The 144,179-nt window shown below is 35.2% G+C and overlaps 1 protein-coding gene across 1 annotated transcript; it reads right to left on the minus strand.

The window, feature by feature from the left end:
• Positions 1-11,501: 11,501 nt before the first annotated feature.
• LOC148956039 (uncharacterized) lies at positions 11,502-88,889 on the minus strand. The gene is made up of 13 exons (XM_089093708.1): positions 88,797-88,889; positions 63,956-64,071; positions 56,477-56,620; positions 54,050-54,145; positions 47,173-47,294; positions 45,666-45,711; positions 43,614-43,721; positions 32,962-33,086; positions 30,053-30,122; positions 24,772-25,679; positions 21,219-21,381; positions 16,407-16,466; positions 11,502-11,684 (listed from the first exon to the last, which is right to left on the minus strand). Exons 1-13 carry the CDS (start codon positions 88,834-88,836, stop codon positions 11,628-11,630), a joined length of 2,055 nt encoding a protein of 684 aa, XP_088949834.1. The 5' UTR covers positions 88,837-88,889; the 3' UTR covers positions 11,502-11,627.
• Positions 88,890-144,179: the final 55,290 nt, after the last annotated feature.

The following is a 144,179-nucleotide window of genomic DNA, read 5'->3' on the forward strand; positions in this document are numbered from 1 at the left end:
CCACGACGAAACACTACTGAAATATTCCAACTCTTGCATTTCAACGAAAAAAATCCAAAATGAACTTTGAAAAATACAGAGATTGTAAGTGTGTTAAGATAAACCCTAACAACAGACTAATTCAATTCTCCAACTTTTGCTTTTCAGCGAAATTAATTAAAGATGAACATTTAAAAATCAATAGAATGTAACTGTTCCAAGGTAAAGCACAAAAGTGCACTAGTGTAGTATTACAACTCATACACTTAATCGAAAGGAATCAAAAATGAAATTTGAAACAACCAGACAAGGTAAAAGTGACCATGTAAACCGCGACGAAACACTACTGAAATATCCTAACTCTTGCATTCAACGAAAGAAATCCAAAATGAACTCTGAAAAATCAAGAGAACGTAACTGTGACAAGGTAAAGCACGACAAAACACTACTGAAATATTCCAACTCTTGCATTTCAACGAAAGAAATCCGACATGAACTTTGAAAAATCAAGAGAATGTAACTGTGATGAGGTAAACCACGACAAAACACTACTGAAATATTCCAATTATTGCGTTTCAACGAAAGAAATCCAAAATGAACTTTGAAAAATCAAGAAATTAAGGTAAACCACGACAAAACAACTACTGAAATATTCCAACTCTTGCATTTCACGAAAGAAATTCAAAATAAACTTTGAAAAATCTTTGATGCTTTGATGCATTTGATGCATGATGCAAACATCTTTGATAAACTTTGATGAATTTCAACGAAAGAAATCCAAAATGAACTTTGAAAAATCAAGAGAATGAAAGTGTGACAAGGTAAAGCACAACAAAACACTACTGAAATATTCCAACTCTTGCATTTCAACGAAAGAAATCAAAAATGAACTTTGAAAAACCAAGAGAATGTAAAAGTGAAAAGGTAAACCACGACAAAACACTACTGAAATATTTCAAATCTTGTAGCTTAATGAAATAAATCCAAAATGAACTTTGAAATATCAAGAGAATGTAACAGTGACAAGGTAAAGCACAACAAAAACTACTGAAATATTCCAACTCTTGCATTTCAACAAAAGAAATTAAAAATTAAATTTGAAAAATCAAAAGAATATATTTGTGGTAAGGTAAACAACGACAATACACTATTGATATAATCCATTTCTTTCATTTCAACGAAAGAAATCCCAAATAAACTTAGAAGAATCAAGAAAATATAACTGTTACTAGGTAAACCACTACAAAAAAATACCGAAATAATCCAACTCTTGCATTTTAACGAAAGAAATCCATAATGAACTTTGAAAAATAGGGAATTTAACTGTGACACGATAAACCATGACAAAACATTACTGAAATTTTCCAACTCTTGTATTTCAACGAAAGAAATCCAAAATGAACTTTAAAAATCACGGGAATGTAACTGTGACAAAGCAAACCACGAAAAATCACTTCTGAAATATTCCACCTCTTGCATTTCACAAAAGAAATTCAAAATAAACTTTGAAACATCAAGAGAATTTAACTGTGGCATGGTAACGCACGACAAAACGCTACTGAAATATTCTGACTCTTGCATTTCAACGAAAGAAATCCAAAATGAACTTAGAAAAATCAAGAAAATGTTACTGTGACAAGGTAAACCACAACAAAACACTACTGAAATGTACCAACTCTTGCATTTTAACGAAATAAATCCAGAATGAACTTTGAAAAATCAAGAGAATGTATCTGTGGCAAGGTAAACCACGACAAAACACTACTGAAATATACCAAGGCTTGCATTTCAACGAAAGAAATTCAAACTGAACTTTGAATAATCAAGAGAATGTAACAGTGAATAGGTAAACCACAACAAAACACTACTGAAATATTACAGCTCTTGAATTTCAAAGAAAGAAATTCCAAAATGAACTTTGAAAAATCAAGAGAATGTAACTGTGACAAGGTAAATCGCAACAAAACGTTACTGAAATATTCCAACTCTTCCATTTCAACGAAAGAAATCCAAAATAGTAGTTTGAAAAATCAAGAGGATCTAACTGTGGCAAGGTAAACCACAACAAAACACTACTGAAATATACCAACTCTTGCATTTCAGCGAAAGAAATCAAAAATGAACTTTGAAAAATCAAGAGAATGTAACAGTGCCAAGGTAAAGCACAACAAAACACTACTGTAATATTCCAACTCTTGCATTTCAACGAAAGAAATCAAAAATAAACTTTGAAAAACCAAGAGAATGTAAAAGTGAAAATGTAAACCATGACGAAACACTGGTGCAATATTCTAACTATTGCATTTCTACGAAAGAAATCTGACATGAACTTTGAAAAATCAAGAGAATGTAAGTGTGACAAGGTAAACCACGACAAAACACTACTGAAATATTCCAACTATTGCATTTCAACGATCAAAATCCAAAATGAACTTTAAAAATCAAGAGAATGTAACTCTGACATGGTAAAGCACAACAAAACACTACTGAAATATTCTAACTCATGCATTTTAATGAAGAAGTGCAAAAAGAACTTTGAAAAATCAAGAGAATGTAACTCTGACAAGGTACAGTACAATAAAACACTATTGAGATATTCAAACTCTTGCTTTTCAACGAAAGAAATCCAAAATGAACTTTGAAAAATCAAGAGAACAAGGTAAACCACGACAAAACAACTACTGAAATATTCCAACTCTTGCATTTCACGAAAGAAATTCAAAATAAACTTTGAAACATCTTTGATGCTTTGATGCATTTTGATGCTTTGATGCATTTGATGCATGATGCAAACATCTTTGATAAAATTTGATGCATTTCAAAACGAAATAAATCCAAAATGAACTTTGAAAATCAAGAGAATGCAAGTGTGACAAGGTAAAGCACAACAAAACACTATTAAAATATTCCAACTCTTGCATTTAAATGAAAGAAATCGAAAATGAACTTTGAAAAATCAAGAGAATGTAAATGTGACACGGTAAACCACGACAAAACGCTACTGAAATATTCCAACTCTTGCATTTCAAAGTAAAAAATTCAAAATGAACTTTTAAACATAAAGACAGTATAATTGTTATACGATAAACCACGACAAAACACTACTGAAATATTCCAACTCTTGCATTTCAACGAAAGAAATTTAAATGAACTTTGAAAAATCAAGAGAATGTAACGGTGACAAGGTAAACCAGGACAAAACACAACTGAAATATTCCAACTCTTGCATTTTAACGAAAGAAATCCAAAATAGAACTTTGAAAAATCAAGAGAATCTAACTGTGACAAGGTAAACCACAACAAAACACTAATTGTGGGAGGGGGAGCCAAAAAGTTGGCGGTATTGGGCCCTTCTGTGTCTCAAATGCGCAAATAAAAGAGTATTGAAAAATGGGGACCCCTGGGGCCCTTTGGGGGCTCGTGGGGTATTTGAGGGTCCGGGGGCATTTGGAGGCCTGGGGGGCCCTTTAGGGTTGGGGGGCCGTTTGGGGTTGGGGTATGGGGACCTTACAACATTGTTCAAATGGAACTTGTGTATTATAACGACCACAGAGTTTCACCCCAAATCAACTTCTAAAATGTCTCTAACTATTTTGCCTAAATCATCTTCTAAAATGTCTCAAACGTTTTCGCCTAAATCATCTTCTAAAATGTTTCAAATTGTTTCGCCCAAATAATCTCCTAAAATGTCTAAAGCGGCTTCGCACAAATAATCTCCTAAAAGTAATTTCTGCGCGTTCCTTTATTTCGGCATCCCTGCGCTTTCACATTTGAAACTCCTAGGAAACCCTTTCCCGTGTTAATCTCTTCATCTCGAAGGCGTTCGCGGATACACTATTATGGCTTTGATAGAATATCAATTTATGTCTCTGACCTAAAGATCAGAGAAGCCATATTTAAAAATAGAATATCAGTTTATCTCTGTCACTAAAGACCATTTATCCCTCAGACCTAAAGATAAAAGAAGCCATAATATTTCTTAATTCCCCTTTTGTGGATCAATACATTCCCCCACCGATTATGTAAATCAATTTCTCAGAAATCCACTTCCCCCTCTTGTCCTAGATTAATACATCTCTCCCCCCCCCCGTTAATGCGCATAATGCGCATGTGCAAACTTCACCCCAGTGTCATTACACCTAGACGAACAACAACAAATAAATCGACCTTGACCCCTTTAGACTCGATCGATAATCCGTGAAAATACATCAAAGTGAGAAAAATCCTGTTTTATCATTCTCAGTGACAAAAACCATAAAAACATGCATAAATTATGTACTGATCGGAGTCATTATGCCCTCCCTACTGAGGAAAAATAAAGAAAGAATTACACAAACATTTTGCCGGTATCAACACATGACGTCCTCAACATGGAGAGGAAAATATTTTGAATAAAACTGCATAAAATGTCTGTCTCAAAATTTTTATCTGATGCATTTTGGGCGTGGAGGCGGGGGCTAGTTGCCCTCCGATCTCTTTTGACTCTTAAAAAGTGAACAAGAACTGTCAATATCCAATCAAATTAGCCCTCTCCGAAGTTTATGCGAGCATCCCTTCCATAAGAACTATATATGCCCCTAGAGGTCCTAGCGGGTCCTGCCTCTGGGTCCTGGCGGGTTCCGTCGACAAAGGAATTTTTCTTATCTGACCTATGAACTATTTTTAATTAAATGGGTATTATAAAAATTTTATCGGATGGGCTTGGAGAAAAAGGGTGTGTGAGGGGGGGGGGCTAGTTGCCCTCGCATATCTTTTGACTCTTAAAAATTGAACTAGAACTTTCAATTTCCAATTAAATGAGCCCTCTCTGAAGTTTATTCGAGCATCCCTTTCATAAGAACTATATGCACCCCCAGGACGATACTTACAACGTTTATCCCCCGGGCTCTGGGGGGCGTTTTTTATCTAATTTTTGAAGAAATTCCAAAACACTAGTTTTATCAAAATTTGAAGCGGACAGGTTTGAGGAAAAAAGAGCGTGGGGGGGGGCTAGTTTAACTCTCTTGACTCTTTAAACTTGAACGAGAACTTACAATTTCCAATCAAATGAGCCCTCTATGAAGTTTATACGAGCATCCCTTTCATAAGAACCATACATGCCCTTAGGGCATAATTTAAAATGCCTTCTACTGTGCCCTGGGGGTTTTATTGACACCAGATTTTTTATTATCCGACTTTTGAACTATTTTTAACAAAACGTCTATCTCAAATTTTCATCAGATGTGTTTTGAAAAAGAAGGCGTGGTGGGGGGGGGGGGGCTATCTACCCTTTGATCTCTTTTGACAATTAAAAAGTGAGCTCGTACTTTCAATATCCAATCAAATGATCCCTCTCTGAAGTATATACGAGCATCCCTTTCATACGAACAATATATGCCCCAGGGCATAACTTACAACGCCTGCCTTCGGGCTCTTGGGGGTTGTGACAACACCTGAGTTTTTGTTATCTGACTTTTGAGCAATTTTTAACTTAATGGTTATCTCAAAATTTTTATGGGATGCATTTGGGAAAAGGGGTGTGGGGGGGGGGGCTAGTTGCCCTCCAATCTGTTTTTACTCTAAAAAACTGAACTAGAACTTTAAATTTTCCATTAAACGAGCCATCTCTGAATTTTTTTACGAGTATCCCTTCAATAAGAAACATTTGTTCCCCCAAAGCATAACTTATAACACCAACCCTCGGGCCCTGGGGGCTGTGTTGACGCCTGAGTTTTCTTTATATGGTCTTTAAACTATTTTAAAAAAGCTATCTCAAAGGTCTTATCGGATGGGTTTGAGGAAAAAAAGCGCGTGGAGGGGGGCTAGGTGCCCTCCAATCTCTTTTCACTCTTGAAAAGTGAACTAGAGCTTTTAATTTCCAATCAATTATCCCTCTTTGAAGTTAATAAGAGCATCCCTTCCATAAGACCCATATATGCCCCCAGGGCATAACTTACAATGCCTTCCCCTGGGCCCTGGTGGGTTGTGTCGACACCGTAATTTTTGCTATATGATCTTTGAAATATTTTTAACAAAATAGCTATTTTAAAATTTTTATTAGATGCATTTGGAAGCAAAGGATTTGGGGGTGGGGCTGCTTACCCTCCAATATCTTGACACTTAAAAAGTGAACTAGAACTTTCAATTTCCAATCAAATGAGCCCTCTCTGAAGTTTATACTAGCATTCCTTCCACAAGAACCATATATGCCCTCAGGGCATAACTTATAACCCTTGCCCCTGAAGACTGTGGGGGGAGTGTCCTGCTCAAACATATAATTTCCAGAACTTTCAACTACGTTGAACAAAATGGCTATATCAAAATTTTGATTGGACGTGTTTGGGGAAATAGTTGGCGTAGAAGGGGTGTCAGTTGCCTTAAAATCGATTTCGACTATTAAAAAGGGAACTAGCCATTTAAATTTCCAATCGAATGAGCCCTTTCTGAAGTTTCTACGACAACTTTGTCTGTACAAAACCTTATATGCCCCCGGGGCATAACTTACAACCCTCGCCCTGAGGGTTGTGGGGCAGTTTTCATCCTCCAAGACCTAATTTCCAGAACTTAAAACTACGTTTAATAAAATGGCTATCTCAAAATTTTGATTGGATGTGTTGGGGGAATGATGGGCGTGGGGGGCCAGTTACCCTTCAATCACTTTCGACTATTAAAATGGGCACTAGCCCTCTGAATTTCCAATCGAATGAGCCTTTTTTGAATTTTCTACGACAACGCCTTCTTTAAAAACCTTATAAGCCCCCAGGGCATAACTTAAAACCCTTGCCCTAAGGGTTGTGGGGGAGTTTCTTCCTCAAATATATATTTTGTATCTGGAAATTAACTTCGTTGAGCAAAATGACTATCTCAAAATTTTGATTGGATGTGTTTGGGGGAATGATGGGCAGGGGGGCCTAGTTGCCCTCCAATCACTTTCGACTATTAAAAAGGGCACTAGCCCTTTGAATTTTTAATCAAATGAGCCTTTTTTGAAGTTTCTACGACAACACCTTCTATAAAAAACCTTATATGCCCCCAGGCCATAACTTAAAACCCTTGCCTTGAGGGTTTTGGGGGAATGTTCTCCTCAAAAATACATTTTCTAACTGGAAATCATCTACGCTTAACAAAATGACTATCTCGAAATTTTGATTGGACGTGTTTGGGGGAATGAAGGGCGTGGGGGGGGGGGGGTTAGTTGCCCTCCAATAATTTTCGAATATTAAAAAGGGCACTAGAACTCTCGATTTCCAATCAATGAGCCCCCTTTGAAGTTTCTACGATGACCCCTTCCATATAAAGTGCCTCTGGGAAAAAATAATAATAATAAATAAATAGTAAAACATTGGAGCCGTATGGCCTTTAGCTGTACAGCCGTAGGACATTTTGTTTATTTGGAGTTTAGTGGATTTGGTTGTTCAGTCAGTTGACATTTTATGATTAGGTGGGGATTATGATTATTTTATTTTCGGATGCCCGTTCGCGAAATGTCATGGTAAGTGTTCCCCTGAGGTTTTTTCTTACTTTTTTTTTGTTATCAATAGGCCTAGTTATTATATTTTTTTTTTTTATTTCTTTGTGCTGCACTATTCCTGATATTTCTTATATAAGGTTTTCATGTTATAAAGTTCTGGTTTTTGTTTGTTTCTTTCAGATGAATTTCTGGTTACAATTGTGTCTCCTTGGACTCTCCTTATGGTTGAAAATCTCTTTTTGTCAATAAATATACCCAGGGTCAAAATAATGTATTATATACTTCATAAATACGAGGAGCTCCCCTTGGATCTAGGGAAAATATTTGATGCAAAGATGATGATGTTTTTGATATGATGGTCCATTCTATACCTAAAAGTAAATATATACTCCCCACTCAAATTTTGAATTAAGGCGCTGGTTTTAGAATGACATTTGTGAACTGTTGCGGGCTATTTGCGGGCTGTTGCGGGCTACTAAATATTTTTGATCGAATGCTCCTGTTTATTTCTTGTCATGATATAGATGTCTCTGCCTCTTATGAAACATTTTTGAATGATTTGACTAAAGACATTCATTAAAGAAAAGGATCATACTTTTTTTCATAAAAATCGGATAAATAAAAACAGGGAGGGGTTAGTTTTTTATTAAATCGACAATTCAGTCAGATATAGTGAATGAATTTGATCATCTATACAGTATACTGAAATGGTGTTATAGTTTTTGACGGTTACTATAGATGTGAAAGGTATGAAAATATTGTGTTGCGTATTTTACCGGCATCTAAGTTCATCTGCTTCGAAATTCTTGGAATTTCTTGATGATTATTATGATTATTGCTTCGAAAAGTACCCTGAAATTGTTATCATGGGGGATTTTAATATTGATGTATATGATTCTAATAATTCGAATGGTAATTTTCCCAGAATCTCTTCTGATGGGGCCTGATTTATTATCAGTTTGCCTGTCTGGTGGTCTCTTGTCAGCTTGTGGAGTCCCAACAAGATTAACGAAAGATTATTCTTCCTTTATTAATATTTGTTTACGAATATGGCACTAAAGTCTAGTGATGTGGTTATTGAAAATTTGTCGGACCTTTTGAGTCTTGTGAATTGACCTCCACTTGATTCCAGAATTTACTCGGCCTATTAAAAGAAAAATAAGTGTGACAAGTAATAATTCATTAAGTAGACTTAAAGTATTACCTTCTTCCAGTAATTTTACTTCTTGTTTAAAGTTTTCGGATCCGGATTTTGCTGCTTAATTTTTTGTGGACCAGTTGAAACATAGTTTCGATGACGCTTTCCGTCTACGCCAGATATCAAGAAGGTGTAATATGAAGCCAATTAAACCTTGGATATCTCCTTGATTGCTATCAATAAAAATAAGAATCTGTAATATAATACATACTTAATGTATCCATCTAAAGTTAATTTAGCTGAATTTCGCAGAAACAAAAATTATCTTAAAAAAAAATCAAGATCAGCAAAAAGACAATCCTTCGCTGAAGCATTTGTCGTCGCAGAAGGGTATCCCAAGAAGACATGGGATACAATAAATGTGCTTAGGAAAGCATAGGACTCATGATCTTCCATGCACACTTCGCAGAAATCAGCGAGGAAACCATGTCAGCTGCTGGAACCGACATGACCCATTATACAAATTGCTCCATTTTTCTTACTCTTGTAACCTCAAAGCAAGTTACCGGTCCATTGATTGTAACCTTCTCTTGTAACCTTCCGGGTCAAAGCAAGTTACCGGTCCAGTGACTTAAAAAGTTCACTAGCTGTTCTTGAATTTTTTAATACTGCTTTGAATAAAGGAATATTTTTAATTGGAGGAATATTCAACGCAGTATTACAAGATTCAAGAACAGTTAGTGAACTTTCTAAGTCAATGGACCGGTAACCTGCTTTGACCTGCAATTTCGAAGAAACTTGCACCACCTTTATTCAAAGCAGCATTAAAAAATTCAAGAACAGTTAGTGAACTTTTTAAGTCAATGGACCGGTAACTTGCTTTGACCCGGAAGTGATTATTTTGTTTAGTATAAAAACAATTTGTTTTAATTTTGATAAGTTAGTAACTCGACTGATGATGATGACCGACTGTGTCATCGAAATATTTGAAGTCTTCGTTTTACATTTTCGTTTCACTGTCTAATAAAAGGACCTATCCCAATTTGGAATTCTTGTTGATTTCGTCATAGAAAAGGCAGTGTGGTCATGGAGAATAATATTAATACAATTTCTCATAAAATATTGTAAACTAAACTTGATAAATGTGGTATAAGAGGCCCCTTTAACGACTTGGTGATGCCATACCTAAAAAGTCGAAACCAGTATGTCGACAGGGGCGATACTTCTTCCCCATCAATATTTCAATCTCAGTAAGTTGGAATGCCCGAAGGCTCTATTTTTTGGTCACTGCTATTTCTCGTTGGTGTGAATGATATCAGTAACAGCGTCAAAGACATTGTCCTTAATATATTATTCGCCGATGACACGGCACGCAATATCAGCAGCCCCGACTCTAAATATTTGACGCTCAGGTTGGAATCAGCATTGAATAGGAGAGAGAGAGAGAGAGAGAGAGGGAGAAAAAAACAGATACAAACACACCGAGTCAGACACACAAAGACAAACACTGAGAGAAGCAAACACCCGCACAGACACATAGGCACAGAGAGAGAGAGAAAGATGGTTTTCGAGAAATAAATTGTGCTAAGACAAAATTCATCGTCTTCTCTCGTACTAGGAGAAGAGCACCGGAAATTATGACGATTAATATTCAGGGCCTACCCCTAGAAATTGAAAGAGTCGATAATATTAAATATCTCGGAATAATGTTGGATTCAAACTTATCATTTAAAGGGCACGCAATTTATCTTCGAATGAAACTGTCGAGAAATATTGGAATGATGAATCCTTTGAAATTTGTTCTACCGTTTTTAGCCCTGAAATCCCTTTAGCATTCTCTAGTACTTTCATATATAAATTACTGTCCCATTTTTTTTTTTAATACTTTTAAAGCTTATGTTCTTCTCCTTCAGAGGCAACAAAATAAAGCTCTGTGTATATTGAAAAATTGCCTCCCTAGCCCAAATTCTTACCCTGGTAAATCGTCAACGAAAAGTATGTACCACATTTTAAATATCCTTCCACTGGATCTTTTCCCTTCTTTCCAATCTGTTCTTTATATCATTAAACATGTTCGATTATTTTTATTCGTACAATAAAATTTTTCAGGATGATAATCCGGTTTTGCATGCATATTTGGCCCATGGCAGTTGTATGGTTCGTCAGGCTTTTAAAAATCTGAAAGGTACTGTTTTTCACCACCGTGTAGAATCATATATAATTATAACAAATTCATAGATTTATACATTTTAATAAATCTTTTGTTTACAATAAAATAACATTAAAGAATCAGTTAATTAGTAACTACTAATTTAATTTCTGGTTTGGATGCTCCTCATTTTATTCAATTTATTTTTTATTTAGTTATTTTGAATTTATTGGGAGTTTTATTTTTTGTTACCATACGGAGAGTTGAAGAGGCCATGACTCAGTAATTGCAATTACTCATTACTTACTCATTAAGTAATTGCAATTAATTACAAAAAGTTGCATTGAGCACAATTTTCCAAATTCTTTAGCGCTGTAGTGGGGCCCTAAACAATGTCCCTGGGGATGTTGTTTGCCTTGATCTGTTTCTGGAATTTCTATTTTTGTAGCAGATAGCTGGTGCGGATAGCATAGAGTTGAAGAGCAATCTTTTTATTCCAATATCTGGAGATAGTATTATTTATTTATTGTTGAGCGTATACACCCAAACACGAGTTATTCTCACCATTGGCTATTAATTTTGACAGTTTTGTGAAAACACTTTTTTTATTGATTAATAAAGAACTTGAACTTGGTTAACATTTGAGGATTTTGTTTTTATGTTATGTGAAATAAAAACCAATAGCTGTAAATAAAATTGTTTAAAATAAAGAGCAACTGACTGTCTATTCTGTAGAGACTGTCGAGAATTTACTTCCAGCTTGCATAAAATGGTACTAAAATACATAAAATTATAAAACTCAATTTATTAAATTGAAAGAGATCTTAAAATATTCAACTCGAAAACTCCAAAATATATACAGATGAAAGTTAAATGGTGTCTTCAGTTTCAATTAGTAAAACTACTTAAGCTCAATCTTCGTCTTCGCTCTGACCTTCAACACTGTGTTCAATCGCAATTGCTTCCATCTAAAAGAAAGATAAATAATAATAACAAAAATCGGCATACCAATCTACCATTTGGAAGAAACGTCCTCTGGGGTTTTCTGAGTACATGATTAATTTGTAAGGCCACACCATGAATAGTGATTAGTTGCGTTCGGAATATGATGGAGACTTTCAAGAAAACCCGTGAAGCAGCGAGTTTCGACACATAGCTTATGCAAGAGATCTTAAGGGACATTTTTGATAAAAAGTCAGTAACAGTACAATACAAATCAATTATTAAAGAGAAAATTAATAAAAGAGAAAATGGATGATTTTCCAAGCCCCTCCCCCCAAAAAACAACTTTTGTACCCCCCCCCCCCCGAAAAAAAAATCCTGGATACAACCTTGGTTTTATATATCTAGTTTATATAAGTAGTAGTGTCAGTAACTGCCAGAGATAACCTGATACATGAGAATAGATAACCTATGAACTATGACGTGATCCTATAGGAATAGGACAGGCAAGTTTCCCCCAAGAGCAGATATTTTTATACTTTTATGATAGGATCAATTAATTAAACTTTGGATGCCAACAAGAGACCTGGCGTATTTTTTATACGCCATAATGTATTTGCTTAATTGTTTAAATTTGTGGTTGAATAAATTTATCTATCTAAGTATCAAGCCCGTATCCAGGGAGGGGGAGGTCCAAGTGTGACCCCCCCTGAAATATTTGTCCGACTCCTAAAGACGCAACAAAAATGCAAATAAACTAATTTCGATGAGTTTTTTAAGTGTTTCTGTACACTCAAAGGAGCTGTGTTGCCTGGTTGGGCTATTTCCCGCCAATTGGGCTATTAAATTTTCAGCTTCATGGACAAGTGACTAAAAACCCGCGAGGCGGGTTTTTGGGCTACAATATTTCAAATCTCGCTGCTTTTGGGCTAGAAATTGAATTCACTTGAAACTAAAAAAAAAACAACTGTTTGTTATATGTGTTTGGTCATTTACCTTCTTTGGAGTCTTGGACCAAAATATAATTAGAATTTGTCTTAGGCTGTGGGTGCCCCCTTCTCATTTGTCATTTGTAGGTATTCCACCCCGTATCTTCATCACCATTACTTGAAAACAAAAGTATGTAGACCGTTTACCGTCCAAATAAGGATATAGAATTTTGCTCAATAGTGCTTATTGAAACCTAAAAGAATTGAGACAGAATTCAAATTTTAGCGTAAAGAGCGAGGTGTTGGAGAAGAACAACCCCTTCATATACATAATAATTTCTATTTGTTTTAAGTTTCAATGCTGCCCATTACTTTCAGTTGATAAAACTTGTTTTTTTATATATTTAATTTCTAATCGTCTTATAAATAATGCCAGGAAATCTGGCTACACCTCCATAGAAAAATACGTTCTCTCCACGGATATATTCTCTAGACAATTCAATCCTGGGAAAATTTACCCCGGGGAATTACCTTTAACATATCAACGCTTAAAATTGAGTCGGCAAAGAAAAAGCAAGACATAAGACGAATTTCGTATAGGAATTCTGGCAATTTCCCCCAGGGTAAAATTTCCCCCGAAATATTCTCCCCCAGGAAACTTCCCTCCCCATAAAAAGTTATCCCCGTAGAAAATCCCACCAGCAGAAACCCCCCCCCCCGAAAAATGTATGCATACATAACAAATACTATACGTAAATAATGGACAAATACTGTAACTTAAAGACCTTTCCCCAGGGGCTTTGGGGGGGGGGGGGTCATGCTATCTCAAAAGGCATAGTTATTACGCCTTTAAACTCTGCTGAACAAAATGGCTATCTAAAAACTTTGATCAGAGGATTTTGAGAAAAAAGGGGCGCGGGAGGGGGCCTTGTTGCCCTCCAACTTTTTTTTATCACCTAAAAAGGACACTAGATATTTTTATTTCCGTTCGAATGAGCTCCTTTCCATTATTCTAGGACTACTGGGTCGATACGATCACCCCCGAAAAAAAAAAAATCAAATGAACAAGCACCCATGATCTTTCTTCTGGCAAAAAATACAAATTCCACATTTTTGCAGATAGGAGCTTGAAACATCTATGGTAGGGTTCTCTAATACACTAAATCTGATGGTGGGATTTTCATTAAGATTCTTCAAATTTTAGGGGGTGTTTGCCCCTTTTTCGAAAATAAGACAACCCTTCCAGGCTTTTAACCTCTGATGGATAAGATTAAACTTAATAAAAGTTATAGATTGTAAACCAACATAAAAATTTGATTCTTTTCATATATCTATTAGTATCAAAATTCCGTTTTTTAGAGTTTCGGTTACTATTGTCCCGGGTAGCTCCTTACTTACAGCTCGTCACCACGAATTGTTTGATAGAAAATTCTTGAAGTATTTACATGTTAAGATAAATTAAAAGTCTTGTGTTAGAACCTCTTAAATAGGTGCTATGGAGCTGCAAGATTTTTAATTTCTATTTTTTTTTTTTAATTATAATTGTTGGTACAATATGAAGGATATAGGCGCATAGAGGGGGAAAGCTAGGCCACTAGACTTAACCATTTCTAAAAAATTTGAAATTACTAGTGTCAATTTAGTTTTGCTGTCCAAACGGTATTCAGTAAATAATAATAACTGCACTTGCTCATTAAGTAATTGCAATTAATTACAAAAAGTTGCACTGAGCACAATTTTCCAAATTCTTTAAAAGCTAGTGAATCCAGATTTAGCACTGTAGTAGGGTTCTAAAAAATTCCTTGGGGATGTTGTTTGCCTTGATCTGTTTCTGGAATTTCTATTTTCGTAGCCGATAGCTGGTGCAAGCTAAAATAAGGTATGCTTGCAATAAACTGAGGGCGTAAAGGATAATTCACCTTTTTGCTTTTATATATTTTTTTAATTCAGTAAAAACACTAGTCACTTTTACGACAGCATACGTGGAGGGGCGGTAATTTTTAGTCGTTCACAGAGCTCTTATTTTGCTTCTGACCTACTCTTATGTGTAAGTTATTAGATATGCCGAATGTATTTTTTTTCTCGTTTTATCCATAATAGCAATACAATACAGCCATAATAAGGTTATAATAGCGTTCGCTATTTCTGGGCTAGTGATTGCGTCGGTTTGGGCTATACGTTCTGCCGAAAACCTGGCAACTATGCTGAGGAGTAACTTTCAAAAACTGTTTTTCTTTTTGAGGGGAGGGGGGAGGGTTACAATTAAAAAAAAGAAATAAACACAATGATTTTCTTTAGAGTAAATCATAACTGAGATCTATTCACCAAGATGATCTATTTACCATTCTCACTGAATCGCAGTAAGTTTTTTTTCTAGAGGATGCCACAATATAAACGACAGTATAATTCAAAACATAGTCTATTTCAGGCACGTACGCAGGAATTTGTTTAGGGGGGGGGGCCAAATCCTTCAAATCCATTATTCTGTGAGAAAAATAAGAAAATTATGGGAAAATGAAAAAAATCATGAGATTTCGGGGGGGGCCGGGCCCGGAGGCCTCCCCCCTGCGTACGTCCCTGATCTATTTATTTCTATATATATTCTTAATTACGTAGAACACAGATGACCCGTAGCGTCTATACTAAATATGCACAGGGTGTGGCCAAAATATTGCTCTATTGTGACTGGTAAAAGTTTAGTAATTAGGGGCAAGCAAGGCCGTATCCTGGGGGAGGGGGATCGCAGGGTTTGAACTACCCCAAAGTTTGATCCAACTCCTAATGCATATAAACAAATGTTTGATGCGTTTTGTACCTTCCTCCACACTGAACAAAAATACCCCCCCCCCCAACCTCCAAAAAAAAATCTGGATACGGCCTAGAGCCAAGACCAACTAATTCCACCTAATATTGTCTTTCCATACTTAAGTAAAACGAAAAAGCCAAAATCCACATGAAGCATTTTTAAATTCTTCCATTCAAATTTGCCTACATCACAGCGCTCTAGTTGAGACTTGTTCTGCTTCCGTTTAGATTTCAGGTTAATTTTGTGACAAATTTTTTGGATCATTATAATTATTCAACCATAATTTTTATTTCAATTTTAAATCTATTGCCCATTTCTTGGAGAGAGACCTAACATCGCGCTGACTCCTCTGAACAAGAGCTTTGGGCTCAATCCAAGAACATAGTCCAATCTCTGATTGCCCGCAAAGGTTAAGGAAATTCTTAAAGTTAAGGATTAGGCCAATTTTATTTAGTTTTTACAGAAAAATAGAAATACAAAACAACCAATAGAAAAGAAAAACAACTAATAGCCTAGAAATGCTGAGTTTCACACCAAATAAAACGAGGCTTATCGAACATTTGTAAGAGGTTCTGTTAGCAGGAATGGGATTTAATTTAAAAAATATATAAGATACATTCTAAGAAAAGACTTTCTGGAATTAAGCCTGGACATTGTATGTATGTATGTGTATATACATATATATATATATATATAAATATATATATATATATATATATATATATATATATATATATATATATATATATATATATATATATATATATATATATATATATATATATATATATTATTATATATTCAGAAAGTATTTCTAGGCTATAGGTTGTTTTGCTTGTCTATTGGTTGTTCTGTATTTTTATTTGTCTGTAAAACACTAAATAAAAAAGAATCCTTAACTTCATATTATCTTTACTTAACGTAATCTTTAACTATACAAATATATATATATATATATATATATATATAACACTAGATGGTGTTGGTAGAAAACAAATGCACAGATCACTAACCTTTTCGGCTATTACGGGAGCAGCAAGTTTCAAAAAGGCTCTTTCCTCTTTGTCCAGGTCCTAAACAAATAAGAAAATTAAAGGAAATTATTTTTATTCTCTTTTATTAATAAAGACATCTTCAGGGTAAATTACCTTACAAAATGTGAATTAGAAACGAATATTTATTAGGAAAGGGGTACATTCCTCTCTGGTATAGTTGTTTTATCAGCCAGACTGAATGACATTAGAAAAAAAAATACAAAAAATCACGAAAAAACCGTTTTTAGTTTCATCTTGTTCGCAAAAGAAAAGAAGAAAAAAACAAAAACAAAACAAGAATACTAAGCTTTGATGTCATTGTTTTGTTTTGACTTTGTTTAAAAAAACAGCAATAAAATAATAACTATATTTGATTTACATATTTTATGTTTTCGTAAACCACGTGGGCCATGTAAAAAAGAAGAGAAAGAAAGATATATAAAACGGATACATCGGAGAAAACATTCACACCAAGCACAAGAGAGATTCAGGGCCAGAGTATCGACTCTGTAAGCTCAGACAGAGTCGATTCAGATCCGAATGGGCACCCGGGGAAATCTGGAGAGAAGTCAAACAGGAAGGGTGTGCGCAAGCAGTGGATGATTGGACCCCATCTCCCATTACACTTCTGAGCTGAAGCGCCATGAAACGGAAATAGTGCCAAGATGTCAATATACAAGGCATAATTTAAGAAAGCCCAAGGACTCAGGTGCAAATACATGTTTTGGGCAAATCGACAATTTACTATCATCGATTTTTCGGTTATTGTCAAAAGTTAAATAGAATGAGATGTCACATTTTTCAACTGTCATCAAAAAGTGTCATCGTCGTTATCTCTTACATCTCTTAAAACGGGTCATCTTAAAACGGGTCAGTTCACAATGGGATTTTATCTTTAATTAGGGTCAGTTCACAATGGGATTTTACTTATACAGGAACTTAGTTCCGGTAGTTCCAGTTAGTAGCGCTAGTTTGAGTCAATCAGAATTTCTCATTGAATTTTTCAGCCAATTAGGAAATTCTATGAAAAATTTGATTGGCTCAAATTAGTGCTAGCTAAATCTCAGTAGTTTTCTAATTGGCTGAACCTCAATTGGAGAATCTTATCTAGCTCTTGGTAAAATCTCATTATGAATGGGCCTTTAAATGGTTTAACTGACGAAATCACGTAATAAAAAATGCTTTGAGGGTTTTGTTTTGTTTCTTTTGGCTTTGTGCCAGAAAAACTTTGAACCATCCTCGGTGGCTCTCTTTTAAATTGGAACCCAAAATTTCCAGAAATTAGTGTTTTATATTTGAAAAGAAATTTAGGAGGATTTTTAAATTTTCTGTTTTTAGCAAAAAGAGAGGGGCGTACACATGTTTGTCATTACATCCAAAGAAAATTCCTCTGTATCCTCGTTTACATAACTTTACATGCTCTTACATCTCTTACATCATCTTAAGTACTTAAAAAATGATAACATCTCAACTATTTACACAAACATAAATTAAACTTCAAAGTATTCGGAAAGTGGCTGACAGCACTTGCGCGGTGCTTACGGAAGCTGTCCAAAAGCCGATCCATTTTTAAAGAAATGCCAAAAAAAACATTTTTACTAGAAATGTACCGGCTATGAGTTCAAAGTAACAACCGGAGCAGACTTTTGTTGAAGCGGAAGAAAATGAATTTTCTTCTGCTCAGATAGTGCAAGACATTCCGCAGTGGGACGAAGAAAGTTCTCGATAGAGAATGAATAACATGCGAATATTATGTTAAGTCGAACGCTTTTAAAGTGTTTACTGCACAGACACAAATTCTTTTTCAGCATCCGACGGTGGTCAAAATTGCCAGAAAGTTATTTTTGCACTGTGCAACCCTAAGCCGTCATGAAATCCGACTGTTTTCCCATAGCCTTCCCTGGAGGGTATTATATGGTAGCATTATCTGAGACAACAACATAATTTTGAAAACCACAGTGACCTCCCATAACGAATACAAATTTTAGGATTGAGATTGGGGTTTTCTAAGGCCGATGTAAATACTGGACGAACAAGACGAATATCCCGGGAGGGCAACCGCCTCCCTTCTTCAGTGCTATCAGAGAAATTAGATGAAAATACAAATAAATTTCGACTAAAACCAAACAACGGGGAAATTCAACACAAAAACAGGAATAACTGATTTGTATAATGGTTTTCTCAAACAAGAATCTGATAGTTATTCCATCCCAAAGATAATCTTATATCATTTTCTCATTCAAAAATGACACACGCTCCAAGTAATGCACACACGCTCCACACGCACAAGAAGTAATGATTAAAATTAGATGGCATGTGACGTAGTTTTCCCCAGGTAACTATTTATTTACTTTGCGAATAACAAATTCAGTCATTCAAACGTATAGAATGAGAGTTTTCCACTTTTGGAATTAACTTAAAAAAATTTCCAATTCTGCTAATTTTGATTTTATTTGTCATTTCAGTTCTTTTTCAGTTTTTTTGGGGTTTTTTTAGATTTTAAATTTTTCCAACTCTGGTTTTTTTTTTTTTTTTTTTTTTTTTTTTCTTTCCGCGTTGTTTGGTTTTATCCCAGGTGGCCTTTTTTGGGGGTAGGGGGAAATTTTAATCAATATATTTCTTTTACATTTTCTCCTAATTTTTCTGAGAGCCCTGAAGAAGGGAGGTGGCCGCCCTCCAGCTCCCTTCTTTTTGTCCACAAATCGATAAATTCGATTTGTTCGTCTAGTGTTTTCGTTATCCTTAAAAAAACCCATTCTCGATTTTTATTTCTTCAAATATATTTTTGTTGTGGCAATAGTGGCAGATTGAGGATATGGATGATCAACCGGGATAAAATCGGGGTTTAAAGTCGATTAAGAGTTAAAAACACAAAAGAAAGACGCTGATTTAGATAGCACAGATATAGTAGACGAAAGTGATGAGGGAAAATAAATTGTGCAATTTGCAGTGACGAAACTTTCAGTTTCTTGTTGGTCACAACGCATGACAAAACAACTTCTGCCAACTTGACTCTGAAGTTTCGATCTTTGTCACTTCGATCTTTGTTTTCGAATGACTCAAAATTTTGGTTAGAAGCGTGGTTACAATAATTAGCAGGTATAGAAAAACACACCGTTATAAAACATCCCAACTCAACAGCAATATAAGATTTTCTCAAATCTACCAATCCTGGCACGGAAAGGATTTTCCCCAAACGCCACTCCTCGTCCAGATTCCACACACTTCGGGCCGGTTCTGAATTTCTATCTTGTCCCCATTCGCTGCTTTACCTCTAGATACGAGAAAACCTTTGTCCACTTTATTACAGAAAAGATAAACAAAATATTCCGCTAGTTTCTCTCTTTATTATTTTGGATACTGTTCACTTATTCTACCCCCTCTACTTTTTTAATGTCCTTTTTGTATTTATTAATTTTAGTTTAGCTTGAAAAGTTTTTATCCTTTTAATTGACATTTCACAGTTTAAATGTTGAAAAACTGTGAAATGTCCTAGTTAGTGACAGATTAGTCTTTCTGTTTTTTTTTGTTTTTTTTTTAAGTTTTGGTTTCTGAATCCTTTGCCAGTTTTTTTTTTTATATATGATATTTTGATTCCAAAATTTGAATTTTTAAGGCCCTTCAAAATGTATCACGGCCCTTCGGGGCTTGTGATATCGATTTTTTAAAATAAATATCTTATCCTATATTACCAAAGAAGCGGCGAACTTTTTATTTATCGCGATGGCAAGACCACTCGACGGTCTGCCAGTTGTGATTTTTTCTGTCTGAACAGAGAACTGAAGGCTAGGCGAATGTTTTTCAACGTTCTAACGTTCGAACGTGTGTAACATTCTAATGTATTGACGCTCTAATGTAGACATGGCCGTATCCAGGATTTTTATTGGGGGATGGGGTGGGGGTTAAAAAAGATTTTTTGTGAGGGGGGATACAAAAAAACTTCCAAAAAAGCATAAAAATTCTTTTACATTCCTTTTTGTCACGTTTTTACAAGCCAGAAAAAAATTTCGGGGAAGGGGGGTCAAACCCTCTACCCCCTCCCCTGGATACGGCCTTGAACGCCTTGAACATATGGCCTGGATACGAACATTATTTTAACTTATAAGATGCTCAGTAGGACTATAAAAACTGATATATAGAATTTTAATTGATTCGAATTTTTTTACAGACATCATTTATATTCTGGTAAATAATATATTGGGATATAACAATTTTTAAATATGTAAAAATACTTAAGAGATCCGTCATTGAAAAAGGTTATAGAAAATTAAATTATTTTATTAAACTATCTTTACAATATATCAAAGTTAGATATTAACCATGAATGATTTATTAAGCAATTAACCCCACAAAAAGTTTCATTAGTAAACCAACTATAAATTATAAATGAAGTGAAATAAAAATAAAAGAAAAAAAACAATGAAATATTGTTATAATATATATATATATATATATATATATATATATATATATATATATATATATATATATATATATATATATATATATATATATATATATATATATATATATATATATATTATGAAAACATGACAAAATACATAAAATAAACAGACCAAAAAAGAAACTCCAAAAACTAATAAAAATTATTATAAGTTACACTACTTATTCTCATTAGATTTGCATAAAAATACAAGACTACAATCAAATATAAAGATTTTTTTCTTTTTTTTTAACGAGTTTTAGTAAAAAAAATTCCTGGAGCAAACTGAAAACAGATGCTAGAAATGTGTCATTACAACTAAAAACACAAAATATGAAAAAACTCACGGCAAAAAACTGTTTTATCCTTTTTTCGTAATCATCCTGTTCTTGGCGATACATAGAAATAATTTCTTCCTGTTCCTTGGGCTCCAATCTCTTGAATTTTTTCCTAGCATTTTGTAGATCTCTGGTAATAGGATAAATTTCCATAAAAACATCTAATGCTCCCCTGCAAATAATAGCATATTAGGGCTATTACATATAACAGCATATTAGGGCTATTACATATAAGCTACCTGAGGAAAGAAGAAAGTATATGGGACAGCCTAGGCATCAAACCTGCTCTTGCTTTAAACAAATAGTAGGGGCACTTGGGAAAATCTTTTCAATTTTATAGGTGACTATAAAGAATTGGTAAAATTATGGAAATAATTTTTGGGGAAGGTTTATTGATAATTTTTTTTTTATAAAAATGAAGAAAAAGAAGGATTTTTGCGGAAATTTTAAAGCTGGAGAAATTTTTGAAACTAGGACAGAACCACATAGCTCCTTTCCTGCATGTTTATTTAAAGAAAAACGGACAAAAATGGGGTTTATAAGACTGAAACGAAAATACTGAAAAAACAGGAATTGAAAAAAGAAGAAAAACTGAAACAACAAAAACGAATATTTCAAAAGGGCAACCGCCTCTCTTCTTCAGCGCAAACAAAAACAATATTCAAGGAAACGACAAAAAAGGACAAAGAAAAAACCAAAAACAGACGCGGAGAATCAATGTAAAAAAAAATAAAAACGATGAAAAACCGAAGTCAAAAGATGAATAAAATTCAATAAAAGCCACAATTGGAAGAACGAAAACCTAATACCTAACAACCAAAACTAAGTCATTCCCCAATATCCACGATTTGCACAAAATCCAAAAGCCTTTGAACTGTCATCGAAGGATACTGGTAAATGACTGGCCAATGAAAGAAAATTCATTAACTCAAACAAATGAACCAGAAATTAAATAACTTGGAGAAATATGATTTCTGATTTTAATAATTGCATTTTTTTTTTTCACAAACCCTTTGAGAACTGAGTGGTTGATGACACTTTCATTATGTAAATGAAAACGAAAATAATCAGTATTTTCGTTTGGTTTTAAGAAAACCCATTTTTGTTCGTTTTTTATGTTATGGCAAGCCATTGTGTTATGGCAAGCCATTATGTTATGGCAAGCCTAAGGTTTAAGAAATTATCTTCTACATGTTGATGATGTATCGTGTTTGCAATTGACATGATATACTGTCAATTATTTTTTTTGTTCTTTTGGTCACGGCTTTTGTTGGCTGTTTGACATTAGATGCTGTCAATTGTTCTTTTTGTCATGGCTCATCTTGGCTTTTCAATAAATAAATTTTTATTACTCTAATCATTATCCATATATTACATAGTGCCGAAAAATCCACTCCCCCAGAGGAACTAAAAAGCAGCACTTTGAACCAATCGCTCTTATAAAAGTGCCATGGTCTTTTGATACCCCATCACTTTAAAGGTTAGAAATTAAATACGAAAAATATAGAAAAAGCACCATTTACAATACATTGTAGGATAAAAACTAGATTTTGGGGTGATTGGAACCATCTTGAAGGTTCATCCCTCCCTCTTCTTTCGGGTATGGGTGGAAGCTAGTACCCTTGACGATAAGCCCAACATAATGCTAGCAGAATAAACTCAATATGAACAGCCAAGAACAAATTATCTCATTGATAAATCATATAAAAATAAGAGGAATTTAAAGAAAGTGGGGAAAACATTAAAGTATTGGCTAAGAAGGTGTGAAGTGGAGACCACGGATAAAATTACCGAGGATCCGGAAGATAGAGCTAGACGACATAATATTAAAATACTGTACTGGCATGCTAGTAAATTGACAGGGAGTAGTCAATCTGGACTTGTCCCAGTTAAAGATAGGAACGAGGCCATAGTTAGTGATAAGAAAAGGGTTAAAGAGAGATGGGCAGAACATTTTACAAATATGCTAAATCGGGATAGAGTTACAGAAAAAGATATAGAGGAAAATGAAAAAGTTTGTGACACCTTGGATGTGAAGGAAGATTTATTTTGTGAGGAAGAATTAGTGACAGTTATAAAAGGAATAACAAATAACATTGCCCCAGGTGCAGATAGTGTGGGAAATGAGTTTATGAAATATGATGACTATGAGGTTAAGGACAAGTTACTGAAGATTATGATATTGAAAAGGGGGAAGGACCTAGTAGTTTTAGGAAAACCCTACTTAAACCCCTGTAAAAGATAGGTGATAAGAGTGAGTGTTGTTATTATAAAGACATTAGCCTAGTTTCCGTAGGTAGTGAATTACTTAGTATGATGATACTTTTTAGACTAAGAGATGCTGCAGACAAAGTTTTAAGAGAAGAACAGTGTGGTTTCAGAAAAGGTAGAGGATACGCCGACCAACTTTTCACCCTTAGGTTAATAATTGAGAAGTGCTTGAGTTATCAAACACCTTTGGTCCTCAGTTTTATAGATTCTGAGCAGGCGTTCGATTCAGCTGACAGAATACTTTACCGAAGGTCTTATCCTTGTATAACCCGACACATACATTAAAGTGATTAGTGCTATCTACGATAATAACAATGTTGCGGTTAAGCTGGTTTCGTATTAAATCACTATTTAAGCAGGGTTTGAAAATTAATGTTAAGAAGATTTTGTTCTTCGTATTTTGTCGCAAAACACAACGAACGATTGATTAAGCGGACAGTTTCACTTACCCTGGTAGTATTACAAGTAAAGACGGTGGGAGACGTGAAGATGTTAAAAGTAAAATAGTCATGACTCAGGATGTTTTTTTTTACAGGTGCAAAAGTTTGGAAGAACAGGAAGATAAGTCTGCGAATCAAGATTAGAATATTGGAAGATACAGTGATGACAGTAGTCGAATATGAGTCGGAAGCATGGGTGCTCCGAAAATTGAAAAATATTTGCTAGATGTTTTCCAGAGAAATTGCCTGTGGTTTGTTTTGGGTATCAAACTGACTGGCCGTATTTCGAACAGTAGGCTATATGAAAAGCATGGTTCAATCCCGCTTTCAAGGGCTATATAGAGAGAAAGGTTGAGATGGCTAGGGCAAGTTCTGTGAATGAAGGATGACAGATTACCAAAGATTGTCCTTTTCGGCGAACCATCTAGGGATATACGGAAAGCAGGTCGTCCGCGTTTGGGGTGGGAGGATGTCATAAAGAAAGATTTAAGAGAACTGAGAACTTCCTAGGATGGTGTAAAGAGGGAGGCTTTGAATAAGATAAGACAAGATATTTATTTCAAAAAATATTAGATTGGGATGGAGGAGCTTGCGTAGCTGCGTTGGCCTCAGGCGGCTTTGTGCTGTGGTGAATTATTATTATTAGTAGGAGTAAGATCAATTTGAATAAAAAATCTTTTCCATAGAACACAAAAATCGAAATTTACAGATATTGTAACGTCTTTTTCGGCACCCCTTCCTGTTCAGAGAAAGCAATTGAGAAGAGGAAGGAGAAAGACAGGATTGGGAGAAGAGAAAATGAGAAGTAAGGAGGAGAAACAGATGAAAGAGAGGTGGAAGACTAAACTTACAATGAGCTCCGTGCAGGAAAGCCAGGAACAGCCTTTTTCAGAGCATCAATCAATTCATGGTATTCGAGCCTTTTCATTTCACTGAGGCTTAAGTAAGTCTTCTGATCTTTTTGTACTTTTTTCTTCAGATTATCCGGCGCATTCTTTATAGGCTTTACTGGCAGTGGCGACGGCGTTGTATTGTCACTATCATCACTTTCGTCTTTCGTTTTTGACGTTTCTTTTCTCAGCAGTTCTCCATCCTCTTCACTTTCAGAAGAGGAGTCCTTATTACGTTGAAGTTTAACAGACTGAATATTTCGCTCCCTATTTCCAGGTTTAGCTGTTGAACATTTGACAACAGCTGTTTCTTCATCTGTTTCATCACTAGAGTCAAGCATCAGTTGTTCAGTAGGAATTTTCCGAGCAAGGGAAACTGTAGATTTTGGGGTCGAAGCTGTCACTTTGGGCATTGGTTCTGCATCACTTTCATCAGCCTTAGCAGAAACCATCAACTTTTTCGTTTGGCTTTTCTTCATCCTCACTTCGTGTGAGTCTTCTGAGTCTACACCCTTTAAATCTATCTGCTTCTTTTCTAGCACTTTTCGTTTTGTACGATTTGCCGGTTTCATCGTGGGTTGGTTAGCAGGTTTTTCATCTTCAGAGTCACTGTCCTCACTTTCCGTTTCCCTTCTTTTCTGTACTTTGCCGTTCATCCTTTCTTCCCCTATTTTCTTATTCTTTGCAGCACTTTTTTCTTCTTCACTATCATTAGATTTTGGCTTTTTCTTTTTTAAGTCGGTCTCATGTACATTCTGAACCTTTTTGGCTTGTGTCACGGTCGAGTTTGTTTTTTTGGTTTTTGGCTCAATAAAGTCTGAATCTTCAGAATCAGAAGCAACAACATCCTTCTTGGCTGGTTTTTCTTTCTAAAAAAAGCAAAAGATAAAAGAATAAACAACAGAATAATGATAAAAGGTAAATCTAGAGGGAGGGTACAAGATATCCTGCTAAAAAATTGAAAAAAATCCCCTTTTTAGCTAGACTTCCACTTGACCTGTAAGAATCTGCAGACAAGACTGAAACCTTTGGAATAAGTTTAATGTAGTATCCAATTAAATAATAGGAAAAGAACCAACTTAACTTTTGAAAGAAAAGATAATAACTGGAAGTTGAATAGAAAGAATGCTTGCTAAATTTCTTATTGGACTAAAGGAAAGAAATGAGTGTTGTTATATTTATGGTAAGCTCAGACATGCTGAAAAAGAGGTTCAAACTATCGAAAGATGGTTATGTGACACTGCGAAAACCTTTCGTTACTTTCTTTAACATGTAAAAGAAAAACTATTATTTATGCCACCCTAAAAAAAAAAGATAAAAAGGGTGACACTCATCTCATGACCGCCCCAAGCTCTCAGTTTTAATCTTAACCCTCTCGCGGGCGCTGGTTGGTTTTGAGGACACTTAATTGTAACCCCCTCTTTACCCAAAGCTGAGCTTTTAACATATGTTTCCTGGTGCCATCTGCTTGCCGACTCTTCCATAAACGACCCTGAAGAGCCGTCTACCGGATAAGCTGTGCTTTCTTCCTGCCATTTTAGCAGAAAATTGTAATTTGAGTTTTATCAAGGATTTGCAAGGTAACTCCGCTTTTTCTTTATTTTATAGACATCATCGCTGACCTAGGGAATTCGGCAATTTTTTTTCAGAGGATTCGTACCCTTAGTAGTGTCTTATAGTTATTTTTTCGACTTCTGAATATTTCATATAGTTAAGCCATCTATTTTCTTTCTGTCCCCGCATGAGGACACTGCCCATTAGCGTCAGCTTTCTGTATAGTTTTCGTTCCGTATAGTTTCCGTAGAATGCCACAGCTAACACTACTGTACATTTGTCCCTACTTGTACCATGTGCTAACAAATTAGTAAAGCTTCTGTTCTTTACAGATGACTTGACTAAAAATCAGGCATAAAGAAAAAATCTTGAAAATTATGTTTGAAGACAATAGTGACAATGGAATTGATTCAGACCAATCATATCTTTCCTCCTACGAAGAAGATGGCAGAGATCCCACTTGGCAGCCTCTAGGTGAAGAAGAGGACGTACAACTCGCTACCGGATCAAGCCCAGCGGCTAGAGATACGCAAGAGAGAGCTACAGACGAAGACTGTGTAGACCACGAGGTAGCGGAACCTGATCGAACGGAACCACCTCTCCAGCGTGTTGCTAGAACTTATGCGACGAAAAGGAAAACCCCAAGCACGGAGCCCAATAGTTCTGCTTCTTTTTCGACGTCGCAAGCAGACCCTGCTGTCAACAGTTCAGTTTCAGATGGAAGATCACAGACCACTCTTTCACAGTCTAACAGTGGAATTGCAGCTAAAACCAAAGTTCCACGAGACAACCCGAAGTCTAAACTGGTCAAGGCCAGACGACGTATTTGGAGAGCCAATGTCAATAATCCTCTAGCTGAGTCGGTTCCTCCGTTTACTGGAGATGGTCGGGTGCTGCTCAGTCCCATCAACGAGTCGGATCCTGTCGATTTCTTTGATGGACTTCTTTCCGACGAAATTCTTGCAATGGTCGTCAGGGAGTCTAACGCTTACGCATTGTCAAGAAAAGGGTATGAGTTGAATTTGACATCAGCAGAACTATACATCTATGTTGGATGCCTTCTGATAATGAGCTATGTTCGATACCCAAGAATTGAAAACTACTGGTCAAATAGCCTGAGGCTACCTCAGATTCCAGATTATATTTCAAGAAAAAGGTTCGAAAAGATTAGAGAATCTTTACAGTTCGCTACTCAGCAAAGTAGCCCTGATGGTGAGAAATACTACAAGATCTGCCCAGATTCGGAGATGTTGCGCAACTCTCTTAAAGCAGCAATGGCCGACGAAGAATACAGTTCAATAGACGAGATGTTGGTCGCTTTCAAGGGAAGAAGCAGCCTCAAGCAGTATATGGCATCTAAACCAACTAAGTAAGGTTTCAAAATTTGGGTTTGGGCTCGAGTCTCAGGACATGTGTACGATTTTGAGCCATATCAAAGCAGCAGTGTCAACCACAACCCACCAGCGTACGGGTGTGGAGGAGACGTGGTTGTGAAACTCACTCGTGGCCTCGAAAACACAAACTCTAAAGTGTATTTCGACAACTTTTTTACCTCGGTATCTCTGGTGGAAGCACTAGCAAAGGAAAAGATTTATAGTGTTGAACCCTTCGCGCAAATCGACTTGGAGATGCTGCACCTAAGCTAATAACAGAAGTCGAAATGAAAAAGAAAAAGCGAGGAACCTCGTCGTTTGCTACGTCTGCTGAAGGAGTGACGATTTTACGCTGGAAAGACAACAAACTCGTAAAAGTTTGTTCATCCTTCGCTGGTTATGCCCCAAATGACAGTGTCCAGAGATGGTGCAGCACAGCGAAATCGAAAGCGGCGGTTGAAAGGCCATACGTAGTGAAGAAAAATAATAAGTGTATGGGAGGCGTGAATTTGATGGATTCGCTGACTTCACTTTACAAAAACGACTTTCGAAACAAACGTTGGTACATGCGCCTTTTCCACCATTTCTTTGATGTTGCTGTTGTCAACGCTAGGATTCTCTACAGAAAAACCTGCCCTGTCGGCACCCTTGACCTCCTCCATTTCAAAGCGTCTGTTGCAGTAGCTATGACGAACAAAGGGATGGTGCGGATGGGGACAAGCCCTGGTCGGCCTTCAAAAATCGGCTTTGTCAAGATAAGGACTGTCATTGTTGTCCCAAACGAGATCCGACTTGATGGTCTGATTGGCATGATTTTGATCATACAGCTGTGCCTAAATACATAAAAAAGAAAAACAAACAAATAAAGAAAGTGCGTATTATGAAATAAAATAGATATAAGATTATAAGTTATTGAAACTGCACTATTTAAAGGTTTATGAATTTGGTCCATTGTTCTTCTTTCTTAAAATTCTTTTTTTTTCTATTTTTTGGGGGGAATGGCAGGGAGTGTTTCTGTGAGGTAATTTTATCGCTTTTTTTTACGTGCGTGTACAGTTTGGGTGTTTGAGACCGGGCAAGTCAAGCTTCTTTTATCCCTTTTTTTACACGATATTGTGTCTTTATCGGGTCTTAACACATGAAAATAGCAGACATTATTTTGATCATACAACTGTGCCTAAATACATAAAAAAGAAAAACAAACAAATAAGGAAAGTGCATATTATGAAATAAAATAGATATTAAGATTATAAGTTATTGACACTGCACTATTTAAAGGTTTATGAATTTGGTCCATTGTTCATCTTTCTTAAAATTCTTCTTTTTTTTTTTTTTTTTTTGGGAATGACAGGGAGTGTTTCAGTGAGAAAATTTTATCGCTTTTTTTTTACGTGCGTGTACAGTTTGGGTGTTTGAGACCGGGCAAGTCAAGCTTCTTTTATCCCTTTTTTTACACGATATCGTGTCTTTATCGGGTCTTAACACAATATTAACTAAAACAATTCAACTGAAATAAGGACAAAGCTTTATTACAGTTGAATTGTTTTAGTTAATGACGTGTTAAGACAGGCAATACCTTCAGGACATTATTATTTATTTTCTATGGTTCAAAGACTGAGATTCAGAGTCAGACTTGACATTAAAAATTTATTAATTGCATATCCCATCTATATAACGATTACAACTTCGTATTGTGTCTATATATATATATATATATATATATATATATATATATATATATATATATATATATATATATATATATATATAAAGTTACGGTGAATGTCCGAAACCAAGCTAATTCACCGGTGAATGTTCAAAATTCCTGTTTTGCTCCTTTAATTCAATTAGCTTTGCGAGTTAGATTCTTTTCCAGTCTTACGCAACCTAAGATGGTAAAAGTTAAAGCTAGGTTAGGTTAAGTTAGTTTAGGTTAAATTTGGTTCTAAATATCAGAAATGGGTTATAAACATAACTTAAGCTAACCAAAACCAACCTAACCTTGTCTAACCAAACCTAACCTAACCTCCCGTCATCAAACCTTGCATTGAATTGAAAAAATTGACTGGCAACGGTGACTAAATCCAAGGAGAAAAAAAGGTAAATAAAGTTACTCACATGATCGATCCATAATCCATACACCAGCAACTTTAATAGTTAAGAAAAGCCATCTGCGCAGGCAATTATGCCGTTACATGATAACACCTCTTCAAACCCCATTTAATCTTAGCTGAAGCGACTTAAGTCTTCTTACGATTAATTTCGAAACCTCCCCCCCCCCCCCCCCCCCGAACCTTCACCTTATAAAAAGTTACCTGTTTTGTCTTCTTTTTCTCAGGCTTTTTCTTTGCATCCGTCTCAACTGCAACTTCGGGATGTCTTGATCTAGAAGAAGGATAAGATGTTTAATCCACTATTTTATTGAAAAACAAGAACAAATTGACTATGACCAGAAAAAGTAAAGGAAATATATAGTCGGGGGGGGGGGGTGTAGAAATCCTGTTGTTGTTTTTTTGCAAGATTTTCTTTTAAGAGACGAGTCAAAAATTTATACCGGCAGTACAGCAGGTGCAATTTTTGACCACAGCTTCTGCAGCAATAATGGACAAAAATTCTGTTCCTGGTGAAAAGAGGGCTAAAATCGTTTTCTTGACAAAATTTGTTTTATACCCTAAAGAAAGCAGTTGAGTCAGGTGAATTGAACTTTCAGGAATCAGCTAAATCCTGATCATATCTGAAAAATCCTGTACATATGTGCACAGTTCTGACCTTATATTGTACTCAACTACTCAACAAAAGCAGTTGTTGCCTTAGCAGAACATAGCACACGCCCATTGGATTCAAATACCTCTATAGTTATTTTGAGAATCTTAAGATGTGTCCATATTCCAGTAGCATAATGATCTTAGATACCTTCAACCACAAATGCCTCCGTTATATCCTGGGCATCCATCTCTCAGATAAAATCTAGAACGAGGAATTCAGGAGAAGATGTGGGGATCGCCCACTTATCTCTGATATTGTTAAGCAGAGACTGAGATGGTTTGGGCACACAATGCGCAAACCAGATGACCGAATAAGCAAAAATGCCTCAAATCTGCCTCAAAATGTCCCTATAATTAAAATGCCTCAAGATGCCACTGTCGATATGGAAGAAGAGAAGAGGAAGCCAAAAAATAACGTAGCTCACGGCAGTGAAGTTTGATCTGGAGCCAATCGGAGGGTTCAGAAAATACGACAGTTGAGCCATGACGGCCATGATGATCGTTGGGATCGTCAGTGGCAGGAGATAATAGAGCCTGCCACCCTAGAGCGAAACCTCTGAATGAAGACATGTCGTCGCCTGATGAGCCTGGACGCGGCTTGAACGTCAACAAGTAAAAGTAAGTACAGTAGCATATTTATGCTTATTATATGTAACTTACCCCCCCCCCCCATTAGTACGGCCATGACGATCATTGGGATCGTCAGTGGCAGGAGATAATAGAGCCTGCATGGAGATAACAGTAGCGTATTTATGCTAATTATATGTAACTTACCCCCCCCCCCCTCCCCTAGATATATTATCTCACGCCTCTTAAACTTATTTCTTTGCATAGAAAACAGGTATTTGATCTTTTTTACACCACGACCTAATAGGAAATGGCCATGTTTTGTGTTTGTTCGCTTATTTTTTACTCTTCCTTTTTTCAATGTGTTATGTTTTTTATTAAGTTTTACTTGTTTTATCTTTTAAACGTGATATGATCAATCTCAGTTTAAGTAATGACTTATGAATTGATTTTTATTTTAATTTCAATTTTACTCATTTCAATTTTATTCAATTTATTAATTTTTATTCAATTTCTTCAACAAAATTTATCAAAATTTATTTCGACAAAATGTATTCATTTCAATTTTAATTTCGGCATTCTTTTGCCAGTCTTCTCATTGCTCTTTATACTTTTTTGTTTGGCCTGTTTTTATTTACTGACCCTGAAATTCAAACTCGGCCTTACGGGGGCTTGTGATAGCCAATTTTGAAATAAATCTTATTTATCTTAAAACAAAAATCAATAAAAGCACTAAACAGGGGACCAGCAGACAATTTTAAAGATCAATGTTAGATAAGATTTCAAAATGTGTATCACAAGCCCCGTAGGGCCGAATTCGAATTTCGGAGTTAAAAAAAAAAAAAAAAAAAAAAAAAAATAACAAGAAGACAGAAGACTGACAAACAATGCCTCCACAAACATAACAGAATGAAAAATCTTTCCTTGGTCAAAGTCATTAAAATGCAGTGCCAGATTAAGTTTAAAAAGGTTAAAAACTGATTAAGCTAAAAAAAAACAAAAAAAACTAGATAATATATACAATTTTAAAAAATTAAACTAAAGTGACATATAAAGGGGGGGAGACAAAATAAGTGAGAAAAATACAGAAGTTGGGCAACATCTCAACGAAATAATTAAAAATAGAAAACTACCGGGATATTCTGTAGATTTTTTCCATAATGAAAGGAAGAAATGTTTTCATATATCTGGAGGTAAAGCAGCGAATGGGGAAAAACAGAATGGATTCAAACAGGAACAAAATAGAAATGGGGGAGCGTCTATTGGGGAAAATGTTTTCCGTGCGACGGTTTGCCATTGCATGCTTCCTCCGTTGATTTCAATATAGTGTATGATGAATAGGTAAGTACCCATGAATAGGTAAGTACATATGAATAGGTAAGTACACATGAATAGGTAAGTGCACATGAATAGGTAAGTACACATGAATAGGTAAGCACACATGAATAGATTAGTACACATGAATAGGTAAGTGCATATGAATAGGTAAGTGCATATGAATAGGTAAGTACACATGAATAGGTTAGTACACATGAATAGGTTAGTGCATATGGATAGGTAAGTGCATATGAATAGGTAAGTGCACATGAATAGGTTAGCACACATGAATAGATAAGTACACATGGATAGGTAAGTGCATATGAATAGTTAAGTACATATGAATAGGTAAGTACACATGAATAGGTAAATGCTCGCAAAATCTTCAGAAGTTCATTAATTTATCTAGCAATTTGATCATCAAAACTCGATTCGTCTGTATAATTCAAGTCTAAGAGAATAGGTAGGCAAGTAAATACACATGGATATGCAGGTAAGTACAATAACTAAGTACCCATACAAAAAATTGATGAATATGTCAGTACACATAAGAACTGTGCTCAAAGGAAGCTTACCTGAAATCTGCCAGCTCTTGTTCATACTTCTTCATGCTTTCGGCATAGATTTCTTCATAGTGTTTCTTCTCTTCTGAAGACAAAGAATGTTGATATTTCTTTCCAACTCTTTGTTGAGCCTCTTTCTGTCAAAACGAATAACATATAATGACATACATAAAACAAAACATGTAGGGATACATGCTATTATATGTACACATTAAGTGATCCTCATGATATTAATCACAACGAAGCCTCACCTCATAAAATGCCCTTGTTTGGCATTTTGAATTCCCATGTGAAAGCAAAAATATCTGATTTTTTCCCTTTCAAAAGAAAAATAGGGAACCCTAGCAGTGTCCTATTAGTGATCAAGTTGATTTAAGTTATGTTTGATGAAATTGTGCACAATGAGGTGAAATTTCGTATCAACTATTATGAAGGAATGTCGTTGCAGGGCGGAGAGGGGGAATGGGTGTGCCTACAACCCCCCTCGCGGGGAAGTTTTCTTTTTTAAACTTTTTTTAAAATTAATTTCTGTTCGTTTTTGATTGCCAAACTTATATTTATTCATATTTTTTTTTTTGGGGGGGGGGGTAATATAATGAATATTTCTACAGTTTTTCACGTCTCTGGGGTAAGAATTTCACGCCTCTGGGGTAAGAACTCACTTAAGCATCTAAAGGCGATTTATTTTCATGTTAAGATAATAACACTTAGAAGATTTCAATATTCCCTCAATAAATACAATTGGATAAAAAGAACAAAAAAAGAGAAAAAAAGCCAAAAAGATTAATTAAACTATACAGAAAACTAGTTTATTGATTACACCAACGTTTACATTCTCATTTTCGACTGAACAAATATCGAGACCTATCATGCCGCTCCTCAAAATTTCGCACAGTTTCCCTATATTTTTTTCAAACTTATTTTGTATTTATTATTGACACAACACAGAAGAATTTCGATTGTTACGCATAAATGCAAATCAAACAGTTCGTGGTAACGAACTGTAAGTAAAGAGCGATCCGGTTCAATAGTAACCAAAACTTGTATTTATTATTGACACAACACAGGAGAATTTCGATTGTTGCGCATAAATGCAAATCAAACAGTTCGTGGTAACGAACTGTAAGTAAAGAGCGATCCGGCTCAATAGTAACCGAAACTCTAAAAAACATAACTTTAGTATCAATAGATACATCAAAAGAATCGGATTTTTATGCTGTTTTTAAATATACAAGTTTCATCGAGTTTATTCTTACCCATCAAAAGTTACAAGCCTGAGAAAATGTGCCTTATTTCGAGAAAGGAAAAAGCATCCCCTAAGTCATAGAATCATAATGAAAATCACACCATCAGATTAGCGTATCAAAGAATCCTACTATAGAGGTTTCAAGATCCTATCTGCAAAAATGCAGAATTTTGCATTTTTTGGCGGAAGAACGATCACGGACGCGTGTTTGTATGTTTCTTTGTTGTTTTTCTCTTCTTTTTCCCAGGGGTGATCATATCAACCCAGCAGTCCTAGAATGTCGCGAGAGGGCTCATTCGAACGGAAATTAAAAATTCCAGTGCCGTTTTTAAGTGAGGTAATTGAAAAAATAAAGTTTTTAAAATAGAAAGACTTTACAAAAAGACTGCATTTTTATGTAGCCTACAAGCTTGGTGAATGATGACGTTATAATCGTAGGTTGTAGCCTAACCATATATGACGTAGTAAGTGAATGCAATATTCATACACGTTTATCTTTCAAAAAGAAATTTTTATTTTATTTTTGTTCTTAGTTAAGGATCGCTAAAGTTATTGTGTAAACTGCAAAATATTTATGGTGTCTGAGCAATAATTCTAATTTTTAATTAAAACTAGAAAAATACCTGAAAACTTCAAAATTAGTTGTTTATTTTTATATATAACAAAGCACTGGTAGTATCAAATATAACTGAACACTAATGCAACAAAAATAAAAGGAAAAAAGAAAAGAAAAGGACAACACTTAATATTCAAAACTAAACCGCCAAAATTCTGAACGTCCTTACCTCTAAGTCTTCCAGGGGCGTAATTTGCTATAAGGCAGGAAGCAACTGCCCCCTCCAGACCCCAGTTATCCCCCCCATCATTTTCCCAAGGATAGCCAGTTCAATCTATGGGAACTGGCTATTCTTCTCCCATTAGGTGACGTATTAATAAAAATAAATATATAAATAAGAAACATAATAATTAGTGGTAAATATTTCACTGTTCATATTATTGACTTATGAAAAAAACAAATATACCACTCGTTGTCTTTTTTTATACTCTTTACGAATATAGAAAAAGGCTATGGATGGCTATGGAATGAAAAGGCTATGGATGAAAAAAAATCACTCTTTATCAGAAATGAAGTAAACCTACCCTTTACTATCTTTTCAAGAACATTAGGAACAGGCCTATAATTGTTTGGATTATCTTTGTCACCTTTTAAATAAAGGTAAAACCTTAAAGTAGTAAAACCTTATAATAAAGGTAAAACCTTAAAGTAGCTAAGGTTACCTTAGCTACTTTAAGACAAACTGGAAAAAATGCATTTTTTATGCAAGAATTAAAAACATGTAAAAGCGGTTGAGAAATTATAGCAGCTAAATCTTTAAACAGAGAAGTCGACATACCATAACATCCTGTAGAAAATCCATTTTTCAAACTAGTAGCAGCTTTTTGGTACTCCAAAAACTGGATAGGTACATAAATATAGCCCTATCTACTTAATTTGGTAAATAACTTCTATGATTATGAGAAATTTGATCCACCAGATTATTTCCAACTTTCCTAAAATGGTCAACAAATGCATTCGCCATCCCTCTCTCATCCGTTATTTTAACTCCTTCATCAACTGTAATATGAGATGGAATTTTTCTTGTTTTAACACTATTAATTTTTTTCATTTATTATTTTCCATGTCCGAGGTGAATCGCATTTACAAGATTCCTTTTGATAATATTTGTCTTCTGCCTCTCTAAGTAAAAGAGTTAGCCGATTTCTATATTTTTTAAAATTTGCAAAATTTCATTTGGATACTGCATCTTCAGATTATACAATCTATTTTTTTTTTCTTTCATACTCTTCAATAGGCTTTGAGTAACCCATGGCTTACGAGGTAAATCATTACTTTTTCTTAATACCAAGGGACATACTTTTTAGTTAATCTTGCAATAATAACAAGACAGTTGATTGATTCGAGTCTTTAATATCTAATACATCAGAAAAATCTATATCTCCTATTTTTGCTTTCATCTCATTTATTTTTTTCTGGTTAATTACCCTTTTATGACTTATATTTGGCCTCTTTTCAAGTTCCATTCTTGACCCATGGAAGTCTGAAAATACAAAATAATGATCAGATGTAAAAACATTAACCATAAGAGTTGCATGTTCGTCACAACTTCTTGATGGTAGTAAGCAAGTAGGTAGCAAACCGTGTAAAAATGAAATATTCAAAAATTCTAATGCTTTATTCGATGTTATTTTTGTATATGAAAACAAATAGAGCAGTTAGAATTACGATCACTATATCTTAAATGTGCTTTATTGTTTTGACATTTTAAAGGGGAGGTTTCACTTTTCTGCAATGACCTTTTCTATTTTATGCATTTCAAAAGATTACTATCATACCATAAAATTACCCTTTGTAATTTTATATTTTAATTAATATATTTATATTTTATAATATATTATATATTTAATTTTATATTTTATACTTTGTAATAATAACCGTGAATTTTCTTAGAGACTATTACTGCACTATAACCAGGCACGCGTCCTATTTTCATGAGATTTCTCCCTTTTTTGTCAAGTATTCTACGAACTTTGAAAATGAGACAATTGTCATGATCATGCTCTAATGCACCTCCCTGAAACTGAGATTATCATGATAATTTAAGGCATTAGCCTTATTCGATGTTGAGGCATTATATCGCATTAAGTCCATATTAAAGTCCCCATTACATAAAACTGATGGTGTTGTTGGATGAGGACATCTAACAATGACTCATACTGAGTAACAGGTATGACAAGTCCATACTTGTTATATAACAAGTCCATATTAAAGTCCTCCATTGCATAAATCTGATGGTGTTGTTGGGTGAAGGCATCTAACAATAACTCATATTGAGTAACAGATATGAAACGTCTATACTTGTTATATAACAAGTCCATATTAAAGTCCCCCATTACATAAAACTGATGATGTTGCTGGGTGAGGGCATCTAACAATGACTCATATAGAGTAACAAGTATTGAAAGTACATACTTGTCATATAACAAGTCCATATTAAAGTCTCCCATTACAGAAAACTGATGGTGTTGTTGGATGAGGGCATCTGACAATGACTCATATTGAGTAACTGGTATGATAAGTATATACTTGTTATATAAGAAGTCCATATTAAAGTCCCCCAATACATAAAGCTGATGGTGTTGGTGGTTGAGGGCATCTAACAATTACTCATATTGAGTAACAAGTATGACAAGTCAATACTTGTTATATAACAAGTCCATATTAAAGTCCTCCACTACATAAAACTGATGGTGTTGTTGGGTGAGGGCATCTAATAATGACTCATATTGAATAACAAGTATGACAAGTCCATACTTGTTATATAACAAGTCCATATTAAAGTCCCCCATTACATAAAACTGATGGTGTTGTTGGGTGAGGGCATCTAACAATGACTCATATTGAGTAACAGGCTTGACAAGTCCATACTTGTTATGTAACAAGTCCATATTAAAGTCCCCCATTACATAAAACTGATGGTGTTGTTGGGTGAGGGCATCTAACAATTACTCATATTGAGTAACAAATATGACAAATCCATACTTGTTATATAACAAGTCCATATAAAAGTCCGCCATTACATAAAACTGATGGTGTTGCTGGGTGAGGGCATCTAACAATGACTCATAGACTAACCAGAATTGCACGTCCATACTTGTTATATAACAAGTCCATATTAAAGTATCCCATTACATAAAACTGAGAGTGTTATTGGGTGTGGGCATCTAACAGTAACTCATATTGAGTCACAGGTTTTAGAAGTCTATATTTGTTATATAGGAAGTCCATATTAAAGTCCGCCATTACATAAAGCTGATAGTGTTGTTGGGTGAGGGTATCTAACAATGACTCATAGAGTAACAAGTATGACAAGTCCATACTTGTTATTTAACAAGTCCATATTAAAGTCTCCCATTAAATAAAACTGCTGGTGTTGTTGGATAAAGAAATCTAAAAACTAGTCATATATAGTAACAAATTTTACTCATCTAAACTTTTTACATAACTAGTAAATTTAACAGTCTTCCCTTGCAGTAATAAGAGTGTGTTTCTTGATGAGGAAATCACAATATTAATTATATTTAGGCACAAGTATGACAAGTCTTTATTGTTCACATAAGAAGTCCCTCTAAAAGTCCTCCCTTACATAAAATTGATGATGTGGTTGGGTGAGGGCATCTAACAATGACTCATATTGAGTAACATATTTGATAAATATTTACTTGTTATATAGGAAGTCCATATAAAGGTCTCCCATTACATAAAGCAGAGGATGTTGTTGGGTGAGGGCATCTAACAATTACTCATATAGAGTAACAAGTATGACAAGTCCATACTTGTCATATAACAAGTCCCTATTAAAGTCACCCATTACACAAAACTGATGGTGTTGTTGGGTGAGGGCATCTAACAATGACTCATATTGAGTAACCGGTATGAGAAGTCCTTAGTTGTTATATAACAAGTCCATATTAAAGTCCCCCCCCCTTAAATAAAACTGATGGGTGTTGTTGGATGAGGGAATCTAACAATGACTCACATTGAGTAACAGGTATTACAAGTCCACAATTGTTATATAACAAGTCAATATTGAAGTCCCCCATTACATAAAACTGATGGTGTTGTTGGGTGAGGGCATCTAACAATGACTAATATTGAGTAACAGGTATTAGAAGTCATTATTTTTTATATAAAAAGTCCATAGTAACGTCCCCCCCTTAAATACACCTGATGGTGCTGTTGGTTAAGGGAATCTAACAACGACTCATATTGAGAAACAAGTATTACACGTCCGCACTTGTTACATAACAAGTCAATATTGAAGTCCCCCATTACATAAAACTGATGGTGTTGTTGGGTGAGGGCATCTAACAATGACTCATATTGAGTAACAGGTATGAATAGTCCATACTTGTTATATAATAAGTCCATATTAAAGTCCCCCATTACATAAAACTGATAGTGTTGTTGGGTGAGGGCATCTAACAATGACTCATAGAGTAACAAGTATGGCAAGTCCATACTTGTTATATAACAAGTCCATATTAACGTCGCCCATTACATAAAACTGATGGTGTTTTTGGGTGAGGGCATCTAACAATTACTCATATTGAGTAACAGGTATTACAAGTTCTTATTTGTTATATAACAAGTCCATATTAAATTCCCCCCTTACATAAAACTGATGGTGTTGTTGGATAAGGGCATCTAACAACGACTCATATTGAGTAACAGGTATGACAAGTCCACACTTGTTATATAACAAGTCAATTTTAAAGTCCCCCATTACATAAAACTGATGGTGTTAATGGGTGAGGGCATCTAACAATGACTCATATTGAGTAACAGGTATGACAAGTCTATACTTGTTATATAAGAAGTCCATATTAAAGTCCCCCATTACATAAAACTGATAGTGTTGTTGGGTGAGGGCATCTAACAATGACTCATAGAGTAACAAGTATGATAAGTCCATATTTGTTATATAACAAGTCCATATTGAAGTCCCCCATTACCCATAACTTATGGTGTTGCTGGGTGAGGGCATCTAACAATGACTCATATTTAGTAACCAGTATTACAAGTCCTTACTTGTTATATAAAATGTCCATAGTAAAGTCCGCCATTACATAAAACTGATAGTGTTGTTGGGTGAGGGCATCTAACAATGACTCATAGAGTAACAAGTATGACAAGTCCATACTTGTTATTTAACAAGTCCATATTAAAGTCTCCCATTAAATAAAACTGATGGTGTTGTTGGGTGAGGGCATCTAACAATGACTCATATTGAGTAACAGGTATGACAAGTCCATACTTGTTATATAACAAGTCCATATTAAAGTTCCCCATTACATAAAACTGATAGTGTTGTTGGGTGAGGGCATCTAACAATGACTCATAGAGTAACAAGTATGACAAGTCCATACTTGTTATATAACAAGTCCATATTAAAGTCCCCCATTAAATAAATCTGATGGTGTTGTTGGATGAGGGCATCTAAAAATGACTCATATTGAGTAACAGGTATGACAAGTATATACTTGTTATATAATAAGTCCCTATTAAGGTCCCCCATTACATAAAACCGATGGTGTTGTTGGGTGAGGGCATCTAACAATGACTCATATTGAGTAACATGTATGACAAGTCCATACTTGTTACATAACAAGTCCCTATTAAAGTCGCCCATTACATAAAACCGATGGTGTTTTTGGGTGAGGGCATCTAACAATGACTCATATTGAGTAACAGGAATTACAAGTCCTTATTTGTTATCTAACAAGTCCATATTAAAGTCCCCCCCTTACATAAAATTGATGGTGTTGTTGGATGAGGGCATCTAACAATGACTCATATTGAGTAACGGGTATGAAAAGTTCATACTTGTTATATAACAAGTCCATATTAAAGTCCCCCATTACATAAAACTGATGGTGTTGTTGGGTGAGGGCATCTAACAATGACTCATATTGAGTAACAGGTATGACAAGTCCATACTTGTTATATAACAAGTCCATATTAAAGTCCCCCCCCTTACATATAACTGATGGTGTTGTTGGATGAGGGCATCTAACAATGACTCATATTGAGTAACAGGTATGACAAGTCCATACTTGTTATATAACAAGTCCCTATTAAAGTCTCCCAGTACATAAAACCGATGGTGTTGTTGGGTGAGGGCATCTAACAACTACTAATATTTAGTAACAGGGATTACAAGTCTTTATTAGTTACACAGGAAGTCCATATAAAAGTCCCCCATTACATAAAGCAGATTGTGTGGCTGGGTGAGGGCATCTAACAATGACTCATATTGAGTAACAAGTCCATACTTGTTATATAACAAGTCCCTATTAAAGTCTCCCATTACATAAAACTGATGGTGTTGTTGGGTGAGGGCATCTAACAATGACTCATATTGAGTAACAGGTATGACAAGTCCATATTTGTTATATAACAAGTCCATATTAAAGTCCCTCCCTTACATAAAACTGATGGTGTTGTTGGATGAGGGCATCTAACAATGACTCATATTGAGTAACAGGTATGACAAGTCCATACTTGTTACATAACAAGTCCATATTAAAGTCTCCCATTACATAAAACTGATGGTGTTGTTGGGTAAGGGCATCTAACAACGACTCATATTGAGTAACAGGTATGACAAGTCCATACTTGTTATATAACAAGTCCATATTGAAGTCCCCCATTACATAAAACTGATGGTGTTGTTGGGTGAGGGCATCTAACAATGACTCATATTGAGTAACAGGTATGAAAAGTCCATACTTGTTATATAACAAGTCCATATTAAAGTCCCCCATTACATAAAACTGATAGTGTTGTTGGGTGAGGGCATCTAACAATGACTCATAGAGTAACAAGTATGACAAGTCCATACTTGTTATTTAACAAGTCCATATTAAAGTCTCCCATTAAACAAAACTGATGGTGTTGTTGGGTAAGGGAATCTAACAACAACTCATATTGCGTAACAGGTTTGACAAATACGTATTTGTTATATAAGAAGTCAATAGTGAAGTCCCCCATTGCATAAAACTAATGATGTTGCTGGGTGAAGGCATCTAACAATTACTCATATTTAGTAACAGGTATGAGAAGTCCATACTTGTTATATAACAAGTCCATATTAAAGTCCCCCCCTTACATAAAACTGATGGTGTTGTTGGATGAGGGCATCTAACAATGACTCATAGTGTCTTAAAAACTTTTGAATACTAGATGATGGTGGGTGACACACTACAATTATCAAAAACGTTTATCTTCCATCATTCACTTCTACTACACAACTCTCAAATAGCATCTCAATATTCCATATCATAAATTCATTACGTAATGAGGATGTAAAAAAATCTCTTACAAAAAAAACAACTCCTCCCCTCTAAAATTGAATCAATTCAAAAAAGAGCTTTGCGAATAATTTTCAAAGAAGGCATGGTGCCATACTCTCTGCTCCTGAAAAAAAGCTAGTCTGGAAACCCTTGAGCGAAGGAGGGTTTCGTTGTGCCTCCGTTTTGCAAAAAAAACAATAACGAACCCTCAGGCGGCAAGTATTTTCTCCAAACGTCACTCCCCATCAAGATTATGACCACCTCGAGCTGTTTCTGAGCCCATCCCTGTTTTGTCCCCCATTCGCTGCGTTACTTCAAGAAACAAAAGAGCTTTTGTCCCCTTCATTACAGAAAAAATGAATAAGACATCCCACTAGTTTCTCTTTTTTTCTTTTTTTTCTTTCTTTTTTTTATTAGCTGATGGTGCCGCCCAGGTTCGTGCACTCATTTGCTTGTCCCTTCTCTTTTTTTTAATTTTAGTACCCCTTGTAATTCTTATATATTTTATATTTCGTTTTTTTTTTGTTGCTTATTTATTTATTTTTGTCCCCTCCCCCCCCCCCCCTCTTTCTTCACCAGTTTTTACCTTTTCAACTCTTTTATTGACTTCGTGTAGTTGAATTATTGACACTTTTTTTAGTGCCCCTTTTAATTTATATGTATTTATGTCTCGTTCTTGTTTGTATTTATTCGCTTATTTTGCCTCCCCCCCCCTTTTATGTCCCTTTTAATTATTTTTCAAATTTGTATTTGTGTAAGTTTGGTTTGACCAGTTTTTATCTTTTTAAATTTTTTAATTGACTTTTTACAGAGTAATTACTGACTTTTAAATGGTTGTACATTAGGATTTTTCTTTTTTGTTTTTTTTTTTGCATTTTTGCCAGTTTTAGTTCAACCATTAATATTGTCGACTCCGAGGTCCGAATTCGGTTCTTTATGGGCTTGTGATAGAAATTATTTGAAATAAATATCTTATCCCCCTCTCCTCTTATTCTGTTTCCGACTAGCACGAAAAAATCAACAGTTTTTGCAATTTAGAAATGTATTATTTACATTTCGGTTATTAAAGTAATTATTATATTCAGAAAGAGCATAAAAAACGGTATCTAGTGGTATGTTCAATTAATTTGTAGGTCAATAATATGAACAACGAAATATTTGCCTAATTAGTTTTATTTATAATACCATAACACTTGAATCTCCATTCCAAATTTTTAGTTTTTGGATAATTTAATCCGCTTATGATGATTATTTCACGCTTGATCAGAGCTTGAATCTCCATTCCAAATTCTTAATTTTTGGATAATTTAATCCGCTTATGATGATTATATTATTTTTTAATATTTCTTTTGTATCTATTGTGCTACGAAAGAGAAATTCGACTGTCAAATCTAATTTAAAAGAATAAATTTCCCACCTTGGGTGTGAAGGTTTTTAAGAAAAGGTGTAAATAGAAAACAACTTTGTTCAAACATGATTAAATTGCAAAAACAAAGATACTCACGAAAGTAACATCTCGTCCAAGCTCTTCTTTCATTTTTGTTCTCACATCTTGGCATATTAAAATGTACATGCTGGTGGGTTGTTTAGGCGGAGCAAAAGGCTGTTTCGTCTGAAAGGTTTCAAAACTGGATTACAAACATCAAAAACAAGAAAAACGATAGGGAATTCTTTTCGTAAGACAATGAAATTCTAATTTGAACGAATATTTCGACCCTATGTCCAAGGGCGGTCCTCAGCAAAACAAATATATAAAAGAAGAAAGACTTACAACATACGACCAATGCTGGACATGCTGGGGCCAATGCTAGGCATACGAACATGCTGCGACTGTCTTACAAAATTTTCATTTTAGTTCTATTGGTCGTATGTTGTTGTAAGTCTTTCTTCTTTTATATATTTATGTTTTGCTGAGGACGGCCCTGGGACATAAAATCCGTCTTACGAAAAGAATTCCCTATTGTTCTTCTTGATTTGGATGTTTGTGATGGAAAGGCAGTATGGTCTTTGTCGCTATTTAAAACTGTATTAAGCAGAGAACTTCCATGAAACAATTATTTTTGCATGCAAAATCTGTTTTTTTCAGAATTAACACTTAAAAAACCTAGATTTCAAACAGTTTGTGGCAACGAACTACAAACAAAGAGGGACACAAGCCAATAGTAAACTAAATAGAAAAAAAGAACATAGCTACATGAACAAGCTTCTCTTCTTAGAGATTGTTTTTTTTCTATGAACCGCTAAGAATTAAATCAGCCTTAATCTTTAGATAGCAAGTGCGTCCAAGGCACAAAGCAAAATTATTCTGATACCGTCTTCTCCTCCCCGGGAATTGAAATATGCTCATCTGTGCATTTTGAGCATACAGAATTGGTTCGAGATAAATATAGAGCCAAAGCTTATAGAGCCAGATTGTTCCTCCTCGGGGATGGGGTGTTGGATGTTTTAAAAAGGCTTTTACATTCAACCTGATTTTATCAATTTAAAAGTATTCCAATATTGTTTTTCTTCTTTAGGTACACAAGAGTGGTTTAATTTTACGACGAGCTGAATTTAGTACATCAAAATACGAATCGCTTACAATATGAGAGAGAGAGAGAGAGAGAGAGAGAGAGAGAGAGAGAGAGAGAGAGAGAGAGAGAGAGAGAGAGAGAGAGAGAGTAAATACTGAATAAAACAAACAAGTTCAAAACTGGAATTCCGTATTATAGCAATACCAATAATAATTACTAGATACTGCAAAGGATTGCCATTAAAAAGCATCAGCCTTCAAAACAAATTAAAAACAAATCAAAAATAACCAAGAACAACAGAAACAAAAAAATATAACCAAAATTAAATCTACAAGTCAAACAATACACTACTTGATTAAAAGAACTATTTGTTTTTTAATTTGAATGAATGTATGTACGAAATATAATCTTACAGTATTAGAGCAGTGGTTAGGGGTGGGTTCTCTCTTTTTTTGAATAGCCTTGAATTACAATGTTGAATACATTGGTGTTACTCATCTTTTCTCATTTTCATTTGTCCTTTCTTTAGCCAAGCCCTCTTCCCGAAATATACAACATTTTAACGAAAAAGCAGCATTTTAAATACAGCTTGACTTTCTTTTCTCCATCTGTCAACGCTGCCAACGCAGGCATTCCAAGCGTAATCCCATGTTTGACAATATCCCCTGATATTTCTAATATCCCCATGATGACAACCCCTAATATCCCCTAATTAAAGGCATGATTTATAATACTTGAACAAAAAAAAGATAAATAAATACATTTTTCTATTGTTAAACAATATCTCCAATCTTGTCAGTTTTGATTTTTCCCAAGTGAAAATAAACCACACGAGTTTATGATGGTTGCAGCGGTAGCTGTAACGCCGTGAAGAACGAATGTTTGTTCTTAATTTGCCGCGCTTAAGTATGCCACAGGGCATGCGTGATGTTTTACAAGATTGTATACATATTTGTGTTTAAATAAAATGTTCTAGCCCTACTTTATAGTATCCTTCTTACAATTGGTAAAAAAAAAAAGAAAAAAATGCAGAATGTACTTACCTTTCGTTCTCCACGTAAGAAGGGAATCATTTGCGGATATTTCGCTCTAGAAAAAGTTTGTATTAGACAAGAAAATAGCGCTGAAACGTTTCTTAAACGGCAGACAGGCTTAACCGATCGCTGTGTCTCCAAACAAGGACTGATTATGGATAACACCCATTTCAAGAGTTTTCCCTAGAATCTTTGACGCAAAATAAAATATTTTCAACAATTTTAAAGGAAACGATTACATGATAAATAATTTACGGTAGGATATCAAGAATGAACTAAAATTCAAAGCACATTGACCAGCGCCCAGCACGTCGCTACTCGAAAACTCGCTCGTTCACTGAAAAATGGGCAACGTTTCGGCCAACAGATCGCCAGAGGCCCAACAGATCTAAAAGGTACATACTGTGTTCAGTTAGGAACATTATTGTACACATACCGGAAGGTATATTAATGATATGTAAATATTATGTTTGAGGTGTAGTTACACCAGAATGAGATGCAGTAATTACACTAGTCATGATTCACTTTAAATCTCGGCTGCTGTCATACAGTAACTGAAACTCTAAAAAAAAGTAACTTCAATAGCTATAACTATATTTCTAATATATTTTTTTACAGTGTTTTAAAATATGTAAATTTTAGAAAATTAATGTAAAGTTAGCAAATTTGTACAACTTTAGAAAAGAGGAGAAATCCCTTACAAAGGGTTGTAATCTTGTACCAAAAATTGTAAAAGATATAAAAAAATATATAAAAAAAGTAAAATATTACTTCCCAAAACACGGTTCCGGCCCGAACATCTTTTTCGAATGAAAGTAAAGAACGACATTAAAACTTACAACATACATAAATTATCCTGTATATGAGCAGGGTTGCCATTTCCTTAGACTCACACTCCTTACGCTAATGTTTGGCTTTTTTCCGCCAATGTTTCAAAAATGAATATTATAAAATAGTGGGAAAATGACAAAATGTTTATTTTCAAAATGCCCCAAGAATGGAAAGGTTTATTCATTTCAGGTACAGGTATCTTTTTCAAAAAAGATTTTTTTTTTTCTGATGAGAACAACAAATACAATTAAACAAACCACCAAAAATTTTACATTAGAAAAAAGAAATGGTTAAACTTGAAACAACAAAATAACCTTTATCAGACTGGGAGGGGGTATCTAACATCACTAGATAACATGGACAGAAACGTCACTTTTGGAAAAAGTGGCTCATTCCATCAGCTCAATGTAAAGCGAAGCAACTAGCAATTTTCACAATATATTATATGATGTTCCCGGGTAAAGCTAGATGGCGCTAGATTTTTTTTTTCCTGAGAAACAAACATGTTGAGTTTCCTCTCTTACCATTTTCCTAAGCACAATTTTAATAAACGTTGATACATTTTATAATACAATTGAAATAATTTTAAATAAAGTTGCATATTTAATATAGAAAATTTAATGAATTTATGACCTTTTTAAAGAATTAGCGATCAGAAGAAGAAGAATAAAAAAAAAACACTTACAAATACTCCTCACACTCTTTATGATATTCATCCATGAGCTGCTGGTGCCGTTCTCCGAGTTTATTTTTCTTTTTTTCGGACAGACTTTGATAAGACTCGCCTATAATCTTCCCAATAGCCCCCTTGAGAGCATGAAAAAAAGAAACATAAAAAAGACAAATTCAACTATAACAATTTAAGAATTGTAACAAGACGAGGACTTTTACATCCATAGGTGCCAGAACATGGTACCTATGGATGTACCATGGTACATCCATAGGTAACATGTTGGATATTCTACAATTAGCCTGCCTGAGACTCTAGGCAGGCGTGCCTTTCCAAAAACTAACACACAAGTACTTGTCCAATAATTGTCCATACTTACTCCCGCCATTTACCCGTGCCATTTAAACAGTTTTGCCTCTCAATTACTCGGACTATCTGTCTTGGCTTTTTTCTACAATTAGCCATGTCTTGATGCCTACTGCAAAATACTTGATTTTCCATTCAAAAGGGGGTTCCTCCGGAGAGATAAGAACACAAAATAAGAGGATATGTAACGTTTTAAATTCAGTTTTAATTCCGTCAAATTCTTCGGTCCTTTTAATAGAAAATTGGAGGAAGAGCTGATATATTCAGGGTTTTTTCAATTGCATGCATTCTTGTGCGTCAAAACTCTTGTTTTCGAATTCAAATAATCAAAAAAAGAACATTTTGATTGTTGCAACGTAATAAAGGACGAACCACATTACATGATAACCAAAATAGCCTAAAAACCCCTAAAAATGGTGCCGGATCGAAAGAAAAAGAACAAAATTGGAATCGCATTGGCCGAAAACCCTACACAGGAAACTTACAGTGCCTTGGCTTGAACAAGGAACGTCTATTTTTTACATTGGAAGCACTGATGTTCTCTTTTTTTTTCTTTGCTACTAGCAGGGCAAACATCATAGAGTTTATTAATGGCTTAGTTTAAAAGAAATTGCTACATCTAGTCGCTTTTTTAATTAACAAGATACAATATTTAAATAAAAGTCTCGACAAAAAACTGGCATACAAGACGTGTACAAGACGATGGGTGACGTCAGAATCGTTGGTTACAGATGACGTTAAAAGTAAAAACTATATCGGTACTTCAGTTAAAAAGACTTCAGATTTTTTTGTTTTAAAGCAAAGAACGAACTCTAGCCTATACTACTACTAGCAACTCACCGCAGCACCAAGTCACCTGAAGCCAACACAGCTACGCACGCTCCTCCTCCATCTCAATCTAGTCAAAGCTTCCCTCTTTAAACCCACCCAGAAAGTTCCTATTTCCCTTAAATATTTCCTTACGACATCCTCTACGCCAGCCGTGGACGACCTATTAACCGTTTAGCCCGAGACGGTTGGCCATAAAGGACAATCTTTGGCAATCTGACATCCTTAATCAGCAAAACGCGCCCTAGCGGTCTCATGCTTTCTCTCATGATAGCCCTAGACAGCGGGATTGAATCACACTTTTTGTCACTTTCTTTTTAATACTATTAGCCAGTCGGGTAACCAAAATAATCCATAGGCAATTTCTCTGGAAAACATCTAGGAAATCTTCATTATTTTTTCGGATCGCCCATCCTTCAGAACCATATTTGACCAATGTCAACACTGTAGTTTCTAATATTCTAATCTTAGTTCACAGACTTACTTTCCTATTCTTCCAAACTTTTTCAACTATGAAAAAACCCCTTAGCCTTGCCTATTCTACTTTTAACATCTTCACTGCTTCTACCGCCTTTACTAATAATGCTACCAAGGTGAGTGAAGCTGTCCACTTAATCATTCTTTTCGTTACTCCACGTCACCTTTTCATCTTCACTCATTCCTAATCTTATCAACTTAATCTTCGTTCAAACCTATTCTAGAACCCTGGACTCGCAATACCTCTAAAATTTAATTCATTTTGCTCACACTTTCATCTAGGATGCTTAAATCATCTGCATAATCTAAGTTCAGGAAAGTTTTGCTTCTCCCTTCTATCCGTGTTCTCCCTTTGCCTTTCCTGTCCTTCTTAAAATGTCCATCAACAAGTCCATCAAACTGACCAATATAAACGAGGATAGAATATAACCCTACTTAACGCCTGATTTAAGAAGAAACCAGCAACTAACCTCATTTCCTTTTTAACCACCGCAGTGTTATTCTCATACATAACACTAATCATTTTAATGTATTTGTCTGGTATACCATACAAGGATAAGACCTTTGCTAAAGCTCTTCTATCAGCCATATCAAACGTTTGCTCATGATCTATAAAACTGAGGACCAAAGGTGTTTGATAACTCAGGCACTTATGAATTATTAATCTAAGAGTGAAAATTTGGTCAACGCATCCTCTACCTTTTCTAAAACCCTACTGTTCTTCTCTTAAAACTTTGTCTACAGCATCTCTCAGTCTAAAAAGTATCATATTACTATCATATTACTAATTTGCTACCTACAGAGACCAGACTAATGCCTCGATAATTACACACTCACTCTTATCACCTTTCTTATACTGTGGTTTAATACCATACAAGGATAAAACCTTCGCTAAAGCTCTTCTATCAACAGACTCGAACGCTTGCTTATAATCTGTACAACTGAGAATCCAAGGTGTTTGATAACTCAGGCACTTTTCAATTTCAATAACTAACCTAAGACTGAAAATTTTATCGACACATCCTCAATCTTTTCTAAAACCACACTGTTCCTCTCTTAAAACTTTGTCTACAGCATCTCAATCTAAAAAGTATCATATTACTAAGTAATTTACAACCTACAGAAACCAGATTAATGCCTCGATAATTACCACACTCACTCTTACCCCCTTTCTTATACACTGTTTAAATTAAGGTTTTCATAAAAATCGCTAGGTACTTCCCCTTTTTCAAAAACCATATCCATGATCTTGGCACTGCTCACTTGGCACCGATGACTAAGGCACTGCTCAGTTATTTAATCTAAGAGTGAAAATTTGGTCGATCCATCCTCTATCGCACTGTTCTTCTCTTAAAATTTTGTCTACAGCATCTCTAAGTCTAAAAAATATCCTCTTACTAAGTAATTTGCTACCTACAGAAACCAGGCCAATGCCTCTATAATTACCACACTCACTCTTATCACCTTTCTTATACGGGGGTTTAATCAACATCGACATAGATTCTACACTGTAAACCTCTACCTCCCACAATTGGCCGGAAAATGCCATTCCCTTAGTAAGTTTGCGCTTGAAACTACTGCCTCTCTTATTGCCAAATTATTTTTTTTGCTAGTTTCCCTCTGAAATTAAGGGTTTTTGGTCTTTGGCAGAATTTCTGTCAGGATTTTGAGAATTTCACAGTCTATATTTTTTTTCACGTTTTTCAATTTATTCCCGACTTAAGCAAGAATTATAGATTTAGATGCAAATTACCGTAGTACAAAAACACCATACCAATTGACATTCTTTTTGCTTGATATAGGAGGGAAATTACTTAGTATGATGATACTTTTTAAACTTAGAAATGTTATTGATAAACTTTTAAGAGAGGAATAGGCTGGTTTTCGGAAGGAGAGAGGATGCATCGACCAAGTCTTCACCCTTAGATTAAGAATTGACAAGTGCCTCAGCCAACAGACCCCTTTAGTCCTCCATTTTATAGATTAATACATACAACAACACACAGGGAAAAGCTTTCGTTATTTTCTTAGCTGGATCTAGAAAAACTGGACCCAGCCATGGATGCTTTCTTGGCTGTAAGTTTCCAGCCATGTTCTCGGCCATGGCAACTCCAATGTTGTACTTTTAGTTTCGATCCAATGCCATTTTTAAAGGGTTTCACCGCAGGGGTGTAATTTGCTATCGGGGGAGGGGGGACAACTGCCCCTTGAGATACAAGTTTGCCTCTTTCCAAATCCAAGTTTGCCCCCACCCCCTAGACCTCAGTTTGCTTCCCTAGCTGAAATCTAGTTTCTGCAAAAAATCTTGCCAAAACTAAGATTAGCCTGCATAATTCAAGTATTCAGAGAAACAGGTTAGTTTTCTTTAGTATATCACTGCCTTTATGGTAATATATGGATCGTTTTTCAGTTTTCAATGTCATTTTTACTTGATTTGGGAAAATTGGCTTCAACTTTGCCCTCCTCCTGGATTTTGACGAAATTACGCCACTGGGCTCCAGGCTTTTTTACCCGAAATTCTAAAAAATTTGTTTTCACATCAAACTTTTACTGTTAAGACTAATCAAGATAATAGTTACCATTCCTGAATCAGCGACAAATGGCATTTTTTTTTCACTAGCAAGTTTTTTTAAACACTTTTGTTTAATTTTTGGTTACCATGGGCCGTAGTTCGTTGTTTACTCGGTTGCAGCTTCCGCAGCAACATAGCCAAAAGGCCACCATCACACATACGCTGCGGTGTATAATAGACTTATAATTACTATTACTGTCACTGTGGTTGATGCAGGTGCGTAGTTTAGAGAGAATCCAAATTACTTGAAAGAGAAGGATTTCATAATGAAAGTTAGAAATCGGAATGTTTAAAATTCAAGTGAACCCATTACTCAAGCCTCAAAGTACCCTTTTATCGATATGAAGAAGCCTTAAATATTGCTAAGACTTCAAAGATTCAAAATATAGAAAAAATATAAAAGCCTTGTGTAAAAAAAAGAAAATTAAATTTTAAAAAAATCAAGAATTGAAACAAAAAATAAACTTGAGCTAAAAATAAGCAAAAAAAGGAGAATAAGAATAAGTAAAATGATAATAATAATCGTGACAATACATCATCTACTAAACAAAGGGGCTTGCAACGTTTGCAGGTCCATCGTCCGTTATGTCAAATCGCCGTTTTTTGGACGATTTCCTTGGCATCAAAAGCACTAAAAACTTAGAGCCATTCTATTCATTAAATTGATTTCTCAGAACACGAAAAGTGCGCATGCGTGCTTACTCCCTTGGATGACTTTACGGTCCATGGTCTTGTTGCAGTTTGTCCATGGTTTGTGATTTTTGTAGTGCTTCAAGTATGGGATATTTATTAAATGCACAAAGACCTTGAAATTAAATGTGCCAGGAAGAATTTATATATACTTTTTTCATGACATCTTGTGACGCAAGAGCTTTTAAAGATTACCAAAATATGAAATTTAAAGCGTCTTCTATATATCACCCTTCTTAAATAGTCAGACGAGAAATGGCAGTATGCCAAAATAATAGCAAAATTTATCCTAATTTTGTATTGTGTTTGAGGTATACTAACAAGACCTGAGTATCAAACCTGCAAAATATAGATATAATCCATTTGTGCTAGTATTGGAAATAAAAGCATAAAAAATGCAAGGCACACGAAGTGTCGAGAGAGGAGAATTTCTAATAGGTGCTAGCCAGCACTGGTTAAGACTTCCTCAGAGAAATGCTATGGATTTGTTTTTAGCTGTGCGGCAACCCTGGTAGTGACAATCACCTAGTGGAAATAGTTTTTAGCAGGATTTTTAGGGTTTCAGACAAGAGTTTTGAGCAAAGCAGTAAAAATCATACCTTTTTTTTTAGGATTTTAGGGTAAAATCGCCAGTTCTAGTTCTAATAAAAGTCTGTTATGTTCTAAGCTTAATTTTCTTTGTCTATAGGTTTTTTTTAGGAAATATGGTCATGAGTTTGACTGATTGATTGACAAAATGTCTTTCTTGACATTTCTGATATTTGGATTGATGACATATCTTTATTGGTTCTAAACCAAGCTACAACAAATATGTTTTATTAGTGGAAATATGGACATAGTGAACAAGTGAAAATAGTTTTTAGCAGGAATTTAGGGTTTCAGGCAAGATTTTGAGTACCTCAAAGCGGTCTAAATCATAACACCGGACATAAACCGATGTTATGTCTGGACATAACACCGGGCATAACAGTCGGACAGGAGAGCGCAAACTGAAGACATTTGTAAAATTCGAGTTCTTATGGTGGATACTGATTATATGTTTTAAGCAACACCGAGTCATTTTAATTATTTTTAACATCATTTTAACCTTTTTTGTAGGTACTGGTGGCAAAAATAGCTTGGTTATAAAAATTCTACCTTTCTACTACAAATAGTGATAAAAGAAATAAAGACAAATGCCGAAAACTAATTTCTGGACCATTAAAGGTCAGTTTGAGAAGTAGGTACTTTTAAGTGAAAGTAAATTGTACCTAGCCTTGTTTATTTTTAATGCTTTTATTTAAGCTCGAAATTTTAGATCGAAGAAAATCAGATCGGCGAAGTTCAAGCACCCGATTACAGCCAACGGAATCGTTATAGGTGGTTTTGCAGGGGAGGTTGTAGGGGGTTCGGGATGAATTCTAACAAGCAAAAACTGTTAATATCAGCTATAAATGGTTACTACGAAGAGTGAAAATTACCAAATTAACCCAAACTAAAATTTAACAAAACCAAAATTTACCAGATTAAAACATTTACCAAAGACAAAAAAAAAGAAAGAAAAAAAAATCATTAAGCATCAAAAATGTCATGACCACCATATGCTTTCATTTCTAGTCTCACCAAATTTTAATTTTATGGGATAGCGGGAAATTGTTTCATATAAAATAGTTTATTTTGAATGCATTCCAACTATTCTTTAAGCGGATCTGTTATCTTCAAATAATTTGTGTAGCCTCAGCGTCGGCTGACCATCTCAAAGAAAAAGGGCCCATTAGTGAATTTTCCCAAGGAACCAGCCACCATCGAGAGCTATTCTGTGGTCTGTGGTTGATGAAATTTGATCGAAACGACAATGAAATTTTACGTCCCTAATAATTGTTGAAAATAATGAAATTGCTTTTCAAACTATTAAATCTCTTAGGTATGATTGAAAAAGATATTAATTTGACACAACAGAAAAAAAAAATAAAAACTCACAAGGTCAGAATCCGGATTTTTCTCCCTAATTTTCTTTTGTTGAGTCATCGAATATAACATAAACGTTGAATAGGGTTTTTTTGGTGGGTCTGGAATCTAAAAATAAGGAACAATTTGAAACTAGCTTAAAAATTCCCACTTTACGCCATTTTGGTTTTTCACTTTTGAAAAGAAAAAGAAACTATTGATAACAAAGATAAATTTATATATATATATACATATAAATACAAATTTATTATTTATATATATATACAAATGTAGACAAATTTATATATATATATATATATATATATATATATATATATATATATATATATATATATATATATATATATATATATATATATATATATATATATATATATATATATATATATATATATAACTAATCCAAGTTTCCTCTCCCTACCCATTGACAATTATTTAAATGAAGCATATGGGATATTCAAGTTCTCAACACCCCCTAATTTACATTTATTTTGCAATAAAGATGGATGACACAAACAACAACAAATAACGAATTAGTCAAATAATAACAAGATATAACAAAGAAAAAGAATGTTTGCACTTTATGTTCTTTTTTTGGAAAAAAGTTAGCAAATACAACATCAAAGCCATGTGTTAAGATTTCACTCCCGACTATGTCAATACTAATCATCACGGACAACACTAGTAATAGATCAAATCAGCGGAATAAAAATAAATAATCTATTTCTGTTTGACTTTAGGAAAAATTCAAACGCAGAAAATAGCAAAAAAGTAAACAAACCAATGCTTCTTTTTTAGAAAAACACAAAGCAACTGTTTTTAAAGAAAAATATTTCTTTTAAGATGTTTTCTGTTTATATTTTGCATTATTCAAGTTTTAGAGCGTTGTTTACACACCCTTAACATATTCCAACAGATTTTCCCGTCAAATATAGAACAAATGACCTGTCATAGTTGTGACAATGAACTGTCTCTGTCACAGTACAAAGAGTTAAACTAATACGTAATGTTTTACGTTAAACTAATACGTAATACGTAAACTAATACGTAATGTTTTAGATTTTAATGTTTTAGATTTGAGCTTGGAAAATATCTTAATCTTTAATTGTATTAAATTACGGCAAGTTAAAAAATCATAGCAAAAGAAAATGAATAGAAGAGAAAGAAACATAACAAAAAGAAATTAAAAAATAAATTTGTTGGTCGTACAGGTTTGTAAGCCAGGCAAAAGTGACTTGGTCGAATAGGACAGTTTTATAGCTTTTGGTAGCAAATTGAAGCACCCTTGCTTCAGTTTTATATGGTAGCTTTTCTTTATCAAAAAATAGTGAAGAATACGATAGTTGACTTTACAGTCACTACCAGAGGCGCTGATTTCCGTTTTTTGGCCCTTCAGCCATAAATTGCAATGGCGGGTATGGAGGCCAGCCATCCTGTGTTTTCACATACCCTTCCTGTTTACCTTTCCCAGATTTCTCCAGGTAACCATTTGGAGCTGGGTTGGCTCTATCTCAGATTCACCGAACTGACTCTCGTTCCAAACTAAATAATCAGCAACACTAAGACTCAAACCCCAGCCCAAAGGACATAGGATTACAACTCTAGCACACTCATCACTCAGATAGAACGGCTGAAACACATTGAAACTCGACTAAATTCTCTGATACTCATCAAGGCCGCATCCAGGATTTTTTGTGTGGGGGTTTGGGGGGGGGGGTTAAAAAATTAAAAATACATCAAATATTTGTTTGTATTCGTTTTGTTAAGTTTTTATGAATCAGACTAAAATTTCTGGTGGGGGGTTCAAACCCCCCTAGGTACGGTCTTTATACTCATACAATGGATATACAATCAAAACAGATCCAAGAAAAAAAATTATTGATCTTGTATCATCCAGAATATTTTAAGATCTATCACTTTAAAACTGAACCAAACGCTAAAAATAAAATTTTGAGAGGTGAAATTTTGCGTTTTTATTTTTTATTTTTCATACACAATAAGTTTCCGAGAAGAACTATAAATTTTGCAAATCAAGGTATCAAAAGCCCTTTGTATGCATAGCTATCTGTTTACATAACTAAGAGGTCAAAATTGATTCACATTGTTTGATGAATTCATTTGACGAAATTCTTTAATTTTGACAAAAAATTAATTGACTCACTCATTCATTTGACGAACGAATCCATTTATTTCGTCAAATTAATAGCCGAAAAAAGGATAATTTGAGGATCGAATCCATTTATTTCGTCAAATTAATAGCCGAAAAAAGGATAATCCGGATGAATTAGAGCCCTTCTTGTCTCATATCATCGATTACAAGAAGACAAATTGTGTTTCACCCCTTTTTTTTAATATATACAAAATATATTTCTAATGAACCAAGCGTTTATGCAGCTATTTCCATTCTAAATCAATTTATAGTTGATAAGAATTACTAACAAATGGTGGTAGGGCCTGTTCGGCCTTTTCTGCAAGATCATCTATTAACTCATTCAGAAGTCGATAGTGCCGCACATATTGTTTGTCAAGTAACTCCATTAAGGCATCTTTTGTCTCTTCTTTTGTCCGATTTTTCAAATCAACCTAGAAGAGAAATAAAATATAAAAAAAGTAAAAAAAAGAGTAACAAAATTCACCGTCAAACCAGAATTATAAAATACTACCTGCTACATAGCAAGAAAAATAATGACCTAAAAATTACCCTTTCAAAGTACCAAGAATATCAAAATAAAACATCCCCCTCCCCGGACCTATCTTATATCTATTTATTCCTGGAAACCGCAATTTTCGAAGATATTTCTGTGTGATATTCTAAATTTACGAATTTTTTTTTATAGCAGTATCATGTTTTCGTCACTGTTGCCACGTTGAACCATGAAAATAAAAAAGCAAAACAAATTAGTTAAATATGGTAACACTTTTCCTCCGTAAAAGTTGCTACATTAACAATCTGTTATTCCTAAAGACAAATATATGTTTAAATATATCTTTAAGAAAAGCCACACTTTCTTAAGCTGTTTGGTTAAGTATATTTTCAGCCAATTTCCCCCTCCTTCCCCCTCCATATTTATTTTTCTTATTTGACGTCCGCTACTAGCCGGGAATTCAAATACCGGTAATTCAAATACCGGTAACCGGTAAGTCAAATATCGGTAACATGAATTATAAACAAATACTGAAAGTACCAAGGACATCAAAATAGAACATATTTACCCCCTGGGCCTATCTTAGGTCTTTTTCATACCTGAAAACCACAATTTTCCAAGATTTTTCTGTTTGTTATTCTATATTTATGAAGTTTTTATAGCACTACCATATTTTTGTCACTGTTGCCACGTTGGACCATCAAAATAAACAAGCAAAGTTAATTAGTTAAATATGGCAACGCTTTTCTTCCATAAAACTTAGAACATTAACAATCTGGTGGTTCCCAAAGACAACTACACCTTCAAAGAAAAGTTACATCATCCCCTTCGGGACTACTGGCGGATCCAGGGGGGCGGGGTGTCTGGTGATCTGGCGACCTCTTTCCCCGTTTTTTTCTTTTTTTCACTCTTTTTTTTAGAATAAATTTGTCCATTTGGTCAATTATTACACCTTTGTCACATTGTCCCCCACCCAAGATCTTGCTCATTGGCACCCCTTTTCACATTGTCCCCCCCCCCTCAGATTTTGCTCTAGATCCACCCCTATTTGATACAATGCTTTTGCTTATAATTGAAATTTCTTCTCCCATATTTTTATTTTTTTAACTTGGTGCCCGCTAAAACCAAAAACGAGGTAAGTGTATATAAAAGACTTTTCCATTAAAAACTAAATTCACAATTTTTCCAAATTTTTTAAAGTGCATATGGTTATGCAAATTTCCACTTAAAAAATTTGAAAATCAAAGAAATGCGATGTGGACCCAGGCCAGTATCTAGGATTTTTAGTCGAGTACATGGGCGGGGAACTTACGAATAAAAATCTGTTTCAAAGGGGGGGGGGTTACCAAAAGAATGATGAAGGGGCTTACGTCCAGTGCACTTTGCCTAGCGGTCTCGAATAAGCGGTTTTTTTTTAGATCTATTTACCATTCAACGAAATGATTTTTCGATTTCTAGAAGAACAATTTTTTTTTACCAGAATTTTTACGACCAACTTAAAAGACGGATAATTTGTTCGGTGGGGGGGGGGGCCAAAATAGACTACCCATCCCCCGTTACGGCCCTGAGCGTACCAAGGTCTAATTTACTTTTATTTTTTAGTCACTTTCCATAACTAGCGAAAAAAAACAAAAAAAAACTGGTCTGGAAAGTGTTCCAGACCTATTCTTTCCTTACTAATTTATTAACAATCCGGAAAGCTCCAAAGATTAAAAAGATTACTAGAACAACGTGTGATGAAAATCAATGTAACCTAAGCAATTCTTATCAGGCATTTTTTAGTTCTATGATATTTCTTACAGTTCCACTTGAAAGTTGTGAGGAATATGCCCTTACAAAACACGCTAGAAATTAGAAGTTGTCTAAGAACAAGCCCTAAACTGATATTTCCATATTAAATGTTTCTGTAAAAACAAAAACTGAACACAAATGTCTTTGTACAATCTTGGGTAACTTCAGACTTGAATAACACTCCACCTGTTGGCATTTTCATCAAAACTACTACTACTGCTAATAACTCATTCCAGCACAAACTTGGGATATGGCTTTTCTATAATTTGTATTTTTGCCCACACTTTACTTAGCAAATCACAAAATTTATTTCTAGTAAAGCGTGTAAAATCATAAATTTTTCATCATCCTAGGTCAGGAGAAGCTCATTCAGCGCGTTTAACTGCCCTAGCTTCACTGTTTTGTTGTTTTCTAGCACCGGACGTACCCACTGCTTCCTTTTCTTTCATTTCTTAGAGCCACTGGTATTGTCATTTTGCTCGGAAGCAAGTAGTGCTAACGCGATAACTAAAACATCGTCATCACAACTATTATTCTGCCTTGTTGAAAAATTCTAAACTAACTGCCAAGTGATGAATGTGGTGACATTAAAAAAAGAAAATATTTTTTATGGAGTTTTTAGTTAACTGGGTCTGAAGGGAAAGTGATTTGGTCTGAAAGCTTAGCTACACAAAACCGTAAATCACAAGCGTAATTATTACGTTTTAGTCTGAAATAGGCTTTAGCATCTCAATCTGTCTTTCATTACAGCCCTAAAAACCAGGATAGAAACACATATTCTGTACCACTTACTATATAAAATACGGTCTGTCAAACAGGTACCCAGGAAAATCCGTGGACAATTCCTCTGGTCCTCCGTCTTCTGAAGGGCCCACGTTTCAAAACCACTGCCATCTATAGCTTCCAATATTTTAATCTTGGTTCACATAATTATCTTCCTATTTTTCTAAACGTTTCGACTGCTAATAATGTCGCCCATGTAAGTTAAGCTATCAATTTGATTGATCTTTTTGTTGCTTCATCTTTATTTATTCCCAGCCTAAGCGACTTAGTCTTCTTTACATTAATTTTCAAGCCAATTCATGCCTCCTGAACTCTCAAAAGATGCAAAAAACCATTGATTTTCTCTTCCTCAATGATATTAAAAAAACAAAAAATTTTCCTCTATGACATTCAAATCACCAGCAAATTAAAGTCTAGGATAGTTTTATATTCTGTTTGATTCAATGTTCTCCATACTCATTTTAGTAAAAATTATATTAAACTAATTTTGAGTAAAATTTTTATCCTGTGATTTCCAAATCATTATTCTTTTTAGTTTTTTAGTTTTTGGTGCCTTGTAATATCAGGTGGTTATTTAACTTGTTTTGTGTTTTCGCTCAACAAAAGAAATGAGAAGCAAGCGCCAGGAGTGTTTTATTCTAAAAAACAAGATTGTTATCAATTCCTGGTAAAATATGTCAATCAGACACATGAGGCCAGAGGCCAGTTTGACTAGAACTCCTTAAAGGAATAGTCAGTTCAAAAACAAGGGTGAACCCTTAAAATAAAAATGTTTTATCATTATTCTTTTCCACCAATGTTCCTCAACCAAGTCATTAAAACAGAACTTGACAACAATAGGGCTGTTTTTTCACTCATCAATGCGCTAAGAGCTTTAATCTTTCGTCAGAAATCGTTTAAAAGTGAAATCTTTGAACTAAGATCTTATATCTTCGGCCATTTTTTTGCACACGTATTTCATCATTCTTCTCTGATCAGTGGTCTGAAAACAATGGAGAGTAGGCCTAGATCATCAAAGTTCTCTCATCATTGTTCTATATGGTAAAACAGTGGCCGTCTTCACACTTTTTCCTAACATCTGTGAGCTGTAAGATCTTAGAACAAAGATGAGTTAAAAAACGATAATCTTTGCAGAAAGATCTAAAATCTTAGATGTAAGATCTTAGTGCTAGAAAACGGGCCTAATATATACATAAAATGAATCTTCATTTTAAGGTACTTCAAAATATAAAAACAGCAACTGTGCTGGTTCGGCCACGTACAACGAGTGAATCCTGAACCCCTGCCCAAGATCGCGCTTGAAGGAACAACTGAAGAACTTCGACCACGGGGAAGACCTTGTAAAAGGTGGATCGAAAACTTCGACAGACAACAAATTGCCCAACTATCCCGAACTGCACATGACAGAACACCATATCGAGCCTTAGTTCATCAGATTTTGAAAGGAGTGGCCTCAAGACGTCCCATGAGGATGGATGGGACTTAAGAAAATAAGCAGTAGAATATGTAAAATTCATTAACTTCAGAGTTGCATGTCAAGAGCTATTAACAAAAGAAGAATTTGAACTGCCATAAAATATAAACTTTAAATCCAAAATTTTCAACTTTTCATAAAAGGTCCTTAAGTTTAATTTGAGTTTTAAATAAAAGATAAAATATATAATATTAAGAGGTATATATATATATATATATATACATATTTATATATATATATATATATATATATATATATATATATATATATATATATATATATATATATATATATATATATATATATATATATATTTCAGACACAATATGAAGCTGTAATCGTTATCTAGATGGGATGTGCAATCACTAAATTTTTAATGTCAAGTCTGACTCTGAATCTCAGTCTTTAAACCATAGAAAATAAATTCAAGCTCATATTCTATTAGGTTTTTAATACCTGACGTCCCCTAACCCCTTTGGGTCGTAAATTTTAGGTGCCAAACGTAAACTTTTGCCTTCATTCTCCTGAAATATAAAAGCATAGTTTTTTCCCTGAAGAATCATGGTTCTTTCATGTTTTAGCTGATTTGACATAAATTTATTGTAATTTATTTTTCATTCAGTCTATGACTTTTCAATTTCCACAATCATGGGCAGCGCAACAGCGCTGCCTAAGTAAAGAGTGATGTGGACACAATGTAATATTATTATATATATATTTTTTTAGACTAGGGCTCTTTGTATCGAAGGAGTTGTCATAGAAACTTCAAAAAAGGAAATTGGAAATTGAAAGGGGTAGTGCCCTTTTGGATATTTAAAAGTGATTGGAGGGCAACCAACCCCCCTCCCATGCCCATCATTTCCCCAAACACATCCAATCAAAATTTAAAGATAGCCAATGTGTTCAGCATTGTTAAAAGGTCCAGAAATTATGTCTTTGAGGATGAACCGCCCCCCCCCCCACACACAACCCTCAGAGCAAGGGTTGTAAGTTCTACCCTGGGGCATATGCGTTTTTTCATAGAAAGGGTGGTAGTATCAACTTCGGAGGGGGCTCATTGGTTTGGTCATCAGAAGCTCTGGTGCTCTTTTTAAGATTCGAAGTGATCGGAGGGTAGATACCCCCCCCCTACACACCTCGTATTTTCCTGAAATTTTTTTTTATGACCATTTGTTGTCGTAGAGACTTAGAAAAAGGCTCATTCGATTGGAGGGCTAGTGCCTTTTTTAATTGTCAAAAGTGATTGGAGGGCAACAAACCCCACGCCCATTAATTCCCAAAATACATCAAATCAAAATTTTTAGATAGCAATTTTGTTCAGCGTAGTTGAAAGGTCTGGAAATTATCTCTTTGAGGAGGACCCCCCCGCCCCCCGCAGTCCTCAGCAAAAGGATTGTAATTTATGCCCCGAGGGAATATAAGGTTTATACGGAAAGGGTCGATGTATAAACTCCGGAGGGGAATTATTGGATTGGAAATCAGATGTTCCAGTGCCTTTTTAAGAGTCAAAGTGATTGGGGGCAGCCGCCCCCTCCCCTCACGTCGTATTTCTCCCAAGTACTTCCGATAGAAATTTGAGATGGCCATTTGTTCAAAAATAGTCCAAAGACCATACAACAAGGCCTTTGGGGTTGATAGAATACCCCAGAGTCTGGGGTTGTAAGTTATGTTCAGGGGCATATAAGGATTCTATGGAAGGGGTGGTCGTGTGAACTTTAGAAGAAGCTCATTTGATTGAAAATGCCAAAAGGGTGTGTCACAGCAATAACTGAGTATATTAATTTGGAAAATTACGGAAAGGCTAAGGGAGATGATCAAAAAGGCAATATTTGCATGCTACCAATACTACTACAACTACAACCACTACTCCTACCCAACTACTCCATTTACAATAATGAGGGGAGATTTGAACTAAAAGAAAAGACAGAAAAATCTTGGGGAAAGGGGGTCCTCCCCAGCCTCCTGGATCCACCAGTGGAACTAGGTGAATGTCACCCGAATTAGCAATATATTTTTCAGTAGTTATGAGGGAGATAAAGTTCTAAAAAATTGGACTCTAGCAACCCTCTAGAAACAAAACGTTCAGGTATAGATATTACGGCAAATTTACGGCCAAAGAATGTGTTTCGCGTTTCTTTCTAAAACCTTCTTGCTTTATTAAACAAAGTTTGTTCTAGTTATAAGAGAATTTTTCATGTTTCTGGTAAATAAGACAGACACCTTGCAATAATATGGGATCTAAACAGACCCAAAAGACTAGACAGCTAAACTGGGATAGTCCAAAAAAGAATGCGTTATGGGGAATCAAGTACAATCACACAATCTGTTTATTGTTCTTAAACATGGCAATAAATGTTGCAGATGTTTACCAAAATTTTTAGACCAAATATGTGGCACAACAACGGGTTGACTTGCAACCAAGATGGCGCATCAACCCATTGGGGACTGTCGTTCCCCAAATTTCATCATTCTGGTGGATCGAAACAGCAGTAAAAAGTAACACAGCATTGGAATATTACAGTCCATACCGGCGGAGCTGATCTCCGTTTTATGGCCATTTAGTCAGGAAGTGTAATGCGAGGTTGAGGCCAGTCATCCTGTGATTTCACACTCTTCCTGCTTATTTTCCCCAGGTTTCTCCAGGTACTCATTACAAGCTGGGTTGACTCTGGCTGAGCTTACAGACACACCACAGACCCCCGTCCCAAACCAAATGGATTGAAAGGGCTAGGCTAAATCTGTGGATACTGCCTTCATCAGATATCACTCTCTCGGTTGATTCAATTGGGAGGAAGAGGGGCGCCTATTTCCCTCAGATTTTTTTATTTTGCTCCTCCCCTTAGACTTTTAGATAGATCTTTCTTAAGGTATTTTAATCAATGGATGCCTTTCTGTGATATTTCTATATAATAAATACTCATTGTCCAAATATACTGAGAAATATATGTTGATGATTATATCGAGATACTGACCCCTTGGACTTCTTTTTATTTGACTACGCGAAGAATGTAGCGATTCGAACAAAAATGAAGGATTTAATACTGCCACAACCATTGATGAAGCCATCATGGCAAGAACGTAAGTAGTGCAACTTTGTGTTTTGCAAGTATGGTAGATAAATTAGATGCAGTCAAATTATTTCAGCAAATGCCTTTATAATTGGTTAATTATAAGATGCTTTATAGGTACCTTGCAAAATTTTAGTAAAAAAAAAAAAATACTTACCTCATCCCATGGGAAATAATCCTTTATAAGCTTATCCCAGGATACAATTCTTTTCGTCTTTTTCGCAAAATCCTTTGCAACATTATATAGCCTCTGTAGCTCGTCTGGCGACCAATCTGAAACAAATAAGCACTTTTTTAAATTAAAAAAAGCCTTGGAAATCAGTATTTAAATCATGAGACGAGAAAGTGAAATTACTCCCTGAGATTGATCTACACAATCCCTTCCCAGAGAAATTGCAGCCTAAAGATGGGCTGTTTTGACCCCCCCCCTCTCCAAAGAGCTGTATCTGTGCGAACCTATAAATGTGAAGGAATATTTGGTTGCCAAGGTTTGATTGTGCCAAATTACTGATACCCAAGATACAACTCAAGAAGACAGAGCAAAACCAAACGACCCGAGAGAAAAAAGAAGATATAATCAATGATACCTTGGTCTAGCAATGTACAAACCAAAACAAAAACAAATACAAAACCAAACAAACCTAAAAGCAAACCGAAAACAAACACAAAACCAGACAAACCGAAGAAAACTCTTCTAATCTAAATAATTTTCAGAGACCTCGACTCCCCCCGCGAGATGCAGATTCTTTCTACTAAAGGACGCCCTAGAGAGTCAATCATTTTGATGAAAAGCTTCCGTCAATCGATTGATTAAAGCATGATTGACCGTCTATGAACCTGTTTGACGTTTGGGTCAAGCGTTGACGGTGATTGATAGAAAGTTTGAATGGCTCAATCGGTTGACGAGGGTGGTTGACCGTCAAGACTAGTTTTGCTCAAATATTGCGTCAGTCACGCATCAACAGCAATGAAAGATATGCCGAAAAAAGACCAAAATGTGGAACGCGAGTTTATCTGTAAATTAATTGAGTTATACCGGGATCACCCTGAGAAATGTAAAATTAAAAGCAAAGACTATTTTAACCAAAACAAGAAAAGTACGGCATTTGGCAGGATATTGCTGGCGGTAAAGATATTGAAACCAGATTATATAGTTCCCAAACTAAAAAAGAAAATTAGTGTTTGAAGACCAAATTTCAATCGCAAATACAAGGTAATTGAGCAAAAAAAAAAGAAGTCTGTAGCTCCACTATATGACATTACACAGTCCTTACGGTTTTACTATAGTTACCATGGATTCATCAGGGGTTATGTGGAAATGGCTCACGAAGAAACCGCAATGGTGGGAATTTTCTTGAATTTTACAAGCATTAAAACCTGTATTATTCGATGTGCGGTGTTTACCCCCCCCCCCCACCTTCCCCCACAGAAAATCTCCCCTTATAAAATAACACCCTTATGCGGCTGGTCGGTTTCTAATCCCTTTGCACTTAAAAAAAGGACTAGAACTCTCAATTTCTGATCTAACGAGCACACTCCAAAGTTTCTGCGATAACGAGGTGGAGGAAGGGATGAGGAAGGGGCGGTTCCCCTCTTATACAGAATATGTTCTACTTATTTTGGGATTTAATTTTACTCTTTACTTTCATAATAGCAGCGTAGACCAGAATTATTCCCAGAAATCATAAGGGAGTAGATATCGATTTTACGGTTTTGATGCGTTTTTTAAAGTTTCTGCTGTACACCTCTCGCCTCCCAAAAAAACCTTTGCTGGACAATAACCTTTTGCTGGGTTTTTTAATGGAAAAATTTTCTATGGAGGAGGAGATTACCGGTATGATTTTAAAAACCATCAAAAATTGAAGTTTTTTTGCAAATTAAAGTATGCTAAGAAAAAAATTTTCATCCGAGTTCATCCGCAAGAAATTTTTTCGATGGAATTTTCAGCTAGAATGGAAAAATAGGAAAAAGAGGACAAAGGGAAAGAGAAAAAAGGTCAGCCAGATTCCACTGACCAACTTGTGGAGTTAGCTACGGAATATTTCAAGCAACCTCAGACAGAAGAGAATATTCTAGCTCAAGGTTGGGCTATGAAAATGAAGAAAAAACGTAACAAAATGAAAATAAACAAATTTTTGACACGTTTTTTAAATTTGTGTTTTGAAAAACGAAAAATTATTTTCATTAACTCCACTCCCCTCCTGAAATACATAATATTGAGGCTTGAACAAAACTAGGATAAACCCATAGACAAGGCCATATCCAGGGGGGAATAGGAAGTTTGACCCCCCCCCCCGAAATATTTGTCCGTCTCGTAAAAAAGTGACAGAAATGAAAATGAACAAATTTTTGACACATTTTTAAAGTTTTGCAAAACAAAAAATAATTTTCATATATCCAACTCCCCTCCTGAAATGCAGAACACTGAGGCTTGAACAAAACTAGGATAAACCCATAGGTACCAGACTTAATTTATGGATTAAATAAAAATTACAAGTTTTTTCAACTAAAAGTAAGGAGCAACATTAAAATTAAAACTAACAGAAATTATTAAGTATTAAGGGGGCTGCCCCCTCACCGATACCTCAATCTTCATGCTAAAGTTTTTTAGTCCTTTCAATAAAGCTTCTTACTGTTCCTATTAAACAACCAATGCGTTTCAGGAGTTTTTCTTAAAGAATTGGGACAAAAAGTCAACAAGAGCAAAGTATTGCGAAGGGGCCAACCCTTCCCCCCCTTATATGTAATAATTTCTTAAGAGGTTTTGGGGGGTCATGTTTGTGGGAGCGGGGCAGAACTTTTGGTTCAATACTATCCCCCCTGAAAAAAAAAAAAAATAAATAAATAAACACGCATTCTAGATCTTTCTTTAGGCAAAAAATGCAAAATTCCATATTTTTGCAGACGAGATGGAAACCTCTACAGTGGGGTTCTCTGATACGCTGAATTTAGTGGTGTTATCTTTACTGAGATTCTTTGACTTTTAGGGGGTATTTTCCTCCTTTTCCGAAAACCTGACAAATTTTCTCAAACTCGTAGTCCTTGATAGGTAAAATTAAGCTTGATGAATCTTATATATTTGGAATCAGCATAGTAAGCCGATTCTTTTCCTATAATTATTGATATCAATACTCCGTTCTTTTGAGTTTGGGTTACTATTGAGCCGTGTCGCTCCTTACTTACAGTTCATTACTGCAAACTGTTTGATCCTAGACGTACGGATATAGCTGTATAGAAATTTAGGCATATAACTAAAATTTTCGATCTGAATTATTTTGAACCAGCCAAGGAGATAAATTGAATTATAAATGAGTAGCCTATGATACTAGCCAAATCCTGGCGTTAGTTAAGTTTTGGCATTAACTTAATCTCAGCTTTAGCTAGATTTCATTGTACACGGGCCTGAAGGCTATTAAATAATAAAACATAAGCTTTTTCAACTGAAAGTAATGAGCAACATTAAATTTAAAACGTAGGCTACACGATGTCCATTAATACTGTAAATCTCATTTCTCACCTCCCCACTCCCAAAGGACATTCTACACCCTTAATGACATCCAGACACCAAAAGAGTCACCAGAACAAACAAAGAAGCCCTTTACAGCAGATTAACAAAATACCATACAAGGATAGGGACAGTAGACAAAGCTCTTCTACCCGATGAATGAATGTTTGCAGAGTCGTACAAAAAAGGGGGAGGTGCCCACTTTTATTCTGCTTTTTTACATATACTTGAGTCAGGAGGAGGGTATGGTAACCAATTTTTCCCGGGCACCACAAAGCCTAGGAACACCTCTGAATTCTTGCCCAGAGTGCATAAAACCGATTACTAAATGGCTCTAATTGATTAGCCACTTCTCAATTATTAATCTAAGAGTTAACTTTGGACAACAGGTCTTCTCTTCCAAAAACCTCACTGTTCTTTTCATAAAACTGTACCTAAAACATCTCTTAGTCTAATGAGTATGACAATACAAAGTAATTTGCTTTGTACCGATGCCAAGATAATGCTTCTGTAATTACCACCTCACTCTTATCACCTTTCTTAAAACATTTTTGATTCAGTTTTTCCTAAAATTACTTGGTACTACCCCCTTGTCAAAAATGAAGTTCACAATCTTCACTAATTTGTTTCTGATTTAGCAACCACAATATTTCATAACTCATTTATCACACTACCATCACCTGAGGTCTTACTATTTTTTTTATCGTTTTTGTACTCCCTTTGAAAAATTAAATCTTCCTCTACTTCCAAAACTTCCTGCCCAACTCTCTTTTATACTTTCCTTATCACTAATTGAGGCCCTATTCGTACCTTTAACTGGGACAAGTTCAGGCTGAAGACTTCCTATCAAAATCTTAATATAGCAATACAAAATTGTGTAATTATGGTCTCTCGCTGTATCTTCCAGGTCCTTTGCAATTTTACACAGTTGCCTCCACTTCACACCTCCTTAGTTCACAATATAACCCCTTATCTACTTCCCTTACTTTTTTTCTATCCTACAAAAACTTGTGAACCTTGTTCGTATATATATGAGAATTCCTTACGTGACTTAACTACAGTCCCAGTAAGTTTGGATCCAAGGGGGAGGGATGATGCCCGGTTCGAACACCCCCTACCCCGAAATTTTTCTAGACTCGCAAAAAAGCAACAAAGAGCACATGAACAAATTTTTTATGCGTTTTGCTGGTTTTTTTTAGCAAACCCATCCCCCCCCTTCTCCCGAGAAATCCCCCTTCAGACAAAAATCCTGGATAAGTAGATCGTCAATGAGAAAAGAACAACTGATGTTATTTAAGGACGTTCGATACCGACTATTCATTTTGCGAGTCTCAGCATCGGCTGACAGTCTAAAAGAACAAGGGCCCATTAGCAAATTTTCCCAGCACCAAAGGGAGCTTCCGAAGCAATTTTGGTAAAAATTGATAGGGGATCTTAGATATGTCAACAAATTTGAAAAACTAACGAGAGGCTAGTTTAAAATAAAGGGAACCTATAATCTATTACTAACTGTTAAGCGAAGCGCTTTCTAATCCACGTATGTACAGCACAAATTTTGTGCTATGTGCATCCTGTGTCTGCAAAGACTTCAATCAAGGGATTTAACGCAACAGGAAACTTCCAAAGCTGTCAAATTATTCAACGAGACTTCTTTTGAGCTGCTTTTTAATGTTTTCACGGCAGGTATACTAGAATATTTTTACGAACTGTCATTTTCTAAACTTTAAAAAGAAAATCTGCTTGCAAGTTTAAATAATTCTTAATATCTCTATCTCTGGCACAAAACAAGAGAAGTTAAATGTTTTTTCTAAGATTTTCAGGAAAGTATGTGTCAGCTTTTAGTTTTCTGTTGCTTATTCGGATCTCAAATCAAAGCTATACAAGCTATGGTAAAACCACCCAAACAATTCTCAATAATTCGTACTAAAAACTAAAAAGCTAATAATGGACGAGATAGTTCAATTCTTTAAGATATGGAAGAGCGTACTATCAAGCAGGATCATAGAACCAATATGCAGCCTATATACCTAAACTGAAATATTACCTATTTTTTAGTTAAGCTTAAAGCTCGAAAACAAATATGATTATACATTTTAAAGTCCTTCATACTTCGATCCGTGGATAAAAATATAAGTAGTTCGTCACTGAGAAGAATTACTGTTGTCTAATATCACCAAACATAAGACTGAGTGTCGCCTATAGGCTACGCCTAAACACAAATATCGCTTATATTTTTTTAAACAACAATTTTCGATTTTCTGAAAAAAAAAAAAAATAGAAAATTTATATAAAAAAAAATTATTACTCTTATACTAAGCATTTCTTGCGACACGGGGGATAGAGCCTTGGTATCGGTTGTTTCCGGACGTGGCATCAACAATTCCGTTGTCACAAGGTGAATATTTCAAATATTTAGACAATACATGAAACGGATGAAGATGATTAGCAGCTCATCTCAAGATACAAACAACAAAGAATATATTCTATACAGGAAAAAGGGTTTGGCTTTTTCTTAGCAAAATCTTGTAAGTAAAGTAAATAGGAATGGAGAAGGGACAGAAGGAGATTCTTTTTGTGTATATATTGCTTCTAAATATCATTTTGTAGTTTTGATTACTATTAATATGAAACACTATTTATAGTTTGCCACCTAAAACTATTAGATATGATTAATTCTCAACTACATTCAGGTTCTTCGATTTCATTGAACAATTAACGGCAACGATGTGATTGTTAGTGACAATACTGCAACCGGACAAGGAGAACCACCATGAATTTTGTCACGGGATATGAGATTGGGGGGGGGGGGGAGATTGGGTGTTAAATTCGTCAAAGCAAGCCATTTCCATGGCAATTATACGGTAAGCCGTGAAAAACATCAGACTGGAGGACGGCGTGAGGGGGGGGGGCGACAACTTTATTTGCAAAGAAGGCCAGCAAACTGTATCGTGAGAAAGCACATGTAACTTCAAATTTTGAAGGAATAAAACAAAAGAAAAACAAGTATCTTATCAAGACAAAGAATTTAAGAATTCAAAAGTTAGAATTTTAGAATTCAAGACAAAGTTAGACGTGTAATTTCGCATTAGTTCATTATATTTATCCAGCCAAGTAAAACCTTCAAATTCAGTAAGTTATTCGAAGTTCAAATGTACTGAGACAATTTATGAAAATAAAGAAACAATTTCAATCTAGTAGAAAAATCTGTCAATTATGGGAAAGGATTTTCATTGATGATTTGGGTGATATCTCTGTAAAATTTATGTTTTCATTGATAATTGAACAATAACAACTAGATAATAGCTGGCAATCTTTTAGCCTGATAAGATAAATGACAAATGCATGGCCATTTATTTTGGCTTCTTTTCTTCCTGATGGAGGACCATATTAACATGAAAATCAGCTAATTCTGATGAATAATCTCTTATTTTAGGCTTTAGTTTCTAGGTTTCGGCAATCAAATCAACCCCAGGCGAGATCAGCCCTAGCATCAGATTAATTCAGTAACAATCCGCCAACATAATTAGCTTTTATGTTCATTTTTGTTGTTATATTTGTGTTTTGACAATTCATTCCCAGCCCTTCCAAAGATTTCTTATAGCCCTAGGATATGAAAAAAAACAAGATTGATGGAAACTTATTTAAAACAAGATTAAACAAGGAAATGTGATTTGTTGATGCTTAATACATATTATAAAGTAAAAATTCCATATTTTTTTATACACATATATAGCCGAGGAATGTATGAGACCATTAGAGTCTCTTTAGTATGTTTCTTTAGTATGGAAGAACATTATTGAAACAACACGGTTTATCATTCTGGGCTTTCATAGAAGTCAACAAACAAAACCTTCAACTATGTGTTAGAAAACAACTTTCACTATTGGATGGTTTTAGCTCTATAAAAGACCAAAAAGTGTGGAGATTTCTAGTTCTTTTACTTGAATGGTGTCCCATTATCTATCTATTAAGACTTATATAGCACAGCTATCATTAAATCTATTGAAAAATTCACCCTCTCAATACCTTCTCTATTATGATCTGCTCAATGTATAACTCTTTGCTTCCTATTTTGAAGCCCCAACTTTGTTCGACTTTTTTTTTATGAATTTTCAGAACAAGATCAACTATATCCCTAATTTTGGCTTCATCTGTATGAAAATTGGTTATAAAATGTTATTCTAGGAAAGAAGAGCAGCTCTAATCAAGGCTATATCCAGGGGGTAACTAGTTTGACCCCCCCCCCCGAAACTTTTTTCTTACTCATAAAAAACATAGCTTAAATGCATATAAACAAATTTCGTAAGTTTATCATTAATTAAGACATTTTTTCAATACCCTTTATCTGAGCTGTTCGGATTGGTCTTGTCACGTTTGATGATCTAGGCTGTTTATTTGTCCTCAAGGCATTATGAAACTACTTAAAACGCCTTTTGTAAATAGACTGATCACACTTGATATTTTATACTTAAGTATGTTCCTTTTGTAATGTTGCATGCGTCATAGATGTAAAAAACAATACTTTCACTCCTCAGGGGGGGGGGGAATGTTGTAATCTACTTGCTTCATATGTACTCATAAATATGGTGTCAATCATACGTTTCTTGTGTAATTTTGCCTACATCATAGACACTGAAAACGGTGCAACCACTACTGAGGCATATATGACGTATGTGTGCTTTTCAAATGTATTCATGAGTATGACATTACTTCACTCACATGAATCTTTTTTCCCCAAAATTAAGGCTCTTAACGAATTTTCTCAAAATTTGGACCTGTATATTTTTTGAAAACCACCCAAACAATTCTGAATAATTCGGCCACAAACTAAAACTAAAAAAATTGTGGAATTTAATTCATTATCAAAGCTTTCCTTGCAACACAGGGGATTGAACATCATCACCTGTTGTTCCCGCGCGAGGCTTCAACCATTCCGTTGTCACAAGATGAATATTATAGATATTTAGACATTCACGAAATAGATACAGAAGATAAGCAGCTCACCTGAGAGAGAGAGAAAAATAATATGTACTTTACAGGAAAAAAATGTTCGGCTTTTTCTTAGTAAAAGCCTAGTAAGCAAAGTAAAGAGGGATTGTGGAGGGATAGAAGGAGACTCTTGTTGTGTACATATTGCTTCTAAAATCCCATTTTTTTTAGTTTTGACTACTATTAGCAAGAAACTGATATAAATTATATCATTCACTGATATAAATTATATAAGTGACATTCGCTTTTTCTTAACGAAAATCTTGTAAGTAAAGAGGGGTGGGGGATGGATAGAAGGAAATTCTTGTTGTGTACATATTGCTTCTAAAATTCTATTTCTTGGAGTTTATATTACTATTAGCAAGAAACACAATTTGTAGTTTCCTACCTAAAACTATTAGATATGACTAATTCTAAAATTGGCAGTCTGGATAAAGGATTTCCATCCTCATTGACGAATTAATTGCAACAATTTGATTGTTATTGACAGCAATTACAATCGGAGGAGAATCACCATGAATTTAGTTATGGAATATGAGATGGGGCGGGGGGGGGGGGTAAAGAAGAAGATTAGATGTCAAATTTGTCAAAGCAAGTCATTTCCATGGCAATGAGTTTTATTTTTATTTTACAGTAATTTTAGAACACTAAGTTGCAGTCAGTATATCTGTAGTGTTTCATGGAAGATATACAAAGCAGCTGTTGATTTCTCTGCAGACTTTATAAGCTCTAGTAGAAAACCAAGTTGTGACTTCAGCTCTTTTCATCCCAGGGATGAAAACTTCCACCCCTGCTCTTTTCTTCAGGTGGGGTAGTGCCAGTGACACAGACCACTATTCAAAAACTTTGCTCTCAAACCATCCTGACTCAGATGCAACATAGTTGCTCTCTTTATTTCATTTATTATTTTGGAGGGGTATTTGAACCTCTCTTCAGTAAACAAACCTCTTTAGCAGTAAAGCAAAGTCAGTTGACTTTTTATGAAAATTAAATTAAAAAAAACAAGTTTTTTGAACTGAAAGTAAGGAACAACACTAAAGCTTAGAACGAACAGAAATTATTACGTATATGAAGGGGATTGCCTAATCCTAAAAAGCTCACTCTTTACACTATAGTTTTCTTAGTACTTCTGAAGAAAGCTTCTTATTGTTCCAATTAAACAACCTTTGTTTTTTAGGAGTTGTTCTTAGAGAATAGCGACAAAATTCAAACTTTAACATAAAGATCGAGGTGTTGAGAAGGAGGCAACCCCTTTCATATACGTAATAATTTCTGTTTGCTTCAAGTTTTAATGTTGGTCCATACTTTCAGTTGAAAAAACTTGTTTTTTTAATTCAGGTCCCTTCCCATGAAAGTTCCCCCCACTGTGAAAAAAAAACAGCAGAAAATTTGTCTTCCCACCCTAAAAAGTAGGCATGCTTCCCAATAACAAATACTATGCACAAACACTGGGCAATTTTTACAACTTGAAGACCTTTCCCCTGGGTCTTTGCGTGTGTGTGTGTGGGGGGGGTTGTATCCAAATGCAAAGTTATTGGGCCTTTCAACTATGATGAACAAAATGTAACCTTTGATGGGTAAAACTAAACTTAATGAAACCTATATATTTTAAATTAGCATAAAAATCTGATTCTTTTGATTTTTCTATTGGTATCAAAATTCTGTTTTTTAGAGTTTCAGTTACTATTGAGCTGGGTCACCCCTTACTTACAGTTCCTTACCACAAACTGTTTGAAACTTGATGAATCTTGCATATTTGGAATTAGCATAATAAGTTGATTTGTTTGATATGCCTATTTGTATCAAAATTTCTTTTTTTTAGAATTTTGGTTACTATTGACCCGGGTTGCTTCTTACTTGCAGTTTGTTACCACAAACTGTTTGATAATATTTTAAAATCTACCATATTTTGAATCTATCTAATGAAATTACAAAAGACCCAAATTGAATTGCCTTTAGTTAATTTTTCATAGCTTTCTGAGGGCAAAATGTAGTTTTCTCTTTATTTTCCTTTTTTTTAAGCTTATATCTAACTTTATAATCCTTTGTCTCTCCTATTGATGGTAAAATGGCTACCACTCAGATAAGAAATAAAAGTAGGTCTGAAGGAATTAAGAACTGGTACAAAATTAAAAAAGTAGGTAAAAACTGAGCAAAACAGATGAGCTTGATTTGCTTTAAAAGATTCAAAATGGATTCCTAAAGGTCTGAATAACAGGGCAAACCTCAATTCAATGCAAAGTTTAGCAACTGATCAGTACAAAACACTGAAATCATTATTAAAGAAGGACAAGGGCAACTCCAAACATTTAAAGTTACCCTGGAAAAACAAAATACTTGCAGGAAACATTGAACATTGCTGTCATCAAGAATCTATGGAATAGAGAAATAATTTTGCATGAAAACCTAACAATTCAACACCTCAGACATAGAAAAACATCAAACTAATTTAATTTATTCCCACATTTGGACACAATACCTGGGGTGAGTTTGGCATACTGTACCAAGGTGTCCAAAAGTGGGCTATGCTTGTAAAAGCTGTGTAAATATGTCTTAAGGTTGAGAGCAAGCTCAAAACACAAAACTTGATTAAGTCTGGCATTATTTAACCCTGTCAGACCAGTAAGTGAACTTAAATTATATTTTCTCCTGTTAAATCCCATTCAAGATAAAATGCTTAAATGTAAAACAGAGGAGGAAAGAAATAAATGCAGCTGGGATCTAGAAGAAAAGAAAACAGCAGTTTTTTTCTGTCTTAGTCAACAAAAAGTCAGATGGATTCTTGGGGGTGTCCCTAGAGGCCTGCTGCATGACTACATGAAAGCAGTTGGAAACCTGAATATCTCTACAAAATCTGTACCAGTTTCTTTATACACTGTTACAACACTGTTACAAAATATTTACAGAGGAACAAGAAAAAGGACTAAAAACTTACTTGAAAACGTTATTTGACACACATTTCAACTATTCTCCCCTAGAACCACATAAACTTGTATACACTTATGTCATTACTAAGAGCAAAAAAGTACCAGATAACTGGAGATACAAAGGTAATGGAGACAATTGCAGGAATTGGAGATAACTGGAGATACAAAAGTAATGGAGACAATGGAGGAATTGCAGGTAAAGGTTGGTACTGTGCTTTTACGGATTATCTTAAAACTCTATCAGTAAGAACGCCAGAAGGTACAAGCTTATGACAAGCAACTGCTTTCAACCATCAGTGTAGGAGCTTTCGTTAACAATCTGGCCAAGTTCAACATGTGTTCAGATCACAAGACATTTGGAATGTTGACAAATTGGGTCAGAAAAACATCCAAAAGCCAGGTAAGATCACTGCACAGCCAGGCCAGAAGTAAGTAGAGAAATGAAACCTATTATTTCTGATACTTCCATTTGTAAAAAACTCAATTTTGATCCTACAGAAAAATATTTTAAGTCTACAAGAAAGGAATTGGAGGCACTGAAAAAGAATTCACGCATAACTCCAAAGTTGTATAATAAGTTTTATTCAAGGGGCTGTTATGCACCAAAAATTTATGGTTTACCCAAAATTCACAAAACTGGAGCCCCTCTCTATCCCATTGTATCAACTTTTTCAGCACCTGTTTCCAAATTAGGGAAGTGGTTATCTGTAGCACTTCGTCCTCTTTTAGGAACATAAAAATCATATTTAAAAACTCCAAAGATCTGACTAATAATTTAAGAATTTTTACATTGGAATAGAATTCATTTCTCTGCAGTCTAAATGTTGTTTTAATGTATTCTAATTGTAACATAAAAAGATGCAGATATATATATTAAGGAGTAAATTACAAAAATATTTTGATTTATTACAGGATGTAGGGTAAAAGCACCAATGATTCAACAGTGCAATTTTGGAATCATTGCCAAAATTTTCCTTCAAAACAGGATAACTCTGCTTAGTTTTGACTTGGAACACCATCTCTTGATGGTGTTCCATCAAGCCATCTTGAAGGTGTTCCATCCACGATCTCCTGATGATTTTTTAGCTATGTAATGTTCAAACTGTAATTACTTGGTTATTTTTTGCAAAAAAAAGTTGGGATCAGCATCAATGCATCAAGATACATTTGATCATCTCTAAAATGTAGCCACATTGGCTTTTTCTTGATAAAATTAAGTTAAAATGGCAGAACATTAACTATGTTCCAAGTGTCAAAATTTCTTGTCTGATGTAGTGGAATACCAGAAATGTAGATATTGGCTTCTATTATGAGATTCATTTCTTTTGGGAATATCTTGTGGTAACCTTGTAGAAATTTTCGACAGACAGCAACAGGTCATGTTAAAATATAGAGGGTAACTCTGTCATAACTTCACTGAACAAGTCATTTATACGAGAAACAATTGATGTCAAAATTCAAGGGTTCTCTGGGAAAAAAATAGTTGTTGAATTTACGGGTACTTTCTCAACAACAGAGATTTTGATGATTTGTATTTGCAATAAAATTTTTACAGTAAAAAATTTTTAGAAGTTTTTTTTAGTTGTAGTTTTACTGATTTGATGCTAGATTTTTCCACCATCTGAGGAAATGCTGCTTGGTCTCATACTATGTTCAAATTTTTAATTATTTGACTTGGTTGATCACAATACTCTAATTCATTTATCTTTCAATAACTTTGAAGTAGACCCTCTCTTAGTAAATTTTATATTTGTTTTCTTTCAAATAGATCCCAAGCTGTAAAATACAAAATATTCTCTCTGAACCCCTCCCTAATTAGCGTGGAAGTTCCCAAGGAACCTTGTTAGGACCACTCTTATATATAGTATTGATTAATTACAATTGGTAAGATTCCCTCAAAGATGTTAATATGTAGATGACCTGCTGATCCTGGAAGTATGTCAGAACTATCAAAAACAACCTCATCAAAACCCTACCCATGTTTTGGATAAAGCTAAGAATTTACATATGAAAGTAAATTCCACTAAGTCCAATATAATGACAATAAACTTATTAAAATTCTTGAAATCCCACTCCTGTTTTCTTATACCCTATCCCACCCAAAATGCTAATGAAACATGTTAGACTCCTTGGTGTTACAAATTTCTAATAATCTTAAGTAGGGCATGCGTATTTCAAGAACTCTGGACTTTCCAGGCAAAGGATAGTCAATTTTTTATTTTTAAGTGGATTATAATAGTAAATTAACTTTGAAATTGCCAAATGTTGACAACACTCTCACTGTGAACAATAAAGAAATCTTTGTTGGAACATTAAAGCTGAGAGGAAGTAGGCAATTCCAGATAGCGTTTATAGAGAGAGCTATATCCCACTACTATATCAAACATTATATTATAGAGACCTAAGTCACACAATTACACTCCATATGATTATTCAATTTTGTCCCTGTACTTGGGGCAGTTTTTTTAGTTTTTTGTTTCCACTATCTGAATAGTGTTTTATACATTTACACATTAAAAAAGGTTGAAGAGAAACAAAGAAATAATATAAAAACAAAATGCATGTTGAATGCACCAGGATCCACCCACAAGTATTCTCCAAGCGTTTTGACACATGTCAAATTGGGTTCTGACTTACATAAAAAAAACAGGTAACTTTTTTGTTCTGTCAAATTTATAGGTCAAAACACAATTTAATGAAATCAAAGTTTTGTACCCTTTTCTGATAAAACTTCAAACTTCTAATCAAACAGTTAGATTTGTAGATGTTTTTCCTGCATACTGAAAACCTTTTCACACCAAGTCTTTAAATTGGGGCTTCTGGAGTAGAAAGTGTTTTTTGTTTTTAACTGTCAAATCATTGGTACCTTTACCCTAACCTTAGCAAGTTTGGATGTTGAGATAATTTTGAAATTGGTTACTCTGGTAAATGAATTTTCTTTTCATTTTGGTTTGAGGGGATGTATTTACAAGCAAGTGTTTGGTTTGCTTATAGGAGTGGCACTCAGTCCTTGGTTGGCAAACCTTTACATGGATTATACTGAAACATCCAATTTAAATAGTCTTAGGCTTTGTCCTTGTTTCTGTAGCAGACTCATGGATGACGTAGTTTGTGTTTGGAAATTTGGTTTTGAATCATTAGACATTTTCCGTAAACATTTAAATAGTTTTGACAAAAATATAAAATTAACAGTTGAGTTTGAAGAAGATAATAAGTTAACGTTTATTGATATTTTATTAATCAAAAGGGATTTCCATCTGCTCTTCTCAATTTACAGAAAACCCACAAGCAGCAATAAATATTTAAATTTTATTCATTCCACCCTGTTTTGGTGAAAAGAAGGGTTGTAATTTCTCTAGTGGATAGGCCTTTAGAATTTGTTCTCAGGAATTTCTGGATTTGGAATTATTGTATTTAAGGGAAATTTTATTTTGTAATGGTTATCCAATTAAATTTACAAATAAATTAATAGAAAATAGACATACTGAAATAACTGCAGGTTCACGGCCTTCAGAATTGAATTTGAATTCACTCTTTACCACATGTGCCAGGTTTGGAGGAAAAACTTATACAAATTTCTACAGAAATATAACATTGATACATGTTTTCAGTCAATAAAACCTTTAAGCAGTTTCCTTAATTCTGGAAAGGATATGACTCACGGTAATTGGGTTAGTGGGGTTTGTTATATTCCTTGTTCTTGTGGGAAGTTTTAAATTGGCAGAACTCACCAACAATTTGTGGAAAGATTTGTTGAACATTGTAATTCAATAGAAACAAACTCTAAAATTCAGCAAGCCTCCTGAAACTTTTGTTTCGGTATTGACTGAGCACAATTTCTTCAACCCTTGATCATCATGTAAAATTTGATGATGCCAGGACCATTTCCAATGACAGAGGTTATACTAAATTGGCGAGGGAAGCTATTGAAATTAAAAAAATATATATTTTAACAAATAGGGATACAGGAAATTTAAATATTGATCCAATTTATAATATTCTTCTGAAAATGAACCAGTTGTTAACGAGGGTATTAAGATTTTACCAAATAACCTAGGGATGAGATTTAATACAAGACCAAGGAGAGTTACGTCAGTGATATCAAACAACAGGATTAATTTTTATCCAGTTGCTTTGGTGTTTCATTGAAGTAACTCTATTAGTAACAGCAACCAATGTGGTCTGTTGTGACAATTATAGTTTAATATTGGTGTTCTTTTTTTCTTTTTATTTCTTTAATCTATGTTTCTTTTATGGTGAAGATACCTTGTTTTTACATAGGCAAAATATTCACATTGTTTTATTGTTTGTCTTTTTGCTACTGGCCAAAGTCTTGTTTTGTCTGTTTTCCTCATTGAGTATTTCTCTCTTTTTTCTTAGAAGGTCACACCAGCAGAAAGAGGTTAGTTGACCAGAATTTTTGCTAGTGTTAATGCATTGGGAACACAGTCCCTCCTCTGCTTATTTCCCCAGAAAACAGTTTCTGTAAATTTTTGCTCAAGGGAGCTTTACCAGGAACCATTATGATTAGCTCAGAAAATATTTCTGGCTGGATGACTGCTTACTATTTTTTTCTTTAAATCATTTTATTAATCAAGAAAAAACCCCTAAACAGTCACATATGCTTCTGAAAATAGACAACCAGATCAGCCAATACACATTGAATTGCTTGATTAAGCTAAAAATAATGGTGTTGTACTTTTAACTGTCTCTCCCCACTATTTACAAACTACATCCTCTAGAAAGGATATTCATGGGGCCCTAAAGGTTTACTACAACCAGGATACAATAAGTTTTATGACTGCATATTAATGTAAAGCATAGTTGAGCTTCTTGTGAAAGTATATCCAAAGGCTTTTACTTCTGAAATTACAATCAGTGGATTCAGAGCAAGTGGGGTCTATCCTGCCAAAAGAGATGTCTTCAGGGATTATGAGTTTCTCTTGTCATGTGCCTAAGTCAGAATGCCTACCACATCTAGTGAAGCACTTACCAAGGAAGTTTCTATGCTCAGCACAAGTCCTTTATAACATTTGGACTCCTTCTTTAACATAGACTTCAAAACAGATGCAGATCAGGTTCTGTCTCAAAATGAGAAGCAAAGGTCAGCAGACAATTTGTTAAAAGAGACCATCTATCCAAACCACTTTCTAAAAGGCACAATGTGAAAAATCAAGAGGAAAAAATACAAAAAAGTCAGAAGTGCTCACTGAAACCTCTGTGAAAGAATGCATTAGGCTACTGCTGAGACAAAAGCTGTCTCTGCCAAGAAAGCTCTTGTCCTGGAAACGAAGAAAGTCAGAGAAGTGAAAAGGCTAAAAGGCATGTTTCTTGTAACAAGAGTTGCAGTTGGAGAGGTGATTCTGACATAAAAAAGCCTGTATAGGCTACAACAACTCTTCAGACAAAAGTAGGCTATGGACATTGAAGGCAAGCCCCTAATAGCAATTTCCAATTTGACAGAGAAAGTCAAAACAGGTGATTACATCTCTAAATGAGAAGCAAAGGTCAGCAGATGATTTGATAAAAGAAATTGTCAATGCAAACCCCTTTCCAAAAGACAACACAAAAAATCAACAAGAAAATATATGAAAAAGTTGGAAGTGCCCACTGACACCCCTTTAAAAGAATGCACTACTTCTGGGATAAAAGCTGTATCCCTATATGCCAAAAAAGTCCTAGTTCTGAACTGGAAAAAGGCGGAGAAGTGAAAAGGCTTACTTCTCGTAACAAGAGTTGTAGTTAGACAATTATACAATAGATTCAAACAGACTCTTTGGTAAAATTCTACTTTAGTTACTTTTGGCTATCTTGGAAAGGGGTTGGGTTAGGAAAATGAAACTTTCAGGGATGGATGTATATGCTAAGGTTTGTCCCGGGAAGGTACTTTGAAGTACCTACCTCCACTCATCCCCCCCCCTCTATATAATGGTAAATTACTGCACATTACTAGTTGTTTCAACTCATATTTCATCCTATATTACTGTCATAAATATAAATTACTGCTTACCTTACACAACTTCTGCTTTTAACCTTGTTCATTAAAATATATTCCAAAATCCTATTGAAATCCTAAGCCATTTATTTTTCAACCCATGCCGACTTTCTTTATGGTATATGAAACCAGGTTTGTTGTGATGTCACACTTGCCTTATCAGAAACCCTTACCCTTAAGGGTAGCAGGCACATGCCAAACAACTCTGTTGATAAGACCATTTAAACTGTATTAATTAGGGAAAGGATTTGACAAGAGACCAGTAAAAATAACCTAATCCTTTTTAGAGGACAAATCATGTCATGGGAAGATGTTTTTGAAATTCTCCTTCCACCCAAACTTAAAATTTTCTAAAATTCTACTTTAGAAGCTTTTAAAATATTTCTAAAGTACTAAAAGATACAGTGCTAAAAACCTCAGAATCGACTTCAGAGGACACATTATATCATGGGAAGATGTTTTTGAAATCACCCTTCCCCCCAAACTCAAATTTTCTAAAATTCTAGTTTAGAAGCTTTTAAATTATTTCTAAAGTACTAAAAAATACAGTGCTAAAAACATCAGAATCGACTTCAGAGGACACGTTATATCACGGGAAGATGTTTTTGAAATCCCCCCTCCCCCCAAACTCAAAATTTTTCAAAATTCTACTTTAGAAGCTTTGAAAATATTTTAAATATTTCTAAAGCGCTACGACATAGAGCGCTACAGACATCAGAATCAACTTTAGAGGACAATTTATGTCATAGGAAGATGTTTTTGAAATCCCCCTTCCCCCCAAACTCAAAATTTTCCAAAATTCTACTTTAGAAGCTTTTTGAATATTTCTAAAGCGCTAATAGATAGAGTGCTAAAAACATCAGAATCGACTTCAGAGGACACGTTATATCACGGGAAGAGGTTTTTGAAATCACCCTTCCCCCCAAACTCAAAATTTCTAAAATTCTACTTTAGAAGCTTTTAAAATATTTCTAAAGCACTAAGACATAGAGTGCTAAAAACGTCAGAATCAACTTCAGAGGACATGTTATATCCCGGGGAGAATTTTTTAAAATCCCCCTTCCCCCCAAACTCAAAATTTTCCAAATTTCTGCTTTCAAAGCTTTTTTAAATATTTCTAAAGTGCTAAGACATAGAGCGCTACAAACATCAGAATCAACTTTAGAGGATAAATTATGTTATGGGAAGATGTTTTTGAAATCCCCCTTCCCCCAAAAACTTCAAAATTTTACTTTAGAAGTTTTTTTAATATTTCTAAAGCGCTAAGACATAGAGCACTACAAACATCAGAATCAACTTTAGAGGACAATTTATGTTATGGGAAGATGTTTTTTATGTCATGGGAAGATGTTTTTGAAATACCCATTACCCATTGAAATTTTGACAAAACAACATTTTACCTTAATTTTCAGTTATCAGTTTCTTTTTCTCTGGCTTTAGTTCTGAAAATGCAATTTCAGTTATTTGAGCAGAATTTTAAGCCATATCAATGTTTTATTTCCAAAATTTAGGAAATGTATTTGCATATATTTAAAACTTATAAGTTGGGATTGAGCAAAGTTTTGAAGCTGAAAACAATTTTGTTGTACTTCATTTAAACAGAAGATCTATTTTGCAAGGTTCCGTTGCTATAACTCACAAATTTTTAAAGGTTATTCAAAGTTTTAGAAATCCCCTTACCATTCATCCCATTCCCCCTTCATACTCTAAAATCTGGTTGATAATTTTAAATTTGAAAAGCCTTATTTTCCAGGGGGGTTTTTTTTTGGGGGGAGGGGGGATTTTCTGTGAGGGTATTTCCCATGGGGGGGGGGGGATTTTCTGTGGGGAGGTATTTTCCGGGGGGATTTGCCAAGAACCACAAATTTGATGGTATGAGTTTTATTAAAATCTTTTACTTTTAGGGGTTGTTTCCCCCTTTTACAAAACTCAGACAAATTTGTTAGACAGGCAATTTATCAACAAGATTTTAGAGTATTATTCCGGTGCAGCACATTGCAACAAAATGGTCAGCTTAGATTAGTATAAGCAGGGGCACTGCAAGCAGGTTGCTGACCACCGCCCCCGCCCACCTCCTCCCCCCGCTATCAAATCTCCTTTCAAATAACCTTTGCACCCTCGAAAGAAAATTTTTATATAAGTTCCAGCATTTTTTACATATTTTAAATGATGGATGTTAAAAAGAAAAGCAAAATTTTTCAATATTATAAGATCAAGCTATTTGAATATGTTTTATGTGGTTACTCAACTCAAGATGTAAAGAGGTTTCCAAAAAAAATAATCAAGATAAATATAGGTTATTCGGTACTTGTGCATTATAAATAATCCACCACTATAGACTGTACAAGAAAACCAGACAAACGGTATTTGTTAGACAAATGGATTGCTAAGCATGATTTCTTATTGCGTTTACAATATTTAAACTGTTGTTTTTTTGGGTTCAGGGAGGGGAAAAGGTACCTAGGCTAGGTTATGTATTTAATCTATGCTCTGATTTTGCGGCCCGCCCCTCCGGGGCAAATATATAGCACAGAACTGTTTCTAAACTATTATATTTTCATCAAATTTAATTTCATTTCATTAGAATTAAACAAACTTAACTTCTTTCGTGTATAGTGATGGGTTATTTATAATGCACAAGTACCAATTATTCTATAATCAAATATGTACTTCTGCCCCCTCTCGCCCCCGCACTATGTACACTGTAATAATGTCGTGTAGCTTCCAGAATTAAGAGTGCTACACAAAACTATTTGGAAAAAATGATTGAATTGATTTAATAAAAAATTGGGTTAGATACCATAAATTTACAAATTTTCTGTTACAACGTTTTAAAAATTAATTAGTAAATAATACCCATAAAAAACAAATTAGTTGGGGTTATAAAGCTCAGATATATATTTCATGAAATTGTGCATTCTTGAGGAGATTGAATATTTTTTTTGAAATAGTGCTCTGCCAGATATCCTTCCATATGTTTTTCTCTTCTGCCATATTTGGGTATATTGTCTTGAAGGTCACGCCAGTGTCTTTTGATGTTTTGTGTGTGAGCACCTGTTGCAGGGTCAGCAAAATTTATGCTGTGGTTGACGTGTAAATGCTGATAGCCCTGGCTAGCCAGGCAATTGTAGGCCCTCCAACAGTCGCTGATAATTGATGTCCCTGGCAAGATTCGGTTTTGGATAATTTCCAACAACATGGCACTACTTCTATCCGGCACAGAAACCAAGAATGAATTACCAGTTCCTTGCTTTATTCCACCAAATACCCATTTACCCTTGACAATCCGACCACTATTATATTTACGCTTTCCAACTTGGGCTTCATCTATCTCAACAATGAATCCTTCTCCTCCCAAAGGAGCAATGTTTGAATGACATATGTACATACAAACCTCTCTGCAGAACTGGCTCCAATCCACAAAGGTTTGTTTACAACAAGTAACATTGTTGATCATGAAATCCTCCTTTGGAGGCAGTATTTGAAGCCAAATCATCAAAAAACGGAAATTTTCTAGCTCAGAAAGGTGTGAACAAGCCATCCATGTTTTGTCATAGATCGATTTTGAAAAATTATACTTTACCTGAGAATATTCACGGCCACCTCGGATAGGTATAAGCCTAGACTTCTGGCAACGGAACGAATTTCTATATTTCATGCAAATCTAGCCACAAATATCGCAATTCCTGCTTCTCAATAACATGCCATGGTTATAATACAATTCTAAGACTGCCTCAACAGTAGAAAATTGAACAATACCACCACAGAAATTTATTTCATAAAAATTGCAAGACATATCTCAATAATTGTCATTTACAGACTGAAGCTGTAACTCGTAATATCTATTGCAGCTTTAATTAATTGTTTCATTGTTAAACAGCGGGAATAGTCGAACAAAGATAACAGTATATTGTTATATTGGAAAGATAGATTAGTATGCGTTTTTCCTGCATTTGAAATAGTTGCTTCTTAACAGATGTAAATATCCTAGTTGATTCTGATGTTTTTAGCACTCTATCTGTTAGTGCTTTAGAAATATTTTAAAAGCTTCTAAATTAGAATTTTAGAAAATTTTTAGTTTGGGGGGAAGGGGGATTTGAAAAACATCTTCCCATAACATAATTTATCCTCTAAAGTTGATTCTGATGTTTGTAGCACTCTATGTCTTAGCACTTTAAAAATATGTAAAAAAACTTCAAAAGTAAAATTTTGGAAAATAATGAGTTTGGGGGGAGGGGGATTTTAAAAACCTCTTCCCGTGATATAACGTGTCCTCTGAAGTTGATTCTGATGTTTTTAGCACTCTATGTCTTAGCACTTTAGAAATATTTAAAAAGCTCCTAAAGTAGAATTTTTGAAAATTTTGATTTTCGGGGGACTGGGGATTTTACAAACATCGTCATAATATATCACGGGTCCCCAGTAGTTGATTCGTATGTTTTTAAAGATACGTCTATTTGTTTCGATGGTTGATTTTCAAAGAATCAATACTGGAAGTATGGAAAAAATTGATGGAGGGGGGACGGAGAGGTCATGATACATATTCCAACAATATAATTTGTCCTCTAAAGATGAGGGTGGTGTTTTTAGCACTCTATGTCTTAGCGCTTTAGAAATATTTAAAAAAAAGCTTCTAAAGTAAAAATTTGGAAAATTTTGAGTTTGGGGGGAAGGGGGATTTCAAAAACATCTCCCCATAATATAATATGTCCTTTAAAGATGATTCTGATGTTTTTAGAGCTCTATGTATTAGCGCTTTAGAAATATTTTAAATGCTCCTAAAGTAGAATTTTAGAAAGTTTTGTTTGGGGGGAAAGGGGATTTCAAAAACATATTCCAGTCAAAAACATTGTCCTCTGAAGTCAATTCTGATGTTATTAGCACTCTATCTATTAGTGCTTTAGAAATATTTTAAAAGCTTCTAAAGTAGAATTTTAGAAAATTTTGCATTTGGGGGGAAGGGGGATTTTCAAAACCTCTTCCCATGATATACTGTGTCCTCTGAAGTCGATTCTGATGTTTTTAACACTCTATCTATTAGTGCTTTAGAAATATTTTAAAAGCTTCTAAAGTAGAATTTTAGAAAATTTTGAGTTTGGGGGGAAGGGGGATTTCAAAAACATCTTCCCATAATATAATTTGTCCTCTAAAGATGATTCTGATGTTTGTAGCACTCTATGTCTTAGCGCTTTAGAAATATTTAAAAAACCTAAAGTAAAAATTTGGAAAATTTTGAGTTTGGGGGGAAGGAGAATTTTAAAAACCTCTTCACGTGATATAATGTGTCCTTTGAAGTGGATTCTGATGTTTTTAGCACTGTATGTCTTAAGTGCTTTAGAAATATTTAAAAAGCTCCTAAAGTAGAATTTTAGAAAATTTTGAGTGTGGGGGGAAGGGGGATTTAAAAAATTTCTTCCCATAACATAATTTATCCTCTACAGTTGATTTTGATGTTTGTAGCGCTCTATGTATTAGCGATTTAGAAATATTTAAAAAAACTTCGAAAGTTAAATTTTGGAAAATTTTTAGTTGGGGGGAAGGAGGATTTCAAAAACATCTTCCCATCATATAATTTGTCCTCTGAAGTCGATTCTGATTTTTGTAGTGCTCTATCTATTAGTGCTTTGGAAATATTTAAAAAGCTTCTAAAGTAGAATTTTGGAAAATTTTGAGTTTGGGGGGAAGGAGGATTTCAAAAACATCTTCCAATAACAATATTTGTCCTCTGAAGTCGATTATGATGCTTTTAGCACTCGATCTGTTAGTGCTTTAGAAATATATTAAAAGCTTCTAAAGCAGAATTTTTGAAAATTTTGAGCTTGGGGGGAAGGGGGATTTCAAAAACATCTTCCCATAATATAATTTGTCCTTTAAAGATGATTCTGATGTTTTTAGCGCTCTATGTCTTAGTGCTTTAGAAATATTTAAAAAGCTCCTAAAGTAGAATTTTAGGAAATTTCTAGTTTGGGGGGAAGGGGGATTTTCCAAACCTCTTCCCATGATATACCGTGTCCTCTGAAGTTGATTCTGACGTTTTTGTCACTCTATCTATTAGTGTTTTAGAAATATTTAAAAATCTTCTAAAGTAGATTTTTGGAAAATTTTGAGTTTGGGGGGAAGGGGGATTTCAAAAACATCTTCCCATAATATAATTTGTCCTCTAAAGATGATTATGATGTTTGTAGTGCTCTATGTCTTAGCGCTTTAGAAATATTTAAAAAAGCTTCTAAAATAAAAATTTGGAAAATTTTGAGTTTGGGGTGAAGGGGGATTTTAAAAACATCTTCCCGTGATATAACGTGTCCTCTGAAGTTGATTCTGATGTTTTTAGAGCTCTATGTCTTAGTGCTTTAGAAATATTTAAAAAGCTTCTAAAGGAGAATGTTAGAAAATTTTGAGTTTGGGGGGAAGGGGGATTTCAAAAATATCTTCCCGTAACATAATTTTTCCTCTGAAGTCGATTCTGATGTTTTTAGCACTCTATCTATTAGTGATTTAGAAATAATTTAAAAGCTTCTAAAGTAGAATTTTGGACAATTTTGAGTTTGGGGGAAGGAGGATTTTAAAAACCTTTTCCCGTGATATAACGCGTCCTCTGAAGTCGATTCTGATGTTTTTAGCACTCTATGTTTTAGCGCTTTAGAAATATTTAAAAAGCTCCTAAAGTAGAATTTTAGAAAATTTTGAGTTTGGGGGGAAGGGGGATTTTAAAATCCTCTTCCCGTGATATAACGTGTCCTCTGAAGTAGATTCTGATGTTTTTAGCACTCTATGTCTTAGCGCAGTAGAAATATTTAAAAAGCTCCTAAAGTAGAATTTTTGAAAATTTTGAGTTTGGGGGGAAGGGGGATTTTAAAAACCTCTTCCCGTGATATAACGTGTCCTCTGAAGTCAATTCTGATGTTTTTAGCACTCTATCTTTTAGTACTTTAGAAATATTTTGAAAGCTTCTAAAGTAGAATTTTAGAAAATTTTAAGCTTGGGTGGAAGGGGAATTTCAAAAACATCTTCCCATGACATAATTTGTCCTTTAAAAAGGATTGGGTTATTTTTACTGGTGTCTCTTGTCAAATCCTTTCCTTAATTAATACAGTTTAAATGGTCTTATCAACAGAGTTGTTTGGCATGTGCCTGCTACCCTTAAGGGTAAGGGTTTCTGATAAGGCAAGTGTGACATCACAACAAACCTGGTTTCATATACCATAAAGAAAGTTGGCATGGGTTGAAAATTAAATGGCTTAGGATTTAAATAGGATTTTGGAATATATTTTAATGAACAAGGTTAAAAGCAGAAGTTGTGTAAGGTAAGCAGTGATTTATATTTATGATAGTAATATAGTATGAAATGGGAGTAAAAAACAACTCGAAAGGTGCAGTAATGTACAATTATCTAGAGGGGGGGGATGAGCGGATGTAGGTCCTTCAAAGTACCTTCCCGGGACAAACCTTTGCATGTACATCCATTCCTGAAAGTTTCATTTTCCTAACCGAACTCCTTTCCAAGATAGCCAAAAGCAAGATAGCTAAATAGTAAAGTAGAATTTTACCGACTCGGTGGGGCAAATTTCATATCCTAGCTTACCCTGTCTTGCAGGCGGCTTTTCCTCTTTATCTTGTACCATTTTTTGACACAGATCAACTTTTTAGGTTTATTGGCTGATCCAGTACTTTAATTTCTTCATCAAACCTAGTAACACTGTTGCAATAAGCTTTAAATATCACACCACCCAAAAATAAATACGCCTATATTTCTTTTGAGCTTTATATTTTTACTAGAGTTTCAAACGTGTGTACTGGTGTACTTGACAGCCTTTAATTTCCTTGTTTAAAGAGCATGGTTTTGGCTTTGCATGTTTTACCTTTTTCTAAACTGTAACATTCTTATATCTCTATCCAAATCTTTCATAGAGCCTATTCCTAGTGCAAAACTTTAAGAAGCAATAAAAATGATGGCTAATTTTTGACTGATTTCTAAATATGTCCTTATTCTAAAGTAAAAGCTAGGTGTATCTTTACAGATTAAAATCTTATTTTCTTCATTGGGCTAATAGAACTACTAAGAAATAATACAACACTTTTCTCTCCGACAGAACTTTTCTTTTCTGAAAATTTAATGTTCAGAGCAAAGCCAAATTGCTCCCTTAAACTATTTTTCCTTTTAAACTCAAAGGATATATTCGCGACTTTCTTCGGGTTAAAAGAATAATTTAGCAAATAATTTTCTTTTTGGGTATGGGCTATTTCATTCTTTTTTCTAATAAAATCGTTATCATGTCAAAGATAAAATTCATCGTGTTTTATTTGGATGTCAATCTCAATTTTATTATTACTCTAAAATTAATCTAAAATTAATTATTGCCAATCATTTAAGTTCTTATCTGCTTTTCAAATAGTTTCTTATCGGGTTGAATTATCATTATGTTACCATATAAATTGGCGTATAATGTCTATCATTTTATACATACACTGAAAACAAATAATCAGTATTCGTGTGGTAAGTTACGGGTGTCACCACTTATTGGTACAAAAAACGGTGCTACACCACTTACTGGATGGGAAAGCCCCTGGTGGCACCAAATATTATAATGGGATGCCTGCGCTTACTACAACGGTTCTGTAAATATAGGGTCTGTTAATACGTAATCTACAATGTACCCTGCCCCAGGGTATGATAGCGTTATCAAACAGTCAAATGGCCAAACTCTAAGGTCAAGGGTGCAACCAACCAGGGTCACCACAAAAATCTCTAGCTATCTCCTTGGAAGGTAAACGAATACCCCCTGTCGATATAATAATTGACGGTATCTCGCAACTCTTTTCCTACCCTGTCTGGGTTCCTGGAAAAATAGTCTACACAGCTGTAGAAAATAGCTTACTTGTAATCTTCCAAAAGGTCACACACATATATCAACTCTGAAAAGAACAGACTCCCCCAAACGGGGTCTCAATCTAGACTAACTAAATAATATTGGTTCTGTACAACAAACTTTGAATATGGGTGGAACTTCGCTTGGCCCTGGCCAATCCTCTAAATCAACATCCAAATCCCTTCTACTGATGCCTAATTTTGTCTTTCAAAGGCCCAGACCCGGAAGACCAAAATATAATTTAAGTTCAAAGCTTACTTATCGCGAAAAAATCTAGCTTAGCACCCAGGGTTCAACTTATGATTGAAAATTTTCTTGTAGGCAAATATAATTACAGAAAAGAAAATATGTCATTTATCTGAAAAGAAAAGAAACAGGGGTGGAACCCCAACATCCCCCCCCGTAAGATAAATGACCCCCCATGCACCCCGCTGGTCCACCCTTAAAAATCATAACACTGAACTTCAACTTTACAAAATCCAGTTGTCTTCTTTCATCCACCAGTGCTTGTGCTTCCACCGCTTGGCTCTGGATCTGTCGTCATCCGCACGTCTCTACTTTAGAACCACCATGGTCTCTATCGTATGGCATCCGCATTTTATTTGAAAATTGAAGTCCCCAATATTCGCAGAAAATGATCGTGCTCAGCACAGTCAAAATACAACTATTCTCGCTCTCACGAATTCAAATTTGAAAGAAGCAGAGAATCAGTATCTGGCACATTCAATGATTCCAGCCATCATGAAAAATTGGCTGCACTAGCCTCTTAATTTCCATCTGTGGAAACAACCCCAAATCTCAATTAAAATGTAAATTGCCCCCTGGCATAATTTCAAATAATCCAAGGCCAAAAATCCACAGGCAAGTGAAAACGATAGGGGTTCAGGGAAATAAAGTAAAAATCTGAGCGAACCATGAATCGCTTTTTTCTGGGTCCCATCCCTAAAATCGTTGCAGGAATAATGCTCGTTGACGCAGGATGAAGATGAAATTGAAGGCTGGAAAAGAAAGGCCTCGGTAACGGGATCACAACTTGTCCGCCAGTTGTGCATTGAGGAAAAAGGCTATCTTCACATCTTCCTGCAGGTGATCTTCCCCAAAGTATTTCTCCCCCTCATAAAGGATCGAAATCTCTCTTGAGTTGATAAGACAAGTCTCAGATTTCTTCCCAATTTTCTTTAATCCAACCCAAAATTCAATATCTCCCAATATTTCCGTAGCCCGTTGTTGACAAGACGATTCTATTTCATGATTATCTGTAGTTTCTCTTAGAATGTCGTGGGTCTTTTCCTCCCTCCGAAGTTTTTTGTCTTATTGTAATTTTCCCAGTTGGTCTTGGACATTTTTGTTCCCCCTATTATTTATGTTAGCTAGGCACAGCCCATCTAATTTTTATTTTTCGCCACTGCAAGCTGAATATTCAAATTTTGACTCTTTTTTGCATTTCTCTTTCATCTCTACTTTTTCCAATTTTGTAATTCGCGCAAAATAATGAATCATCGTTAAATCTGATTTGGACTCCAGTATCCACTATCTCTGACTTTATTTCTTCATTGTAGCTCCGTTCAATATCTCTTTTCTCTCTTTTAGTTTTCTTTACTTTTACTATAGAAACAAATAGGCACAACCCATTTAGATCTTCATAATATTTTTAATTAATTTCCTACTTCTTCTCTCCACAATTTTTTTTTATATTTAATCACAACAGGCTAAATTAACTCGTCTCTTCAAAAACGTGGAATTCTTTTACTATCAGGTTTACCGATAGGACGTTTCTTGCTGCCAAGAGTATTCTTGTGGAAAGGTACGGGTTTCACCACTTATTGGTGCAAAAATGGTGCTACACCATTTACTATAGGGGAAAGTCCCTGGTGGCGCCAAATATTATAATGGGACACCCGCGCTTACCACAACGATTCTGTAAATATAGGGTATGTTAGTACCCGATTTACAATATACCCTGTCTCAGGGTATAATAACCTAATCTAACGACCAGACTACGAAACTGTAAGGTCAAGGGGGAGCTCGATCAGGGTGATCACTAGAATCTCTAACTATGCCCTTTGAAGATAAACGAACCCCCTTGTAGATATAATAATTGAAGGTATCTCGCAACTCTTTTCCTACCCTCCCTGGGTTTCTTGAAAAATAGTCTACACATTTGTAGAAAATGGCTTACTTGTAATCTTCCAAAAGGTCACACATATATATCAACTCTGAAAAGAGCAGACTCCCCCAATTGGGGTCTCAATGTAGACTAACTAGATAATATTGGTTCTGTACAACAAACTTTGCATAGGGGTGGACATTTACTTGGCCCTGGCCAATCCTCTAAATCAACATCCAAATCCCTTCTACTTTTGCATAATTTTGTCTTTCAATGGCCCAGACCAGGAAGACCAAAATAGAATTTAAATTCAAAGCTTACTTATTGGGAAAGAATCTATCTTAGCAACCAGAGTTCAACTTATAATTGAAAAAGATCTTGTAGGCAAATATAATTACAGAAAAGAAAATAGGTCATTTATCTGAAAAGAAAAGAAACAGGAATGGAACCCCAACAATTAGGATCAACAAGAGTGTAGAAATTGGGTCAAAAAAATTCCCAAGATCCCTATTAAGGGGTTGTGGTTGTCTGTTACTACATTTGCAGGCTCTCTTGTCGGTAAATTTGCCAAAGGACAAAATACCTCTTCAGGGGGCTTAGTTATCAAGATCAATCAAGAATTTGGTGGTTGACAAGTGACAAAAGCTGACTTTTGCTGACAATTGTTTTCAAGAATGCATCATATCTTGACGGAAGAAAAAAAAGTACAAGAGAAGGAATTTTGATTCAACTGGTATTTTTATCAAATCAGCGAAATCTTATACACAGGGATAATTTTTTGAGGGGTAACCTTTTAGAGAGGGAATAAACCGGGAAGGGCATTAGCTAGAAAACTTTTAATGCACAAGCAAGTACGAAAAATCATTGAAAGTTGAATTCAAAGTATTTTCTTTTGGTGGGGGAGCGGGGAATTATTTGGACACTATAATTACAAAAACAACTTAGAGATTTTCGTTGAAAGTCAAATTCAAAACCATGTTTTTCTCTGGGTTTACCGGTAACAGTCGTTCTAAGATTTTTAATTATATTTGAAAAATAGAGTGGGGGATTAGCTGGGTCACCATAAATATATAAAAATGTCAAATGGATGGTAAGTTTGAAGAAAAACAGGGGTGAGTTCGCTATGGGCAAGGGGGCAACATCCTTTCCCAGACCTTTGTCTGCCTCCCCCAAGATCCCAGTTTGCTCCCTTCCCTCCCGCTGAAATTTAGTTTTTTCCAAAATATTGGCTAAACTAAGATAGATTTGCGTATTTCAATCATCAATAGACACAGATCAGTTTTCTAGCTCATATTTACCTTTACAGTAACATGAGTTAACTTTATATAGTACTAGTACCTGTATAGTCCTTTTAAATTACTAATTAATGCCTATATGATACCAAACGACTTATTTCTTAGTTGTTACTGTCATTTTCACTTGCTTTGGGAAAATTGGCTCCAACTTTGCCCCACCCCCATTTTTTTGACGAAAGTACGCCCCTGATGGAAACCCTACCGGGGTCTTAGCCTAAGCTGAATTTGGGTGACAAGGACCACTAAGAAATGTTTATTTGGGTACACTACAGGGAAATTACATGCATATATTTATAAATTCAGCCAGAAACTAACCTAACTATTTTAATCTGAATATGTGAGGGTTTTATTTATCCGTCGACTTGCCTAGAAATGGCTTGCGGATCGCCATGTTGCGTGGCACTCTTTCGTCCACAATTTCTGGCAACAAAGCTTCCATATAGAATTTATGGAGCTTTAGAAACACTTTGGGTTACCAGAAATTTTTGTCGCGATTAATTTTTTCAACGTGGATATCTCCTCTGCCGAAGTACACAACGAAACATCCCAGGTCAAGGTTGCAACATTCCAGCTGCATCTGAACTTGATGAAAATAACTGTGGTTCCTTCTTAAATGGACACTTTTCTTATTGTCAAGGAAAACACATTTATTTCTCTTAAGGCGGACGGTGGACTTGACCACTCTTCAAGTTTAGCCCTCTCCTGTTCATTTTTCGGCCCATATATAGAACTTCAACTATCTTAGAATTTAACTAAGTGAAAACTTAGTGGTTAAACAGATATAAATGATTGTAATAATCAAACAATAGTATCCATTCGAGTTCAATAAATCGAATCTAATTTATACTCGTTGGTCGTAATTGAAAATTTAATAGGGCTATACAAATTTCACAATATCCCAGTAACTTGTCTTTCACTTGTTGAAGTTTACTTAATACTAAATAAAAAATAAAAAATGTAAAAGAAAACATTTATACAATGCAGAACTTTGACCTAATTGCTTCTATAAGACACTGAAATAAAGTTACCTTTCTCTGCTAGTCTGTCAATCAAAGCGGGTGACAGCGCACAAATCATGGTTGCAGCGGCAGCTGCAACCTAGTAAAGAGCGAACCACAGCCCATACTAATCAAAAGTTGAAAAACGTGTTTTCAAAAAAACTGTCTCCATACTGTCTGTCACCATAAGTGAAAAAATATTGCCATCTGACGCTGAATCAGGAATGGTAACTATTGTTTCGGTTTATCTTAGATGTAAAAGTTTATTGCGAAAAGAAATTTTTGGTAATTTCAAAAAAGAGCTCGAAACCCCTTGAAAATGGCGTCAAATCAAAATAAAAAGTGCATCATTGGAATCATCATGATCCAAAACCTTTTGTAGGATAATTACAGTCCCCCACCTTGAACACCAAAGAAAATGACTTTTTTACATTGGATAGCACTGATCTGTCTCCCTTTTTTCTTTTTTTTCTAGCAGGGCTAGGGGGTGGCCAAAGCATCATAGAGAGGTTAGTAATAGCTCATTCGAAAGGAATTTAAATTTGTAAGTGCCCTTTTTAAGTGACAAAAAAGATTGGAGGGCAAATAGCCTCCCCTCCCTAAAGACCCCCTCCACCAAAACTAGTCCTATAAAAATTTTGAGATAGCTTTTTTGTTTAACATAATTTAAAGGTTTAATATCTATGGTTTTGATGATGATATGACCCTCCATAGTACCTGGGGAAAGACTGTATGTGGTATCGGGCGTATCGATATCGCGCTTATTGGTATCGCATGTATCGTATCGGGAATATCGGTATCAGTATCCGCTGTTGTTTTTTTCAGTCCTTTTCTAGGCTAATTTTTAAAACATGTGCCGGCAAGGTATCATGGTTGCAGAGATAGCTGCAACCTAGTAAAGCGCGAACCACAGCCCATAGTAACCAAAAGTTAAAAAACGCGTTTTGGAAAAAACTGCTTAATGAAAAAAAAATTCCCATCTCACACTGACTCAGGAGCGTTAACTATTATTTTGGTTCGTCTTAAAAGTAAAAGTTTATTGCGGAAAGAAATTTATGGTGATTTCGAAAAAAGCCTAAAACCCCTCGAAAATCGCGTCAGATCAAAATCAAAAGCTTACCACTGGAATCAACACGGTCAAAACCTTGTACAGGGAAGTTACAGCCCCGTCCCTGAACAACAAGGAAAATCACTTTTTTGCATCGTTAGAACTGATCTGTCCCCGTTTTTTTGTTGTTTTTTTCTCTTTTTTTTCAACAGGTCTAGCAGGCAACCAGAACACCATAGAGAGATGCTTAATGGCTCATTCAAAAGCTATTTTTCATATCTACGTGCTTTTGATAAATCCCGCCATCTGCAAGTGCCATATGGCACTAAAATCGCACTTTTTGTGCCATTTCTCAAAGGGTGGCACTAGCAGACTACCAAAAGATCGTTGACATATCTTTCATAGTTCATATAAAAGATATTGCTCATATCTACGTCTTTCATATAAATTTCACCATCATCAAGTTCAAATGGCACTAAGAACGGCGCTTTTGGTGTCGTGTCTTAAGTGGAAAAGCTGCACTGTAAAAAACAATTGATTTCCAACAAAATGTTTTGCTCGAATTTAAACCAGTAAAAAAAAAATCTAATTCTTCTGTTGGAATTGTGACTTGCTTATTGAATTCCAACAGATTATTTAAATTATTAAGATGTATGTACTTTTCAGTAAAAACAATGTAATTTTCACCGTAAATAGGTTATATCAATCAACACGGTTTGAACTTCAACAGTAGTTTAAAGTTTCTTGAATATCATTTTAAGTCTGACTAAAAAGGACCATTGAAAATAATATATTCAGTATAAGTTCAATACAAATATATGAATTATAGCAGAAAAGGGGGAATGCTAATTAAATTTTGAGTATAAAAGATAATTATAAAAATAATGAAATATATTTTTACTCTAAAATAAGTTGAGCTTTCTCATCTGCAAAATGAACACGCAAAAATTTATGTACAAAAATTATCCTTTAACTCTTACAATCACTTTTTTTTAATACATTTTTTGTGAGTTTCTGTCGGTAGAAAATCTCTTAAGATGCTACTCTAACCTTAACAGTAGTAACGGTGAAAATATATTGCTTTCTGAATTCAATTTTTTTCTAATTAATTAACTAGAAAAAAACTTTCCGAAAAATATGTTTGTCAAAGAAAAGTAAAGGCCATTTTAAACTTAAGCTCAGCAGATACAAATACCTCTTCAAATTCAAGCTCAAAACGACCAGGAGTTACTATTAAAGAATAAATGAAACCCAAAACGAACAGAAATTAAAGAAACGATTATAGCAAAAAACATACAACAAGTAATAATATAAATGACTAAATAGATCTTAAAGCGAGTAATGCTGAGATTGAATATGAAAATTAAGCCTAAAACGAAAAAAAATTCCTATTGAAGTAGAAATGAAACTTAAAACGAATAAAAAATAAATAAGCAATCAATGCAAACAAACGTACAATATATATTAATGTAAATTAATAAATAAATCTTAAAACGAGTGAAACTTAAATTGAATATGCAAATAAAGCTTGAAACGAACAAAAATCACTACAAACAAGAGTTTGGGTATGACCTCCTCTCACTGTAAAAGCCTAAAACCCATTGAGCCATGCGCGCTTTACTGAAAACCAATTTTATGACAAATATTTTCTTTTGTACTTAATATTGAAAATAAACATTATTATTATAGTAACATTTTGAACTGATGAGCTTTCAGCAATTAATATCATTATACATCCAACATTCAGTTTAATTTATTAGTCCTTTCTAAAGTTTCACGAATATAGTTTCACTACAAACAACTGTTTGGATTCTGTCTCCTTCCTTAGCTGTAAATTAATTTAAAAAACTTTTTCCACAAAGTAAGTTTTTCAAAGAAAAGTAAAGAACTCCATTAAACAATAAATGAGCAAAAATAAAATCAAATAATCTACCAAGCGTGAACCTACCACGAATCAGCATCGATAAATAAATGAAACCCAAAACGAACATAAATTACAACAATTAACTGAGTCTAACTCAAAACGAGCAGAAATTAACATAAGTCGGGCGCAAAACCCCTATGCCTTCCCAAGACCAAACCAAAATTTGCACTTTACTGAAAAAATTTAAATGTGTTTACTTTTATAACTTTATTAAATCAAATAATATTAATATTTTGATTACTAAATATCAGTATATGTATATTAAACTGACAATGCAAATTCATTTGTATTTTTCAGTAAAGTGCAAATTTTGTTCTGGTTTTGGGAAGGCATAGGGGTTTTGCGCCCAACTTATGTTAATTTCTGCTCGTTTTGAGTTAGACTCAGTTAATTGTTGTAATTTATGTTCGTTTTGGGTTTCATTTATTTATCGATGCTGATTTGTGGTAGTTTCAAGCTTGGTAGATTATTTGATTTTGTTTTTGCTCATTTTTTGTTTAATGGAGTTCTTTACTTTTCTTTGAAAAACTTATTTTGTGGAAAAAGGTTTTTAAATTAATTTCTGTTTGTTTTATATTGACATAGTGTTTTCAGGGAAAAAGAAAATAATAATTTAAATCTTTTCGTTTTTTAAGACTTTTTAGTTTGGCCTGCTATTTGTATGCCGGAGAAAAATTTTCAGCAATTTTTAACAACATACACCCTTTTAAAAATCTGGACACAAATAGTACTGTTTAATTTAGTTTCTTACCTCCTCTTGTTGACCTGAAATGGAAAACTTGATACCATTTGCAAAAAAATCTGCTTACTTTCTTTGATTAATTAAAAAAAACTTTCCGAAAAATAAGTTTTTCAAAGAAAAGTAAAGGCCATTTTAAACTTAAGCTCATTAGATAAAAATAACTTTTAAAATTCAACCTCAAAACGACCAGAAATTACTATTAAAGAATAAATGAAACCCAAAACGAACAGAAATTAAATAAACAATCATAGAAAAAAACATACAACAATTAATAATATAAATGAATAAATAGATCTTAAGCGAGTAATGCTTAGATTGAATATGACAGTCAAGCTTAAAATTAAAACAGATATTTATCTTTTGTAGTAAAAACGAAATTTAAAACGAACAGAAATTAAATAAACAATCTATGCGAACAACCATACAATATATATCCATGTAAATGAATCAATAAATTTCAAAACGAGTGAAAATTAAATTTAATATGCAAATCAAGTTTGAATCAAATAGAAATAACTACAAACAAGAGTTTGGGTATCGTCTCACTGCAAAACCCTAAAACCTATTGCGTCATTGGCATTTTACTGAAAAAAATTCTTTGAAATATTTTCACTTTTGTAACTTTAAGAAATCAAAAATTAAATAAGATTTTAGGGAATAAATATCAGCATATGTATATTAAATTGACAATGCACATTTTTTTTCAGTAAATTCATTTGAATTTTTTTACAGTAAAGTACAAATTATATTCTTGCTTTTAGAAAGCATAGGGGTTTTTAACCCTACTCACATTAATTTATGGTCGTTTTGAGTTTTACTCTTATGTTTATTTCAATTTTTGTTCGTTTTGGGTTTCATTTATTTATTGATACTGATTTGGGGTAGTTGTATGCTTGGTAGATTATATGATACTTCTGGACGCCAGGTGTTGAAAATGTGAACCACATCATGACGAATTGGGGCTGCTACAAGAATTAGCCTACCCTCCACCTCCTATATTGACCATGTAGAATCAAAAATACCAATGGATCTTGCTTGCTAGTTGTTGAATACTCCGAGACATGACATTTTATTATATTTTGATGTTTCACACAAGAAAATGGATGTTCCATAAAGTTTGAGGTGCAGTTTTCCGCTTAAATAGAAATGCCTAGAAGCCATAGAATGTTTTCATAACAAACTAACACGATTAGTTGCAAAAAATGGCAGAGTTTAAAAAAATGGCAAAACTATATGAGTCTTGAACAGTCTTGGAAAGTATAAACAAAATCAAATTGAATATTAGATATATAATGATATTAATTGTTGAAAGATCCATCAGTTCAAGATTTTTTTTTCACTGTAATATTTATTTTTATTTTCAGTGCAGTAAGAACTGGAAAATAATAAATTTGTAATATACGAGTAATTTGTTTTAAGTGAAGCATCAATGACGCCGAAGGACTTAAGATTCCACAGTTAAAGACGGGGGCAATATCCAAATTGTTCTTGTAATAAAATTATGTTTGTCTTGGCAAATCTTGAAAAGAACTAATAAACTAAACTAAATATTTTATGCATAATGATATTAATTGCTGAAACCTAATCTGATGAAAAATTTGCTGTAATTCTAATATTTAACTTCATTATTAAGTACAAAAGAAAACATTTGTAATATGGTTCGTTTTCAGTAAAGCGCCAATGACGCAGTAGGTTTTAGGCTTCTGTAGTGAGACGATACCCAAACTCTTGTTTGTAGTTATTTGTATTCGATTCAAACTTGATTTGCATATTCAATTTAAGTTTCACTCGTTTTAAGATTTATTTATTCATTTACATTAATATACATTGTATGTTTGTTCGCATTAATTGTTTATTTAATTTCTGTTCGTTTTGGGTTTCATTTATTCTTTAATAGTAATTTTTGGTAGTTTTAAGTTTTAATTTTAAAAAGTATTTGTATATGCTGAGCTTAAGTCTAAAATTGTCTTTACTTTTCTCTGAAAAACTTATTTTTGGGAATTTTTTTTTTAAATTAAGTTTTGTTCGTTTTTTATCGCAAAAGGTTTCAAGTTTTTATGGCATGGGGGGGATGCTTACTGTCCGATTATTCTTGACTCTAAAAAACGGATCTAGAACTTTCGATTTAAATCGAATGAGGCTTTTTTCAAAGTCTATACGATTACCTCTTTGATAAAGACCTTATATATGAACCATAGACAGCTTGCATAACTTGTGGACAGAGATTGACAACAATGAATGGATTGAAAAAATAGCTCCAATAAGGGGGTTTAGACCATTTCACCTACTGACGCAAAGAGATCAAGACTGTTTGTAATTGACCTTAACAGGAATTTGTGTGCCAAAGCAATTTTGCATCTATCACAGAGTATGTATTTTAACCTTATAATTGGATAATTATAATAGATTTCCTATGTGTTCTTCCCATACAAAACCCCTTCCCCTTAATTATAAACCCCCCTTAATATGTTATGCCCCAGGGCATAACTTACAACGCCTACCCCTGGGCCCTGATGGGCTGTATCGACACCGGAGTTTTTGTTATCAGAACTTTGAACTATTTTAACAAAATGTCTATCTCAAAATTTTTATCTGATGCATTTAGGACGTGGAGGAGGGAGAGGAGCTAGTTGCCCTTTAATCTCTTTTGACTCTTAAAAATTGAACAAGAACTTTCAATTTTCAATCAAATGAGCCCTCTCTAAAGTTTATTCGAGCATCCCTTCCATAAGAAATAATATGAAGGATTAGGAGAATTACAATTAATTACAACCCTTGCCCCGAGGGCTTTGGGGGAGTCTTAATCCTCAAAGACCTAATTTCCAGAACTTAAAACTACGTTTAATAAAATGGCTGTCTTAAAATTTTGATTGGATGTGTTTGGGGAAAAGGTGGGCGTGAGAGGGGGGTTAGTTGCCCTCAAATCACTTTCGACTATTACAAAGGGCACTAGCCCTCGGTATTTCCAATCGAATGAGCCTTTTTTGAAGTTTCTACGACACCGCCTTCTATAAAAACCTTATATGCCCCCCAGGGCATAAATTAAAACCCTTGCCCTGAGGTTTGTGGGGGATTGTCCTCCTCAAAAATATATTTTCTATTTGGAAGTCTACTACGCTCAACAAAATGGCTATTTCACAATTGTGATTGGCTGGGTTGGGGGGAAGAATTGCCGTGGGGGGGGGCTAGTTGCCCTCCAATCACTTTCGACTATTAAAAAGGGCACTAGCCCTTTGAATTTACAATTGAATGTGCCTGTTTTGAAGTTTATACGACAACGCCTTCTATAAAAATCTTATATGCCCCCAGGGCATAACTTAAAACCATTGCCCTGAGGGTTGTTTGGAAGTGTCCTCCTCAAAAACGTATTTTCAATCTGAAAATCAACTACGCTGAACAAAAATGGCTATCTCAAAATTATGATTGGATGTGTTTGGGGGAATGCTGGGCGTAGGGGGGGGGGCTAGTTGCCCTCCAATCACTTTTCACTATTAAAAAGGGCACTATCCCTTTGAATTTCCAATCGAATGAGCCTTTTTTGAAGTTTCTGTGACAACGCCTTCTAAAAAAACCTTATATGCCCCCAGGCTATAGCTTAAAACCCTTGCCCTGAGGGTTCTGGGGCATTGTCCTCCTCATAAACATATTTTCTATCTGAAGATCAACTACGCTGAACAAAATAGCCATCTCAAAATTTTGAGTGGATGTGTTTGGGGGAATGATAGGCGTAGGGGGGGGCTAGTTGCCCTCCAATCACTTTCGACTATTAAAAAGGGCACTATCCCTTTGAATTTAAAATCGAATGAGCCTTTTTTGAAGTTTCTACGACAACACCTTATATAAAAACCTTATATGCCCCCAGGGCATATCTTAAAACCCTTGCCCTGAAGGTTCTGGGGGAGTTTCCTCCTCAAAAAAATATTTTCTATCTGGAAATCAACTACGCTGAACAAAATAGCTACCTTAAAAATTTTGATTGGATGTGTTTGGGGAAATGATGGGCGTGGGGGGGGGGGGCTATTTGCACTCCAATCACTTTCGACTATTAAAAAGGGCACTAGCCCTGTAATTTCCAATCGAATGTGCCTGTTTTGAAGTTTCTACGACAACATCTTCTATAAAAACCTTATATGCCCCCAGGGCATAACTTAAAACACTTTCCCTGTGAGTTGTGGGTGAGTTTCCTCCTCAAAAATATATTTTCTAGCTTGAAATCAACTACGCTGAACAAAATGGCTATCTGAAAATTTTGATTGGATGTGTTTGGGGAAATGAGGGGCGTGGGGGGGGAGAAAGGGGGCTAGTTACACTCCAATTACTTTCGACTGTTAAAAAAGGCACTAGCCCTTTAATTTCCAATTGAATGAGCATGTTTTGAAGTTTCTACGACAACACCTTCTATAAAAACCTTATTTGCACCCAGGGCATAACTCAAAACCCGTGCCCCGAGGGTTGTGGGGGAGTGGCCCCCTCAAAAACATTTTTTCTATCTGCAAAACAACTACGCTGAACAAACTAGCTATATGAAACTGTTTATGTGATGTGTTTGGGGAAATGATGGGCGGGGGGGGGGGGCTCGTTGCACTCCAATCACGTTTAACGATTAAAAAGGGCACTAGCTCTTTAATTTCCAATCAAATGAGCCTGTTTTGAAGTTTCTACTACAACGCCTTCTATAAAAACCCTATATACCCCCAGGGCATATCTTAAAACCCTTGCCCTGAAGGTTCTGGGGGAGTGTCCTTCTCAAAAACATACTTTCTATCTGGGAATCAACTACGCTGAACAAAATGGCTATCTCAAAATTTTGATTGGATGTGTTTGGGGAAGTAATGGGCGTGGGGGGGGGCTATTTGCACTCCAATCCCTTTCGACTATGAAAATGGACGCTAGCCCTTTAATTTCCAATCGAATGAGCCTGTTTTGAAGTTTCTACAACAACGCCTTCAATAAAAACCTTATATGCTCGCAGGGCATAACTTAAAACCCTTGCCCTGAGGGTTGTGGGGGAGTGTCCTGCTCAAAAGTATATTTTCTATTTGGAAATCAACTACGCTGAACAAAATGGCTATCCGAAAATTTTGATTGCATGTGTTTGGGGAAATGATGAGAGTGGGGGGAAGGGGGCTAGTTACACTCCAATCACTTTCGACTATTAAAAAGGGCACTAGCCCTTTAATTTCCAATTGAATGAGCATGTTTTGAAGTTTCTACGACAATGCCTTCTATAAAAACCTTATATGCCCCCAGGGCATAACTTAAAACATTTGTCCTGAGGGTTGTGGGGGAGTGTCCTCCTCAAAAACATATTTTCTATGTGGAAATCATCTACGCTGAACAAAATAGCTATCTGAAAATTTTGATTGGACGTGTTTGGGGAAATGATGGGCGTGGGGGGGGGAGGGGGCTAGTTGCACTCCAATCCCTTTCAACTATTTAAAAGGGCACTAGCTCTTTAATTTACTACTGAATTACCATTTTTTGAAGATTCTCAGCCAAAACCGTCTATAAAAACCTTATGGGTCCTCAGGTTATAACCAGAAACCCTTGCCTTAAGGGTATCGAGGGGATGCACTCATCGAAATCATACTGACAATCTAAGCAGCAGCAGCGCTTGCCAAAATGGATATCTACAAATTTTTATTGGTCCTGAGTTGGGACCTGAATTGCGTGGTGGTGATGGGCTAGTTGCCCTCCAATCATTTTCGACTATTAAAAATTGCACTAGAACTCTCGATTTCCAATCGAATGAGCCCCCTTTGAAGCTTCTACGACGACCCCTTCCATGTGAAGTGCCTCTGGGAAAAAAATAATAATAAATAATAAAACATTGGAGCCGTATGGCCTTTACTATAGGCAACCCTACAGTGTTGCCTCTGATAGCTTGGATGCACTTGCGCTATTTTAATTTGGTTACATTTTAAGATCAGAAATGGAAGGGTTGGCGTGGGAGGGTGCGAGTGGAAGCGGGATTGGTTGCCCTCCAATCACTTTCGACTTTTAAAAAGAGCACTATCCCTTTGAATTTCCAATCGAATGAGCCTTTTTTGAAGTTTCTACGACAACGCCTTCTATAAAAACCTTATATGCCCCCAGGGCATATCTTGAAACCCTTGCCCTGAAGGTTCCGGGGGAGTTTCCTCCTCAAAACTAGAACTCTCGATTTCCAATCGAATGAGCCCCCTTTGAAGCTTCTACGACGACCCCTTCCATGTGAAGTGCCTCTGGGAAAAAAATAATAATAAATAATAAAACATTGGAGCCGTATGGCCTTTACTATAGGCAACCGTACAGCGTTGCCTCTGATAGCTTGGATGCACTTGCGCTATTTTAATTTGGTTACATTTTAAGATCAGAAATGGAAGGGTTGGCGTGGGAGGGTGCGAGTGGAAGCGGGATTGGTTGCCCTCAAATCACTTTTGACTATTAAAAAGGGCATCAGCCCTTTCTATTTTCAATCGAATGAGCCCTTTTCCAAGTTCCCACGACAACTCCTTCGATGCGAAGTGCCCTGGTCTAAACAACAACCACAAAAAAAATAATATATTATACCCACATCGATCTTAACTTTAAAAATTTCAAGCCTTCCAATCACTTTCGACTATTAAACAGGGCACTAGGCCTTTTGATTTCCAATCGAATGAGCCCTTTTGGAAACGTCAACGCTTTCTATAAGCACCTTGTATACCCCCAGGGCATAAATTACAGCCTTTACCCTAGGGTGTGTTATGGTGGTTGTCATCCTCTAAGACCAAATTTCGAGAACTTTCAACTACGTTAAACAACATGGCTATCTCAAAATTTTGATTGGATGTGCTTGGGGAAATGGCTGGCGTGAGAGGGGTGTTAGTCGCCTTCCAATCACTTTTGACTATTAAAAAGGGCACTAGCCACTCCAATTTCCAATTGAATGAGCGCTTTTCGAAGTTTCTACGACAACTTCTTCGATACGAAGTGCCCTGCTCTAAAGGGAAAAATTAAAAAATAATACATTGTGTCAACATCGTTCTTATGTGCCCCCAGGGCATAACTTAAAACCCTTGCCCTGAGGGTTTTGGGGAAGTGTCCTCCTCTTTACTTAGTCCCCGTTTCTTGTCTCGTTCTCGAGTGTCCCCGTTCTTTACTTAGGCAGCGCGATCGTGCTGCGTATGATTTATGCAACAACTTTCTATATAAACCTTATATGCCCCCTTGGCATAACTTACAACCCTTGCACTGAGGGCTCTGAGGGGTTTATCATCCTAAAAGACCTAATTTCCAGAGCCTTCAACTACGTTGAACAAAATGGATATCTAAAAATTTTGATTGGATGTGTTTTGGAAAATGGTGGGCGTGAGAGGGGTGTTAGTCGCTATCCGATCACTTTCAACTATTAAAAAAGGCACTAGCCCTTTCAATTTCCAATTGAATGGGCCCTTTTAAAGTTTCTACGACAACGCTCTCAATAAAAACTTTATATGCCCCAGGCCACAACCTACAACCCTTGCCCGGAGGGCTGAGGGGGAGGGGTTGTCATCCTTAAAGACCTAATTTCCATAACTTTCAACTACGTCGAATAAAATGGCTATCTAAAAATTTTGATTGGATCTGTTTGGGGAAAAGGTTGGCGTGAGAGGGGGTTAGTTGCCCTCAAATCACTTTCGACTATTAAAAAGGGTACTAGCGCTTTGAATTTCAAATCGAATGAGCCCTTTTTCAAGTTTCTACGCCAAAGATTTCAATAAAAACCTTATATGCCCCCAGCGCATAACTTATAATCCTTGCCAAAAGGGTTGGGAGGGAGTGCCCTCCTCAAAAATACATTTTTTATCTGGAAATAAACTACGCTGAACAAAATGGCTATCTCAGAATTTTTATTGGATGTGTTTGGGGAAATGATGGGCGTGGGGGGGGGGGGGAGGGCTAGTTGCCCTCCAATCACTTTTGGCTATTAAAAGGGCACTAGCCCTTTGAATTTCCAATCGAATGAGCATTTTTTGAAGTTTTTACGACAACGCCTTCTTTAAAAACCTTATATGCCCCCAGGGCATAACTTAAAACCCCTGCCCTGAGGGCTGTGGGGAGTGTCTTCCTCAAAGACTTATTTTCTATCTGGAAATCAACTATGCTTAACAAAAAGGCTATCTCAAAATTTTGATTGGATTAGTTTGGGGAAATGATGGGCATGGGGGGCCACCAACCCCCCCCCCCATAATAGGCATAACTTAAAACCCTTGCCCTGAGGGTTGTGGGGGAGTGTCATCCTCAAAAACATATTTTCTATCTGGAAATCAACGACGCTGAACGAAATAGCTATCTCAAAATTTTGATTGGATATGTTTGTGGGAATGATGAGCGTGGGGAGGGGGTTAGTTGCCCTCCAATCACTTTCGACTATTAAAAAGGGTACTAGCCCTTCAAATTTCCAATCGAATGTGCCTGTTTTGAAGTTTATACGACAACGCGTTCTATAAAAACCTTATATGCCCCCTGGGCATAACTTAAAACCCTTGCCCTGAGGGGTTTGGGGGAGTGTCCTCCTCAAAAATATATTTTCTATTTGGAAATCAACTACGCTGAACAAAATGGCTATCTCAAAATTTTGATTGGATGTGTTTGGGTGAATGATGGGCGTGGGGGGCTAGCTGCCCTCCAATCATTTTCGACTATTAAAAAGGATACTATCCCTTCGAATTTCCAATTAAATGAGCCTGTTTTGAAATTTCTACGACAACGCCCTCTATAAAAACCTTATATGCCCTCAGGGCATAACTTAAAACCCTTGCCCTGAGGGTTGTGGGGGAGTGTCCACCTCAAAAACATATTGTATATCTTGAAATCAACTACGCTGAACTAAATGGCTATGTCAAAATTTTGATTGAATGTGTTTGGGTGAATGATGGGCGTGGGGGGCTAGTTGCCCTCCAATCACTTTCAACTATTACAAATGGCACTAGAACTGTCAATTTCCAGTCGAATGAGCCCCTTTTGAAGTTTCTACGACGACCCCTTCCATATGAAGTGCCCAGCTCTAAAGGAAAAAAATAAGAAATAGTATATTGTGCCAACATAGTTCTTATACGCCCCCAGGGTAAACCTTATATGCCCCCAGGGCATAGATTAAAACCCTTTCTCTGAGGGTTGTGGGTGAGTGTCCTCCTCAAAAACATATTTTCTATCTGGAGATCAACTACGCTGAACAAAATGGCTATCTCAAAATTTTGATTGGATGTTTTGGGTGAAATGATGGGCGTGGGGGGGGCTCGGTGCCCTCCAATAACTTTTCGAATATTTAAAAGGGCATTAGCCCTTTTGAATTTACGATCGAATTAGCTTTTTTTGAAGTTTCTTCGACAACGCCTTCTAGAAAAACCTTATATACCTCCGGGGCATAACTTAAAACCCTTGCCCGGAGGGTTATGGGGGATTTTCCTCCTCAAAAACATATTTTCTATCTGGAAATCAACTATTCTGAACGAAATGGCTATCTCAAAATTTTGATTGGATGTGTTTGGGGGAATGGTGGTCGGGGGGGGGCTAGTTGCTCGGCAATCACTTTCGACTATTAAAATGGGTACGAGCCCTCCGAATTTCCAATCGAATGAGCCTGTTTTGAAGTTTCTACGACAACGCCTTCTATAAAAACCTTATATGCCATCTGGGCATAATTTAAAACCCTTGCCCTTAGGGTTGTGGGGGAGTGTCCTCCTCAAAAACATATTTTCTATTTGGAAATCCACTACGCTGAACACAATGGCTATCTGAAAATTTTGATTGGATGTGTTTTGGGGAATGATGGGCGTGGGGGGCTATTTGCCCTCCAATCACTTTCGACTATTAAAAGGGCACTAGCCACTCCAATTTCCAATCGAATGAGCCCTTTTCGAAGTTTCTACGACAACTCCTTCGATACGAAGTGCCCGGCTGAAAAAAAAACACATTGTGCCCACATCGTTCTTTACTTAGGCAGCGCTAGCACGCTGCCTATGATAAAACCAAAAGCCTACTGCGTCATTGGCGCTTAACTGAAAACGAATTATTTTACAAATATTTTCTTTTTTAGTTCTTAGAGCATTGAAAATAAAAATAAAATTACAGTGAAATAAATTTTTGAACTAATGGATCTTTCAGCAATTAATATCATTATAAATCAAATATTCATTTGGGTTTTCTTAATGCTTTCAAAAAATGTTCAAGACGCATATAGTTTTCAGTAAAGCGCCAATGACGCAGTAGGTTTTAGACTTTTACAGTGAGAGAAGGAGGTGATACCCAAACTCTTGTTTGTAGTGAATTTTGTTAATTTCAAGCTTGATTTGCATATTCAATTTAAGTTTCACTTGTTTTAAGATTTGTTTATTGATTTACATTAATATCTATTGTATGTTTGTTCGCATTGTTTGTATATTTAGTTTCTGTTCGTTGTAAGTTCCATTTATACTTCAATAGGATTTTTTTTTGTTTTAAGCTTGATTTTGATATTCAATCTCAGCATTACTCGCTTTGAGATCTATTTAGTCATTTATATTATTACTTGTTGTATGCTTTTTACTATGATTGTTTATTTAGTTGCTGTTCGTTTTGGGGTTTCATTTATTCTTTAATAGCAATTTCTTTTAGTTTTGAGTTTTAATTTTAAAAGTTATTTGTATCTGCTGAGATTAAGTTTAAAATTGCCTTTACTTTTCTTTTAAAAACTTATTTTTTGGAAAGTTTTCTTTTAATTTATTTTTGTTCGTTTTTGACTGCAAAAAGTTTCAAATTTTTAAAAATTCCTTGTTTCAAAATCAAACTTAAAGAAAAAATCAAATGTTCATCAAAGTATCAAAACAGGTGTCAAAGTAACAATACCAAAGTGAAAAAATGTGTTAGTGTCAACCTCGGAGTTTTTATTATCTGATGTTTGAACTATTTTTAACAAAATGGCTGTCTCAATATTTTATCGGCTGGGTTTGGGAGAAAAGGGTGTGGGCGGGGGGGGGCTAATTAAGTTTTGGTCTCTTTTGACTTTTCAAAAATGAACTGAAACTTTCTATTTTTCAATCAAATGAGCCCTCTCTGAAGTTTATACGAGCATCCCTTCTATAAGAACCATATATATCCCTAGAGTATAACTTACAACGCCTGTCCCTGGGCGGTTGTGTCGACCCCAGAGTTTTAATATCTGATGGTTGAACTATTTTTAACAAAATGGTTTACCTCAAATTTTTATCGGATGGGCTTATCCATCCGATAAACCCAACGGCGTGGAGGTCGGGAGGGGCTCGTTGCCCTCCAATCTTTTTTCACTCTGACAAAATAAACTAAAACTTTTAATTTCCATTCACTCTGAAGTTTATATGAGAATCCCTTCCATAAGAACCACATACGTTCCCAGGACATAGCTTACAATGCCTGCACCCCGGGCCCTGGGGGGTTGTGTCGACACCGGAGTTTTTGTTATCTGACCTTTGAATTGTTTTGAAAATAATGGCTATCTCGAAAGTTCTTATCAGATGGGTTTGAGGAAAATAGGGCGTGGGGAGGGGGGCTAGTTACCCTCCGATCTCTTTTGAGTCTTAAAAAGTGAACGAGAACTTTCAATTTCCAATCAAATGAGCCCTCACCAAAGTTTCTACGAGCATACCTTCCATAAGAATCATATATGCCCCAGAGCACATACTTTCAACGCCTGCCCCTGGACCCTGGGGGGGGGGTGGAGACACGGGAGTTTTTATTATCTGAACTTTGAATTATTTTTAACGAAATGGCCATACGTCAACGAATTTTTTTTATGATCTTTGAGCTATTTCTAACAAAATGGCTACCTCGGATTTTTTATCAGAAGTTTTCGGGGGAAAAGAGCTTGGGGGGGGGGGCGAGTTACCCCGCAATCTATTTTGGCTCTTAAAAACTGAACTAGAACTTTCAATTTCCAATCAAATGAGCCCCCTCTGAAGCCTTTACGAGCATCTTTCAATAAGAACCATATATTCCCCCAGTACAGAACTTACATAACTTAGCATAACTTACAGGGCGTTGAGGGGGGCTAGGTGCACTCCCATTTCTTTTGACTCTAAAACGTGAACGAGCACTGTCAAGGTCCAATCAATTGAGCCATCTTTGACGTTAAGACGAGCCTCCCGACCATCATACTCATATATGAGATCGGTCCCCAGGGGCCTACCTTACCCCGCCCGCCCCCAGGCCCCGGGGGGGGGTGTCGACAGTGGAATTTTTGTTGTTTTATCTTTTAAGTTTTTTTAAAAAAAGATATGTCACAAAATTTGTCGCGGTTGATTTGGTTACGAAAGGGTTGGGGGGGGGGGCGTGGGCCTCTTCGATAAAGTTATAAAAAAAAAAATATATATATGACGTTAAATTTAAAAACAAATTAGTCTTCTTTTAATTCTAGAAAATCAAATCTTCCAAAAGAACCATATATGCCCCCAGGGCATAACTTATAACCCTTGCCCTGAATACTGTGGGGGGAGTGTCCTGCTCAAACATATAATTTCCAGAGCTTTCGACTACGTTGAACAAAATGGCTATACCAAAATTTTTACTGGATGTGTTTAAGGATATGGTGGGCATGGAAGGGGTGTCAGATGCCTTGTAATCACTTTCGACTATTAATAAGGGAGCTAGCCTTTTAAATTGCCAATCGAATGATCCCTTTCTGAAGTTTCTACGACAACGCTTTTTATAAAAGCCTTTTAGACCCCTCAGGGCACAACTGCCACCCCTTGCCCTATGAGCTGGTCCCCTCAAAGTCCTACTGTCCTGAATTTTCAACTCCGTTGAACAAAATGGTTCACTTAAAATTTTGAGTGGATTTGTTTAGGTACAAGGTGGGCGTGAGAGGGGGGGTTGGTTGCCCTCCCATTACTGTCGACTATTCAATAGTGAACTCTCCCTTTTTAAGAGTCGACTAGTTGGGGACTAGCCCTTTTAAAAATCTTATTTGTCCCAAGGGTATAGCTTACAACCCCTGCTCTGAGTGCTCTGGGGGAGTGTCCTCCTCAAAAACATAATTTATATCTGAAAATCAATTACACTGAACAAAGTGGCTATCTCAAAATTTGTATTGGATGTGTTTGGGGAATTGGTGGGCGTTGAAAGGGGGTTAGTTGCCTTCCAATCACTTTTTACCCTTAAAAAGGGCACTAGAACTCTCGATTTCCAATCAAATGAGCCCACTTTGAATTTTCTACGACGACCCCGTCCATATGAAGTGCCTCTGGGAAAAAAATAATAAATACTAAGAAAATATATGCAGATTATATGAAGATTATCCCGACACAAATATCTCATGGAATGTAGTTTCTTCGTTAGGAAGAATTATATCTATAGTTGCCACACTTATATTTATTTTTTGCATCTGGAAAGCTATGGTTACTGTGGCCTTACTATGGCAACCTATAGCGTTGCCTCTGAGAACGAAAATCTTTTTGTGGGAACGACTTATGATTTTGCGATGAACATCATTTTTGTAATAAAGCTATTCAAAAAAAATTCTGCCTTGGATTTGCCATAAATTCGCTGAACGCTGAATAACAAAGTAAGCAAATAAATTTAAGAAAAGAAGACAACTGTGAGGCTATTTCAGTCCATTACGTACATATAAATGTACTAAAAGCTTTATTAAAAAAGGAATGTCATTAATCAATACACAGCTCAACTTGATTCAGAAAAACTACACTTTAATAGCATGAATCGTGCTTCAAAAACTCCGGTTTGCTCCAGGATTAATTAAAAAATTAGAATTTGCCCAATAAGTTTTATCAAATAGTTCATAGTTTTAAACTGTAATTAAGGACCGAGTCAGCTCAATTGCATAGGTTTTGAAATCATCTTGTTTTTGGTCATTTCATTGGAAAAGGCACTTGTTTCATTTAAAAAAGTTGGGGAAACAACCGAAAGTGCACTTTGTGGGAATCTGCTATCAAGTGAGATTTATAAACAGCTATTAATTATAAATATAATATTTTAAATGAGACATTAAAAATATTTATTTTTTTTCATTTGTATGTTAGATTACAAAATTATTTTTTCTATTTATAATTCAATTTATTAATTATTTCTTTTTTCAGTATAATTCATCCAAGAAAAAACAGCTTTTGCTCATAGAAAAAAAAAATTTCATGAAAAACATGTATTTTTTTGTTAATTATGTATAATTATATTTATTTTATATACTTAAAGTTTTTCTTAGCTGTCAAGGTTGTTTGAAGTGTTTTTCAGAGCTGGTTTATCTCCCCTAGATCGGTTATAGTTAGAAAATATATTAAAATTACATTTTTATCTGAAACTAAGAAGTGACATTAAAACTTAAGACGATCGTATATTAACTAAAAAAGATCATGGCAGAGTTGTTTCTTTATTTAATTTTAATCAAAATCGAACAAAAATTAATTTTAAAAAAACAAAGTTATTCAGAGGGAAATAAAGAACGAAGTAGAAAATTAAAACGGACAAAAATTATTACTTAAGAGTCTATTTAATATATATATTAATATAACTAGTACAAACAAACTAAACGATTTTGTTTCCCTATTCTTTTATGATTATACAAAAATAGCGCTGTACTAAAAACACAAAATAATATATGAGTTTTTGGTACATGAAAATAAAATCAATTAAGGACACTTTCTCTAGTATAATAATATTATAAATTAGTGGTAGGGGTCAATCATTTTTAAGATAAAGCAGAAAACAAGGTTAGGAGTTTATTTATATTTTACGTTTAATTTGGTATTACTTCTGAAAAATGGCTCAGTTCAATGTCTGTCTTTCGTTTTGGTTCTTAAAAGGACATGTCATGATTAGTTTATACACAAGTTCGAAGTAACGCCATCTTGATAGTATTAGGACTATAGACTAGCTTTAGAATGTGTATCATAGCTTGAAATTCACTCTTGTATAGAGACAAATAATCGGATTTCCAGAGTTTATATTATGCCTTATTTGATCTTCATTTCAAGTAATACTAAAGCACATTTCTTACAAGTTAAGACTGTATATTATACACTATTGTTATTATATCTGATGATAACAAAATTCTTTTTGATAAATCAATCCAATATTTATGTATGCTGTTTAATTACCTCGCGGCTATTAAAAAATATTTACTTTTACGATTATGTTTTAAGATATTTTTAATTGTATAATGAAAGTTACTAATATCACAACTGGTGTAAGACTATGAAAAGCTTTAAAGATTCGTTTAGTGTTGGCAGGCTACATTCTCACTTTTGACTCTTAAATTAATAATTCTGTTTTTTATGCTTGACCTTTGTGTTTTATGTACAGCGCTAGTTATGTATAATCATAGAAGCATAGGGAAACATAATTAGTTGGTTTATTTGTACTAGTTATATTAATATATATTAAATAGGCTGTGAAGTAATAATTTTTGTCCGTTTTAAGTTTCAACTTCGTTCTTTACTTCCCTTGGAAAAACTTTGTTTTTTTAAATTAATTCTCAAAGCGGCAAGATTAGCCAAATGATAATTCCTTTGAACGGATTTTCATAATTTTTCGATCAGGTAGATTAGAATATTTTTAGGGACTGACCTTTCCTGTACTTAAATTAGACAATTCTGACCCGATAATAGAAAAAACAGAATTCACACTTTCTGATGATGTAAATCTCATCAAAACTGAATATCTCTATATCAGGCACAAATTGAAAGAAATTAAACGGTTTTTTTCTAAGATATCTGGGAAATTCGGTGTCGGCTTTTAGTTTTCTCTTGTTTATTTAAATCTATTATCTAAGTTCTATAAGTTATATCAAGGCCGCCAACATAATTCTAAATAGTTTGACCACACAAAATAAAATCGTTTATAATTGACGAGATAGGGCAAGTCTTTATCGTACCACATCCCCTTAAAGGCAAATGTTTGGTAAACGGGCTCTCGATTTCAACAGGTTGCTTGGAAATTAGCTATTAGGACGGTGTTAAAAAAAATTTAATTGTACTGAATGGGCAAAAACCAAATCAAACCTCTCGTACCTACCTAGTAAAATCACAGCCTGATCACTCTACGATATAAATTTCTCTATCCTATTGGAATTCTAAGAACTAGCGTTATGCTTTTCTTCATTTTGTTCCAAGTTCGTTATTCAATCGAGGAAATAAGGCAAGAGGTTGAAGTTTTATTAATCACCTTCCACTGAGACACTATCAAAAGGATATCGACAAGTTAACGCACATTTATTTCACCTCATTGGTTCAGTTATTTTATTATATAAGGCGTTAAAAAAATCTAAAAACTGAAGTTCATAATTTACTTGTAAAAAATGAGGCAACATTCAACAGACATCTTTTCAATGCAATTTGGACGCAAGAATCATCTTACCTTAAATTTCCGAGACCCTGTTATCATTCCTGTGTCCAAGAAAGATGAAATAACTGAATGAAAATGCTTAAATACCGGATGATGGAGCACTGCCATAAACCGATATTTTACTGAAAGAATAATACAACCCCCCACGACCTTGCATCCATTTCAACAGAGAGAGTTCTTTTATTCTTATATTGAACTCAATCTGAGGATAGGTTATATTTTCTCCCACATACTTTTCAAATTTGTAATGGACTGAATTTTGAAGATTTGTTTTGGTTTGATATTGAATTCAATGTGAGAATGTATTCTATCTTCTCCCAAATGCTTTTCAGTTTTGTAATTGACTGGATTTTCAAGAAAGCCATGCATGGTTACGTCGGAATCAATCAGCTGCGTTTTTGATCACCGTTCAGTGAAGCAGTTGAACTGACAACGTTGGACGTTCAAGTACTTAATTTTCGTTATCACCCTATGGCTGACGTTTATGAGTCCGTTCGCCATTCTTCTATGATAACATTAATTTATTATGGACGGATAAATTAGTGTTGTATTTTTAAATTAAACCCCATTTTGCTCAACCCCATGTGTGGTATTAATTGAGTCAACAGGGGGTTTTTTATCAACATAAATACCATAAAAGATATTAGTCATACATAATTTCTCCAAAAGGTTTTTTACAAAGTTCAAGGAGGAGGGGTGCCCCCCCCTGAGCTGATGCCAATGTTGCACTCTAGATCAAAACCTAAGATTTTGAAAATTGAAATTTTCTCAGAATGTGGGACTGAGCTTAAGCAACGAATAGGTACTATTTGAAAGATAAAGATGGCTTTAAACGATTGCTTGCCTGTTATTTCAAGCAAATTAATGGTCCTATGTCAATTCTAAATTCTTGTTCAACTTTTTTTAGACCGTAAGCGGGCGTGCCTTCTTTGCCTCTCATTACAGGCAATCTAACGGTCTTATGTCAACTTTAAATTCCTGGTTAACATGCCTAAGGCTCTAGGCAGGCATGACTTTCCAAAAACTAACAAACAAGTATGTGTCCAATTAGAGAGTCATGCTTACTCCCGCCATTTACTCCTGCCCCAGCCATGTAAACATTTGCCTCTCAATTTACTTGGCCTATCTGTCTTGGCTTTTCTCTTTCTACAATTAGCCATGTCTTGATGCCACCTACTGCAAAATACTTGATAATTTCAATCCAAGCTTTCAATTCAATTCAAAAAATCAGCCTAGTCTAAATTCTTACCTTAATAATTAAGCTGAAGGCCAGGAGTAGTATTCCAACAAGTGATAGAATTAAGCTTAATCTCTTTGTTAGCTCAGAAACTCAAGCCCTAGAACTGCTGAGGATATTTATAATGGGGCAAATTTAAACTAATGCGTGCAAATTTAATTGATTGCAAAGTTAATTGATATGCGTACTGAATCTTTTATTAGGCTAATTATGCAATGTCCTTTTATCATTTCTGACCATAAACTTAAGTCCTTCTATACAAAAGGTAAATTTAAAGTTAGCATATAGTCTAATCAAACAGTTAAATGTAACTCACCCTCCCCGTCCCTGGCACAGCGACGACTCTCCAGCATTTTTCTGGGGGGTGCACGAGAGGTACCTCTCCGGAGAGACAAAGGGTAATTGAGTTAGCATAGTTTTTTCTTAACATTATTGGGGGGGGGGGCAACTGGCCCCCGTGCCACCCCCAAAAGACGCCCCTGCAAGGGCCAATCCTTTTTTTTTGTCTTGTACCTCATACTTTTCATGCTGAAAAGTATCTTCAAACCTTCATCTTTTACTTGAAAGTAGCCATTTTCATAGTGTAAAACTTCTAGCTCTTGTTTGTCCATTTTATTGTATAAGCTATATCCAAGCTGATTCCAAAGTGAACTTCCAACGTCCTTTTAATCAAAGTTTGACGTTCTATTGCTTTTCGCCGTATAAGTTTGACATCACCGGGCGCTGTTTAGAGTCTTACTTGAGCAAAAACAGAAATAATAACAACGCTGAACCTGCCGGCCATCAAAAACAGAATCATTCCATTAAAAAACATACAAATTCTGGAATGATGAGGAATGACGAGGAATGATGATTTTGTTTAGAAACAGGCCTTAGATTTTAAGCAAAACGGCGATTAAACGGCGATCAAAAATGCAGCTAATGTAATCCTGGATTTCCATGTTTGCCTATTTCTTTTTATTTAAGCAGTGTTAACGTCATTCCCTGATAAAACGTACAAGGTGAAGAACGAATTGGACTGAAACTTTGTGAACAAAACAACCACTTTTGTTTTTTTAAATGGCTTGTTGCTTTTACCTGTGATAAATTAAAAACACTTTTTCAAAAAAATAATTTTTTTTAAGTAAAGAACTCCATTAAACCAAAATGAACAAAAATAGAATCAAATAATCTGCCAAAAATACAACTACCACAAATCAATATCAATAAATAAATGAAACCCAAAACAAACAGAAATTAAAATAAATAAGAGTCAAACTCAAAACGAGGAGAAATTAATATGAGTAGGGTTCTAAACCCCAAGCTTTCTAAAAGCCAGAATATAATTTGTGCTTTACTGAAAAACGTAAAAAACTTAATTTAAAAAACTTAAATTTATAAAACTAAATTATTTTAAAAAACTTATTTTGCTGAAAACTTTAGTTTTTATTAATTTCTGCTCGTATTTTGTATTTTGCGCGTAATTTTGTATTAATCATGCAAAATTGTGATTGGATGTGTTTGGGGAAATGGTGGGCGTTAGAGGGGGATACCTGCCCTCCAATCAATTTCGACTATTAAAAAGGGTACTAGTCCTTTCGATTTCCAATCAAATGAGCCCTTTTTGAAGTTTTTACGACAACACATTCTACAGAAACCTTAGATGATCCCTGGGCATAGCTTACAACCCTTGATCTGAGGGCTTTGAGGGGATTAACATCCTTGAAGACCTAATTTCTAAAACTTTCAACTACATTGAACAAAATGGCTATCTCAAAATTTTGATTGTATGTGTTTGGAGAAATTGTGGGCGTGAGAGGAAGGATAGCTGCCCTCCAATCACTTTCGACTATTACAAAAGGCACTAGCCCTGTAAATTTCCAATCGAATGAGCCCTTTTTCAAGTTTCTACGACAAAGCTTTCAATAAAAGTCTTATATGCCACCAGGGCATAATTTACAACCCTTGCCCTGAAGACTGTGGGGGGGGTGCCCTCCTCAAAGACATAATTTCTAGATCTTTCAACTACGTTGAACAAAATGTCTATCTAAAATTTTTTATTGGATATTTTTGGGGAAATAATGGGCGTGGAATGGGTGTTAGTTGCCTTCCAGTCAATTGCGACTGTTAAAAGGACATAAGCCCTTCCACTTTCGAATCAAATGAGCCGTTTTGAAAGTTTCTGCGTCAATTCCTTCGATACGCAGGGCCCTGGTCTAAAACCAACCAAAAAAAATAATACGTTGTGCCAACATCGTGCTTGACTTAGGCAGCGCTATTGCGCAGCCTATGATACCGGTTTTGCATTGGTACTTTGTCACCTGCGCAAAGTAGCATATTCTACGAAGTTACAGTAATTTATTTTTTCATTGAAATTTTCTGTATCAGACTGATGCTTCCATGAGCTCTGTAATGTAATCTTTTGTAAACAATATTGAATTCTCAAAAACAGTAAAAGGAACATCTTCTATAAAATATTATTATCTAACAAAAGGGAATACTTTGGAGAAAGAAATTAAATTCGTCTTTTTATTCTGACTCCAGCAGTGATGAAGAATTTGTTCTATTCGTAGTATTTCTGGACGAATAGGAACGAAAATGGGAAAACTGAAAAATCTTTGCCTTCACAGTGTCTGTTATCAAGTAATCTGAATCATTCATGTTCAGCTTGAACAATTCAAGTTACTATGGGTTTTCTATATTACTTACGCTACGGATCTTAAGTTAACAATTTTCAATTTTGTAATCAGCTTACGAAGGCCCTTCTGGCGCAATAAAAAGACAAAAAACTAAAGAAAAATGTCAGCGGTAGAAATTTGTGACACAAGAAAATGGGATATTTTAATCGACTTGAAGCTTAATGTGTTTATAGACAATTAAAAAGAGACTTCAATTAATAAAAATTAAAAACTAAGCTTTTACAGTTTCTTGACGCTAAATATTCACTACATTAACTTAAAAATTTCCATTGGACATATGAAAACACTCAAAATGTCCTCTTGAATGTAATCAACCTGATCAAGATTCTATGAGAATGAGATATTACTACCATCACTTGCAAATCCCTATTTCATTCTATGCACTAATTAAGTGCTCCCTTTCATATGATTTGGAAGCCACAATTTATTGATTGTTGATAATGATTATAAAAAGATGCCATTATTACTATCAGCACTTTAATTGTTTTCAGCTTTCAGGCATTTTAGACAATCCTTACCCACTTACCTCAGACCCAGCGTTTCCATTCTAGGGATTTTCCCCCTATGATGGGGTTTTTTAGGTCTGTTACGGGAAAATTTTTTCATTTAGGGATTTGGGGATTTTTACAAGTTTTCTGAATTTTAAAGGAATCTCTACGGTGTTTTCCTAAATTTAGTGATTTTTCGTGATATAACGCATAGATTCATTATTCAATCAAATAAATCACACAGAAGGCTAACTAATAATAAAATGAAAATAGAGGCCCATTACACCTCCCAGTATATGCCAAATTATCCTTTATGCAAATTCGCCGCCTTTGAAACTTCCGGTTTCACACCATATCGGGTATAGAAAGACCCCAGAGCGTTATCATCAAAATCACAGGTTAACCTATTAAATCGCAAAATTTCAAATATGCTTCCTATTTCATAACATTTTCTTAGGTCAGTTTTATTCTCAATATTTAATTTTTTTTAATTTCTATTATCTATCAGTTCTAAAAGAGATTTCATTGGAGTCACTGGAAAAAAAGGTAAGTATGCATTAACAATAATTTTCTGAAAGAAAAAAAAAATTATTGAAAAAAAAAATAGGACTTGGTGCTTTTAATAATAAGATTTGTAATATAAATAGATAAGTTAAATCGATTATAGTTTGATGATTGAAGTCGGTAGGGATTAAGAGCGACAGGGCCGTCGTATCGGGGAGGGGGGAGTCAGCTACTCCCCTCTCTGGTAATTTAAAGAAAATAGCTATTATATAGCCCATACCCCTTGACTATCCAGATATGGACTCTTGCCCCCCCCCCCCAAAAAAAACTAGAGCTACTCCCCTGAAGGGGGTGGGGTATCTCCTCTGGGAATTGTTTAGTGATTTTAGTTTTTACTTCTAATATCTAATCAATACTCCAATAATTCTCAAAATTCTTTTGTTTGTTATTTAAATCCCTATTGAGCACAAACAACTTCCTATTCTATAGGGGTTTCAAAGTCTTATCTGCAATTATATAAAAAAAAACTGTTTTTTTTTTAACTAAAAAGTAAGGAGCGATATTAGAACTTAAAACGTACAGAAATTATTACGTATATGAAAGGGGTTGTCCCCTTCTCAATGCTTAGCTCATCACGCTTAAGAATTACTCTTTGTCAATATTCTACTTTTTGAAACAATTAAAAATAATTTCTGTTCGTTTTAAGTTTTAATGTCGCTCCTTACTTTCAGTTAAAAAAACTTGTTTTTTAAATTTAGTTTTTGAACGTTTTTCAGCTAATACAGATCCGAATTTGGCTCACCGTATATGAAAATTTAAACAATTTTGACATAAATTTTGTACATGAAATTTTGACAGATTTATTACGTACATAAAGGGTTGCCCCCTTCTCAATACCTTGCTCTTTACGCTAAAACTGTTACTCCATGCAATTTTTGACATGGTAGAAATCAACCCCTCGTTGTACAATTTTAGTCTGAAAACCGGTACAGTCTATTTCAAAGCATTGGCAACGCTGCTCTTTACCTAGATAACTAGGCTTAACAGCAGCAACTCTATAAGAAAATTAAAACAAATTTTCTTGTGAATTATTATCGCTTCTAATCAGCAGTTATACCAAACCAATCCTGCTCAACTAATCCTCAGGGCTATACTGTGGTGTTCTCCCCCTCATAGTATAGTGCAGACGGTTTGATATCATTCCATTTTCCCTTCTTGCTTTAGTTTTGTTTTTCTCTGTTTAAAGCTTTTTCCAATAGGCAATGTTTAGAAGTCCTCCAAAAAAAATGTCCCCCCAGATCCCAAATCAAATTCCAGTGAATGTGCCATAGTGAAAGATACCCATCTTGGCTGGTCAAGCACACTTTCTCAAAGTTCAAATGATAGCTCCAATTAGAAGAATAGGACAATGATAAGTGTAGGGGCTAATGTAACCATAAATGATGATAATGGGTTTCAAGAGGTCATCTCTAGAAGTTCTAAAAAAAGGAAAAAAATTTTTCCAATTAAAAGCATTTCTCCTCTCCCTGCCCAAGATCCTCCCTCCAAAAACTTAGGAATTTACCTTAAAATTACTCCCACTACCCCCTTTGAAATAAAAATGATCACTGCAATTAGAGTTGCAATTTTTAAATTGCTAAAATCAATGTTCTCTCTTAACATTAACCGTGATGGATCTTTGCTAATAGCTGTAGAAGATCAGAAATCAGCAGATACAATAATTAGCCTTAAATCCCTTCTGAATACCCCAATTATTGCATCTAATTGGAACCCAAAACAATCACCAACAAAAATAGTAGTTTATAATGTTCCCCCAGAGATATCTACTCAGGAGTTAAAAGAAGGCCATTCAGATAGGGCTGGAAACACGATCCCAGTTGAGGATGTTACCCAACTTGGAAAACCCAACTCTAATGGCCTAAAAACTAGTAGATCCTTCTTATTCACACTGAAGGATAAAATTGATATCCCAGAAAAATTATTCCTATTTGGGCAAATCAAACCACACAAGGAATACAAACCTAAGCCTATTCAGTGTCAGAAGTGTTTCAAACTGGGACACACAACAAACAAATGCAATGAAATTCTCCAAGAGTGTAGTAATTGTAAATCTTTCCATCCTAAAGAGCTGACAACTTGCAACAGCACTCAGCCTACATGCATCAATTGCAAAGGCCCACATGAATCTACAAATAAATCATTATGCCCTGCATACAAGAAAAGAGCTCTAACACTCCAAATATCAACAGAGAAGGCAATCCCATACCCCTTTGCAGCAATGGAAGCAAATGCTGCCCAACACTACCAAATAAAGCCTGTAATGAAACCAACCAAAACCCCCAAGTCAAATGCCCCCAATGCATCAAGCACCCCATCTAAAACACCATCTTCTAAGCCCCCTAGCTCAAATCCCTATCAGAAGCAATCACCAAGCCAACAAGCCTCCTTGTCTGGTGAGATGAGGCCAGCCTGGCCCTCCCTCCCAAGAAGAAACAAACCAGAAACACTACCAGGAATTAATCCATTAACCAACAAACAGGATGCACTACCAAAAATGCAATCCCCAAATATATGCTTATACATTCTAAACTGTAATGCAGTTCAGGCCATGAACATACATCAACTACAGAAAACAAAAATTATTGCAGAATTGGCAAAAATTTACATCCCAGATGATATGCTCATTCAAGCAAAAAAAAGATCTTGCTTTACTCTTAACAAAGCTGAACATTGATACACATCCATATGAAGAATAAATCAACAACACAACATTTATCAATACTCCAATGGAATGTAAGATCACTCACAGAAAATAAGCTAAATGAACTAACATCATTTATGAATAATAATTCAATTAATATTGCTTGCCTCCAAGAAACTCATTTAACCCAAAATCAACAAATTAAGTCTCTGGGATATACTATCCTGAGAAAGGATAGATCTTCAGAGAGAAAAGGAGGTGGTGTAGCTTTATTAGTTAATAATAATATAAAATTTTGTGGCATCAATTTTCCAGATTTTGAAAATGATGTTGATGTAATTGGTATAAGTGTTTGGCTGAATAATTTAAAAACCTAAATAATAAGATTTTATAACCCTAATGGCCAAACTACAGATGCCAAGGATTTCTTTAATAATATAAATAATTCTAATATGTTAAAAAATATAATTATTTGTGGTGATTTCAATGCCCACAGCCTTTTGTGGTGGAATAAACCAGCAAATAAAGCTGGTAAATTCATTGAGCATATGACTTCAAATAATAATGAATTAGTTGTTGCTACCCCTCCAAACCTGAATACTTATTTCAACCCCAAAAGTGGCAATTTCTCCACAATTGACCTACAAATTGTGTCTTTAAATTTTTTGAACAAAATTTACATAAATAAAATTGATAGTCTATGTACAGACCACTTTGCTATAGTTTGCTCCCTAAAAGAACCTGCTGAAACTTTATCTCATACATCCAAATATATCAACACTAAAGCAAATTGGTCTATTTTCCAAAATAAGCTAAATGATGAAATTACAAGTTTCACCCAAAGTTCATGCATTTCTAACACAACAGTTGACACACATGCTGAAGCGTTGACATCTTTACTAATAAATACAGCTAATCATGCTATCCCCAGGACAACACCTAAGAAAAAATTCCCTAAACAAATTCCTAAAGCATGGTGGACAAATGAGTGCCTAAATAAATGGAGGATAAAAAAGGCAGCTAGGACAGAATTCATAAAAAAACCATCACCTACTACATATTTAAAAAAATTACAAGCAGAATCTAATCTAAAAATGAATATAATAGATGCTAAATATAAATACTGGAATAATTTTTCAAATAATCTATCCAGAGAAACAAATGAGCCAATTATACATAATGTCATAAGCCACATCTGTGGGAAAAATACTTCCCCCAACCCACTCCTGTATGAGCTTATACATAATAATACCCATTATGAAAATGATAATGAAAAGGCTAACCTATTTGCAACTCTTTTTGTTAATAGGCTAACATCAAATAATCAAAGCAAACTGTCCACAATTCCCATGAACCCAAGTTACCAACCACGCCCAGGATCCAAGTACATAGCTAATCCATTATCAATCCAGGAATTGAATAATGCAATACATCATATTAGGTCCAAAACTAGCAGTAGCTATGACAATATACACCCTACATGGATAAAGAATCTCACACCTTCATACAAACAAGAACTGCTAAATTGTTATAATCACGCTTGGGCATCTTCTAAGTTTCCCAATATATGGAAATGTTCGTCCCTCCTACTAATCCTAAAGAACAATAAACCAAAAGATAACCCTGAGTCTTATAGGCCCATAATGATTACACCTGTTATGGGGAAAATAATGGAGAAAATGATTTATCACAGACTCCTCTGGTTTGTTGAGAAAAATAACATGATCCCACACACTCAAACTGGATTCAGGAAATACCACTCCTCAACAGGTGCTTTCATTTTGCTAACAAATGCAATAAATGAATCTTTCTCAAAAAATAATATCCTAGAGGCAGCTTTCCTAGATTTTGAAGGAGCTTATGACAATGTGAACCACCAAATCCTTTTAAATAAACTTGCAAACCTTGGAGTACCTCCTAAGCTAGTATCCTTTATTAAATCCTTCATAGAAGTGCGAAGTTTCATTGTTTGTGTTGGTTCAGCCTCTTCACCCCAAAAGACAATTTCCAAAGGCCTACCTCAGGGAGCAGTCCTCAGTTGCCTCCTTTTCGCCCTATATCTCTGGGACATGAACCTACCCCACACGAATCTACAATATGCTGATGATCTGGTGCTATGGTCATCTGGCAACACCTTTCAGATAGCACAGTCAAATCTGCAAAAGTCACTTTTCCAGTTTGAAAAATTCTCTCAACATTCAGATTTACCCATTGCACCCACCAAGTCAAAAATAATCCAATTTCACCCGAAGCGAAACCATGTTATTGCAAAACTAACTCTAAATAAAACAACTATTCCAGAAGATAATAATATTAATTACCTAGGTCTCATGCTTGACCAAAAACTTAATTTCCACCTCCACATTTCAAACACAATAAAAAAATGTTATAGAAAAGCAAATATACTAAAAAGACTTCTTTCCATACCCTGGGGTTGTGAGGAGAAAACCTTACTCCAGTTTTATAAATCCCATATAAGACCCCATATTGACTGAGGGCTCATTGTCTATGGTGCTTGTGCAAAGAGCCAGATGCAAAAAATTGAAACAACACAAAATGATATAATACGTCTCATATTTGGTCTTAGGAAACCCAGAAGCACCAAGTTTCTGCTTATGGAGAGTGGATTAACAACAATAAGGGAGAGACGTAGCTTTCTCTTGATAAAACATCTTACAAAAATTGAATCAAATAGCTCACACACATTACATAATTGGTTAAGAAATCCAGCCATGTATAGAGGCAGTGCTTCCACTATGTCGGATTTTTCCGACATTGTCGGATTTTCGGCCCTCTTGTCGGACAAAAAAATATCGTGTCGGACTTCGGAATTTTGTCGGATTTTCAGTAAAAAACGGATATTTTTCGGATTTGTGTATTTTTCTAGATTACTGGAGTCTCCAACTCCAATAAAAAAGGATTTTCAAACTAGTAAAATTAGAAGGACAATTCTGTTAGGGATTTTCAGAAAGTCATTAGCGTTATTGGTGACAGTTTGACAAGGCACAATTTATGAAAATTTACTAATACTGTGCTCCAGTCTGCTCTGATATTTCTGTTAATTTCAAGATCTGAAGAAAGTTAAGGTGATACTTTTTTTCAATGCCAGTATAAGATTAGAAAGTCTCTTGCCAACATAGTAGCCTACAGTAGAGCTAGGCCTACCATGGTTTAGTGACACCATGTGCTTCACAGGTTCAGAATGTTTTAATATCTCAAAATGGCCTACTCAAAAGAAGAATGCAAGTTGGGTGTGGGTCTAGGTATGTAGATCGGTAAAAGACTGGTAAATAGGCACTCTTCTTGAAGTCAAGTTTAATTCTAACAGAGAAATTACCCAGAATTTGTCCAGAACTGATCTGCGAAGCACACTTGAACCATCGTAGCTATCCTGAGCAGCACTGCGGCCACTCAGGACAGAATAAATGGATTCTGCACCAAGCAGGATAGCCTACATGTACCCTATATGTACCTTGCATGGGCTGCATGTGTCTGGAACCTGGGTATGGAAGGAGAAAAAATTAGTTTCTCTGAGCAGTAGGCTATAGCTAACCAGTCAGTAACTCTACTATTTTGCGATCATCACCCAGCCCAGGCAACTTCCTCTAATGAGAGAATCTGTCTCTTGTCAGTAATGCCCAAAGTGAAATTATTCCCAAGCACAGCTAACTTCCACTTAGGAGAAAAATTGGTAGGTCTTCTCCTGAGCGGAAATTAGTTCTCTCGGGACTCTATCTCTTTTTGGGCGTTCACTAAGTAGTAGCATATCCACTTATCAGGCAAAGTTGGCTCTATTGCGCGATAGTCTCAAAAGAGTAGATTTCCTGACTGGCTATAACTAGGGTATCCTACAATGAAGGTTTAAAAGGTCAAGAGGGTTTCAATTTCCTTTAAGGCTACTCTGACTATCGTACAGTAGATTTACACAGGCTTTTTCAGGTTGGTGTAGCCTATGTCATAGATTAGCTTTGTTTTAATATATCAAAAAGTGTCATAGGCTATATAATTCACATTCGTTTTTTCTTTTCTTTTTTTTACTATTGAGATAAATAAATCTAAAATTATTCAGTCAAACTGTATTGAAAACAGCAAACTTATCATCTACGAGATTAATTCAATATCATCTACACAATTATTCAATGTGCTTCACAGGTTCATCTTTTGCTAATATCTCTGTTAAAATGACATTCTGATTTAAGAAGAGCAGCTTTCAACAGTGAAGAGACAGTGAATTTCTTTCTTTTTGAAGTAAAGCATACTTTATAGATCCTTTGCTGTAATACACTTATTACATTTTACTTATCAAGTCTGTTTGCAGGAAGTACCATCATGTCAGACAGCTCGTCATCTTCTGAAACTGACATTGAATATCTTAGTGGGGAAGAAAGGCGGAAAAGAAAGGGAGAAGAAAAAATCCTTCCCAAGAAAGAAGGCTCAGAGGAAATAAGCCAAATTCAGACACAGCTGGCTGAACGTCCCTGAATTTAAAGGATGGCTTGCAAAGGACAAGTCTTCTGATGAAAAGGCTTTCTGTTCGCACTGCAGTCAGTGCTTGTGTTGTGGTAAATCCGAACTCCGAAAACATGCAAAGATTGCGAAGCACAGTGAAAGTGTAAGGAAATTAGAGGCTTCAAGAAAACTCACTACAAGGATTGATCGTGTCCTTACCACAGCCAAAAACGAAGAAGAAAGCCTAAAGGCCAAGTTGGCTGCTTTCATTGTCGAAACAATCTCCCTTTATCATTTATAGAAACTCTTGTACCTTTTCTGAAAAGTTTGCCACACAAGGCTGTTGTTGGTAAAATTAGGCTGGGCAAGCAAAATGTGACAAATGTGATCAGACAGGCATTAGGACCGCACTACAATGAAATTCTGTGTGATCAGTTGAGATTGACGCCTTTTTCTATCATTATTGATGAAACAACTGATGTGGCAGTAAAAAAACAACGTGCCATTGCAGTTTTATTCTGCAAAAAGGATTTCGAAGTAGAAGTCGACCTTCTAGATATGGTTGAGTGTTCCGACGGGAAGGCAGAAACTATTTTCAATCTGCTATGCAAAGTTCTTGAAGATAAAAAGATACCTACGGAGAACTGGGTTGGGTTCTGTGCGGACACTTGCAATACAATGTTTGGGTGGAGAACTCCGTTGTCAGCAAAATCAAAGAAAAATTCCCCTCGGTGATGTCTGTCAAGTGCAGCAGCCATTCCATTCATTTGGTGGCTTCTTATGTTTGCAAACAATTGTCAAAGCAACTGGAAGATCTACGTTGGACTGTGTACAGTCATTTCAACATGAGCGTCAAAAGGCGCTCCGAGTTTGAACTCCATCTGCTATTTACTGACACCCCAGTTCTGAACGTGCTTGGCGCAGGTAAGACACGTTGGTTATCACTTCGGATGGGCGCTCAGCAACTATTTCAGATTTGGGATGCACTTTGTAGCTACTTTCAGTTAGTAGTAGCTGAAGATCCCACTCACACAAACGACAGGGCATGGCAAGCCCTAAAGAATCCACTGCTTCGGATTCAGCTTGAGTTCCAGATCTATGTACAGGAGCTGTTTACAGATTTTAATCTTCTTTTCCAAAGTGAAAAACCGTTGTTCCACAAAATAAAATTAGAGGTGGAGATACTCTTGAGAAAACTGGTCATGAATTCCATGAAGACCAGCTACGTCAGATCAACCTCGCCTTTGAATCATGACCCCGACAACGCAAGTGAATACCCTGCAGTGGAAGATGTGTACTTGGGAGTTGCAGCTCACGAGTCTCTTCAGACCTTGAAATCATACCCGAGAACAAAAGCAGATGAACGTGAAGTGAAAGTCATCTATAAATGTGCTCGGAAGTTGTATGTAGAGGCGGTGAAGCAAATCAAGCAGCGATTTTCATTTGAAGATGAACTGTTTACATTGTGCGAAATACTTGACCCTGTGAAAGCTTTGAATATCGGTGCTGTCACTCTCCTCCAAAAGATCCTTCAGTGGTATAAGGCACCATCGTGGGATGCACGAAAAATTATAGAAGAATGACGGAGTCTACTGATCTTTGATCTTCCAGATGTGACAGATGTCTGGGATTTCTGGCTCCATGGGGCTTCTTTGAAGATGCCAAGTGGTACGCAGAGATTCCCCAACATAGTAGGGGTTGTGCAGTATCTTTTGACCTTGCCGTTTTTGAATGCAGTTGTAGAGCTGTTCTTTTCTACGTTGAAAGACGTGAAAACAGATCATAGGAATTCGCTCAAAAGTGTGACCCTTACCTCTATCATGCAGGCAAAGTCTGGCAGGAAAAGAAAGATACATGTATCCCGCGACTTAGAGATCGATGCGCCCCTCTTAAAATGACTCAGGTGTGTTAGAGCAAACGCGACGGCAGACGAGTGCGTTCAGTCTAGTGGAACTGCAGCTTTAGTTTAAGTTAGGTGCAGATGAAAGACGTAAGAGGGTAAGGAGCATAAGTGAATGTTTAAGCTGTAAGTATCTCTCCTAAAAGAAAACAAAAATCGAAAACCCTGTTTTGCATTACTTTACCACTGTTTCGGATGTCTCGTACACGGCGAAAATCGCCGGGCTGATCTTGAGAGCGGAAGAGAGATACATTTTCTTATGCTTCTACAATCAGGTTTACATCGCCCGTTTGGGCATAATCCTATGGACTTGTGCAATCTACAAGGCAGCAGCTACAGCGTTTTTTTTTTTTTTTTTTTTTCTTCTTTTGATTATGCGAAACTATGGGCAAAGACTGCCATACTTGTTTACATTAATAGTCTGATTTTTGATAAATAAATAAGTAGAACAACAGGGAAATTTTTATACAAGACAGTGGAACGTTCCACTGTCTTGTATAAAAATTTCCCTGTTGTTCTACTTATTTGTTTATGATGGAATGGCAGTGTGGTCTTCGTCGCTATTTGCTGATTTTTGATACCAGTTTTCCAATAAATGAATATTGATGAGTAGCTAAGCATTTTTGAAATTGTCACCGCGTTCGTCACCTTCGTAGAGAGCCTGTACTGGACTGGACGATTAGGCCCATAAGGTATAACACTGTCTAGAACGTGGTCAAGATCACCGCACAGCAGCCCAAGAAGAAGTAGAAGTTGCTCTCGGCCATTTGATCCGATGGAAAAAAGGCAAAGCAGAAGGTAAAATAGTATGGAAAACAAAATAAACAGGCTTTTTTACGCCCAGAAGAGGGATTTTGAAACACAATTTCGGTTTTTCGTCTTCTTTTTTCTTCGTCTTCTTCTCCTTCTTCTTCTTCGTCCTCGTCGAAATTCCGAATTTGTTGCAACTTCTTTTTCTTCTTGAAGCGGTTGACGGCGTTTTGAAAACATAGGCTAATGGTCCACGGCGTCTGAACCGCAAATAGCTGCGTCGTCAGCGCAAGGAATTTCTAGTGCGGCTGCGTGCTAAAAGAAGGGCCAAAAGGATGAAAGCGGGAGCAGCGGGATCGGATCGGGGAACTCAAAGGCGACTCACTGCATCCTTTTCAGCCTAACACAACAGCAAGCTGAAATTGCCAAAATCATTTGCAGAAGAAGACGTTTGGGAAACCATTTTGAGCCGTTCTGAAGGTCTATAAATAGTGTAGAAAATGAGAAGTTTCATTCTTGTAGTCGGACTTTTGTCAGATTTTTCGGTTCGAGTCGGACATTTTTCGGATTTCGGACAACCGCGGTGTTGGAAAAATAGTCGGATTTTCTGTGGTCGGGTGTCAGAATTTTCAGGATTTTCAAAAAGACGGAACAGAAATCTAGTAGGAACAAAGTGGAAGCACTGTATAGAGGTATTGCAGATGAGTATGCCAATATTCAAAAGAAGTTCCCTGTACCAGCAAAGTCTATTGCACCTACTTTCCCCCAATCCCCTCCATGGAATTGGTCATTTCCCATAATAAATACTGAATTTTCAAAATGGAATAAAGATTTAACCCCCATTGCTTTTGTCCAGAAAAAATTTGCAGAACTTAATACAATTACCTATAAAAATCACTTCCAAATATTTGTTGATGGGTCAAAAATGGATGAGAAAGTTGCAAGTGGTGTTTTCCTTCCTCACCTGCAAATTGCAATGGGAGAGAAATTATTTAATAATTTATCTATAATGTCTGCTGAGTTAAATGCCATAATCATGGCATTAGAACACCTTAAGCAAAACCAACCTTTGATTGAAAATTCGAATAATATTATCATATATTCCGACTCTTTATCAAGCCTTTAGTTGCTGGCCTCAGCTCCTCAATATAGGTTGGACATTGACACTTATCATTGTCACAGTATTATTGATAATCTTGCTTCAAGTGGCATAAAAACTTACTTTCAGTACATTCCTAGCCACTCTGGCATAAGAGGTAATCATCAGGTTGATGAAATAGCAAAAAAGCTACAAATGTTGACCAGCCAAGTGGGAGGCCAATCCCAATTAGAGATATTTACCGATGGAGGCTATCAGATATTAATTTTAATAAGATTAATCCTATCCTTTCCCCCTTTCCCAATAAGTATCTTTCTAAAATTTATCATAGAATTCGTTCTGGAACAAATGGACTAAATTTCCTTGCATTCTCTTATAAGCTTTCTAATTCAAGTGGCTCAATTCCCCTGTCCCCTCTTCGCAGGCATTGTAATATGAATAATGAAACAATTGACCATTGCCTATTTGAATGTAATATGCTGACGTCTGCACAACATACCTTGCTTTGTAAACTGTTAAAATACTTCAAACACCACAAAATCCCACTATCAGCCAAGAGCCTAGCCAACTATTCCTGCACACAGAGCATAGAAATCGACATCTATCATCTTATATTTGAACTCCTAGAGTCGAAAGATCTGCTGAAAGATATCTGAATATATCTAATAAATATGAGGCAATCAAGCCAGTAGCTCTGTAGCCCACAGAGTGAAGCAAAAGGAAAAGGGCTAAATAGTTATACTGAAAAGCCCGCCTGCTGTTAAATAGAAGAAGAAGAAGAATGAAATCTGGTCATCTCAAAAGGAGTTTAGTGTTACTGAAAAGCCCGCCTGCTGTTAAATAGAAGAAAAAAGCAGACAAACAACTGATGATTTAGCGGATCCTCCATTGAAAAGTTAAGATGGTCAGTTGAGAATCATGAAATGACAAACGTTGGCTATTAGACCATCCATAAATTGTAATGGCACATTGTCTATCAATAAACATAGGCTAGTTTGAATGCTTGGCTAAAATTCAAAGTGTTGATTTTTTTCCCCATCTTGAAAGGTAAGCCTAGTAGAGTTGCATAAGTATGGGCTCCAGGAACGCATGTAGGCCTAGAACCTAGGCTAGATTAGGGTAAATGTGCTGTTTGCACCACAGGAGCCCTGAAAAGGGCAAACAGTAGTATATTGGGTAAAATTATACTATATCTACTTTTGGCTATCTTGGAAAGGGATTATGTCATGACATTGAAACTTCAAGGGATATGTCTACAGGCTCACGTATGTCACATGATGGTCGTTTGAACTACCCACATCCACTACTTCTCCCTCTATAAGATCCTGACCTTTATATATGTGTGTGTTAGGCCTAAAAAAGTGAAACCTTACAAACATGGGCGTTGGCCGAATCTTGTCTAGGGGGGCTGTTGATTGTGTGTGGGAGGGCAGGGGCGCGACTGTCTGTCTAACCATCTATAGCGTCACACCTCTATAATGAAAATTGGACGTTCAATGGGGGTGAGATGCACCCTCCCAATGCCCATGCTTAAAAAAAATAACATCTGCTTAAATGAAGTAGGCCTACAACAAAATTGTTTTCAGCTTCACAACTTTGCTGAATTCCAATTTATAAGGTTTTAAAGATATGCAAATACATTTCCTAAATTTTGGAGGAAAAAAAAAACATTGATATGGCTATAGGTACTGTAGGCAAATTTCGATTCAATTTAGACAAATTTAAAGACCCTCTAGAGTGAGAGGGAGTGGAGATAGGTACTTCAAATTACTTTCCTGGGTTATACTTTAGCCCATTGACCCATCCCTGAAAGTTTCATTTTCCTAACCTAATCCCTTTCCAAGATAGCCAACAGTAGATAAAGTAGAATTCTACCCTGATTTGCTGTCAATTGAAAACTTTAAATCAACAATCAATTAAAATTTTTTGAAAGACTAAATTTTGAACTTTCCTGCTCCAGAGGCAGTAATGCTCTGCAGATTTGGCTAATTTAGCTAGGATAAAAGTGAATACATAACTTGATACCCTGTTTAGCCTATATAGTTTTTCACAATTTAATAATTGCTGTTTAGGCACATTGCACCTTATTTTGGTAGCCATTCAAAGAATTTATCAACAATAGCCTATGTAAAGGTTTTGGAAAGTGGTAAAAAAATACCATTAGATTGTAATTAAATTGTTTAAAAAAAAAACTCCAAAGACAGCTATTTATAGCAATGGAAATCCACATTCAATAAGCAAGCATAATGTAAAATGTTTTCATGAATTTCCCATTTAAGTGTACATTTTTTCCAAAATAAACTTTGCTGTTTGCCTAGGAGCCTTGCTAGACATAATGAAACATTTTAAGAAAACAATTCTTACTTCATAATATGCAGAATAATCAGAGCTAACGCATTATATATGATGCTATCCTTTATCTTCATTTCTTTTATTGTTTTACACTTTTTCTACCAAATTTTGAAAGAAAACTGGATTCAATCAGAATTTTTTTTCAGTTTTCTAACTTGTGCTGAAACAAAGGCTATCTACAAAGTTTGTTTATATATGACACTATATACAAACCACCATGGCATCAACGCAAAGTAAACATTTTTTGGCTGTTTTTATTGAATGAGTGCCATATAAATCATTTCTTATAGCACCTGTTAAAAGAAAACTAGTGAAAATTTAGGTTAGGCTAGGCTAGTTTTCAAGATGGCATTTGGGCATTTGTTTGAGCATGTTTTTCAGAACTGAACAAAGACTTGTTATATCCATGCTTTTTGTTTCAGAAAATTGATAGGAAAAGTGTAAAACAATGAAAGAAGTGAAGATAAAGCTTAGCTTCATGCAAAAGGCATTAACTATGATTATTTTGCATATTAGGAAGCAAGAATTGTTTTCTTAATATGTTTCCTATTGTCCAGAGAGGCTCCTAGGCTTATACCGTGCCATCAACTAACAATAACTAGTCTTGTCTGACTAGTAGCCTACCTGCAGATTTGCAGACAGCCATAATTACTCCCATATTTGAAAAAGGATCTAGAACACAGCCTGAGAAATATTGACCTATTAGCCTGACCTCAGTTGTGGCCAAACTTAATGAAGGGAAAGTCAATGATGCAACCATAGCACATATGACCAAGAATGGCCTTCTTTTTGGTGGCACGTGGGTTCAGGAAAGGTATGTCTATCAACACCAATCTTAGACTAGCTTATGGATCTGTAACTGATCTGCTGGAGCAGGGTTTCCCAGTCAATGTTATCCTACGGGATCAAGTTAAGGCCTTTGATAAGATGTCTCAACACTACCTGATGATCAAGCATATCAGATAGACAATGATATTGTCCAGTGGATTTACACCTTCCTATCCAACAGAACCCAGATTGTTGCTGTATATGATGAAAGAGGTGACCTCAAATAGGCCAAACCCGGTCTAATTAATTGTAGTTGTAACCTAGGGACAACTGTCGGCCCAATAATTTTAAACCGTAATGAAAATGAATATCCTGAAGTGTTCAATAATGGCTTAGAACTTTATACAGATGATTCCAATCTCTGGTCCAGCAGCCTCTATAGAAAATTGCTCTTCTCTGCAAGAAGATCTCAACAATCTCTGTCTTTGGGCAACAACCTGGATAATTGAGTTCAACACCTACAAATGCTAACAAAATTCTTCAAATACAAAGTTCTTCATCTCAGTCCAAACACTCCCTGACTTAGGTTTCACATGATTGACTCTGCAGGTGCAAATATACTAATTCAGATTGCCATGGACGAGCATGATCTTGGGGTATTAAGTGCCACTAATCTTAAATTTCAGAGTCACTGTTGGAACTGATCAGCTAAGGCACACAAGGTCCTTGGTTTGATCAAGTGTTCAGTTCCAAGTTGCCAACCTAGAGTTATCAAGAAGCTTTACACAGCCCTTGTTTGTCCCCATCTTGAGTTTGTCATATTGGTTGCCAACCTGTGCTTTAAGTGTGACATGGACATACTTGAGAAGTTCAGGAGAGAGCAACCAAGCTCCCTTTTGCCAAAAAACAAATCTCCTACCAGCAACAAAGAGAAAAGCTTGACCTACCTACCCGAACATACTGTTGAAAGGGAGGAGGTGCCATCCTTGCAATAAAGCTGATGGCCAGAGACACCATCCAGTCTATTTTTGATCACAGTGAATACGCCAGAACAAAAGGACAGTCCATAAAACTTCATTAAAGATTTATCAGAAAGCATTAAAGAGGTTTAACTTCTTCACCAATGAAATTCTTCAACTGTGAACTTTACTCAATGAATCTACCATTTTGGCCAGATCAGATGAGAGCTTCATGGTTGGTGTTGACCATGAGTGGAGCAGCAAATCATTGAAAATTCAGTAGGATGAACTAGTATCATTAAGCAGGATATCTTAGGTACCACCCACACCCGGTATACTCCAACTACAACGGGCCTACAAGACCTCTACTGCCACCTGAACAAGGAAACCACATTGTCGTCTTATTACATAATTGATGATCCATTCTTGAAATCTAATATGAAACTGTGTTAAGTGTAGTGTTGTTAAATGTTGTTTTGAAGTATGTAAACTGTCCTTTATATATGTAAATAGTGATCCACTCATTAACTGTGAAATGAATATTATTGAGTCAACATTACCTGGCTCCATCTACAAGCTCTTCAACCTTAGTTGATAGAAGATGCACTTTAAAGTAATTAGAGTCAACACTATTGTATCATATAGAACTTACGATTTTGAGAAGAACACACCCCCACAGCCATCAGGGCACCGTTGGCAAGATTTGCCCTGGAGCAGCTCTTGATTTGAGAGACATCTATTTTAGAGAAACTTAAAAAAAGACTCATTTGAATGGAAATTCACAGGGCTAGTGCCCTTTTTAATAGTCAAAAGGGATCAGAGGGCAACTAACCCCTCCCCCCTCTCACACCCACCTTTTCCCCAAACACATCAAATCAAGATTTTGAGATAGTCATTTTGTTCAACATAGTCGAAAATAGCATTAAGCAGTGTGTTCACCTTGTAAGATGGATACTGACATATATTTACTGTATCCTGGACAGTAGTTGCGTTAGGTGAATGAAACTTCCCTGAAACTCTGTTGATGACTGGGCTAATCTTTTTATTCTAGACAGAGATGTTTGGTGAGCATTAGTATAGGCTAATTGTGTTAGAAAAGTGAAACTAGCAGGAATATATCTTTAGCACAAATGTGGCCTTAACAAATGTTTTAACCTTCATAACATTGTTAAATACTGATTTGAAAAGCTTAAACAACCTAAGTATATGTCTTAAATATGTGAAACAATCTCCAATATGGCTTAAAATCCAACTCAAAGCATTTAAACGTAAAAACTTGGTGTTCAGCCAATTCTGACGAAATCATGCTAATAAAATAAAAATAGCCGAGTACAATTAGCATTCCAGAACCTTAACGTTTTTTCTTAAAATATGGGGAAACTAGAGACATTCTAACTTCAAGCTTGGTTTGGACTTGTTCATTGGAAAAAAGACTAATGATAGTAAGGAAGCATGAGGAAAAGGTTCACTTGATAAGTCCTAGAGTTGAACTAGCATCAACAGCAGACTTCATAGCATGATACTGAATTTTAGTTAATATCAATAATAATGTCAAGAACCTGTTCATCATTTACAGAAGAGATTGAGTGACCAGAAAAGGAATTAGGGGTGACAAATTTTCTCTTGGGTCATAGTGATTGACATTGCATTTGGCCACATTAAATTGAAGAAGGCAAGCCTCAGCCTATTGACCAAGCAGATCAAATTATTCTGTTAGAGGGTGTGATCTTTATATCAACTGGCTGGTACAAGAAGTTTTGAGTTGTCAGCATAGAGCATTATTTTGCTGCTGATAGTAGGAAGAGCATCATTAAAGACATTAGACAGTGTAGGCCTCAATACACTTCTCCAAGGAGCCCCACTCAAAACTTGTCTTGAAGAAGAAAGAATATGGTTACCAGGGCCATTAAATAGCTGAACATGCTGAGACTGCAGGTGAAGAAAATCAATGATCCACAGCAGGGATTTCTCTTCAAGCTTGACTGCATACAGTTTGATTACAAGTTGCTTATGACAAACAATGTCAAAAGCTTTAAAAAAGTCAATCAGAATAATGTCAGCAGGCATATCTGTATGAAGTAACTTCAATTTTATTAAGTTCAATTTATTAAATAATACAATAATTAAATAAGTATGCTTAGGGGATAGAAGTCCCAATAATCATAGATTGTCTCAATAAGTAATAAATCAGGGAAGAAAAAAAATAATATAAAATATTTAAAATATAAAACCAATACCAGAAAAAAAAAAACAATAACTACCCAAAAAAATTAAACTTAAATTTATACAATCTTAAATTTAATATACATTATTTAAATTACAAAAAATTAATAATAATATTTAAATTGGGTCTCTAAAATTATCAAACATAATAAGAGAAAAAAAAAGAAAAGAAAAAAGTAGATAAAAGATTAAGCAAAATTAATAAAAAAATAAAGAAAATAAAAAGATTTCAAGACTGAGAGAATATTTTTCTGCAAAGGAAAGAATAATTTTTAATAATAGACAGCCCACTGGGACTAGAGTTCCAAAGAGATATTGCTCTATAAATTGGTGACCTCCGAGCTGCCGAGGATACTATTTTAGGCAGCCAAAATTGGTGAACAGAGCTCCAAAGCAAAGTCTGTCAATTACATGTAGATGCTTGATTGAAGTAGGATCTGATGTTTGATGGAAGCTAGAAATTGAAGGCTTGATGAGCTAGTTATAGGCTTTGCTTCTTGATGACCACATCTAAGGCATGTAGACCTGTATCATAGGCAGCGCAATTGTACTGCATAATTAAAGAACAATGTTGTCATAATGTATTATTTATTTTTAGTTTTATATACCAGGGTATGTGTATCACAGGAGTTGTTGTAGAAACTTTGACAAGGCGTAGTTTAATTGGACATTGGAGTGGCTCGTGTTCTTTTTAATAATAGAAAGTGATTGGAAGGCAACTAACACCCCTTCCACGCCCACAATTTCCCCGAACACATCCAATAGAAATTTTGAGATAGCCATTTTGTTCAGCATAGTTGATTTCCAGATAGACATTATATTTTTGAGGAGGACGCTCCCCCACAGCCCTCATGGCAAGTGTTATCAGTTATGCCCTGGGGGCACATAAGATTTTTATAGAAAGAATTGTCGTCGAATCTACTAAAAGGGATCAATTGAGTTGAAATTCTAATTGCTAAAAGTGATCGTAGGGAAAATAACCCCCCTCACATGACCACCATGTACCACCCACCCGCCCCTAATAAGTGTGCTTTAGCTCGATCTTAAACCTGATTGGTATTATAGAACACTTATTGCGGGCTTTATGACAACCCCCCCCCACAGCCCACAGGCCCCGGGGGCGACGGTCGGTCTGGGATTACGAGAAGGTGTTCATTTAACTATTTGGATTCGATACATCAAAAATTGCTAATTTTATTTTAAATTGAAAGTGCTAGTGTCCTTTTATCATATTCAAAAGGGATTGGACTGCAACGAACACCCCTCCCACGCCCACTATTTATCCAAACATATCCAATCAAAACTTTAAGATAGCCATTTTGTTCATCATATTTGAAAGTTCCGAAAATTATGTCTTTGAGAATGATAACCCCCTCAGAGCCACTTGGTAAGTTTGATAAGTTAGACCCTAAGGTCAGATAAGGTTTTAATAGAAAGAATTGTTGCAGAAACTAGAAAAAGGGACTTTCGATTGAAAATTCAAAGGGCTAGTGCCCTTTTTAATAGTCGAAAGTAATTGGAGGGCAACTAACCCACCTCTCACGCCCACTTTTTCCCCAAACACCGACCCTCAAAACTTTAGAGATCCCGTTTGTTCAATGTAGTTGAGAGATATGGAACTTTAGTTTGTTAAGGGTGACACCCCACCCACAGGCCTCCTGGCCCGGTTTGGAAGTTATTCCCTTGGTGAAGTTTATGATTTTATTGAACAAGTTTTTTATTAAATATAATTGTTGGTACAATGTATTATTATTATTTTTTTTTATCAACAGGACAAACAGCCGGGTGGGGAAGGGTTGTAATTTGTTCTCGGGGTGCACAAATGGTGTTTATAGAAATCGTAGTAACAGAAAATAAAAAAGGGCTAATTCGATTGGAAAACGAAACCTAGTGACCTTTTTAATAGTCGAAAGTGATTTGAAGGCTTGACTTTTTTATAATTAAGATCGATGTTGGTATAATGTATTATTTTTTAGTTGTTGTTGTTGTTTAGACCAGGGCACTTCTTATCGAAGGAGTTGTCGTAGGAACTTCAAAAAAGGCTTATTCAATTGAAAATAGAAATGGCTGATGCCTTTTTTAATAGTCGAAAGTGATTGGAGGGAAACTAATTCCCCAACCATCCCCCCCATCCCCAGTTCCTTTTTTTTTATAAAAAAAAAGTTGCCGTAATATTAAATAAAATTTTACTGTGTTTAATTCCCGGCATTATCCCAAACACGAGTGATTGTATTATGTTCAAACTTTCGGGGCTACTTCTCTTCTTAACATTTAACCCAATCATAATAGTGTAATTGTATCCAAGATATCAAAGACAGTAAAAAATTTTTTTGTGTATATGGTATCAATTTTTCCGTTTAATGTCACTTAGATGATTTATTAAAATAAATTATACACTACTCTGTGTGTCAAGATTTTTGATAGAGTGTATGTTTTTAATAAGTCATGAAATTTTATCTAAGGCATTCAAAGATCAGTAAAAACTATAAAGTCTAAAAAACAAAAATATTTAAATTATAATTTTATATTTTAATTAAAATAATATGTACATAAAAACCAAAAATAACTTATTTAAAAAAAATTTTTAAAAAAATAGTTTTTTCAAATAAAAATAAAGAACAAAATTAAGAAAAAAATAAGAAAAAATAAAAGCAAATAATGTACATAGAATGGAACCATAATAAATAAGCATTTATAAATAAATGAAACCCAAAACGAACAGAAATGGCAATAAATAACCAAGTCAAGCTCCAAACGAATAGAAATTATCATGAGTTGGGCTCAAAACCTCCTATGCCATCCCAAGGCCAGAACATAATTTGCACTTTACTGAAAAAAAATACAAATGAATGTGCATTGCCATTTTAATATACATATACTTATATTTAGTAATAAAAATATTTATTATACTTGATTTATTAAAGTTATAAAAACGTTTATATTTTTTCCGTAAAGTGTACATTATTTTCTGGCATTGGGAAGGCATAGGGGTTTTGAGCCCTACTCATGTTAATTTCTTCTAGTTTTGAGTTTCATTTACTTATTAATGCTGATTTGTGGTAGTTGCTCATGGTTGAGCAGGAGCTGAGCCTTATCAACAGCAGAGGGCGGATCAATAGAAACAACAAAAAATTAATAGCGTCTGCAAACCAAAAAGTGTTACTCACTGTCTGGAGAGTGAGGACGGTCATTAATTTACATAATAAATATGACTGGTCCCAAAACTTAACCTTGAAGTACCCCTGTAGAAATCGAGTCTAGATCAGAATATTTCACACCATAACACACACAATTTTATTTATTATCCATTTAATATATAAACAATTCAAAATAACGTTACCAAACTCAAATTATATAAAATTTTCCCAGAAATAAAGAAGTATATACAATTATTAAAGCTTTAGAAAAATCAAGAAACAGTCCTAGAACACAACGACCCATGTATATGTTAACATGTACGAATTCTGTAGCATCAACTAGAGCACATGCATTAGAGCTATACTGGTGATCATACAGAACAGAACCGCTTCCAGTTTAAGCACCAGTAGACAGGAATGAAAAAAGCCTCTTATGCACAACCTTTCCGTTTAGAGAAAATTGGGAGAAGTGAAATATGTCTATACTTTGAAACTAAGCTGGGTTCACGCTTATTAAAAATAGTGATTACTTTTAATATTTTAAATTAATTTGTAAACAACTTTTGAAATAGATATAGTAAAAATATGGGTAAGAGTCTCAACAACATAAGAGTAAACTAACATAATCACATGTCTTGCGAGTCGAAGCACATCAGCTGTGCTACTACTACTTAAATAAGAGATAAAATTACATATCTATATGCTTGAACAAGGATTTATAAAAATACTTCTCTCAGCTGGCGACACATGACCTTAACAGTTAGTAGGGTTATAAAGTAAGAGATGAAGTCATTAGGTCCTGCTGCTTTTTCAAGAGTTGAACCACCTGCATTCTTGAAGGCGGTAGGCTGTTTCTTTGTTTGTTTCATACGAGATAAAGCTTCATTAACTACACTCCGAACTTTCTCCAAATTACCTTTGCATTCCTGAATTTTTAAAAAAAAAAATAATTTTTCTTAGCTAGTCTAATTATTAGATGCTAATACATTCTTATAATGCATATACTTTGATAAATCATCAGGTTCAAGGCTTTTGCAAGCCAGCTTGAAAAGCTCTAACTTCTGCAGTGTCGATTTCACAAGACTAGGAGACATCCAAGGCATCTTGGGTTTATATTTACTTGAAAATTTTACTAGTGGGAATTTTATTCAATCAGTGTTTGCAACCAACTTATTAATGAGGCTGATGCCCAATTAATATCTTCAGAATTCATTACTGAACACCAATCACTGGCGCTAAGATCAAACACAAGGTTACAAACATTGCTCTGACTGTAAATTCTTGTATAAGACTCACCTTTGGCATCCTCTTGGCTCAGCATTTTTATTTTGGGAACATAACAATAAATTGGAAAATGGTCAGAAAGATCAGAGAAAATAATACCAGATGAAAATTTAATATCATTTTTAGAAGGCGGAAAACTTTTGTCAATCAGTGTTGCAGAAGTTATGACTGGATCAACACGAGTAGGAAAGAAAATGCAAGGAAGAAGGCCAGAGGAATAAATAGATTTAAAAAAGGTCAGAATCATCTTCACACCCATTTTTCAATAAATTGCAGTTAAAGTCTCCAAGTATAAAAAAATTTCTTGGAGCAAGCTTATCAACTGAGCAAAGTTCATCAATTAATTCAGAAAATTTCAATATTGGGAAGGGTGGAGGCTTTTAAATTAACAGATAGTATCACAACTTACTGTATCACATGAAAGGTCAACAACCAAAGCATATACACTTCTATTATTTACAACCGGATCAAAAATTGGCTCAAGATCTGAATGTCTCACAACATTAAGAATATTTCTGACAAAAAGGGATATACCACCAGAGCACTTGGTTAGAGAACTATTTGAGTGGTATGCAGTAAAACCTGATATGTCATAGTCAGACATATCATCACTTGAAGACAGCCAGGTCTCTGTGAGACCTAATACATCATAAGAGCAATTTACACAACCAAGATATTGCAGAACATATAGTTAGGTTCTAGGAGATTGGTATCAACAGATCTTTCAGAGCAAAAAACATGCTGCAAGCTGCACAATAGATTATTTGCTTCAAGGTGCCAGATACCTGCTGAATTGACGACCGGGCAAGAATTTTCACACCCCCTGATGTCAGGATTATAGGTCTGTAGATTTCAGCTATGTATTTTCTGCTTTTTTTAAATATGTTCAGTTTTCTATGTCCAGTGGTAGTCTGGAAAGATTCACTGATAAGTTGAATATAAAGCAAATTGGTTATTTATGGCAAATTTTAAAACAGAATCCACATTTCTAATATGTGGATTATTCCTTGTCTAATTTTGTCTTGGAACCTGAAGGTTGCAAAACACTACGCTTATTGTGGCATTTATTGTTTTTATGGTTCCTCATTAATAGTTGGTTCATAAATCCAAATATTGAGAGAGACAAGGACTATCAACATCAGTCAAAATTTGTTCCTATCCATGGCCTGTATCTGACCTCATAAGGAAGGTTGCTAATATGCATTTGTAATTTCAAAAATTAGTATATACTATGTAGAAAGAGCATTTAAAGGTGCATTTCATGTCATGTTTATCTTTTAGGTAACAAATCAATCAAGATACGTAAAATACCTCATAATAGAGTTTTATAGTTTAATGTCCAAATATACAATACAAATAAAATTATGGGATAATGTTGGGTATATATTCGTCACTCTCTCAAAGTGCGTGGTTCTAGTGAGTGGATATAAGTCATACAGAAGGGTGCTGATTTTACATTCTCCCCCTACGAAGATTGTCACCCGTTTTGTAAAAAAAATTTAGTAGGTTTAAGAGTGGTGCAAAACACCACTATTTTAATGGTTCATTATTTTTTGTTATTAGGGTGAATGGGCTGATGGAAATATGTGATGTAAGTTAATCATGAAAGAAGATTGGTCTTGGTCAGTAAAAAAAAAAAAAAATTAGGTAATTTTAATTGCAATATTTCCAATCAGTTCGTATGACAAAACAAACATTCTCTGGATAAATAGGCCCTCAGATTATGTGCCTAAGTGTAGGTTGAAATGCAAAGAAGGAGAACAAATACTACTCCTTTTACAATCTTGTAGAAAATTAAACTGACAATAAGATTTACATGTGTTTTAACATATCTGAAAAAATCTAAAACAGCATTGGTCAAAGGCTTCTTGTAAGATTGACTTAAATATATTCAAAGACCACACGGTCTATACAATACATATAAAAAAACCCAGTCTCTATATAAACCTTCAGTACTTGTGAATGCCTCCGGGAATTTTTAAAAGAAAAAAATTATTAATAAACTACTAGTGTTTCATTCTTTTATAAAATTAAACTTGTACAAAATTAAATAATATTTGCATTTATATTAACATATTTGAAAAAAAAAAAATATAACACAGAAGTGGTAAAATACTTCAGATGTGTGTAATTAAATTCTAATGCTATACTGGGCATGAATGATGTATGGAATACAGAATGTGCATATTCGTATGTAATGTGTGGTCATTATGGTCTTTGAATGTATTAAATAAAAAAAATAAGTTTTTTTTAACTGAAAGTAAGGAGCGACATTAAAACTTAAAACGAACAGAAATTATTCCGTATATGAAAGAGGCTGTCCCCTCCTCAACGCCTCGCTCTTTACGCTCCGGCGTCTCCTTCATAGCAATGTCCCTTCCCCCATGAAAACTACCTTCCTGTAAAGATCCGCCCACCTAACCCCGACCCCCCCCCCACAACCAGAAAAAATCTACCCTGAACACGTATGTATACTTCCCAATCACCAATACTGGATATTAACGTGGGGTAAAGTTCATATTTTTCAGCCCCCTCCCTGGGAAAGTCGGAGGACTCAGTCATCCTAGAAGAAATATTTATAATATTTTCGAACATGCTGAACAAAATGGCCATCTCAAAATTTTGATTAGGTGACTTTGGAAAACAATGAGCGTGGGAGGAGTCCTAGTTGCCCTCCATTTTTTTAGTGACTTAAAAAGGGCACTAGCAATTTTAATTTCCATTCCAATGAACCCTCTCACGATATTCTAGGACCACTGGGTTGATATGGTCAGCCTTGGAAAAAAAAACAACTAAAAAACCCGCCACCCTGATCTTTCTTCTGACCAAATAACCAAAAGTTAACATTTTCGTAGATAGGAGATTGAAACCTCCACAGTAGGATTCTCTGATACGCGAAATTTGATGGTATGCTTTTCATTAGGATTATTTGACTTTTAGAGGGTCTTTCCCCCTTTTTTCGAAAATCAGCCAATTTTCAGGCATTTAACTGTTGATGGGTAGGACTTGATGACATTTATATATTTGAATTAAGTATGAAAATCTAATTCTTTTGGTGTATCTATTTTTATCAAAATACTGTTTTCTAGTTTCTTTTACCATTGAGCTGGGTCGCTTCTTAAGTACAGTTCGTTACCACGAACT

The sequence above is a fragment of the Artemia sp. Qi Xiang Cuo genome, chromosome 1 (assembly GCF_049724085.1).
Source record: "Artemia sp. Qi Xiang Cuo chromosome 1, ASM4972408v1, whole genome shotgun sequence".
NCBI classification, from domain to species: Eukaryota; Metazoa; Arthropoda; class Branchiopoda; order Anostraca; family Artemiidae; genus Artemia; species Artemia sp. Qi Xiang Cuo.

Coding starts and splice junctions, on each gene's coding strand:
- LOC148956039 (XM_089093708.1), bottom strand. CDS start 88,836: ATGGTACAAGATAAAGAGGAAAAGCCGCCTGCAAGACAGG. Junction 54,146..56,476: donor AACAGGCCCTACCACCATTT/GTTAGTAATTCT, acceptor CCTTATTTTTAG/ATTCCAGACCCACCAAAAAA. Junction 25,680..30,052: donor AGAAAAAGAAGACAAAACAG/GTAACTTTTTAT, acceptor TGCTTTTTTTAG/AAAGAAAAACCAGCCAAGAA.